The sequence below is a fragment of the Sciurus vulgaris genome (assembly GCF_902686455.1).
Source record: "Sciurus vulgaris genome assembly, chromosome: 7".
NCBI lineage: Eukaryota > Metazoa > Chordata > Mammalia > Rodentia > Sciuridae > Sciurus > Sciurus vulgaris.
Genome location: NC_136467.1, coordinates 28458747 through 28580642, shown reverse-complemented (window position 1 = coordinate 28580642; position 121896 = coordinate 28458747). Strand labels below are relative to the sequence as shown.

At 37.5% G+C, this 121896-nt stretch overlaps 2 protein-coding genes across 3 annotated transcripts; both read left to right on the top strand.

Moving 5' to 3' along the window:
* Nucleotides 1-2606: 2606 nt before the first annotated feature.
* On the top strand, nt 2607-92709 carry PEX7 (peroxisomal biogenesis factor 7). Of its 2 annotated transcripts, XM_079148467.1 has the most exons (10): nt 2607-2814; nt 4676-4733; nt 5931-6081; nt 46646-46723; nt 47101-47209; nt 56486-56592; nt 59025-59138; nt 61083-61138; nt 80370-80469; nt 92214-92709. In XM_079148467.1, exons 1-10 carry the CDS (start codon nt 2700-2702, stop codon nt 92280-92282), a joined length of 957 nt encoding a protein of 318 aa, XP_079004593.1. In that variant the 5' UTR covers nt 2607-2699; the 3' UTR covers nt 92283-92709. The 2 variants fall into 2 exon arrangements, with proteins under 2 accessions (XP_079004593.1, XP_079004594.1); XM_079148468.1 differs by lacking the exons at nt 46646-46723; nt 47101-47209 and adding an exon at nt 22170-22278 and having other exon boundaries at nt 2613-2814.
* Nucleotides 92710-100014: 7305 nt separating this feature from the next.
* SLC35D3 (solute carrier family 35 member D3) lies at nt 100015-103567 on the top strand. Its single transcript, XM_079147588.1, has 2 exons — nt 100015-100624; nt 101693-103567. Exons 1-2 carry the CDS (start codon nt 100186-100188, stop codon nt 102511-102513), a joined length of 1260 nt encoding a protein of 419 aa, XP_079003714.1. The 5' UTR covers nt 100015-100185; the 3' UTR covers nt 102514-103567.
* The last annotated feature ends 18329 nt before the right edge of the window (nt 103568-121896 follow it).

The following is a 121896-nucleotide window of genomic DNA, read 5'->3' as shown; positions in this document are numbered from 1 at the left end:
ATGACTGGGTTATGAGAGCCTTAACCCAATCAGTAAATTAATCCCCCTGATGGGACTAACTGGTTGGTGACTGAAGGTGGGTAGGATGTGACTAGAGAAGGTAGGTCATGGGGATGTGCCTTTGGAGTTATATATTTTATACCTGGCAAGTGGAATTTTGCTTTCTGTTTTCTGATCATCATGTGAGCTGCTTCTCTCTGCCATGTGCCGTGATGTTCTGCCTCACCTTGAGCCTTGAGGAATGGAGCCAACTATCTACGGAAGGAGACCTGTGTCTGTCTGTGAGCCCCTAAATAAACTTTTCCTCCTCTACAATTGTTTTGGTTGGGTCTTTTAGTCACAGCAATGAAAAAGCTTACTAAAACACCTGTGTAGCAAAATTCACTCTTTTAGGGTCACCAACTTTGTGCCCTGCCCCACTGTTTGACCTGAGCACACCTGCCAATTCCACCATTGTTAACGCTGCAATGCTATATACTGCTTCTAAAAAGTGACACCTTTCAGATACTTGGTGGCTTTCCAGATATGCATACCTTGATGGCCCAGGCAGTTTCATGGATGTTCTAAAAGTGAGCACAAAGATTTGAGCCTCTTGATTTGCATGATTTTGTGGGGTTTTCTGGGTCAAGACAATCACCTCAGGCTGCTCACAGGAAGTTTATTTCTTACAAACTTGAATTTGTGCTAACAATTGTTTCCTGTTATCATAGTAATGGCTGCTATTTCTTTTCTATGTCTACTATGGACCATGCAGTATCATAAGCATACTAGGCATCTTAACAGATGTTTTACATATTCTTAATAACTTTGTTGAGTCATTTGCCTCTTAAAGAAACACCCACTAATCTAAGCATTTATCAATAGGTAGTGTGCAGATCCTCCCCACTTTGAGCTGTATTCTTAAACTGATTAATAAATGCATTGTTAGGATTCATCCTGTGGATCTCTCCCCACTTTCCTGCCAAGTCTTGCATACTGGTGTTTCTCCTACAGTTCTTTGTCCTTCTTCCTTTTTGCTACCACTCTCTTCCTGAGTAAGAGTAATCATTGCTTACATGTTATCTATGTGCAAGTAAGAACTGCTGCTTGAGCCCTGGACTGGTATAGCTAAGAACCTATAAGAAATCATCACTCGATATGTTGAACTGGAGCTCATTTTCTTCCCAAAGTTTCTCCCAGGCGCTTCTCTTTTTTAAAATGCCATATACATTTCTCATAGCACCTACAGTATTTTGATTACAGTTAATTGCTTACAGTTTTCTCATTACAAGACTCTAATCTCTTGAGGTCATGGACCATATCTTATCACTTTTTTGGGAGGGGTGCATGCTGGGGATTGAATCTAGAGGTGCTTTGTCGCTAAGCTACATCCCCATCCCTTTTCAATGTTTTATTTTGAGACACTATCTCCTTAAATTGCTGAGACTGACCTGAAACTTGCCATCTTGCCTCAGTCTCCCAAGTGGCCAGGACTATAGGCCTGTGCCACCGTGCCCCACTCATTTCTTACACTTTCAGTTAAAGTGATAATCTGTTACGACCGGTAATGAAAATTACTCAGGGCTGAGTTCCTTTTCCCCAGATATGAAGATTGAACACTTGAGGCAAGTTGAGAAAACACGTTTTATTTAAGGATAGAACAGAGAAAGTCGTCTCCGCAGAGAAGGGGTCCCAAGGTTGGGCATCTGAGGAAGTGGGGGATGTCCTGCTCCTTTTATACATCTTAAAATTTCCTTGTTCTCATTGCCTTTTCTCCCTGCATCCTACGTGTGTGACCCATGACTAGTGACCAAAAGGAGGGCCAAGGGCGGGAATGAAGCGGCCCAGGCAGCAACTGAGCGGCCCCGGGAGGCATTCATTAACAGTCCCTTGTTGGGAGAAACAATCCCCCGAGACAGGTGAGTTTTTGGCCACCCATTCGACTCAGCTTCCATTTTCTGGACCCCACTAATCAGCTCTCTACATTAAGTGCCTTATCTTTGTTCCTACTTCAGTGAGTTGGTTTGTACCTGATGGCTTAGCTTAATTATTAACTACACTCTCTGTCACTCTCGAAAGTGTTTGATTTGACAGATAATTATGGTCATTCTATACATACTACATGCTCTGCAAATGTTTGAAAGAATGAATTAACAAACCTGTTTTCCGTAATTAGCCCCAGGATCTCTATATAGAGATATCCATATATCTCTGTATGAAAATACATAGTTACTCATGATAACATCTTTTCCTCTTTGCTTTACCTGCTGCTTGACTTAATATTGATTCAATTTACCTGGAGAAACAGCACGTGGTCGCCTTTTAAACTCGCTAAATGGTTTCAGAGTTTGCTGTAGCTTGGCTCATGCAGTAATCATCAGAAAAATTTCCTGATGCCAGTCTAGAGTTAAGACTTAATAAAAACCAGACAGCTTTTCAGTGGAGGCTGAGATGCAACAACTGTCTAACTCTAGATCACTCCCCAGGTACGTGTAGATTGTCTCTGCTGGAGCAAATCAGTTTTGTTTTACCCAAAACAAAAATGGTCTTGGTCGGAGTCAACGCCCTTTCTGTTGCGGACCAATCGGAGTCTAGGATCCAGGGCTCCGGCGTTGTCACTTCCGCCCGCTCTTCCTGAACTCTTAGCTTCTCCTGGGGAGTCGGCACCGTGCACAACCGACTCGGACGGCTTCCGCGGCCGGGTCGGCGAGGCGGGAGGGATGAGCACGGCGCGGACGCTGCGGGTGCCGGGCCGTCACGGCTACGCCGCGGAGTTCTCCCCGTACCTGCCGGGCCGCCTGGCCTGCGCCGCTGCGCAGCACTACGGCATCGCGGGTGAGGCCCGGGTGAGGGCGGGCGCCGGTAGAGCGCTGGCTTCTCGGGCTCCTCGGAAAGTGCCTCCGGGGTAGAAGCTGCCGTCAGCCAACGCCAGGGGGCAGCAGAGCACCCTGCCGGCGCTGCTCTCCCCGCCTGCAACGTGTCTGGAGGCGGTCATCTTTGCCAGTTGCAGTGTGGAAGTGGCCTAGTAGCCCAAGCGCAGGTTCCCACGTCCGCACTGTCCGCAGTGCCGCCTGACACACACACACGCACGCACGCACACCCAGGTAGACGCCAGGTGAGGATCGCGGGCTGGACCTGCGTGACCCCTCTGACCCGCCCTACCCGCGCAGCAGCACTTGGGGGACGTCTGTGCCCGCTGACTGGTCCACATTTCCCACGGTCAGCATGCGGCACTGGACGGAAAGAGGCGGGCTGTGCTTTGTGAGAAGGATGCGTCCGAGCTGACGCTTGGCATTTCCTCGCGAATGCCGGCATGAAACGTATCAAGTTTTGTGCTCACCTGTTTTTGTTTCACGGGGAAAGCATACATTGCAAGCAGTTGTTAGAGGCTCAAACCAACGGTGACTGGCTGTGAACCAGATGGGCAGGCATGGTTCCCTTCTCGATTTTGCTTTAATTCATCACCTAGCTATTTACACACCGGAGCAATATAGAGCAAGTCATTGCATAATGTCAGCGACCCATAGTATTTCACATAGTATTTTTTACTTAGGCCTACCGTTGAAAAAATGTGAATTCTAAAACTCAGGGAGATTTGCCTTCATATATATGTGTGTGTGTGTGTGTGTGTGTGTGTGTGTGTGTTTGCGATTTTTTTTTTTTTCCTTGCGGTGCTGGGGATTGAACCCAGGGCCTTGTGCATGCTAGGCCCAGTGTTCTACCACGGAGCCACAGCCCCTTCTTACATTTTTATAACTAGCTCCTAGTGCTAGCACATCATATTTACAATGCTTGTCCACCACTTAGGTTCAAGATTAAGAAGTCTGAAATATTGCTTTAAATCTTTTCCAAAAACTTCTTAAAACGGAGTTGGTATTTTTCTTTTAAATCAACCATGTTTCAATAGAAGAACTTTTTTTCTGCCTTCTGTAAGGCAGAAAAACTTTTTTTTCTGATTTCTGTAAAGATAAATATAACTTTTAAAATATGTTTTTGCTTTGCACAGTGGCATATGCCTGGAATCCCAGTTACTGGAGAGGTTGAGACAGAAGGATTGTAAGTTTGAGACCAACTTGGGCAATTAAGTAGATCCTGTCTCAAAATTTTTTAAAATAATAATGAGGAAGAGCTGGGGATGTAGCTTAGTAATAGAACACCCCTGGGTTCAATCACTAGTACCCAAAGGAAAGAAAATACATTAGTTCTTTAGTAAAATAATTAATTGCTGGTAAATAACTGATGTTATTAATATTGTGACTTTATCACCAAATATTTGATATTTTCACATTCATATTTTGTTTTAGAATCCCATGTTGGGTGTATCTTATATTGGCATGGCAGGGTGATTTAGTACAAGGATCATAGTCATGGGGTTTTTCATCTTTCAGTAACCCCAACTTGGAAGGTTTGTGGACCTGGTGTCTTGACTGGTCAGAGTAGGCATTCAAATCTCTCTTCCCCTTTGTTAGTGCTGTCTGGATTTTAATCAAGGTGAAATGGTAATTTGAATATTTAATGATTGAAGCACAATATGAAAAACATAAATAGCACAATTCTAATCTTTTTTTATATATGGCCCTAATAACTTCAGGAAGAAAACTGGTAGTAAAATCAGGTACTCAGTGTTTGATACTTCCTTGATCTAGATGTTTACCTGGCAGGTTCAACAGCATGACTTTGACTTTCTTGTCTTTAGGCTGTGGAACCCTACTGATATTGGATCACAATGAATCTGGTCTTAGGATTTTTAGAAGGTAAGGTGGCTTTAATTATTAAACTTGTATTCTCAGTCGTATTAAAGCCTGAATAGAATTAGGATTTGAATCTTTTGAACCAACCTTTTTGACCAAGGAGACGTTTTAATTTGCATTGTGAAAGGAACTTTAGCATTTACATAGTATAGAAATTGTTTTTGCCATTAAGTTACTATTATGCCACATTACTTCTAAAACTTACTCTTTTTTATCCATTTATAAATTCTAAAATTTAAACTTAAAAAAATGAGCTAATCAGTATAATCTGTGGCTTTGCCTGTCTTTGCTATCTTAATGCAGTGTAGCTTTACTAATGGCAGGAGGTAATTACCCATCTTGTGGATTATCCTGTGCCTGTCTTCTTTCCATGCTTGTCTTGCCTCTTAGACTGTTGAACTCACTCATACTTACATTAGGGTTAGTCAAAGGTAGAAGGAAAAAAAAGGGAAGTATCTCAGAAAATAATTACCTGTTTCCAGCTCCAGTGAAAAAAAAAAAATTTGGGGGTGTACTGGGGATTGAAACCAGGGGTGCATTACCACTGAGCTACGACCCCAGCCATTGATTGATTTATTGATGATTGATTGACAGGTTCTCACTAAGTTGCTTTTTCTTGCTCAGTTGCTGAGGCTGGCCTTGAATTTGCAGTCCTACCGCCTCAGCCTCATTGGAATTATAGGTGTGCACCATACACCTGACTTAGGTGAAAGATTTATGGGAAAAGTTAAAATTATTACTCTAGATTCATATTTTGATATGCTTGCTGGTTCATCCTATGAGTCACAAAAATTAGAACCCATGTATGGCTGCATACTCTCATATAAATAGTTCCATATTAGCAGTTGTGAGACCTAATTTTAATCCAGCTTTGCAGTTTCTGCCTATGTGACCTGGGCTATTCTAACCTTTCTGAACTTGTTTCCTCTGACAAGTACCTGCTTAACTTATCTCCCATAGTTGTGAAGATCATAAGAGATAAAGTATGTTAAAATATGTGATAAACTGGTGCTGGTGATGTAGCTTAGTGGAAGAGTGATTTCCTAAATATGCACCAGGCCCAGCACTACCACCACCAGAAAAAAAAAAAAAAAAAGTTAAATTAAGGAAAAAAAACCTATAATTTTAAAATAATATTTGTTACTATTTTTATTCAGCTGCCTGTGTAAATTTTTGTTTTCTTTAATTATCCTGGTGTAGCTTTGACTGGAACGATGGCTTATTTGATGTGACCTGGAGTGAGAACAATGAACATGTCCTCGTCACCTGTAGTGGTGATGGCTCGCTGCAGCTCTGGGACACTGCCAAAGCTGCAGGGCCACTACAAGTCTATAAAGAACACACACAAGAGGTAAGAAGGGAATCTCTTTATGCTGATTGTCTTTCTTTCTTAGACTTGGAAATCTGGGGAAATGCTTTCAGGGGACAAGTTTAATGTTTCTTATACATGTTAGATGTTACTTATTATCTGATTATTTAAATGTAAAATTGGCCTAAGGATCTGCAAAAGAAAAGAAAAGGTCAGGTTTCTCATTAGGCAGTAAAAATGCCTCCAGTAGTATACTGTGGGTGACATCATGCCCCCCAGAGAGCCCCATACTTTATGCCAATAAGGATATGTTTTCCATGTAGTGCCTTAAGATAGCAGTAGGCAGGCTTTTCACAAAATCATCACAAGATTATCTTTAGGCTTCATTAAGATTCCTGAGGCTTTTCAGAATATATTTGAGCAACAACACCAAATACTGACTATGAGGCAGAGTGTACTAAAGAAAATTTAAATGTAAATCCTATCTGATTTGTGTGTCTAGATTTTCTGTGTATGCATGTGTGGCATAGGCAATAGTTGGGGCTTTAGTCATACTAAAATACATATATATTCTTAAGAAATAAGATGGTAAAGACATACTTTTTTAAATGTTTTAAAATTTTCCTTTGATAGCAATAGATCCTTTAGGTGACAACTTGCAAATTTACTTTTAAGTTTGTATCAACCATAGTGTCTGTCCCATAGTAGGTTATCAATAAATGCTTATTAGATGTAAGACTATTAGTCTTTTGTGAGAAGAGATTGGTTATGGGAAGGTTCCAAATATCAGTTTTATTACTGTTTTATGAGAAACGATTGGTTATGTGAGGCTTCCAAATATCATTTTATAGTTGTGGCTATTGAAAATTAACATTTAAAAATTTTTTTCATTTTGTCCATGGAAATAACTAAAACATTTATTAGATATGGTTTTTCAATAACAGTAATGTGAAAATTGGAATTATCAATTCTAAGAGCACTGAAGTCTAAATTTTAAAAAGTAGGCTAGGTATTAGGGGACAAAAAGTGAAGGAAGACAGGTGCTATTCAGTATCTCTCTTTGTAAAATGTTGCTTACATTTAACTACTCTATTTTTATTTTATTGCTTTTGTGTAATAGTGAAATCCCCTTAAGCACCTTAGGGCACAGCTTGGGGTGGGGAGTAGAAAAATAATTTATGAAAAGCTTTTACTCACAGAATTTAGATAATGTTTTCTTTTTCTTTTCTTTTTTTTTTTTTTGCCAGTATTTTCCTAGTAAATTCATGAAAGTAGGAAATACTTTCACTCCTTCTGCATTAAAATAGAAAAGCAAACAGTACCAGCAGTAGTGCCTTAATTATTGGTATATAATAAAAACACATCACCAATGGGTTTTCTTTATCATATATTTTAAATACCAATAGGCATTTCAATTTATATTTATAAATTGTCTAATCTGTTTTAGATAACTGAATGTAAGTTTTGAGTCCATTGAAATAATTGCTTTCAATTTGAAATATTTGTAGAAAATTAATATTTCTAAGATTAGCACTGAAAATAGTGAAAATTTTTAGTAACTATTATATTATGAAGGTTGTTTGAATATATAGTTGTAAATTACCATGTTTATAGAGAATCACAAAATATGAAGACATCTGTGTTAAAGGAAGAATTTGTTTGAGGATGTTCAATGAAAGAATTCCCACAGTGCATCATGTACAAAATTCAGACATTTTTTGGTACCTTCATGAGTTTTACCATCTTCTTATACCATTTATATTATAAATAATGTTTTTGTTTTCTTCCTTTTTATAATATTTTTTTCTCTCAGAAGTTCTTTTTACTTAATTTTTGGTTGCTTTTTTATTGCCTCTCTGTATAAACAAGATAGATCATAAAATAATACACCTAGTTACATAAAATAGGACATGTTGATTTGATATTTTTCTTTAAATCAACTTTAAATTGTTACTTCATTTATTCTTTTAACAGTAATATTCGTGAAGCCATAGGATTGCTAGCTAGTTTACATGTGCATTTATATACAGTAAATAGAAAACATTATAGTATATTTTTAATGTATGTTAAAATAAATGTATAGTGAATAAAATGTATGCACTAGTTAAAAATCATTTCTTGTATAACCAGTGGTGTAACACTGTATATTTCCTGGGAAACACTGTTCTAGAATATCCCTGATGGGTGATCATTCAGTCTTTACTCATCTCGGTAGAAATGAATTTCACTATATTCAGGAGTAACTTATTATTTGAGTTTTAGGTTACTTTAAAGGTTAGAAAATTGCTTTTCTTATGCCCGAATATACCACTGCTAGCCCCCAGCATTGTTTCACATGCCTTTATCTGAAGTGGTGAGACCAAGTTCACTTCTTCTTTTCTAGGAGAAGCCTTAAAAATAGCCATTATGCTCTCTTTAGTCTTCTCTCTTCCAAACTGCATTTGTCCAATTTCTTTAACCTGTCCTCCAATTACATGTCTCTACATCTTCCACACTCCTGGAAACCCTCCTTTGGTACTCTTCTGTTTTTCACTGTCTCTTTTAATGTAGTCTACTTAATTTATTCCAGAAATGTGATGATCAGTGCTGTGCTGTATAAGACTTTTCCACCATATTCTTGAGCTTCTGGTTCTAATAATATTCCCTGAAATGGTTGTATATCTTTCTCAGCTGTGTCATAGTGGTGGGTTGCTTTGAATTCACTAGTAAAGCACCTTGATCTTTGTTGTTTGAACTACTTTTAAACAGAATCACATCATTCTATAATTAACTTGCTTTTTGAACTGGAAATGTAGTTTGTTTTATGTCTTTTTTTTTTTTTTTAACAACTTATTCTAGATTGTCCCTATTCATTTTCTTTTCAAATGTAATTTTGGTAAGCATTTGTATCATTTAGGGTGACTTGTAATAAGTAAAGTCCAACTAAAAGTAGCTTCTACAATTAGATGTTGTTGTTATTATTATTATTATTATCATTATTTTATTGTATTAATTTGCTTGGTTATGTGAAATAATTAACTAAGATAACCTTTTTAGGTGTCTGTTAGAGCACCAACCCCACTTCTTGTTACTGATTTCTGCCTTAGTTCAGGATGCTATAGCAAGGTATCATAGACTGAGTGGGTTATCAACAGAAATTTGTCATAGTTCTGGAGACTGGGAGTCCAAGATTAAGATGCCATCATGGTCAGTTTCTGGTGAGAACCCACTTCCAGATTCCAGACCATTTTCTCACATTGAATATTCACATGGTGGAAGGAAGGTGTACAAGCTCTTGGGAGTCCCTTTTATAAAGTCAATAATCCATTCTTGGGAACTTCATCCTTGTGACCTAATTACCTCCCAAAGGCCCTACTTCCTGCTGTCATCACATTGGTAGTTAGAATTTCAACAAATGAATTTTGGGAGAACAGATTCAGTCCATTGAATATACCGGGTGCTAAGAAACACTTAAAAGAATTTTGGGTCAAATGAATGCTTTGAGGAGCTCATAAATATTGTTGATAAATTAGTAAATGAATGAGTGTAGACAATTTCAATATTTTTCACTGGTATGTTCAGGGTAGCTATGTTATAAAATAGAGTAGCAAAAGTGGGCCATCTTCTCCTATGGAAGGATGAACAGCATGGTTGCTGTCAACCTTGGGTGTGAGTCCTAGCTCTGTAATTTATCAGCTCAGTGACCTTGGGTGAGTTACTTTTTCTCAGCCCGTTTCTTCATTTGTAAATTAAGCGTCATAGTAGTTTGTATCAGGGTCATTGTGAGTGCTTGGTCTAGAGCTAGCAGTGAATAAATATGAGCTATTACCATTTGCTGTTATAACTGCATTAGAAAATGTAAAATGTGTTATAAATTCTCGGTTTACCTATTTGGCTACTTGATTGCTTGTGAGAAATGCCGTACCATCAATTTTCGTATCTTTAGAGGAATCACAAAGGAGAAATCTAACAGATATATTTTAGACCTTGAAGAATGAAACTCTTGGTGATTTGAAAAGAAAGAAAAATATTATCTATGTGTACAACTTCTAAAGTTAGCATTGAAGCAGAAATCGGATTCTTCTCCCTATTGTTTAACTGGTGTTTGTTGAGGCCATTATTACTTTTGAGCCCCCAAAATGCCTGTGCTTAGATTACTTCTGAATATATACCAGAAGTGGAAGAATAAAAAAAAATTTAAAGTTCAGTAAGAAGGAGAAAAAATGAATGTAAACTCCCCTCCCTTTCCTTTCCCTTCCCTTCCTTCTCTGATTCAATATTGCTAATCGTGAGTTATGGTGACTTTAAAGATGATTTAGAATCAAACCAGGCATGATGGCACAGGCCCAGCTCCTTGTGAGGCTGTGGCAGGAGGATTTAAAGGTTGAGGCCAGCCTGGGTGACTTAAGAACGTCTCAAAATAAAAAATAAAATGCACATGGGGTATAGCTCAGTGTAGTATGCCCTGGGCTCAATCCCCAGTACACACCCCCCAAAAATGGGTGCAGAATCAATTTAATATTTATTTCATCTTTTAATTTCCAATATACTTATTGTAATTTAAAAAAATAGTTAAAATTTGTTCTTATTGTTAAATATCAAGGCTTATTAATTTGCTGAATTTTTATAAGATATGTGATTCATTACAGATTTTGAGTATAACTTGTGAAAATTTACTTAGAACTAAACATGAAACTCTTAGTATCCTAGTGTGGAGAAAATATATTTAATTATACATTTTATAGTAATGGTGCACCATGTGGTTAAAATCTTGTTTCCTTTAAAAAATGAATCAGTTATTCACATTAGTAATGATAGGTGCTGAGAAGTCTATAATGATGGGTACCAGTAAAATTATTAATATAGAATGACAACTATTTATACATTTAACACCACTGTGATCCATTTAGATATATATTTACATTTAAAACTGCACAACAGATTTGTTGTCTAAAAGGAATTTTTTTCTTCCCCTCCCCTCCCCTTTCCTTTCCTTTTTTTCCTTTTCCTCCTCTCCCCTCCCCTCTCCTCCCCTCTTCTTCCTTTGTTTTCTTTTTTAAAAAAACAATTGAAACAGTTGGAGGAAAGAATTAGACTCAGTATACTTCTGTAAGGCCCCCAAAAAAGGAAACCCCAACTCTGTCCCATGGATGGACGGCAACCCCAATCAACCGCAGGAGGCGTCACTTGATGCAAACCGCAAGAGGTGTTTATTCCAGCGCGCTGGGACCCAACTCCAGGAGTCCCCTAGCAGAAAATCTTGTAGGTTTATAAAGGCAGAAACCACACATCGGGAGGGGTCACATGAAAGGGAAAAGGGGAACAAAGCTGCCGGGAAATTTCAAGGGGGGTCTGGGTTTGCTGACAACATACAACATGTTTCACAATGTTTTACAACAGGGCGTAGATTCTGGTCAATAGTTTCTGGTAATCATTCTGTTTGATCACTATCTGGCTATCTGGCTCAATTTACCCTTTTATTCTCTGTTTGGGGCTGTTTCTTGGAACAGCTTTAAGGGCTTTGTTCCCATTCTTGGGAGGGTGACCTTAGGGAGTTGAGATGACTGGGAGGGTGACCTCAGACAGCTTAAAAAAATGTCCATTCTTTCACTTCCTTTTTCATATTTAGTCACATTCAGCCATTTATTTTACAGTAGGTTACTGCAGTAATATGTCATTATGGTTTGAAATAGTAGTTTAAAACTTTTGCATATGTGGAAGAAAATAGTTTCTAGTTAGGTGTCAGTTGAATCAATTCTCTTAATTTGGATTTTACTGCCAATAGGATGTAATATTTATATTAGTCAGCTTTTTGTTGCTATGACCAAAATACCTGACGAGAACAGTTTAGAGGAGGAACTGTTTATTTTGGCTCATGGTTTCAGAGGTTCAGTCTGTTATTGGCTGACTCCATTGCTCTTGGCTGAAGGTGAGGCAGAGCACTATGGCAGAAGGGCATGGTGGGAGAGTGCAGCTCTGCTTCTGTCTTCCAAGAAGCAGAGAGAGTGGGGGAGGGTTTGCAGGGAAGATGAACCATTCCAGGGCACATCCCCAGTGACCTACCTCTTCCAGCTATGCCCTACCTGTGTACTACCCATTTGGCTCATTCATAATAGGATGGATCGATCAGCTTATAACTCTCATAACAGCTCTCATAACTCTCAGGTTACAATTCTCTGAACATTCCTGCTTTAACAGATGCTTTGGGGGGATACCTTGATCCAATCTATAACAATATCAGTTGTCACTTTTCAATTCTATTATATTTTAAAAGCATGGCCCAAAGGGAAAATGACATCTGATGAAGATGAGCATCTGTGTAAGTTAAGGTCTGTGAAAGCACCTGACACATTCAGGCAACCTCAAGTCCTTTGGTCTAACTGGAGCTTAGAGTGTGTAGTGGCATGATGGGAGAGGAAGGAAGGAAGGGAGGGAGGGAGGGAGGTAGGGAAGGTCATTTCCTGATGGACCTCTCGTGCCTGGCTAGCAGGGTTGCAGTTTATGCCATGAAAATTCAAGAGAATGATGATTGTATAGATTTTGGGCCACACATGGATGAATAAGGAAAACCTTTAATAAGGGGAGTGATTTGCTTTACCTTGCAAAATCATTATTCATAGTCATCTATCTCACCTCAAAGCTTTCTAAAATTTTTTGAAAAAGAGAAAATGATAGTTTTAAATAGATGGAAACTGTAATTTAATGTATTCAAGTAGAGAAAAACTTTCATGCATGATTACTGCTACAGTGTCTGTCATCGCTCTCATTTACTCAGTGTAGGTGTCAACAATACACCTGTCTCCCAAGCAAGTTAGTGAGTGAACCATAGATGGGAATTGGAACCCCATATCTCCTATTTTAGAATCTATTAAGAAACATATGTAGGAGAATTATGCAATCTTATTTCATAATTTGAAATCATGAAACTAGGAATTATTTTTAGTTTTGCTGCAAGCTCATATGAAATGGATTTGCAGAACTTTTTAAAAATGTAGAATTTTTTGTAAGACAGCAATATAAGAATATATATTTTTATTGTTTACATTATTATAAACATGTATTATGTTTTATATGTGTACACTTCAAAAAGAAATAATGGCAAGATAATGAAAAAACTGAAAAAAACTAATAAGACTTTTAAAGGGAGTGGGAAAGAAAGCAGGGGAGTGAGGACTGTAAGCACAAATGACCAAAGCAGGAAGCAGACCTTGGATCAGCAAGCTCTTTATTCAGCTGCAGAGTCAATTGGTCAAATACCTGATGTGGCTCATTTTGTGAAGGGATGGGTACAAATGGCAGTGAGCTGAAGCAAGGGTCTGGGTTTGTAGGCTTGATTTAAGGTGGGACAGGAGTGTGGATGGGGAATTTCCTGGGGTTTATTGTATTGGGGTCAGCTGACACATTAGGGTGGGGGTCAGGAGGCCGTCAGGTACAAGTTCCTTTTGTGTTCCTTCCCTCTTGCCAAGGCCTGGGCTTTTAAATGACAAAAGCTTCAATTTTACCCCAGACAAGGTGGGTGAGGGAACGCTGCAGATAGGAGAAATGTCCTTGGACTTATTCTGCATATTCTTCAAGGACAAAGATGAATATAAGGTTTCTCCATAGTTTTGAGCTAGGATCATGTTATCGATTTCTATAATTAAGAATTACAATCTGAATCAGAAAGAAAAAATCAGTGCTAAAAATTGAAAAGAAACAAATTAATATTGTCCTCTGTCAAATGGCACCATGATCAGGTACTGAAATAATGATTTTAAGTGACTTTAGAAACATTGTGTTAGGACTGAGATTGTGGCTCAGTGGTAGTGTATTTACTTAGCATGCATGAGCCCCTGGGTTTGATCCTCAGCACCACATAAAATAAAGGTATTGTGTCCACCTACAACTAAAAAATATGTGTGTGTGTGTGCGTGTGTGTGTGTGTGTTTGTGTCTGTGTGTATATGTATACACAGACATACACACACATAGTATTGTTCATCCCTAATGGAATATGTTTGATAAACAGTAAGAATTGGAAAGAACTTTTAAGCTACATTTAGAAAAATCAGTACTGTTATTTGAAACTCTCATGTATATCACAGGATAAAGCTTAACAGTGATTAAGTCATCAGAAACCAAAATTTTTAATGTAATAGAGAAGAGACATGGGTATATAGGGTAAGTAGAAACGCTTAATCTTAAAATTGGATAGAAAAATATGCATTCATGTTTTATTTTTCTCAAAAAATACATATGTTCTAGTTCTTTGCACTGTAAGCACTTAGCAGTAATGCCAGGTCAGTAGCAGTGAATATCCTTAGTGCCTAGATTTTGGCTTCTAAATCCTATTTCCTACTAAAAGGAAATCTTTGGAGAAATCATTTATTCTCAGACTAGGTGGGAAATACACAAGATGAACCTAAGGCATGTTCTTGTGAAAGCAAGAATATTATGAGAGGCAATTAGCTACATGTTCAGGGTTCAGAAGAAACGAAGTGGTTTCATTAACCAAAGATGGGACATTGGATTACAGCAATGAATTGAAGCATTGGAAATGCACACACTCTCTTATATATGTATTTTCACTCATACATGAAATTATGATTATTAAAAAAAGAATTGATCATTAAAAATTAATATGATAAACAAGTCTTTATTCTGAAAACTGATGAAGGTAAAGGAACAAGGCACTTATCTTGCCTTTTCTGTGTGCATTTTATTGTGGAATAATAAAAAATTGATTAAAAAATTTTATAACAGAATATTAGCTAATATATATGCAGAAGGAATAACAGAATTAGAAAATCACCATTTAGTAGCCCCTAATGAAATAATGACTGTAGGCGAGGGTCATCCATGGATGTTAAAATCATTAATTTAAGTTTGAAACAGTCTCTGAACAATCTAGGATCACTAGAAGTGGGTCAATCAGAAATTATATGCCTCCTAATATAATAGGAAGCTAAAAAACATTGAACAGAATCTGATTAAGTCTCCAGATCTAACTTCCAAATTAAGGAAATAGGAAGGTTAGAGGAAGAAGTTAAATACCACCATGAGGAAACAATTAGCCAAATCCAGAATGTAGGACAGGACCAGTAACTTGTTTTTTTCAGCAAGTAAATACCATAGGAATTTTACTCATAAGCAAAGTGGAGGAAGGAGGGTTGCCCTAGATTAAAAGAAACTTAGGAGACATAATAACTAAGTGTAAATAATGTGCCTTATTTGGGTACTGATTCAAATAAACCAGCTGTTAAAGAAAAGCAATTTTTTGACAACCAGGGAGATAAGAATATATATATGTTGAGTGTTAGCTGATATTGGGGGCTGTTGTTATTCTTGATAGGGGTGAAAATACATAAAATTAATAACTATGTAAAAATAAATCCTTATCTGCTGAAGTACTTATGAGTAAAAAGGTTTGATGCTAAAATACTCAAGCAGCCAGTCAATCTGTCAGTAATGGGACAGATGAAATAAGATGGGCAAAAAAAATGTTTATAATCACAGAAAATGTGTAATAGGTACCTGGGGGTTTATTATACTATTCTCTATAGTTTTATTCGTGCTTTAAAATTTTCATAATGAAAAATTATCTTTAAATTAAAAGTTTTACATTTAAAGAAATATGTAGCCCTTTCTAATTGCTTAGCAATTAAAAGTCAGTATCGCTTTCCCTTGCATTGATACAGATAAGTAAAATTTATGGGCATAGTTTTTATTTGATGGTTTTTAATTAAATAGACCAACTTAAAAAGGGCATTATTTTACAGTAGATTAAAAATGAGCTCTTTGGGAATTAGTTTCAGTAATAAAATTTGTCCTCTCAAACTAGTTATGCTGAAGTTCAGATTTCATAGAGGAGCACAAAATATTGTTCAGTGTTTTTAAATTTTTTTCTTTTTCCATTTTCTCAAACGTTTTCACTACAGCTAAGAGTAATTTCACAAGATAGGCATTTAGAGGACCCTGCTTTTAAAACATAAAGTCCAGGACTACATATTTCTCTTCCTTTTTATATTTAATTTGACCATTTGCAATGTCCACTCTGAGGGAATAAAGGAGGAAATAATTTTCAGGTGGAGAGGCCAGAGGAGTAGGATGAGAGGCAAAGGAAGAGGATGGACGGGCTGTGGGCCTGCAGCAGTCAGTGGCCGTTGTGCTAAGATCAGGGGGAAGATGTTGTAGATTAAAAAAAAAAAAAGTTGTGAAATATTTCATACATTTAAATATATGTAAAATGTAAAAAATGGTATATTGAAAACTTGCATATTCACAATCTAGCTTAAGAAATAAAACATTACCTGCCCCATGGAAGTCCCCCGACTTCTGATCCCTCTTCTCCCTCCTTTTTTCCTTCCTTCTTCCCAGGAGTAACCACTAACCTCAATTTTCTATTTATGTTTTCTTTTTAGCTTTACTACCTATGTATGCATTCCTAAGTCATGCATAGTTTTGCATGATTTTGACCTTGGGTAATGTGAATCAACATGAATGAATCTCATATAATGTTCAGTGAAGATAAGTTCAGAAGACCCATAGTATGAAACCCTTGAAAAGCTTTGTACAGGGGAATGATGTTTATACATTGTTTTTTTCTTCTGTTCTTTTTTTTTTTCCAGGGCTAGACAAGCACCCTACCACTGATCCCAGCCCTTTTTTATTTTATTTTGAGACAGGATGTTGCTCAATTGCCCAGGCTGGGTTTGAATTTGTGATTCTCCTGGGATAACAAGTAGCTGGGATTACAGGCATGTGCCATCATACTTGTCTTAATATTGTTATTATTATTATTTTTATAGTTTTTTTAATGCAGTGTGGGTAATGGATTGTAAGTGAACAAGAATAGATGGGAAAAGCAGTTAAAGGATGGGTTGTAACCTCTTTCAAGAGATTATGTACAGGGCTGGGGAGATAGCTCAGTAGGTAGAGTGCTTGCCTTGCAAGCATGAAGGCCTTGGGTTCAATCCCCAGCACTGGGAAAAAAAAAAAGAAAAAAAAGATTACATACAGACTCTTTTTTTTTTTGGTACTCGGAATTAAACCCAGAATTGCTTTACCACTGAGCTGTAGCCCCAGCTTTTTTTATTTTCAATTTTGAGACAGTGTCTCACCAAGTTGCTGAGGCTGTCCTTGAACTTGCCATTCTTCTGCCTCATTCTCCAAAGTCACCAGGATTACAGTTGTGCTACACCTCACCCAGCAACATGTGCACAGTTAACCCTGATCTTTTAAGAGGTTATCGCTCCTAACTCTTTGTCCTTGCTGTTCCTCTGATATGGCAGATTTGTCCCCTACTTAGTCTTTCCTAGTTCTCTCTACCTGAAGCCCTTCCTCCAGATTTGTAGAGTTGAGTCTTTTATTACACAGAAGTCTCTGCTTAGAGAGGTCATTCCTGATTATTTTATTGAGAAGTGACCCCTGCCCCTGTTACTGTTTTCTAGTTTCCTTATTTTATTTTTCTTAGTAGCTTTTTAAAATTACAACCTGAAATTACACATTTCTTTATTTATAGGTATCTTCTGCTTAAATATAATATCAGTGAGATCAGTCTTACCTAACATTGTAACTACCCCCTTCCTTGTGCTTTATACATAGTAAATGCTTAATAAATGTTGAATAGATGAGTGAATTGACTCAGTTGGGATAACAAAATTCAGTCATCTTTTTATCTGTCTCCTCAAATATCTTTCTGGCTGTGAACTTATTCAAAATCTGAAGTTAATGTCCAAACTATGTTTATACTAGACATTTCCCCTTGGCTATTTTGCCGTCACTTCAAACTCAGTATATATAAAATTATACATTTGTGTCCATCTTCTGGTGTTCCACTTTTGTTAATGCCACCATCACTTATAGTTGATAAAACCTTGGTGTTATCATACTTTCACTAACTCTAATCCCTAGGGCGCCGTTTATGTCTGGGGGCATCTGTGGTCACTTTTCACTTCTGCTTTCTGCTTCTGACATTTTAGCCAGCCCTGAAAGCCCTACTTGAATCTTTTCTTCTGGGCATCAAACTGAATTTTCCATCTCACGCCCCTCTTGTACTTATGTCTGTAGTTCTTTAATTTTTAAGCATGATCTCCCAGCCTGTTGGTTCCTTTACTATGTCCTAATACTTTAAACATAGTACAATAAATGAGGTATTTATTGATTTGAGTTGCCTATGTGTCGCCGCCCGCGGTACCAATTCCGCGGATGTTTGTTACCGCCTGCAGCAACAATCTCGCGGGTATTATCGGAGGTGGACTGGAAACGAACTACTTCTACTATCTTTATCTGGTGGGCTGCTTTTTTGCTTATTTTGCTTGTTCCCTAGCTTATAGAGGAGTTTCAGAGGAAGAGAGAGAGGAAGAAAAGGCTTTGCTTATCGGAGAGGCTACACTTTCAGAGATGCTACTTCTTCTTAAAGTTCTGCTGCCTCTTCTTAAAGGTGCATCCTACATCCTGTGTCCCAAAGATGCGTGCTGGAAGTGCATGCTAAAGGCATGTCTATGGTGCATTCTGCGTACTGCGATCTGTGATCTGTGATCTGCCATCTGCCTTCTGTGATCTATCAGAGGTGCTGCTTATCCTTGGTGCTTCCTATAGGTGTGGGCCTTATATACCTAAGGCAGCCAGTCAGCTTAGGATTAGCACAATTGAGGCACGCCCCTCGGTACCAATCAAGAAAGAATGAGGAATATCTGTTGACTACTAGCACAAAAGAGACATTAACTAATCAGGCAAAAGTAGATCATGCCGTGTTAACACTAACTATGCGCCACCTCTTGGCTCAACGCCAGCCGCCATCTTAGGGTTACCCAAACATGTCTTCTGCACCTATGTTTCCTTATTATACCATTTTAACCTCACCACTATGTAAGTCCTGTCCTTAGTTTTGTTCTAGAGACCTAACCGTTGCCACTTTGTGACAGATGGGCAGCAACACTGCCATCAGCATAGTTTTCTTCTTTTCTGTTCTGCTAAGGCTGGGTTCTCTCTGAGCTGATGGAGGTGCCTGCAGTGTTAGAGAGGAGAAGCCCTAAGGTGTTGACTCCGGCATCACACTGGAGGTGTGTGGAGGCAGTGGGGTCTGAGCTGACGATGTTAGTCTTTAGCTCAGAGTTCACCCTACTGTACTTTGCAACAATGTAGGCAGTGAAGGTAAATTTGTTTTAACCAACAATTGCTGAGTGCCTTTTAATGTGTTGAATATAATGTACTCAAAAGTCAGTGGTTTTGCTCATGAGGTGTCTCCAAAATCTAGAAGGTATGGCAGTTATCTAACACTTTTAGTAAATATGACAAATGCTGGATTAAAAGTAGGTACAAACTGCTGGTAGAGTGCACAAAAAGGAGCATCTGATTCACTTAGGGGCTTGTCAGGGGGGATTTTAGTTCATAAAGGAGGTAATGGGGCCACATCTTGACAGATAAGTGGAAATTCAAAAGTGGACAGGGGCTTTAAGTTCTTAGCTCTGTGAAGAATTCACAAACAAAATGGAATCAATCTGGGCCTAAGGAAAGCTCCAGTGAGGGTGATACCAGTAAGGGCATGCTCCTGTCCACTCAGCAGAGTAACTGAGAAGTTCTGACTCAATGGTCCCCTAAAGCAGCTTGTTCTACATAGCCTAGCATAGCAATTAAGAGTAGACTTTGCAGTTTGGCTGACCAGATTCAGATTTCATCTCTGTACCAAGCTTTAGGAACTTGGACGAGTAGCTTAGCTTGTCTGGACCTTAGCAAATAGTATCTACTTCATAGAAGTGAAGACTAAATGGGATATAAAACCAGGTGTTGTGAGCATATGACACACAGAGCTTAATAAAGATTTTGTTGTTATTAAAGTTCATTGTTCACCATTTGTGTACAATGAATCAAAATGCAGTCTGTAAAAATAAAATAAAAAAGAAGTTCATTGTTGTTACTTTTGACTTTTCACTTCAACTTAGCACAGGAGTTGACTAACTGGTAGGCTAGAGCCAAACCCTTCCCTATGCTTGATTTGTAAATAAAGTTTTATTGAAACAGCCACATACAATCATTGATAATGACTACTGTTGTGTGCTGCTTGGGCTGGGTTTGGTACTTGTGACAGTGTGACTGGGTAGCTAGAAAATCTAAAATATTTACCATATGGCCCCTTAATAGAGGAAATTTAGAGGATAAAGTCAAATTCTGAAGCTTTCAAGATCTTCAGCAATTGTTTCCAAATCCTTTTTTCTATCTGCAACTAACAGATGTCCAACAGCTCTTGACTTTTGCTGTCCCTTGTGTGTACTTCACAAGTGCTTCCTTTAGTGTTCAAAGTGCCCTTCTCTCTTGCATGAATATGGGCAGCAGGTAGGCCAGGACTAGGGTAGGGGAAATAAGACACTCACTTGGCTACCCCCAAATTTGGTTATCAAGAGAAATGATCTGTTAATGCAGTGTTTTTAAAATAAAAAATTATGCAAAAAATTCATGATAAACAAAATGTAAAATTTTCTTTTCCTTTTTTTCTGGAGCCTTAATAATTTATTTTAAAAAATTTAAAACTTTATCAGGTATAATTGACAAAAATTATATATATTTAAAGCATACAGTGTAGTATTTTGATGTAAGTATATCTTATATAATCATTCTCACCAACAAAACAATTAACTTATCACCTGACATAGTTACTATTTTGTGGGTATGTGTGGTGAGAGCATTAAGGATTATTCCAATGACAGATTTCAAGCATACATTATATTATTAATTGTAGTTACCATGCTGTATGTTGGGTATCTAAAACTTACTCATCTTATAACTGAAAGTTTGTATCCTTTGACATCTCCTCATCTCTCCATGTCCATACACCTCCCCACCACCCACTGCTCCCAGGTCCTGGCAACCACCATCCTATTATGTTTCCCTTACTTTTAAGATTTCATGTCTAAGTGACAAAACATTCAGATTGTAAAGGCAGGATTGGCATTACTGATTTTTTTTTTCCCCCTTCAGGCTCTAACAGGGCTCAGTGTAGCACTGAGGAGCAGACAGCAAGTAACCCTTTCTTAAATCACAGTAAACCCCATACACTTGTATTTCCTATGTATATGTGGAAATTGAGTTTTAAAATTTAAAATAACCTCTAACTGGTCATATTTAATGACATATACTTAGGTACACGTGAGGAATACTTTCATAAAATATAATTATGCACATATGTAGGTTTCGAATAGTTTCACTGAGAGAAGTGAAAGATAATAGTGGCAGGGATAATAAAGCTGTTCAACCAAGAGACCTGAAAGGATCACTTGGTTTCTATAAGCTTTTCTTTTTTTTAAAGAAAGGCCAGATAGGGATAATAATCGAATTTTAATGCTTTCTGATAAACATTGTCCAGGCAAGCTTTTTTAGATGAGTAACTTTCTAATCGGCTTTGACATTTCTTCATGGTGCTGCAAACAGTGATTTGTTGGTAGGTTTAAAAATATATGTAATTTGTTTTAGTGAAAAAGGTTTGGAAGTATCCTGTAGAATTATATTAAGGGCAGTTGGAGCCTATCTACAAGGAATATGCATGGAGGTATGGACAGAATTACCTTTCCATTTCTCAAACGTCATGTTGAGATGGCTAGGACTTTATTTGATGTTTTAATAAAGTAAATTAGTTGTTCTTGCTAGTTATCATTGTTGTAGAGATAAAATGTAATATTCAACTTAATATTGTTATGCTTTCTAAACCCATTAAAATGTTTTTAGGTGTATAGTGTTGATTGGAGCCAACCAGAGGTGAACAGCTTGTGGTGTCTGGCTCATGGGATCAGACTGTCAAAGTGGTATGTCAGCATTGCTATATTTAAAAACAAATACTCTGTTCTCCAGAGCTTCAGCTGAATTTTTTTCTTTTCCAAAATATTCTTCTGTAACTTAAGAATTGAACAATTTTCTTTTCAGAAGATATATTAGAACATTAGAACTTAAAATTTTCTAGTCTTTTGGCTGTAAACTAATAATTTACTTAGCATTGATTATTTTGGCCCCTTAAGACCATCTTGCTTGATATAAATTAGATCTTAAATCCTTGAGATACATATATATGTGTATTGTATGTGCATATGTAAATATATATGGTATGTCGTACATGTAGTATATATAAAAGCATACATTTGAATTTATCTCTGTTAAATAATTAATCTATTCATTTATTTGTAGTGGGATCCAACTGTTGGAAAGTCTCTGTGCACCTTTAGGGGCCATGAAAGTGTCATTTATAGCACAATCTGGTCTCCTCACATTCCCGGTTGTTTTGCTTCAGCTTCAGGTAAATAAATCTGAATTTACCAAGAGCTTTACTTGCAGTGAGGGTGGCCTTGTTTTTCCCCATTAGGTGGCACTGTGTACCCTAGATTCAGAGAAAACTGGGAGTGTTACTGTTCTTTTGTGCTCTTAAGACCTTTCATTCTTTATCAACCTCTTGACAAGAATTAGCTGAGACCCAAATTACTTTCCAATGAATCTAATTCTTAAAGGATATCTCCTAGAGGACAGATTTGTGGATGGTAATGTCATAACTGAGATAAATATATTTGAAAGAGAAGATCTTTTTTTGTTTTAGAGCACTGTTGAACCTGTGAGATGCAGGGGATGGGATGGGGGGCTGTCAAGGAGGGGTTGAGTTTGAAGCCAAAAAGTCTGGTCTTAAGAACAGAAAATTGTGTCCTTGACTTGATAACCAAAGGGCATTATAGTAAATCAAAGCATCTGGGGAAGACTAAATAGAAGAAATCTTGAAATAGAGCACAGGTGGGCAAACTGCTACCCTCATGTCAAAATGACTCTCTGACAGTTTTTTGTAAATAAAGTTTTGTGGGAGCACAACCACGTCCATTCATGTGGACGTTGCCTCTGCCTGCTTTCCACACTGTAGTAGCAGAATTGACTAGTTACAGAAACCTAATGGCTCTCAAAGCCAAAAATGTTTACTGTGTAGCCCTTTACAGAAAGTGTTTGCTGCTTCCCTGCTATAAAGTCTGAGGGGAGGTAAAGAATTGGAAGCTTTTATGCACAGATAATTAGAGGAGGAGAGAAGACAATAGCTAGAGAAGGAAATAGTGTACTTTTAGCATTATCTCCTTATTTAATTATCCAGCATCCAAAGATAGGCAATAACTAGGTAGGATAAGTGTTCCTTTCTTGATAATAAACTATGTCAGTGCCCTGAGTTGTTGAATTATGTTGAGTGGTTTTAGTCAGCTTTTAGGTGCTATGACCATACTACCTAACAACAACGACAAAAACTTAGAGAAGGAAAAGTTTATTTTGACTCATTGTTCCAGAGGTTTAATCCATGGTCAATTGTTCTGTGCCCAAGGTGAAGCAGAACATCATAGTGGAAAGGCATGGGGGAGGGAAGGTGCTTACCTCCAGGTGGGCAGGAGACAGAGAGGAGCAGAAGGGAAGAAGGGGCTGCAGGGAAAATGAACACTTTCTAGGGCATACCCCCATGACCTGCCTCCTCCAGCAAACCTCACCTGCCTACAGTTTACTCCCCAGGTCCATTCAAACTAGGATGGACTGAGTAGGTTACAGTTCTCACCTCCAGACATTCCTGCATTAACACAGGAGCTTTGGGGGACACCTCATATCCAGACCCATAACGAGTGGTTTCCATAGGAAATATAATGACGCAGAAATCCTTTTCATAAATTAATTTTATTTTTTGAATTTTAAAATTAAAAATAACCAAATTTCTGTGAATTCTGTAAGTATTAAGTTGAAGACACTCAGATGGAAACTTGGAGGTAAATTCTATGCAAACAAATATATCCATTTGGATTATGCAATTTTTTGAGATCCTAATAGTGAATAATGGTGATATCTATGTATGGAGCCATAGTTAATTTAAGAAACATTTTGTTCTTTGATGAAATGGACATTATTTTCTAAAAGGAAGAGCAGTTTACCTGTCAACTTATGAAATTAACACCACTTTTAAGAATTTCTAAGTTGTCCGAGTCATAGCCTTTTTGTCCATAAGCTGAATTAAATCTTTTCCAAAATATCAAGTCTTTTGGGATGAGACCAGTAGTATATTGTTCCTACTTACATTTCCTTTTCTAGGGTTGAGTTCTTCTTTGATCTTTTATTTTTCTGTGGCACAGCTAATCATAGGCTGGGTGTATATCAAGTAAACATCAATATTAATGTATTTAATTTTAATTCATTAACTGCTTACCCTGTGTCTATAACTTGAGTTAATTAGCCTTTATGCTTTTAATTTAATGTAAATGATGTTTCATGCATGTAATCAGAGCTATGAGATGACCATAGTTTAGTTCAATAGTTCTAATTTTACATTTTATGTATTTTTTTTTACCATCACTGAGAAGCTCTGACAGAGTGTTAAGTTGAATTAATATTCTTCCAAGGATGTTAATTTGATTAATGTTCACATAATTTTTTAGGGGAGGAATGTCCTTTGGCCTTTTACATATTGTTTCAAAGGGGTCATTTCAAACTCTAGATGAAATTGGTGACATAGAAAATTTCCACCTTCATAAATGAACTGAATAATGTTTCCCTTCCAGTGAAAGCGAAGGCGTGTCTGCTGGGAGCTCTAATTGGCAGCATTCACAGTGAATTAAATTTAATAATAAGTATAATTTTATATATTTGGAAAAGTATCAGTAAGTAAAACTTAAACTACTGATAGAGTTTAAAAATTATTCTATCTTGCTGTAATTGGCATATGCAATTTTGTTTATGTTAACATTTAAGGTTCTAAAATTGCCTTCATATGTTTTTGGATGCTGGAGATTGAACATGCTAATTAAGCCCACGTTCTACCACAAGGCTTCACCTGAACTCCACCTTTATTTGTTTTTAACCATTGTTCTTTTTATGCCTTGATCAAATGTAAAATCTGGTGACAAAATCATGAATGAATACAGATGCATTTATTTAAACATCTGCAGAATGGTGTGTATTAAACCTTTATTTGGACTGAGTCATACATATCTCCCTTCCCTTTTACACTGGCTTTTGTGAAACATGACTCTGGAGATTGCTCATAGAATATTCAGTGTATGAGACTGATAGCAGAAAAAGATTAATTGTAGAATGAGCAGTATAATCTCAGTACTTAACTTTTTAAATTATTTATACAGGGAAAATGGGTAATATGTAAAAATGGTCTCTCATAGAAACATCTGTTTAATTATATTAGCTTCTTGTGTTATGTTAGAAATATAAATAGTGGTCATGTTATCCAGGACTTCTTTAGTTCAAAGTGAAAAATATTCTGACCCAAACTACATTAGGAAGAAGATGATTTTTTTTTTTTTTTTTTTCCTGACATAGGTGAAAATTGTAGAATTAACTCTGGCTTTAAAGGCTGGGTAGATGTGAGTATCTACCTCTGTTGATTGGTTTTGGTATCAGGTACCATGTGTTGGCAAGATAGCAGAAGCTCAACCCCTACATCCTTTCTAGCTTCTGTCCAGTAGGAAGATTCCCTCGTAGACATTCAAAGTTTTATTTTCTCTCATTGGTTCTCACGGGTTTATGTGGATGTCTCTGAACCAGTCACTGTGCCCAAGAAAGGGGATGAAATGTTTTGACTGACTTAGGTCTGGTTTAGCCCCTGCAGGTGGGAACACAAAATGGGAGAAGGCAATACCTAAACTACCTGTGCTGAGGATGGAGAGAGTGAATCTGATTCGGTAAAAGTAGGTAGGTAGATTCTAGAAGGCCAGTATTCATTAAATTGGCTGTAAATGTTAGGCTTAAATGTCCATGTTAGAGGGCATTTAATGAACTAAAGCACTGAACCTGTTAGCTCTCAAATATGTTCCTTAGCAACAATAAAACCTTAATTTCTTTCCCTATGAAATTGGATACAGTGAAGCTGTTTAGAATTTTGAAAACTCATTGGAAGTTTGATTAATTGAACATTTGCCATTTTCTTGACATAGTCCTTCATGATGGTTTTCCAAATAGTAGCCTGTTTCATAAATTTGAAAAGATCTAAGATTCTTTTCTACTCTGCAGAACTTTTGTAAGGAGTTGCAGTGTAATAAAAAGTAGACTCTTACCATGTCATAGTCGTTCCAAGAGAGGCAAGAAAATTGCTCACCAAGCCATGTACGATGTATCAGCAGGCGAATAAACTACTTAGCAGATTTTTTTTTGCTTGTCTTGTGTTCATACATTTCCTATAGCATTTGTATATTCTTTTATGTAACTGGATACCTTTCACAGCCAAAGACTAAAATATTTTTGATGGTTATTACATAAGATATGGGAGAAACCTATCCTATTAGAGTTTTAAAAACAGATCCAAGGTTCATTTTGATTGTTGAGAGGGACTTTGTCAGGTAGTCAGATATTTATTGAACTGTCACTGTTTACTAGGCATAGGAGATTAAAGTGAGGGAAAAAATAGAGCTCCTGTCCTCCTAGAGCATATTGTCCAGTGAGAAAGAGAGATCTAAGAAAAAACTAGAAGCACGTGATGGTAAGGGTTGTGGAATTCTTTGCAGGAGAGGCACAGTGATTAAGTACATGAACTTTGGAGCTGGACTGTCTTGGATCAAGTTCTGTGTTCTCCACTATTTGTGTGACTTTGGTCAGGCTGCTTGACCTCTGTCTCTCCATTATTTCTAAAATAAGGTTGATAGTAATATCTTATCATGACTCTGGAAATGATACCTCATGAGTTCCTGGAATTCTGTGGAAACATTATTAAATACCTGAGTTTATCAAATTGTTTGGTCAGGATGCTTCCCTGAGGAAAGTGTCTAAGCTGCTACCTGTAACCACCTCTTGTTAGGAGATGAGGGGCAGGAGGCAGAGGGATGGGATGTGGAGAGAACAGAGCACATTTGCAGAGCATCAGAATGGCCTTTGGAGTGCATACGTGCTGCAGGAATGAAACAGCCAGTGCTTATCTGAGGATGAGAACTCTGAGAACGGGCTGAAAGTAGCTCACGCTAGAGAGAATCTGGAGTGCACAGTATGTGATAACATGCTAGTCCAGTGAGGAAGAATATTTGAGCTCTTTATGGTAAAGAGGATTAATATGAAGTAAACTTTCTTTTGAAGCCATGAAAACTAAATTACTTAGCTTTTACAGACTCCATATAATTGCATAAGTCAATAGCCATGCCTGAGTGTGTGGGGTCCAGCCAGTAGTTAAAATAAACCTCATTCTTCTTGTAAGAGAAAGTCATATTATATCTGATAGGCATCTGCATTTCAATTAAATTATTGGTGCCCAAAAGTACCTTTTGGTACTTAGTTCACTCTCTTTGTACTCATTATCCTTACCTAATTTCCTCTTACTTACTGCAATTTGGAATTAGACATAGTAAAAGCCAGCACTTCCTATTCTGGTTCTGTTGCCAATGGCAGGTCTGCAAAATGATAAGAGAATCTGGTAATTCAGGGGGGCCTATGGCACATCATGGGACTCTGATAAATGTCTGGCTGACAATGAAAGGCCAGTTGTCTGGAAGACGTGATTTTAAATACAGATGTCCTGAAAGACATCTGAGTCATTTACCATTTGGCTAGAAAATCTTTCTTTACCTGGGAGAGAGAGATGAGGACAGAGTACCAAATATGTAACCACACGAGTGACTGTCAAAGAAGTAGAAATATTAGCTTCTGCTGAGCAGTCTTTATATTTTTGTGTCCCTTACGTTTACTATAGGGTCAGGGAACAACCTAAGGCATGACTTAAAAAAAAAAAAGTTTGAATATGCTGATGCAGAACCATATATTGTGTCAAAAGAAATAGAGTAGCCATCCACCCAGCCTTGTTGTGGTGTTGTTTAACCTTTTGTACACATATAGAATGGCATGTACTCCTAGGTATAAAGCCTGATGAATTTTCACAATGAGCACATCTGTGTAATCAGCACTCTGACCAAGAAACAGAATTGTACCAGAGGACCCTCTTCTGTTCTTCAAGTCACTACTCCTCCCAGACACTCTTCCCTGGGTAAACATGTCTGCCTTCTTTTTTTTTTTTTTTTTTTTTTTTTGCGGTACTGGGATTAAACCCAGGGCTTTGTGCTTGCACTGTGCAAGCACTCTATCTCCCCAGCCCCATGTCTGGCCTTCTGCAGCACAGATTAATGTTGCCTACTTGTACTTTTGTGTCTGCTTTTGTTTTTCTCAATGTTATGTCTTATGAAACTTAGCCATATTAGTGCAAAAATAAGTAACTTTTTCATCTCCTAGTTTATACTCATTGTAATACATTGGTACTTTAAGGTAGTTCACACACTCAGATAATGCAGTTATCAGGTGAATACAAGATCATTGGACTTGCAAGTTTAGTCATTGCTCTATCAGACTTATAATTTCAGATGTAGTATTAAGTGTTAGTTTTGAAAGTGAACAAGCATCACTTAGGCACTTTGTATGTTTTAGTGGAAGCTTCAGAGTGAATCAGATGTTTTTTTCTTGAGCTAGGCTTTTATAGAGATGAACTTGGGAGAAATTCATTCACTATCTCCCATGATGAGTGATCTCCTTTGCCTGTAAGTGATAGCACTGGAAACTGTCGTAGGTCATTGAGACATGTTTTGAAAGCATATCCTACAAAGGGAAGGGATGCTCAAACTCCCCCATGGACACATTCTCTACCTTTCACCTAGAATTGTCCTGCTTGGTAACTTGACTTTGCAATGAGACACATGACCCAGAGGCTTCTGAATGTCATACTTTGTAAATTCTACTATAAGAAAGTGATTGGCGTTATTTTCTTTTCAGTTATATTTCAGAAACACACACACACTCACACATACTCTCACATACTCACACCAAATTGCCCCTCTGACCTGCTGACTGTGTTCAACAGGCAATGAGATACTACAGCTGGCTTTGTTGGACTTGCCTCTGGCTGAGTGAGCCTGTGTTGAACTATAAATCTTTTTAGAAGCCCTTGGTGACAAGAGGTTGTTCAGAGACTGATGCTGGATAGCCACTTGTCATTCTGCTGTAGATACTAAAGGCTGAGGAAAGTTAAGAAATGTCATTTAATCAAAGGTGTTTGGAATTCTGAAACAAATTCTACTGGCTAGTGGCTAAATTGGAGCCAGTGATTATTTTTAAAGTCCATGAAGATATCTGAAACTCTAGTCTGTATCAATTCAGAATCATTTCCATTTGTTATGTTCAGGCTCATTCTCTTTCATCCCTATCATCCTTAAATCCAGAAACGTTAATTACTTCCATCTATCAAAGTATTTTCCAGCCTTTTATAAAGTAGCAGAATGGTGTTTTTAAATTAAAGAAGAAAAAAATTCATACACAAAGCAATTTAGTACATATTTATGGATCCATAAAAACATAGCAAAAGTATGAAAACTGAAGACTAAAGCAATGCATGCCAAAGTCATGATAGTGGTGGGCTTTAGGCAGGGAGAATGAAAAGTGGGATTGGAAGAGCATTGAGCTTTTATTTGTAGTGCTTTATGTTTTATTTCTAAAAAATCTGGACAAATCTATAAAAGTCATCTATGTATATATTAGAGAGTTTGTCTTCCAATTTATAGAAAAAGTAACAGAATCTAGGTGTGGTGACACATGCCTATAGTGCTAGCTTACTCTGGAGTTTGAGGTATAGGGGGTCACTTGAGTCTAGGAGTGTGAGGTCAGCCTATGCAACATATGACAACATGTTTCAAAAAAAGAAAAGAAAAATAAAAAGTAACTGAATAGTAATTCCCCAAGAATCAGCAAGCGTTATTGACTATGACATTTGTTTTCTGGCAAGGTTAGGAGGCAGTGTAGTTAGTTGTAAAGTGCACACACTGGGGAAGCAGACCACGTGGGTTCTGCCTGCTTGTCCTGGTTCCATTGCTTAGTATCGTGGGTAAGTTAATTTCATCTCCATATGCTTCAGTTTCATCATTTGTAAAATGCTGTAACCATTACTTATGTTATAATCCTTGCTTCATATAGTTATTGTGTTGTTTCATAAAAAGTTAGTATATATAAAATATCAGTACCACATCTGGCACATAGGAAGCACCCAATAAATATTAGCTCTTATTATTTGTGGGGACAGGGATGACTTCTAAATGTGGGTGCATTTCTTCATTTTTAAAAATTATTAAATTATTTTAATTTTTAAAATTATTAAAAAAACAATACTGTATGTCTGGCACCATATGAAGGCTTATTTCATTTCAGTCTTGTAAGAGATATTTTATCATAGGTAAGGAAACTGAGGAGTTAAGTAACTTGATTAGATAAATATCAGCCACTACCAAATGATCCAGCTGGAGTAGAACCAAGTTCTGGAACCCTAAAGCCCCTGTTCTTAACTTCTGCATTTTATTAGTGCCAACAAATGTAATTCTTATCTTTCTTTAACAACTTCCAAAAAGCCAGGGAAAAAACTGTCTAAAGTAGCTAAATTTAGCTATATAACATATGGTTTTATAATTAGATTATAGGAAAATACATGTAGGTAAGTAAAGGATAATTTTAAAATTTAGTATTTTTAGATACCATATATTAGAGCGTCTGCTATGTGCCAGACACCATGCCAGGTGCTATACAGAAATCGTATTGTTTTCTATTAAATTCTTGTACTATACCCCTGTGTAGCAGAGATGCTTTTTTTTTTTTTTTTTAAAGAATGTGGAAATCAGTCACAGAGATAGTATATATCCTATGCGGGGTCACACAACTTAAAAATGAGATCAAGACCCCACCTGCTCTCTTGTCAGAGACTGAACATTCTTCATCACACCAAAGTAGCTTTCTTCCACCATCAGCTGTTATTTATTTATTACTTTTGAGGTAAACGTATATATTTTTGGATTTTACTCATCCTGACATTTTCCCTTTCCTCATAGTTACAAAAAATTGAAGACAAACAGCATATAAAATGTTTAGTCAGGGTGGCTTTGTACAATTAACCTCGTCACCTGTAGTGGTGATGGCTCGCTGCAGCTCTGGGACACTGCCAAAGCTGCAGGGCCACTACAAGTCTATAAAGAACACACACAAGAGGTAAGAAGGGAATCTCTTTATGCTGATTGTCTTTCTTTCTTAGACTTGGAAATCTGGGGAAATGCTTTCAGGGGACAAGTTTAATGTTTCTTATACATGTTAGATGTCACTTATTATCTGATTATTTAAATGTAAAATTGGCCTAAGGATCTGCAAAAGAAAAGAAAAGGTCAGGTTTCTCATTAGGCAGTAAAAATGCCTCCAGTAGTATACTGTGGGTGACATCATGCCCCCCAGAGAGCCCCATACTTTATGCCAATAAGGATATGTTTTCCATGTAGTGCCTTAAGATAGCAGTAGGCAGGCTTTTCACAAAATCATCACAAGATTATCTTTAGGCTTCATTAAGATTCCTGAGGCTTTTCAGAATATATTTGAGCAACAACACCAAATACTGACTATGAGGCAGAGTGTACTAAAGAAAATTTAAATGTAAATCCTATCTGATTTGTGTGTCTAGATTTTCTGTGTATGCATGTGTGGCATAGGCAATAGTTGGGGCTTTAGTCATACTAAAATACATATATATTCTTAAGAAATAAGATGGTAAAGACATACTTTTTTAAATGTTTTAAAATTTTCCTTTGATAGCAATAGATCCTTTAGGTGACAACTTGCAAATTTACTTTTAAGTTTGTATCAACCATAGTGTCTGTCCCATAGTAGGTTATCAATAAATGCTTATTAGATGTAAGACTATTAGTCTTTTGTGAGAAGAGATTGGTTATGGGAAGGTTCCAAATATCAGTTTTATTACTGTTTTATGAGAAACGATTGGTTATGTGAGGCTTCCAAATATCATTTTATAGTTGTGGCTATTGAAAATTAACATTTAAAAATTTTTTTCATTTTGTCCATGGAAATAACTAAAACATTTATTAGATATGGTTTTTCAATAACAGTAATGTGAAAATTGGAATTATCAATTCTAAGAGCACTGAAGTCTAAATTTTAAAAAGTAGGCTAGGTATTAGGGGACAAAAAGTGAAGGAAGACAGGTGCTATTCAGTATCTCTCTTTGTAAAATGTTGCTTACATTTAACTACTCTATTTTTATTTTATTGCTTTTGTGTAATAGTGAAATCCCCTTAAGCACCTTAGGGCACAGCTTGGGGTGGGGAGTAGAAAAATAATTTATGAAAAGCTTTTACTCACAGAATTTAGATAATGTTTTCTTTTTCTTTTTCTTTTTTTTTTTTTGCCAGTATTTTCCTAGTAAATTCATGAAAGTAGGAAATACTTTCACTCCTTCTGCATTAAAATAGAAAAGCAAACAGTACCAGCAGTAGTGCCTTAATTATTGGTATATAATAAAAACACATCACCAATGGGTTTTCTTTATCATATATTTTAAATACCAATAGGCATTTCAATTTATATTTATAAATTGTCTAATCTGTTTTAGATAACTGAATGTAAGTTTTGAGTCCATTGAAATAATTGCTTTCAATTTGAAATATTTGTAGAAAATTAATATTTCTAAGATTAGCACTGAAAATAGTGAAAATTTTTAGTAACTATTATATTATGAAGGTTGTTTGAATATATAGTTGTAAATTACCATGTTTATAGAGAATCACAAAATATGAAGACATCTGTGTTAAAGGAAGAATTTTGTTTGAGGATGTTCAATGAAAGAATTCCCACAGTGCATCATGTACAAAATTCAGACATTTTTTTGGTACCTTCATGAGTTTTACCATCTTCTTATACCATTTATATTATAAATAATGTTTTTGTTTTCTTCCTTTTTATAATATTTTTTTCTCTCAGAAGTTCTTTTTACTTAATTTTTGGTTGCTTTTTTATTGCCTCTCTGTATAAACAAGATAGATCATAAATAATACACCTAGTTACATAAAATAGGACATGTTGATTTGATATTTTTCTTTAAATCAACTTTAAATTGTTACTTCATTTATTCTTTTAACAGTAATATTCGTGAAGCCATAGGATTGCTAGCTAGTTTACATGTGCATTTATATACAGTAAATAGAAAACATTATAGTATATTTTTAATGTATGTTAAAATAAATGTATAGTGAATAAAATGTATGCACTAGTTAAAAATCATTTCTTGTATAACCAGTGGTGTAACACTGTATATTTCCTGGGAAACACTGTTCTAGAATATCCCTGATGGGTGATCATTCAGTCTTTACTCATCTCGGTAGAAATGAATTTCACTATATTCAGGAGTAACTTATTATTTGAGTTTTAGGTTACTTTAAAGGTTAGAAAATTGCTTTTCTTATGCCCGAATATACCACTGCTAGCCCCCAGCATTGTTTCACATGCCTTTATCTGAAGTGGTGAGACCAAGTTCACTTCTTCTTTTCTAGGAGAAGCCTTAAAAATAGCCATTATGCTCTCTTTAGTCTTCTCTCTTCCAAACTGCATTTGTCCAATTTCTTTAACCTGTCCTCCAATTACATGTCTCTACATCTTCCACACTCCTGGAAACCCTCCTTTGGTACTCTTCTGTTTTTCACTGTCTCTTTTAATGTAGTCTACTTAATTTATTCCAGAAATGTGATGATCAGTGCTGTGCTGTATAAGACTTTTCCACCATATTCTTGAGCTTCTGGTTCTAATAATATTCCCTGAAATGGTTGTATATCTTTCTCAGCTGTGTCATAGTGGTGGGTTGCTTTGAATTCACTAGTAAAGCACCTTGATCTTTGTTGTTTGAACTACTTTTAAACAGAATCACATCATTCTATAATTAACTTGCTTTTTGAACTGGAAATGTAGTTTGTTTTATGTCTTTTTTTTTTTTTTTTTAACAACTTATTCTAGATTGTCCCTATTCATTTTCTTTTCAAATGTAATTTTGGTAAGCATTTGTATCATTTAGGGTGACTTGTAATAAGTAAAGTCCAAACTAAAATTAGCTTCTACAATTAGATGTTGTTGTTATTATTATTATTATTATCATTATTTTTATTGTATTAATTTGCTTGGTATGTGAAATAATTAACTAAGATAACCTTTTTAGGTGTCTGTTAGAGCACCAACCCCACTTCTTGTTACTGATTTCTGCCTTAGGTTCAGGATGCTATAGCAAGGTATCATAGGACTGAGTGGGGTTATCAACAGAAATTTGTCATAGTTTCTGGAGACTGGGAGTCCAAGATTAAGATGCCATCATGGTCAGTTTCTGGTGAGAACCCACTTCCAGATTCCAGACCATTTTCTCACATTGAATATTCACATGGTGGAAGGAAGGTTGTACAAGCTCTTGGGAGTCCCTTTTATAAAGTCAATAATCCATTCTTGGGAACTTCATCCTTGTGACCTAATTACCTCCCAAAGGCCCCTACTTCCTGCTGTCATCACATTGGTAGTTAGAATTTCAACAAAATGAATTTTGGGAGAACAGATTCAGTCCATTGAATATACCGGGTGCTAAGAAACACTTAAAAGAATTTTGGGTCAAATGAATGCTTTGAGGAGCTCATAAATATTGTTGATAAATTAGTAAATGAATGAGTGTAGACAATTTCAATATTTTTCACTGGTATGTTCAGGGTAGCTATGTTATAAAATAGAGTAGCAAAAGTGGGCCATCTTCTCCTATGGAAGGATGAACAGCATGGTTGCTGTCAACCTGGGTGTGAGTCCTAGCTCTGTAATTTATCAGCTCAGTGACCTTGGGTGAGTTACTTTTTCTCAGCCCGTTTCTTCATTTGTAAATTAAGCGTCATAGTAGTTTGTATCAGGGTCATTGTGGAGTGCTTGGTCTAGAGCTAGCAGTGAATAAATATGAGCTATTACCATTTGCTGTTATAACTGCATTAGAAAATGTAAAATGTGTTATAAATTCTCGGTTTAACCTATTTGGCTACTTGATTGCTTGTGAGAAATGCCGTACCATCAATTTTCGTATCTTTAGAGGAATCACAAAGGAGAAATCTAACAGATATATTTTAGACCTTGAAGAATGAAACTCTGGTGATTTGAAAAGAAAGAAAAATATTATCTATGTGTACAACTTCTAAAGTTAGCATTGAAGCAGAAATCGGATTCTTCTCCCTATTGTTTAACTGGTGTTTGTTGAGGCCATTATTACTTTTTGAGCCCCCAAAATGCCTGTGCTTAGATTACTTCTGAATATATACCAGAAGTGGAAGAATAAAAAAAAAATTTAAAGTTCAGTAAGAAGGAGAAAAAATGAATGTAAACTCCCCTCCCTTTCCTTTCCCTTCCCTTCCTTCTCTGATTCAATATTGCTAATCGTGAGTTATGGTGACTTTAAAGATGATTAGAATCAAACCAGGCATGATGGCACAGGCCCAGCTCCTTGTGAGGCTGTGGCAGGAGGATTTAAAGGTTGAGGCCAGCCTGGGTGACTTAAGAACGTCTCAAAAATAAAAAATAAAATGCACATGGGGTATAGCTCAGTGTAGTATGCCCTGGGCTCAATCCCCAGTACACACCCCCCCAAAAATGGGTGCAGAATCAATTAATATTTATTTCATCTTTTAATTTCCAATATACTTATTGTAATTTAAAAAAATAGTTAAAATTTGTTCTTATTGTTAAATATCAAGGCTTATTAATTTGCTGAATTTTTATAAGATATGTGATTCATTACAGATTTTGAGTATAACTTGTGAAAATTTACTTAGAACTAAACATGAAACTCTTAGTATCCTAGTGTGGAGAAAATATATTTAATTATACATTTTATAGTAATGGTGCACCATGTGGTTAAAATCTTGTTTCCTTTAAAAAATGAAATCAGTTATTCACATTAGTAATGATAGGTGCTGAGAAGTCTATAATGATGGGTACCAGTAAAATTATTAATATAGAATGACAACTATTTATACATTTAACACCACTGTGATCCATTTAGATATATATTTACATTTAAAACTGCACAACAGATTTGTTGGTCTAAAAGGAATTTTTTTCTTCCCCTCCCCTCCCCTTTCCTTTCCTTTTTTTCCTTTTCCTCCTCTCCCCTCCCCTCTCCTCCCCTCTTCTTCCTTTGTTTTCTTTTTTTAAAAAAAAACAATTGAAACAGTTGGAGGAAAGAATTAGACTCAGTATACTTCTGTAAGGCCCCCAAAAAAGGAAACCCCAACTCTGTCCCATGGATGGACGGCAACCCCAATCAACCGCAGAGGCGTCACTTGATGCAAACCGCAAGAGGTGTTTATTCCAGCGCGCTGGGACCCAACTCCAGGAGTCCCCTAGCAGAAAATCTTGTAGGTTATAAAGGCAGAAACCACACATCGGGAGGGGTCCACATGAAAGGGAAAAGGGGAACAAAGCTGCCGGGAAATTTCAAGGGGGGTCTGGGTTTGCTGACAACATACAACATGTTTCACAATGTTTTACAACAGGGCGTAGATTCTGGTCAATAGTTTCTGGTAATCATTCTGTTTGATCACTATCTGGCTATCTGGCTCAATTTACCCTTTTATTCTCTGTTTGGGGCTGTTTCTTGGAACAGCTTTAAGGGCTTTGTTCCCATTCTTGGGAGGGTGACCTTAGGGAGTTGAGATGACTGGGAGGGTGACCTCAGACAGCTTAAAAAAATGTCCATTCTTTCACTTCCTTTTTCATATTTAGTCACATTCAGCCATTTATTTTACAGTAGGTTACTGCAGTAATATGTCATTATGGTTTGAAATAGTAGTTTAAAACTTTTGCATATGTGGAAGAAAATAGTTTCTAGTTAGGTGTCAGTTGAATCAATTCTCTTAATTTGGATTTTACTGCCAATAGGATGTAATATTTATATTAGTCAGCTTTTTGTTGCTATGACCAAAATACCTGACGAGAACAGTTTAGAGGAGGAACTGTTTATTTTGGCTCATGGTTTCAGAGGTTCAGTCTGTTATTGGCTGACTCCATTGCTCTTGGCTGAAGGTGAGGCAGAGCACTATGCAGAAGGGCATGGTGGGAGAGTGCAGCTCTGCTTCTGTCTTCCAAGAAGCAGAGAGAGTGGGGGAGGGTTTGCAGGGAAGATGAACCATTCCAGGGCACATCCCCAGTGACCTACCTCTTCCAGCTATGCCCTACCTGTGTACTACCCATTTGGCTCATTCATAATAGGATGGATCGATCAGCTTATAACTCTCATAACAGCTCTCATAACTCTCAGGTTACAATTCTCTGAACATTCCTGCTTTAACAGATGCTTTGGGGGGGATACCTTGATCCAATCTATAACAATATCAGTTGTCACTTTTCAATTCTATTATATTTTAAAAGCATGGCCCAAAGGGAAAATGACATCTGATGAAGATGAGCATCTGTGTAAGTTAAGGTCTGTGAAAGCACCTGACACATTCAGGCAACCTCAAGTCCTTTGGTCTAACTGGAGCTTAGAGTGTGTAGTGGCATGATGGGAGAGGAAGGAAGGAAGGGAGGGAGGGAGGGAGGTAGGGAAGGTCATTTCCTGATGGACCTCTCGTGCCTGGCTAGCAGGGTTGCAGTTTATGCCATGAAAATTCAAGAGAATGATGATTGTATAGATTTTGGGCCACACATGGATGAATAAGGAAAACCTTTAATAAGGGGAGTGATTTGCTTTACCTTGCAAAATCATTATTCATAGTCATCTATCTCACCTCAAAGCTTTCTAAAATTTTTTGAAAAAGAGAAAATGATAGTTTTAAATAGATGGAAACTGTAATTTAATGTATTCAAGTAGAGAAAAACTTTCATGCATGATTACTGCTACAGTGTCTGTCATCGCTCTCATTTACTCAGTGTAGGTGTCAACAATACACCTGTCTCCCAAGCAAGTTAGTGAGTGAACCATAGATGGGAATTGGAACCCCATATCTCCTATTTTAGAATCTATTAAGAAACATATGTAGGAGAATTATGCAATCTTATTTCATAATTTGAAAATCATGAAACTAGGAATTATTTTTAGTTTTGCTGCAAGCTCATATGAAATGGATTTGCAGAACTTTTTAAAAATGTAGAATTTTTTGTAAGACAGCAATATAAGAATATATATTTTTATTGTTTACATTATTATAAACATGTATTATGTTTTATATGTGTACACTTCAAAAAGAAATAATGGCAAGATAATGAAAAAACTGAAAAAAACTAATAAGACTTTTAAAGGGAGTGGGAAAGAAAGCAGGGGAGTGAGGACTGTAAGCACAAATGACCAAAGCAGGAAGCAGACCTTGGATCAGCAAGCTCTTTATTCAGCTGCAGAGTCAATTGGTCAAATACCTGATGTGGCTCATTTTGTGAAGGGATGGGTACAAATGGCAGTGAGCTGAAGCAAGGGTCTGGGTTTGTAGGCTTGATTTAAGGTGGGACAGGAGTGTGGATGGGGAATTTCCTGGGGTTTATTGTATTGGGGTCAGCTGACACATTAGGGTGGGGGTCAGGAGGCCGTCAGGTACAAGTTCCTTTTGTGTTCCTTCCCTCTTGCCAAGGCCTGGGCTTTTAAATGACAAAAGCTTCAATTTTACCCCAGACAAGGTGGGTGAGGGAACGCTGCAGATAGGAGAAATGTCCTTGGACTTATTCTGCATATTCTTCAAGGACAAAGATGAATATAAGGTTTCTCCATAGTTTGAGCTAGGATCATGTTATCGATTTCTATAATTAAGAATTACAATCTGAATCAGAAAGAAAAAATCAGTGCTAAAAATTGAAAAGAAACAAATTAATATTGTCCTCTGTCAAATGGCACCATGATCAGGTACTGAAATAATGATTTTAAGTGACTTTAGAAACATTGTGTTAGGACTGAGATTGTGGCTCAGTGGTAGTGTATTTACTTAGCATGCATGAGCCCCTGGGTTTGATCCTCAGCACCACATAAAAATAAAGGTATTGTGTCCACCTACAACTAAAAAATATGTGTGTGTGTGTGCGTGTGTGTGTGTGTGTTTGTGTCTGTGTGTATATGTATACACAGACATACACACACATAGTATTGTTCATCCCTAATGGAATATGTTTGATAAACAGTAAGAATTGGAAAGAACTTTTAAGCTACATTTAGAAAAATCAGTACTGTTATTTGAAACTCTCATGTATATCACAGGATAAAGCTTAACAGTGATTAAGTCATCAGAAACCAAAATTTTTAATGTAATAGAGAAGAGACATGGGTATATAGGGTAAGTAGAAACGCTTAATCTTAAAATTGGATAGAAAATATGCATTCATGTTTTATTTTTCTCAAAAAATACATATGTTCTAGTTCTTTGCACTGTAAGCACTTAGCAGTAATGCCAGGTCAGTAGCAGTGAATATCCTTAGTGCCTAGATTTTGGCTTCTAAATCCTATTTCCTACTAAAAGGAAATCTTTGGAGAAATCATTTATTCTCAGACTAGGTGGGAAATACACAAGATGAACCTAAGGCATGTTCTTGTGAAAGCAAGAATATTATGAGAGGCAATTAGCTACATGTTCAGGGTTCAGAAGAAACGAAGTGGTTTCATTAACCAAAGATGGGACATTGGATTACAGCAATGAATTGAAGCATTGGAAATGCACACACTCTCTTATATATGTATTTTCACTCATACATGAAATTATGATTATTAAAAAAAGAATTGATCATTAAAAATTAATATGATAAACAAGTCTTTATTCTGAAAACTGATGAAGTAAAGGAACAAGGCACTTATCTTGCCTTTTCTGTGTGCATTTTATGTGGAATAATAAAAAATTGATTAAAAAATTTTATAACAGAATATTAGCTAATATATATGCAGAAGGAATAACAGAATTAGAAAATCACCATTTAGTAGCCCCTATGAAATAATGACTGTAGGCGAGGGGTCATCCATGGATGTTAAAATCATTAATTTAAGTTTGAAACAGTCTCTGAACAATCTAGGATCACTAGAAGTTGGGTCAATCAGAAATTATATGCCTCCTAATATAATAGGAAGCTAAAAAACATTGAACGAATCTGATTAAGTCTCCAGATCTAACTTCCAAATTAAGGAAATAGGAAGGTTAGAGGAAGAAGTTAAATACCACCATGAGGAAACAATTAGCCAAATCCAGAATGTAGGACAGGACCAGTAACTTGTTTTTTTCAGCAAGTAAATACCATAGGAATTTTACTCATAAGCAAAGTGGAGGAAGGAGGGTTGCCCAGATTAAAGAAACTTAGGAGACATAATAACTAAGTGTAAATAATGTGCCTTATTTGGGTACTGATTCAAATAAACCAGCTGTTAAAGAAAAGCAATTTTTTGACAACCAGGGAGATAAGAATATATATATGTTGAGTGTTAGCTGATATTGGGGGCTGTTGTTATTCTTGATAGGGGTGAAAATACATAAAATTTAATAACTAATGTAAAAATAAATCCTTATCTGCTGAAGTACTTATGAGTAAAAAGGTTTGATGCTAAAATACTCAAGCAGCCAGTCAATCTGTCAGTAATGGGACAGATGAAATAAGATGGGCAAAAAAAATGTTTATAATCACAGAAAATGTTGTAATAGGTACCTGGGGGTTTATTATACTATTCTCTATAGTTTTATTTCGTGCTTTAAAATTTTCATAATGAAAAATTATCTTTAAATTAAAAGTTTTACATTTAAAGAAATATGTAGCCCTTTCTAATTGCTTAGCAATTAAAAGTCAGTATCGCTTTCCCTTGCATTGATACAGATAAGTAAAATTTATGGGCATAGTTTTTATTTGATGGTTTTTAATTAAATAGACCAACTTAAAAAGGGCATTATTTTACAGTAGATTAAAAATGAGCTCTTTGGGAATTAGTTTCAGTAATAAAATTTGTCCTCTCAAACTAGTTATGCTGAAGTTCAGATTTCATAGAGGAGCACAAAATATTGTTCAGTGTTTTTAAATTTTTTTTCTTTTTCCATTTTCTCAAACGTTTTCACTACAGCTAAGAGTAATTTCACAAGATAGGCATTTAGAGGACCCTGCTTTTAAAACATAAAGTCCAGGACTACATATTTCTCTTCCTTTTATATTTAATTTGACCATTTGCAATGTCCACTCTGAGGGAATAAAGGAGGAAATAATTTTCAGGTGGAGAGGCCAGAGGAGTAGGATGAGAGGCAAAGGAAGAGGATGGACGGGCTGTGGGCCTGCAGCAGTCAGTGGCCGTTGTGCTAAGATCAGGGGGAAGATGTTGTAGATTAAAAAAAAAAAAAGTTGTGAAATATTTCATACATTTAAATATATGTAAATGGTAAAAAATGGTATATTGAAAACTTGCATATTCACAATCTAGCTTAAGAAATAAAACATTACCTGCCCCATGGAAGTCCCCCGACTTCTGATCCCTCTTCTCCCTCCTTTTTTCCTTCCTTCTTCCCAGGAGTAACCACTAACCTCAATTTTCTATTTATGTTTTCTTTTTAGCTTTACTACCTATGTATGCATTCCTAAGTCATGCATAGTTTTGCATGATTTTGACCTTTGGGTAATGTGAATCAACATGAATGAATCTCATATAATGTTCAGTGAAGATAAGTTCAGAAGACCCATAGTATGAAACCCTTGAAAAGCTTTGTACAGGGGAATGATGTTTATACATTGTTTTTTTCTTCTGTTCTTTTTTTTTTCCAGGGCTAGACAAGCACCCTACCACTGATCCCAGCCCTTTTTTATTTTATTTTGAGACAGGATGTTGCTCAATTGCCCAGGCTGGGTTTGAATTTGTGATTCTCCTGGGATAACAAGTAGCTGGGATTACAGGCATGTGCCATCATACTTGTCTTAATATTGTTATTATTATTATTTTTATAGTTTTTTTAATGCAGTGTGGGTAATGGATTGTAAGTGAACAAGAATAGATGGGAAAAGCAGTTAAAGGATGGGTTGTAACCTCTTTCAAGAGATTATGTACAGGGCTGGGGAGATAGCTCAGTAGGTAGAGTGCTTGCCTTGCAAGCATGAAGGCCTTGGGTTCAATCCCCAGCACTGGGAAAAAAAAAAAGAAAAAAAGATTACATACAGACTCTTTTTTTTTTGGTACTCGGAATTAAACCCAGAATTGCTTTACCACTGAGCTGTAGCCCCAGCTTTTTTATTTTCAATTTTGAGACAGTGTCTCACCAAGTTGCTGAGGCTGTCCTTGAACTTGCCATTCTTCTGCCTCATTCTCCAAAGTCACCAGGATTACAGTTGTGCTACACCTCACCCAGCAACATGTGCACAGTTAACCCTGATCTTTTAAGAGGTTATCGCTCCTAACTCTTTGTCCTTGCTGTTCCTCTGATATGGCAGATTTGTCCCCTACTTAGTCTTTCCTAGTTCTCTCTACCTGAAGCCCTTCCTCCAGATTTGTAGAGTTGAGTCTTTATTACACAGAAGTCTCTGCTTAGAGAGGTCATTCCTGATTATTTTATTGAGAAGTGACCCCTGCCCCTGTTACTGTTTTCTAGTTTCCTTATTTTATTTTTCTTAGTAGCTTTTTAAAATTACAACCTGAAATTACACATTTCTTTATTTATAGGTATCTTCTGCTTAAATATAATATCAGTGAGATCAGTCTTACCTAACATTGTAACTACCCCCTTCCTTGTGCTTTATACATAGTAAATGCTTAATAAATGTTGAATAGATGAGTGAATTGACTCAGTTGGGATAACAAAATTCAGTCATCTTTTTATCTGTCTCCTCAAATATCTTTCTGGCTGTGAACTTATTCAAAATCTGAAGTTAATGTCCAAACTATGTTTATACTAGACATTTCCCCTTGGCTATTTTGCCGTCACTTCAAACTCAGTATATATAAAATTATACATTTGTGTCCATCTTCTGGTGTTCCACTTTTGTTAATGCCACCATCACTTATAGTTGATAAAACCTTGGTGTTATCATACTTTCACTAACTCTAATCCCTAGGGCGCCGTTTATGTCTGGGGGCATCTGTGGTCACTTTTCACTTCTGCTTTCTGCTTCTGACATTTTAGCCAGCCCTGAAAGCCCTACTTGAATCTTTTCTTCTGGGCATCAAACTGAATTTTCCATCTCACGCCCCTCTTGTACTTATGTCTGTAGTTCTTTAATTTTTAAGCATGATCTCCCAGCCTGTTGGTTCCTTTACTATGTCCTAATACTTTAAACATAGTACAATAAATGAGGTATTTATTGATTTGAGTTGCCTATGTGTCGCCGCCCGCGGTACCAATTCCGCGGATGTTTGTTACCGCCTGCAGCAACAATCTCGCGGGTATTTATCGGAGGTGGACTGGAAACGAACTACTTCTACTATCTTTATCTGGTGGGCTGCTTTTTTGCTTATTTGCTTGTTCCCTAGCTTATAGAGGAAGTTTCAGAGGAAGAGAGAGAGGAAGAAAAGGCTTTGCTTATCGGAGAGGCTACACTTTCAGAGATGCTACTTCTTCTTAAAGTTCTGCTGCCTCTTCTTAAAGGTGCATCCTACATCCTGTGTCCCAAAGATGCGTGCTGGAAGTGCATGCTAAAGGCATGTCTATGGTGCATTCTGCGTACTGCGATCTGTGATCTGTGATCTGCCATCTGCCTTCTGTGATCTATCAGAGGTGCTGCTTATCCTTGGTGCTTCCTATAGGTGTGGGCCTTATATACCTAAGGCAGCCAGTCAGCTTAGGATTAGCACAATTGAGGCACGCCCCTCGGTACCAATCAAGAAAGAATGAGGAATATCTGTTGACTACTAGCACAAAAGAGACATTAACTAATCAGGCAAAAGTAGATCATGCCGTGTTAACACTAACTATGCGCCACCTCTTGGCTCAACGCCAGCCGCCATCTTAGGGTTACCCAAACATGTCTTCTGCACCTATGTTTCCTTATTATACCATTTTTAACCTCACCACTATGTAAGTCCTGTCCTTAGTTTTGTTCTAGAGACCTAACCGTTGCCACTTTGTGACAGATGGGCAGCAACACTGCCATCAGCATAGTTTTCTTCTTTTCTGTTCTGCTAAGGCTGGGTTCTCTCTGAGCTGATGGAGGTGCCTGCAGTGTTAGAGAGGAGAAGCCCTAAGGTGTTGACTCCGGCATCACACTGGAGGTGTGTGGAGGCAGTGGGGTCTGAGCTGACGATGTTAGTCTTTAGCTCAGAGTTCACCCTACTGTACTTTGCAACAATGTAGGCAGTGAAGGTAAATTTGTTTTTAACCAACAATTGCTGAGTGCCTTTTAATGTGTTGAATATAATGTACTCAAAAGTCAGTGGTTTTGCTCATGAGGTGTCTCCAAAATCTAGAAGGTATGGCAGTTATCTAACACTTTTAGTAAAATATGACAAATGCTGGATTAAAAGTAGGTACAAACTGCTGGTAGAGTGCACAAAAAGGAGCATCTGATTCACTTAGGGGCTTGTCAGGGGGATTTTAGTTCATAAAGGAGGTAATGGGGCCACATCTTGACAGATAAGTGGAAATTCAAAAGTGGACAGGGGCTTTAAGTTCTTAGCTCTGTGAAGAATTCACAAACAAAATGGAATCAATCTGGGCCTAAGGAAAGCTCCAGTGAGGGTGATACCAGTAAGGGCATGCTCCTGTCCACTCAGCAGAGTAACTGAGAAGTTCTGACTCAATGGTCCCCTAAAGCAGCTTGTTCTACATAGCCTAGCATAGCAATTAAGAGTAGACTTTGCAGTTTGGCTGACCAGATTCAGATTTCATCTCTGTACCAAGCTTTAGGAACTTGGACGAGTAGCTTAGCTTGTCTGGACCTTAGCAAATAGTATCTACTTCATAGAAGTGAAGACTAAATGGGATATAAAACCAGGTGTTGTGAGCATATGACACACAGAGCTTAATAAAGATTTTGTTGTTATTAAAGTTCATTGTTCACCATTTGTGTACAATGAATCAAAATGCAGTCTGTAAAAATAAAAATAAAAAAGAAGTTCATTGTTGTTACTTTTGACTTTTCACTTCAACTTAGCACAGGAGTTGACTAACTGGTAGGCTAGAGCCAAACCCTTCCCTATGCTTGATTTGTAAATAAAGTTTTATTGAAACAGCCACATACAATCATTGATAATGACTACTGTTGTGTGCTGCTTGGGCTGGGTTTGGTACTTGTGACAGTGTGACTGGGTAGCTAGAAAATCTAAAATATTTACCATATGGCCCCTTAATAGAGGAAATTTAGAGGATAAAGTCAAATTCTGAAGCTTTCAAGATCTTCAGCAATTGTTTCCAAATCCTTTTTTCTATCTGCAACTAACAGATGTCCAACAGCTCTTGACTTTTGCTGTCCCTTGTGTGTACTTCACAAGTGCTTCCTTTAGTGTTCAAAGTGCCCTTCTCTCTTGCATGAATATGGGCAGCAGGTAGGCCAGGACTAGGGTAGGGGAAATAAGACACTCACTTGGCTACCCCCAAATTTGGTTATCAAGAGAAATGATCTGTTAATGCAGTGTTTTTAAAATAAAAAATTATGCAAAAAATTCATGATAAACAAAATGTAAAATTTCTTTTCCTTTTTTTCTGGAGCCTTAATAATTTATTTTAAAAAATTTAAAACTTTATCAGGTATAATTGACAAAAATTATATATATTTAAAGCATACAGTGTAGTATTTTGATGTAAGTATATCTTATATAATCATTCTCACCAACAAAACAATTAACTTATCACCTGACATAGTTACTATTTTGTGGGTATGTGTGGTGAGAGCATTTAAGGATTATTCCAATGACAGATTTCAAGCATACATTATATTATTAATTGTAGTTACCATGCTGTATGTTGGGTATCTAAAACTTACTCATCTTATAACTGAAAGTTTGTATCCTTTGACATCTCCTCATCTCTCCATGTCCATACACCTCCCCACCACCCACTGCTCCCCAGGTCCTGGCAACCACCATCCTATTATGTTTCCCTTACTTTTTAAGATTTCATGTCTAAGTGACAAAACATTCAGATTGTAAAGGCAGGATTGGCATTACTGATTTTTTTTTTTCCCCCTTCAGGCTCTAACAGGGCTCAGTGTAGCACTGAGGAGCAGACAGCAAGTAACCCTTTCTTAAATCACAGTAAACCCCATACACTTGTATTTCCTATGTATATGTGGAAATTGAGTTTTAAAATTTAAAATAACCTCTAACTGGTCATATTTAATGACATATACTTAGGTACACGTGAGGAATACTTTCATAAAATATAATTATGCACATATGTAGGTTTCGAATAGTTCACTGAGAGAAGTGAAAGATAATAGTGGCAGGGATAAATAAAGCTGTTCAACCAAGAGACCTGAAAGGATCACTTGGTTTCTATAAGCTTTTCTTTTTTTTAAAGAAAGGCCAGATAGGGATAATAATCGAATTTTAATGCTTTCTGATAAACATTGTCCAGGCAAGCTTTTTTAGATGAGTAACTTTCTAATCGGCTTTGACATTTCTTCATGGTGCTGCAAACAGTGATTTGTTGGTAGGTTTAAAAATATATGTAATTTGTTTTAGTGAAAAAGGTTTGGAAGTATCCTGTAGAATTATATTAAGGGCAGTTGGAGCCTTATCTACAAGGAATATGCATGGAGGTATGGACAGAATTACCTTTCCATTTCTCAAACGTCATGTTGAGATGGCTAGGACTTTATTTGATGTTTTAATAAAGTAAATTAGTTGTTCTTGCTAGTTATCATTGTTGTAGAGATAAAATGTAATATTCAACTTAATATTGTTATGCTTTCTAAACCCATTAAAATGTTTTTAGGTGTATAGTGTTGATTGGAGCCAAACCAGAGGTGAACAGCTTGTGGTGTCTGGCTCATGGGATCAGACTGTCAAAGTGGTATGTCAGCATTGCTATATTTAAAAACAAATACTCTGTTCTCCAGAGCTTCAGCTGAATTTTTTTCTTTTCCAAAATATTCTTCTGTAACTTAAGAATTGAACAATTTTCTTTTCAGAAGATATATTAGAACATTAGAACTTAAAATTTTCTAGTCTTTTGGCTGTAAACTAATAATTTACTTAGCATTGATTATTTTGGCCCCTTAAAGACCATCTTGCTTGATATAAATTAGATCTTAAATCCTTGAGATACATATATATGTGTATTGTATGTGCATATGTAAATATATATGGTATGTCGTACATGTAGTATATATAAAAGCATACATTTGAATTTATCTCTGTTAAATAATTAATCTATTCATTTATTTGTAGTGGGATCCAACTGTTGGAAAGTCTCTGTGCACCTTTAGGGGCCATGAAAGTGTCATTTATAGCACAATCTGGTCTCCTCACATTCCCGGTTGTTTTGCTTCAGCTTCAGGTAAATAAATCTGAATTTACCAAGAGCTTTACTTGCAGTGAGGGTGGCCTTGTTTTTCCCCATTAGGTGGCACTGTGTACCCTAGATTCAGAGAAAACTGGAGTGTTACTGTTCTTTTGTGCTCTTAAGACCTTTCATTCTTTATCAACCTCTTGACAAGAATTAGCTGAGACCCAAATTACTTTCCAATGAATCTAATTCTTAAAGGATATCTCCTAGAGGACAGATTTGTGGATGGTAATGTCATAACTGAGATAAATATATTTGAAAGAGAAGATCTTTTTTTGTTTTAGAGCACTGTTGAACCTGTGAGATGCAGGGGATGGGATGGGGGGCTGTCAAGGAGGGGTTGAGTTTGAAGCCAAAAAGTCTGGTCTTAAGAACAGAAAATTGTGTCCTTGACTTGATAACCAAAGGCATTATAGTAAATCAAAGCATCTGGGGAAGACTAAATAGAAGAAATCTTGAAATAGAGCACAGGTGGGCAAACTGCTACCCTCATGTCAAAATGACTCTCTGACAGTTTTTGTAAATAAAGTTTTGTGGGAGCACAACCACGTCCATTCATGTGGACGTTGCCTCTGCCTGCTTTCACACTGTAGTAGCAGAATTGACTAGTTACAGAAACCTAATGGCTCTCAAAGCCAAAAATGTTTACTGTGTAGCCCTTTACAGAAAGTGTTTGCTGCTCCCTGCTATAAAGTCTGAGGGGAGGTAAAGAATTGGAAGCTTTTATGCACAGATAATTAGAGGAGGAGAGAAGACAATAGCTAGAGAAGGAAATAGTGTACTTTTAGCATTATCTCCTTATTTAATTATCCAGCATCCAAAGATAGGCAATAACTAGGTAGGATAAGTGTTCCTTTCTTGATAATAAACTATGTCAGTGCCCTGAGTTGTTGAATTATGTTGAGTGGTTTTTAGTCAGCTTTTAGGTGCTATGACCATACTACCTAACAACAACGACAAAAACTTAGAGAAGGAAAAGTTTATTTTGACTCATTGTTCCAGAGGTTTAATCCATGGTCAAATTGTTCTGTGCCCAAGGTGAAGCAGAACATCATAGTGGAAAGGCATGGGGGAGGGAAGGTGCTTACCTCCAGGTGGGCAGGAGACAGAGAGGAGCAGAAGGGAAGAAGGGGCTGCAGGGAAAATGAACCTTTCTAGGGCATACCCCCAGTGACCTGCCTCCTCCAGCAAACCTCACCTGCCTACAGTTACTCCCCAGTCCATTCAAACTAGGATGGACTGAGTAGGTTACAGTTCTCACCTCCAGACATTCCTGCATTAACACAGGAGCTTTTGGGGGACACCTCATATCCAGACCCATAACGAGTGGTTTCCATAGGAAATATAATGACGCAGAAATCCTTTTCATAAATTAATTTTATTTTTTGAATTTTAAAATTAAAAATAACCAAATTTCTGTGAATTCTGTAAGTATTAAGTTGAAGACACTCAGATGGAAACTTGGAGGTAAATTCTATGCAAACAAATATATCCATTTGGATTATGCAATTTTTTTGAGATCCTAATAGTGAATAATGGTGATATCTATGTATGGAGCCATAGTTAATTTAAGAAACATTTTGTTCTTTGATGAAATGGACATTATTTTCTAAAAGGAAGAGCAGTTTACCTGTCAACTTATGAAATTAACACACTTTTAAGAATTTCTAAGTTGTCCGAGTCATAGCCTTTTTGTCCATAAGCTGAATTAAATCTTTTCCAAAATATCAAGTCTTTTGGGATGAGACCAGTAGTATATTGTTCCTACTTACATTTCCTTTTCTAGGGTTGAGTTCTTCTTTGATCTTTTATTTTTCTGTGGCACAGCTAATCATAGGCTGGGTGTATATCAAGTAAACATCAATATTAATGTATTTAATTTTAATTCATTAACTGCTTACCCTGTGTCTATAACTTGAGTTAATTAGCCTTTATGCTTTTAATTTAATGTAAATGATGTTTCATGCATGTAATCAGAGCTATGAGATGACCATAGTTTAGTTCAATAGTTCTAATTTTACATTTTATGTATTTTTTTTTTACCATCACTGAGAAGCTCTGACAGAGTGTTAAGTTGAATTAATATTCTTCCAAGGATGTTAATTTGATTAATGTTCACATAATTTTTTTAGGGGAGGAATGTCCTTTGGCCTTTTACATATTGTTTCAAAGGGGTCATTTCAAACTCTAGATGAAATTGGTGACATAGAAAATTTCCACCTTCATAAATGAACTGAATAATGTTTCCCTTCCAGTGAAAGCGAAGGCGTGTCTGCTGGGAGCTCTAATTGGCAGCATTCACAGTGAATTAAATTTAATAATAAGTATAATTTTATATATTTGGAAAAGTATCAGTAAGTAAAACTTAAACTACTGATAGAGTTTAAAAAATTATTCTATCTTGCTGTAATTGCATATGCAATTTTGTTTATGTTAACATTTAAGGTTCTAAAATTGCCTTCATATGTTTTTGGATGCTGGAGATTGAACATGCTAATTAAGCCCACGTTCTACCACAAGGCTTCACCTGAACTCCACCTTTATTTGTTTTTAACCATTGTTCTTTTTATGCCTTGATCAAATGTAAAATCTGGTGACAAAATCATGAATGAATACAGATGCATTTATTTAAACATCTGCAGAATGGTGTGTATTAAACCTTTATTTGGACTGAGTCATACATATCTCCCTTCCTTTTACACTGGCTTTTGTGAAACATGACTCTGGAGATTGCTCATAGAATATTCAGTGTATGAGACTGAATAGCAGAAAAAGATTAATTGTAGAATGAGCAGTATAATCTCAGTACTTAACTTTTTAAATTATTTATACAGGGAAAATGGGTAATATGTAAAAATGGTCTCTCATAGAAACATCTGTTTAATTATATTAGCTTCTTGTGTTATGTTAGAAATATAAATAGTGGTCATGTTATCCAGGACTTCTTTAGTTCAAAGTGAAAAATATTCTGACCCAAACTACATTAGGAAGAAGATGATTTTTTTTTTTTTTTTTTTTCCTGACATAGGTGAAAATTGTAGAATTAACTCTGGCTTTAAAGGCTGGGTAGATGTGAGTATCTACCTTCTGTTGATTGGTTTTGGTATCAGGTACCATGTGTTGGCAAGATAGCAGAAGCTCCAACCCCTACATCCTTTCTAGCTTCTGTCCAGTAGGAAGATTCCCTCGTAGACATTCAAAGTTTTATTTTCTCTCATTGGTTCTCACGGGTTTATGTGGATGTCTCTGAACCAGTCACTGTGCCCAAGAAAGGGGATGAAATGTTTTGACTGACTTAGGTCTGGTTTAGCCCCTGCAGGTGGGAACACAAAATGGGAGAAGGCAATACCTAAACTACCTGTGCTGAGGATGGAGAGAGTGAATCTGATTCGGTAAAAGTAGGTAGGTAGATTCTAGAAGGCCAGTATTCATTAAATTGGCTGTAAATGTTAGGCTTAAATGTCCATGTTAGAGGGCATTTAATGAACTAAAGCACTGAACCTGTTAGCTCTCAAATATGTTCCTTAGCAACAATAAAACCTTTAATTTCTTTCCCTATGAAATTGGATACAGTGAAGCTGTTTAGAATTTTTGAAAACTCATTGGAAGTTTGATTAATTGAACATTTGCCATTTTCTTGACATAGTCCTTCATGATGGTTTTCAAATAGTAGCCTGTTTCATAAATTTGAAAAGATCTAAGATTCTTTTCTACTCTGCAGAACTTTTGTAAGGAGTTGCAGTGTAATAAAAAGTAGACTCTTACCATGTCATAGTCGTTCCAAGAGAGGCAAGAAAATTGCTCACCAAGCCATGTACGATGTATCAGCAGGCGAATAAACTACTTAGCAGATTTTTTTTTTGCTTGTCTTGTGTTCATACATTTCCTATAGCATTTGTATATTCTTTTATGTAACTGGATACCTTTCACAGCCAAAGACTAAAATATTTTTGATGGTTATTACATAAGATATGGGAGAAACTATCCTATTAGAGTTTTAAAAACAGATCCAAGGTTCATTTTGATTGTTGAGAGGGACTTTGTCAGGTAGTCAGATATTTATTGAACTGTCACTGTTTACTAGGCATAGGAGATTAAAGTGAGGGAAAAAATAGAGCTCCTGTCCTCCTAGAGCATATTGTCCAGTGAGAAAGAGAGATCTAAGAAAAAACTAGAAGCACGTGATGGTAAGGGTTGTGGAATTCTTTGCAGGAGAGGCACAGTGATTAAGTACATGAACTTTGGAGCTGGACTGTCTTGGATCAAGTTCTGTGTTCTCCACTATTGTGTGACTTTGGTCAGGCTGCTTGACCTCTGTCTCTCCATTATTTCTAAAATAAGGTTGATAGTAATATCTTATCATGACTCTGGAAATGATACCTCATGAGTTCCTGGAATTCTGTGGAAACATTATTAAATACCTGAGTTTATCAAAATTGTTTGGTCAGGGATGCTTCCCTGAGGAAAGTGTCTAAGCTGCTACCTGTAAACCACCTCTTGTTAGGAGATGAGGGGCAGGAGGCAGAGGGATGGGATGTGGAGAGAACAGAGCACATTTGCAGAGCATCAGAATGGCCTTTGGAGTGCATACGTGCTGCAGGAATGAACAGCCAGTGCTTATCTGAGGATGAGAACTCTGAGAACGGGCTGAAAGTAGCTCACGCTAGAGAGAATCTGGAGTGCACAGTATGTGATAACATGCTAGTCCAGTGAGGAAGAATATTTGAGCTCTTTATGTAAAGAGGATTAATATGAAGTAAACTTTCTTTTGAGCCATGAAAACTAAATTACTGCTTTTACAGACTCCATATAATTGCATAAGTCATAGCCATGCCTGAGTGTGTGGGGTCCAGCCAGTAGTTAAAATAAACCTCATTCTTCTGTAAGAGAAAGTCATATTATATCTGATAGGCATCTGGCATTTCAATTAAATTATTGGTGCCCAAAAGTACCCTTTTGGTACTTAGTTCACTCTCTTTGTACTCATTATCCTTACCTAATTTCCTCTTACTTACTGCAATTTGGAATTAGACATAGTAAAAGCCAGCACTTCCTATTCTGGTTCTGTTGCCAATGGCAGGTCTGCAAATGATAAGAGAATCTGGTAATTCAGGTGGGCCTATGGCACATCATGGGACTCTGATAAATGTCTGGCTGACAATGAAAGGCCAGTTGTCTGGAAGACGTGATTTTAAATACAGATGTCCTGAAAGACATCTGAGTCATTTACCATTTGGCTAGAAAATCTTTCTTTACCTGGGAGAGAGAGATGAGGACAGAGTACCAAATATGTAACCACACGAGTGACTGTCAAAGAAGTAGAAATATTAGCTTCTGCTGAGCAGTCTTTATATTTTTGTGTCCCTTACGTTTACTATAGGGTCAGGGAACAACCTAAGGCATGACTTAAAAAAAAAAAAGTTTGAATATGCTGATGCAGAACCATAATATTGTGTCAAAAGAAATAGAGTAGCCATCCACCCAGCCTTTGTTGTGGTGTTGTTTAACCTTTTGTACACATATAGAATGGCATGTACTCCTAGGTATAAAGCCTGATGAATTTTCACAATGAGCACATCTGTGTAATCAGCACTCTGACCAAGAAACAGAATTGTACCAGAGGACCCTCTTCTGTTCTTCAAGTCACTACTCCTCCCAGACACTCTTCCCTGGGTAAACATGTCTGCCTTCTTTTTTTTTTTTTTTTTTTTTGCGGTACTGGGGATTAAACCCAGGGCTTTGTGCTTGCACTGTGCAAGCACTCTATCTCCCCAGCCCCATGTCTGGCCTTCTGCAGCACAGATTAATGTTGCCTACTTGTACTTTTGTGTCTGCTTTGTTTTTCTCAATGTTATGTCTTATGAAACTTAGCCATATTAGTGCAAAAATAAGTAACTTTTTCATCTCCTAGTTTATACTCATTGTAATACATTGGTACTTTAAGGTAGTTCACACACTCAGATAATGCAGTTATCAGGTGAATACAAGATCATTGGACTTGCAAAGTTTAGTCATTGCTCTATCAGACTTTATAATTTCAGATGTAGTATTAAGTGTTAGTTTTTGAAAGTGAACAAGCATCACTTAGGCACTTTGTATGTTTTAGTGGAAGCTTCAGAGTGAATCAGATGTTTTTTTCTTGAGCTAGGCTTTTATAGAGATGAAACTTGGGAGAAATTCATTCACTATCTCCATGATGAGTGATCTCCTTTGCCTGTAAGTGATAGCACTGGAACTGTCGTAGGTCATTGAGACATGTTTTGAAAGCATATCCTACAAAGGGAAGGGATGCTCAAACTCCCCCATGACACATTCTCTACCTTTCACCTAGAATTGTCCTGCTTGGTAACTTGACTTTGCAATGAGACACATGACCCAGAGGCTTCTGAATGTCATACTTTGTAAATTCTACTATAAGAAAGTGATTGGCGTTATTTTCTTTTCAGTTATATTTCAGAAACACACACACACTCACACATACTCTCACATACTCACACCAAATTGCCCCTCTGACCTGCTGACTGTGGTCAACAGGCAATGAGATACTACAGCTGGCTTTGTTGGACTTGCCTCTGGCTGATGTGAGCCTGTGTTGAACTATAAATCTTTTTAGAAGCCCTTGGTGACAAGAGGTTGTTCAGAGACTGATGCTGGATAGCCACTTGTCATTCTGCTGTAGATACTAAAGGCTGAGGAAAGTTAAGAAATGTCATTTAATCAAAGGTGTTTGGAATTCTGAAACAAATTCTACTGGCTAGTGGCTAAATTGGAGCCAGTGATTATTTTTAAAGTCCATGAAGATATCTGAAACTCTAGTCTGTATCAATTCAGAATCATTTCCATTTGTTATGTTCAGGCTCATTCTCTTTCATCCCTATCATCCTTAAATCCAGAAACGTTAATTACTTCCATCTATCAAAGTATTTTCCAGCCTTTTATAAAGTAGCAGAATGGTGTTTTTAAATTAAAGAAGAAAAAAATTCATACACAAAGCAATTTAGTACATATTTATGGATCCATAAAAACATAGCAAAAGTATGAAAACTGAAGACTAAAGCAATGCATGCCAAAGTCATGATAGTGGTGGGCTTTAGGCAGGGAGAATGAAAAGTGGGATTGGAAGAGCATTGAGCTTTTATTTGTAGTGCTTTATGTTTTATTTCTAAAATAATCTGGACAAATCTATAAAAGTCATCTATGTATATATTAGAGAGTTTGTCTTCCAATTTATAGAAAAAGTAACAGAATCTAGGTGTGGTGACACATGCCTATAGTGCTAGCTTACTCTGGAGTTTGAGGTATAGGGGGTCACTTGAGTCTAGGAGTGTGAGGTCAGCCTATGCAACATATGACAACATGTTTCAAAAAAAGAAAAGAAAAATAAAAAGTAACTGAATAGTAATTCCCCAAGAATCAGCAAGCGTTATTGACTATGACATTTGTTTTCTGGCAAGGTTAGGAGGCAGTGTAGTTAGTTGTAAAGTGCACACACTGGGGAAGCAGACCACGTGGGTTCTGCCTGCTTGTCCTGGTTCCATTGCTTAGTATCGTGGGTAAGTTAATTTCATCTCCATATGCTTCAGTTTCATCATTTGTAAAATGCTGTAACCATTACTTATGTTATAATCCTTGCTTCATATAGTTATTGTGTTGTTTCATAAAAAGTTAGTATATATAAAATATCAGTACCACATCTGGCACATAGGAAGCACCCAATAAATATTAGCTCTTATTATTTGTGGGGACAGGGATGACTTCTAAATGTGGGTGCATTTCTTCATTTTTAAAAATTATTAAATTATTTTAATTTTTAAAATTATTAAAAAACAATACTGTATGTCTGGCACCATATGAAGGCTTATTTCATTTCAGTCTTGTAAGAGATATTTTATCATAGGTAAGGAAACTGAGGAGTTAAGTAACTTGATTAGATAAATATCAGCCACTACCAAATGATCCAGCTGGAGTAGAACCAAGTTCTGGAACCCTAAAGCCCCTGTTCTTAACTTCTGCATTTTATTAGTGCCAACAAATGTAATTCTTATCTTTCTTTAACAACTTCCAAAAAGCCAGGGAAAAAACTGTCTAAAGTAGCTAAATTTAGCTATATAACATATGGTTTTATAATTAGATTATAGGAAAATACATGTAGGTAAGTAAAGGATAATTTTAAAATTTAGTATTTTTAGATACCATATATTAGAGCGTCTGCTATGTGCCAGACACCATGCCAGGTGCTATACAGAAATCGTATTGTTTTCTATTAAATTCTTGTACTATACCCCTGTGTAGCAGAGATGCTTTTTTTTTTTTTTTTAAAGAATGTGGAAATCAGTCACAGAGATAGTATATATCCTATGCGGGGTCACACAACTTAAAAATGAGATCAAGACCCCACCTGCTCTCTTGTCAGAGACTGAACATTCTTCATCACACCAAAGTAGCTTTCTTCCACCATCAGCTGTTATTTATTTATTACTTTTGAGGTAAACGTATATATTTTTGGATTTTACTCATCCTGACATTTTCCCTTTCCTCATAGTTACAAAAAATTGAAGACAAACAGCATATAAAATGTTTAGTCAGGGTGGCTTTGTACAATTAAGCAATGCAAACCAGTTTTTTTAATACTGAAAAATATGATCTTTAAAGTTCTTGAGTTTGTTTGTTCCAAAGAGTATACCTCTGGCTTACCCATTAAAATGTAACATATGTAAAAGCTGAACGTACTGGGCTGGAAGTTTGGCTCTGTGGTAGAGCACATGCTTACTGTGCTTGAGGTCCTGGGTTCAATTCTCACTGCTAAACAAAGCAAACAAACAAAAACACCTAAAATTAAAAAATTCTTTCTCTTGGCTTGGTAGACTTTGCCCTATACTTAAGAGTAAAACAGTTAACTTATTATTTCTTGAATAATATGCCTGAACACAGCACTAACTTTATTTACTGGGCATGAGGATTTTCAGGGTTTTTCCCTGCTCTGAAGAATTGTGACTGGGTATGTTAATCATTAGTGTACCTATCTGAGTGTGAGATTCAAATTTTTCTATTTGAATAGATTTTAAACATTATCATTGTACATTACTTTTTGTAATTCTTTACTTTTAGTTGTTCCTATACATTACTATGGTTTCAAAAAACATATAAAGAAGGCAATATTGTAAGAACAAAAGTAATCTTACTTGATTTATCATTATGAGCTCCTTATGTCACTGAGCATCCAAGTGTTGTATGATGGAAAGTGATCAAGTCTTCCTTTTCTGCCAGGTGATCAGACTCTGAGAATCTGGGATCTGAAGGCATCAGGAGTCAGAATTGTGATTCCAGCACATCAGACAGAAATTTTGAGTTGTGACTGGTGTAAATACAATGAGGTATAGTATATGGCTCCATCCTGAGCTTCTGCCCTTTTAGATGTTGAAGTGTTCAAGATTTTATTTATCTTTGTTTATGTGGATTTTGGTGCTGTTCTGGGCCATTAAGTAAAATTCAGTCCCTTTCATTTCTAATTAATGATTGTGAATGACCCGCATTAGCATTAATTGGCTTTAAGTGCTCAAAAATAGGCAAAATAAGAAACAGAAACTCCCAAAAGTTCAGCAGTGCAGCTTTGTTTTGGGAAAGTGCTTTACAATTTATGTAATCTTTTCTGATTGCTCTTAACCCTGCCACTTTGTATCATCTTTTGCTTTCTTTTTCACTTTGCTAGTCAGACTTCTGAACTATTTGTAACTTGATTTTTAAATTGACAGTTGTATCAGCTTTAAAATTTTTCTGTTTTATCTTCCTTTTTTTATTATTTTTTTGTTTGCTCTAATTAGTTGTGCATGACAGTAGAATGTATTTATGCATTTTGATAAATAAATGGAGTAAAATTTCTCATTTTTCTGATTGTACATGTTGCAGGATCACATCGGTTATGCAGTCATACATGTACACAACATTATGTCTGTTTCACCCTGCTATGTTTCCTACCCCCATACCCTTTCCCCTCCCTTTACTCCCCTTTACTTAATCTAAAGTAACTATTCTTCCCTGGTGTCCCCCACCCTTACTGTGAATTAGCATCCACATATCAGAGAAAATATTCAGCCTTTGGTTTTTTGGGATTGTCTTATTTTGCTTAGCATCATATTCTCCAACTCTGTCCCTTTAACAGCAAATGCCATTATTTCATTCTTCTTTAGCTGAGAATATTCCATTGTATATATATTCCTCAATTTCTTTATCCATTCATCTGTTGAAGGACAACTAGGTTGGTTCCATAGTTGGGCTGTTGTGAGTTGAGCTGCTATAAACACTGATGTGGCTGTGTCATTGCAGTATGCTGATTTTAAGTCCTTTGGATAGCTGGGTCAAATGGTGGTTCCACTCCAGGTTTTCTGAGGATTCTCCATACTGCTTTCCAGAGTGGTTGCACAGGTTGCAATCCCACCAGCAATGTATGAGTGTACCTTCTTTCCCACATCCTCACCAAAACTTATTATTGCTTGTATTGTTTATAATTGCCATTCTGACTGGAGTGAGATGAAATCTTAGTTTTGATTTGTATTTCTGTAATTGCTAGAGATACTGAACATTTTTTCATATGTTGATTGATTTTATTTCTTCTGTGGAGTGTTCATTTTCTCTATTAAACCTAATTTTCATGCTTCTGTAAGATAGCACTGTCCATGTGTAACTTCTTACAAAACTTCAGTTAACCACATGAGCATATGAATTAGATAGGAGTGGATTAAATGTGTGTTAATATGCTACTTATGTACCCTGAATGATTTATTAACTGTGAAAAATAGATAAAATATATACCTATTTTCCCCCTATTTTTCGACTAATTACTGAAAGTTAAAAGAAAATTATATTGGCAGAATTCTTTAAATAGAAAGAAAAGAAAATATAGTAAATATTTAGTAATATTTGATTTAAATAAAAATGTTAATGGTAATGATCATAGTTTCAATCTTTCCTATCATAAATGAATTTTCCATATAGGAAAATTAAATATTAGGAATTCTAAAAAAATGTGCTGTTATACACTTGATTGAGGTTAAAAAAGTTTTTTTTTGATCACTGAAACTTTTCTCCAAATGATCTTAATATATCAAAGCCCAACATATTCAGACAGTGAATTGCTGCTGTGGTTGATGTGGGATAAGCTGAGTGTGGACCTAGCATTTGACCTGTTTAGCCAGGACTCTGAGTTCATCTAGGGCTCTAGATAGCCCAATTTGTAAAACCTGATTAGATAGGTGACTCTCTCCATAGATTCTGAGGTTTGAGCAGATATTGTATTAAGACTGGCCCAATAGATTTGGGAACAGTGATAGATTTAGATTCAGAAAAACATAAAAATTTAATTTGTATTCTTTGTTTTCAAATAGTCCTAAATTAACTGGTCCCTTGCCTTTTAATGCCTCATGACCTCAGAACATGTTGAAAACCTTTTTGAAGAGAAAAGTGGGCTTATTTGTCAAATAAGTTTTAATCTCTTATGTATTTATTCCTACTATTAAAGGTAAATTGGAAAAATCTATAGTGCTAATTGAGGCTCTGCTCTTTTCTCTGTGCATAGTATTCCATCATATACATAAAGCATTTTTAATTTCTTTCCTCTCAAGTTAGGGTAAGTTTTTTTGCCGTGCAATGTCTATTTTGATTCCTTTCTATACTTGTTATACGACTTTTCAAGAATGGCTCCTGATGAAATAAATAATTACCAGAAAGCAGATATTGTTTCTAATGGGAAGCCTTAGTATGACTTAATTGCAAAGATGTCACAATTTACTTTTCTCTGAATTGTTTTTAGAATTTGCTGGTGACAGGAGCAGTAGATTGTAGTTTGAGAGGCTGGGACCTAAGGAATGTACGACAACCGGTGTTTGAACTTCTTGGTCACACCTATGCTATTAGGAGGGTGAAAGTAAGTTTTCATCTTGTTGTTTTTATACGTAGAACAAAAATTTAAATATAAATAGAATCAGTGAAGCATATATAAAAGAAGATTTTGGTGTTGGGGGGGTTATCAATTCTTTTTTATGTGTTTTGTTACCAGTTAATGAATATTGAAAGCTAAAATTAGGTCAGATATTTGAATGATTATTGAATGAGTTAGAACAATGTGGACATTCAGTACTTAAGATTACATATAAATGTTTTTCTTAGTCTCTCATCCCTAATACTATTCTTTTTAGCATTTTTTACTATAGTAGTTTACTTTTAGTATTATATTCTTTATATTTTTTCCATCCAGTGGGAGAGTCTCTACTTTGTTGAAAATGCTATAGAGATGGTTATTTTTTTCCTTTTTCTATTATGATGACATATGTGAATGTTCAAAAATGTTTGGGGTATAAAAAATTTTCTCTTCTGCAAACAGCAAAGGATAAGGTAACTTCTTTCTGCTGCTCGCAAGAAGTCCACCTGTGTTATAAGTTAGTTTCCTAGCTTTTATTTAGGCAAGTTCTCAGTTACTGTGGAAAACATCTTAAGTGACATCTCCCAATTATAATTCTTTTTTTGTTTTTACATTCAGGGCAAAAAAAATTGCCTTATTGATCTTTTCAATAAGAAAACTATACATTTCTATTTTTTAAATTCCAAATTTTCATTAAATTGGTATTTTAAATTTTATTGACTTTTGTCAACATATTAGGCACAGTTCCCTATTTTGCTTTATTTTTTCTAATTTTCTTTTCTTTCTTTTTGGAATACTGGGGATTAAACCCAGGATTTCATGCATGCTAGTCAAGCACTGTACCACTGAACTACATCCTCTATTTTGACACTCTATTTGGGGTCCTGCTAAGTTGCCTAGACTGGCCTTGAACTTGACAATCCTCCTGCCTTAGCCTTCTGAGTAGCTCGGATTGCAGCAGATAGGCATGCTGTATCATACCTGACTTGCTTTACTTTTTAATGGTGGTCTTGTGTGCATCGGTTTTAGAATTTTTGGTGCTAGGAATCAATCTAGGGCCTTGAGTTTGTAATCAAGTATTCTACCACTGAACTAAATACTCCCAACCCTAGGTTTTCATAGTTGAAAAATATTTTTTAATGTATATTCCAGAGTAGTTCTGAGAATGAAATAGGGTAATATAGTAAAAGTGCTTTGTAAATTGTAAAGTACTATTCAAATGTAGTTGTATGTGTATATAACTATTGAAGTGCTTACAAGGTTGGGTTGTAATTCTGTGGTAGAGTACTTGCCTAGTGTGCTAGAGGTCCTGGGTTCAATCCCCAGCACCACAAAAATAAGTAAGTAAATAAAGTGCTAGTAAGACAAACATTGAACAAATATAATTGCAAAGGGCAGTCTATATGTTTATTCCTTATATTGAAGGTGTTAATTGCCTTTAAATTTGCGGTTTATATCCTTGATAGCATTTTTCATTAGCTGTTATGATGTAAATAACAAAAATTATTTTAGAGGTGTTTTTATTCAACATTTAAATATTTATTTTGATACTTATTGGTTATAGCAATAATATGTATTCATAAAGTTGGTAAATTCATAATTATTGCATGTATATGTACTATCACATTCTCTCATATTTGTAGAATCATGTTTGGATAGCCAATACGAATTTATATTTAACTTTTCCAGAATAGCAGCATTTGGGGAACACTTATTCTAAATAAGTCCTAAAGCTTAAGGGATGACTTTCTATGGAAAACGTAAATGTTTTTTCTATAAATGAAAACTTAAGAGACCTAAATATTTTTGCCTCAACTTTAAGTATGTAAGGTTCAGGAAAGCACAATTTTAAGTGAGAGGCCTGAGTAAACTTAAATTTATGACAATGGAATGACCATAGGATCTCGCACAGTATAATTACAGCTGACCTTTGGGTTTGTTCTGTTCTAGTTTTCACCATTTCATGCTTCAGTGCTGGCCTCTTGCTCCTATGATTTCACTGTAAGGTACAGTGGCTTTTTTTTTTTTTTCGAAACATTTCATTGTTAAATACCAAGTAACATTAGCATCTTTGCCATTTTTCTGAAACGTTAGGTATTTATTTTACAATAATGTGTACCCTTCTTGCCTTTTAATCTTCTTTTTCCTTTAGCTATTAACTTTTTAATCCCACCTCTTTCTGTTCTCTCTACTTTTGAATCTCCAGTCACATTATCCTTTTTCAGTGTTTTCATTCATGTGATAGCCTTTTCTTTCTGGTAGTGACTTTAGATCAGTTTTAGCCCTGATTCTGGCTCCTCTGTGCTTTTTCTGATTCTTCTTTCCTCGACTGCCTTTGCTGTCTACAAAGGCTTAGAGCTGGAATGTGGGAGACAGCTCAGTGGGATTGTTTTTATATTTCTTATTATAGGTAATTTGAAGTTTAGATGTGTTGAGGACCTGTGTTCTATGTAGTTTTATTTGTTCTTCTTGTTTTTCTATATTGGTTTTTGTGAGGACACATGAAGAGTTTTAAATTTACATTGCCCTTATTGCTTCAGCTACCCAGCTATCCTCTCTTTACTTCTGAGTCAGTATTTGATGAGGTAGAATCTGTGTAACTTTGGGTAAAATGTACTTCTAATAGAACAGATTATAACAATGCCTTGAGAGAAATTACATGTCCTAACTTGGTTTTCTCGGCTGATTCAATGCAAGAAGACAGACAAACTAGGAAATATAATCACACTGATGCTCCCACCTCTCAATTGAAATCATGCTGTAACCAGGTTTTGTTTTGTTTTTAAATACTCTGTATAGAATAGTGAGGAGTGATTATAAAGTTCTCAGCTTGGGAACCAAAGAATGGTAACATGACAGGAATAAAATTTGTCGTTTGTTCTCTGTCCACCACAAACATTTCCAAACTGGAACTGTGGAGCTTTGTCCTTGACTTGGGGTGTTGAAGGCTGACCATTCATTCCATGAAAATGAATATAATAAGGGGAAAAAAGTACAAAGAAAGCAGAACAAAAAGATTGCATTCTTAGGAGGGAATTAGTGTTGAAGGGAAGAAGGGAACAATATGCAGTATGTCAAAGAACCTGTAGAAATTGCTGGGCATGGTGGTGCTCTCCTGGAATCCCAGCAGTGGCTTGGGAGGCTGAGGCAGGAGGATCCTGGGTTCAGAGCCAACCTCAGCAACTTATGGAGGCAGGAGGCGACTCAGCGAGTCCCTGTCACTAATAAAATACAAAAAGGGGCTGAGATGTGACTCAGTGGTTAAAGTGCCCCTGGGTTCAATTCCTTGTACCAAAAAAAGAGAAACTGTAGAAAAAGAGAATGACTGGGAATGTATAGGCTAAACAGAGTCTAGAGGAAACTCTCTCTCATACAATGTCACAGTAAATCAAAAGGGATTTCCAGATAGAGAATCTAGTCCTTGCCTTTCAAGGTGTCTGAAGCTGATCATAGAACCCTTAACCAACTTGAGACAGGATATTGATCTTTTGATGATCTCATATTTAGTATCCTTAGCAGTTTTGTGTTTTGTTTTGTTTTGTTTTTTTGGGGTTTTTTTTGGTTTGTTTGTTTGTTTGGTACCCGGGATTGAACTCAGGGGCACTCAACCACTGAGCCACATCTCCAGCCCTATTTTGAATTTGATTTAGAGACAGGGTCTCACTGAGTTGCTTAGCAAATCGCCATTGCTGTGGAGGCTTTGAACTCTCGATCCTCCTGCCTCAGCCTCCCACCACTGGAATTACAGGTGTGCACCACTGCATCCAGCTCCTTAACAGTCTTAATTGGGTCTTTCTGATCAATCAAGGGACATCTCAAATCCATTTTATGTTTTGTTTCTGAATAAAAGGGAGATTTAGTGAATGACCACCCATACTTTCTTTTTTGTAATTTTCACTATGATCTTAATCCTGCTGGCCACTGTTTATTTAGATATTTAAGTATTCCTAAATACTTGGTTAGAAAATACCTTACTTTTGCAGATACAAGTTTACTCAGGAATATTTGGTACAACTAGACATGGACTACACTGCTCTAAAATCTTATAGGTACCTACCAACTATGTGTATAAATCATCACAATTTTTGCCTCACAGTTTTGCTTTGTTCTCTGCTTTTAAGATATACCCTGTGTCTTTCCTGAACTCTAAACAAGACAATAGATTGTTTAGTACTCTTGGGAGAAGTACGACTTAGTCGTGGTTCTAAGTCAAAGGTGCCAGAGCTATATTTGTAAGCGTGTGAAAAAATTGAGACTATAGTTAAATAATAAGAGGACTTTAATATTTAATTGAAAAGACATTTCAGTAAGTTAATATGTGTATAACTTAGTCTGAGTTTTTTCATATATTACATGGAAATTAGTAATATCTATCCCCATGAGCTCACAAAGTGATTACAAGAATTATATAAGAGGTCATGCTTTAAAATACTGTGATAATTCTTAATTACTATTCCCAACCTTTGCCTTGAAGCTACCTTCCCAAGCTTGTGCCCTGAACTTTTAGCAAAAGACTTTATCTCTTACTTCTTTTTTAAAAAAAATTGTAGGGCTGGAGTTGTGACTCAGTGGTAGAGTTCTTGCCTGGCACGTGTGAGGCCCTGGGCTCAATCTTTAGCACCACAAATAAATAAATAGATAGATAGATAGATAGATAGATAGATAGATAGATAGATAGATAGATAGATAGATAAAATGTAACAATTCTCTGACAACTAAAAAATATTTTTTAAAAATTGTAGGACTCCAGCACAAATCTCAGTTTCCAATGAAATCTACATATTTATCTATATCTGTACCTCTCTATTCTTCCTCTCTTGTTTGGAACCCCTGGACACAGGTGCTCTTAATCCTTTACACTCCTGTTGCTTTCAGAACCGTATTTCCACAGAGTTACCTCTTTTCCCTCCTTTATCTGAGCACTGCGACTCTCTTGACTTCTTTAGTCTGCAGCTTCTCCATTGGTCCTGTGTCTTCCTTCTGTCTTACGCTTCTCTTCCCTTCTTAGCTAGCTTTTAATGTCCTGTTAAGCTTCCATTCAGCAGGGCTGTTTCAGGGCCTTTATCATCCCAGGGTTGTCTGCTCTGTAGGTCTTACTTTATATCATTTGACCCCATAAAATGGATCTGCCTCACTGATTACACAGGGTTAGTTATATTGAAAAGGTTTTTAAGCTTTTGCTTTTGAAGTGCTTTGGCAGACTATCTCACTAATGATTGATGATGACTTCCTGGCAATCATCATGCACACTCAGGAATTCTTATGAAGTAAAAGAATCCAATGTAGAAATTGTTTTCAAAAAGAATGAAATATTTCTGAATATCAAAGTTATCAATTAATGATATTAAATTATTAATATTAAGTTTAGTTTAAGAAATTATTTTTGATTTTCACCTCTGAGGTCTTAGACCCTTGAAAGCTTATAGGTTTAGACACTTAAGGCTATGTATGTATTTATGCCCAACCCCACACTGGCTTGAGCCCTAACTTTTTTACTGAAATTGTTCTGGCCAAAGCCACGAGTGACTTTTGTAATACTAAATCCAGTCCATTTGTCCGCACTTCAGGACCTTGCTGCTGTATTTTACATTGTTGATTAATCTTCCTCTTGGAAACTTCCTGTTCCAGGAATTTCATGGTTCTTATTCTCCTCTGATCTTTCCTATGCTTTTTCATGGAATTTCCTTCCCCTGGAACTTGGTGATCTACTCTTTAGCTTAGGTCTCTTTCACGTATCCATCCTAAGTAATGGTTCCCAACAGTCCTTTTCCAGCTGTGACTTCTTCTAAGAACTTTTGGCCCATATGTTAGTGGCCAATGGATCATTCCAATATAGGATCATCAAAGGCTTTCTTATAAAAAGGAAAATAAAAATAAAACAAAATTATTTGAAAAGCTTTTATTTTGAATGTTGTGTGTGTGTGTGTGTGTGTGTGTATTTGTAACTCCCAATGCATGTAGACAGTAAGATTAATCGTACTAATGACTTGTGTTAATCTAGTCTCTCCTTATTTGTGTGTGGTGACCGCTGATTGGAAAGGTCAGAAAAGGTACATTTGGTAGATTTTTGCCCCATGTGATATGAGTTAAATTTATCCTCTGAAGAATTTTAAATCTGATTGGATTGATGATATTTTAGTGCCAGAAAAATCATTTTAACAGAAAGAAAAAAGATTTAAGATATAAGACCAGCAGTAAGTGGCTTAATTTTTAGCACTGATAATTATACAGATATTACATCTAGATTTTGAATGGTTAATCTTTGTAATACAAGCTTTTCAAATGTAGTTTCCATGGTTGTATTTTGTTTAGTTTTTAAAACTTGCCCACGATTGTATTTTATTTAGCTTTTAAACTTTAAAATTTCATTTAAAATAGTTCACATGGTAGGTGTTCTATCAAAAGTGACGATAGATGAGCATATATATCGTATCCTTTACTTATATAGTAGCTCATGTTGCACTGAATATGTAAAGAAGATCTACTTCATTACGTATATATATATATGTAATGAAACTAATATATAATTTCATGTTTTAAATTATTTAGTTTGGTTTAGGTGACATAAAAACACAACCTCCATGAAAAATAGCAGAACTGTCTTCAGCTAATGAGTAATATATTTTATGACAATACAGATAGTCCCTGAATTATGCTGGTACTACTTAAGATTTTTTGACTTTACTGTGATAGGAAAGTGATACTCATTTGGTGGAATCATGCTTTGAGTTTTGGAGTTTGATCTTTCCCCAGGCTAGCAAAGTGCAGTATAATGCTTTCTTTCCATGCTGAGCAGCTGCAGGGGTACAGCTCCCAGTCACCCCACCATGGTGAGGAGAAGTGATGAATACTGTACAGTGTGCTGTTGCTAAGCTAGGCTGTTGGGTAAGGTTGGTGTAGTAAATGTGTTTTTAACTTATATTTGCCCTTCGTGATGGGTTGTTAAAATGTAACCTCATCATAAGTTGAGGAGCATCTGTATATCTGGTTCTTTCTAAACTTCACCCAAGGTAACACTAAATCTAAAGGGTTTCTTAGTAAATTCTCTCCATATTCCTATGAATTGTATCATCATAGATTTTAGCATAGTCTCTTTGTCATGATACACTGTTGGTTAGGTTACTTCTTATTCCTGCCAGGCCATGTTTACTGTGCATAAGCATTATAAGGAACCCTGCATAAGCATTATTTGAATTTTGAGTGCATGTTTTTGGTTTCATACCAAGTAGATTTTAAAACCAAAGTCAGCAAACCAGGTTTGTGTTACAGCCAAACAACAATTGCTTTTTCATTAGGAAGAAGATTTTCTCTGTTCCACATTGTAGCAAATACTTCTTTAATAACCTTCATACATTAATAAAGCTAAAATGATCAGCTTAGCCTCAGAGTTAACACTTCTCAGGTTCATGATACTTTTATAAATATTCTAACCTTTAATATATTTTTTATCCATGGTCTTTGGTAGTAATAGTTTAAACCAAGCACTTGATTTTTTTAGACTTAATAGATTTTTCTGGCCAAAAAAAATATGAAAAAGTTTTGATTTTAGTAACAATCAAATTGTACTCATCCACAGTTTGCAAGATGTGACTCTCTCTATACTCTCAATATTAATGTTTCAACTGTTAAACTACTTTTTAGTTACAAAATTGTATAGCTATGCTGTGCCATAAAATTAATGCATATTTATAGAATATTATCTGGTAGCCATTGTAATAGAAAAATTGGAATATCTTGCTGAGGAAATGATAAAAATGAAAGCTTGGGGAGAAGTAGAAGTATGCTTAAACAAAAGCTAGGCCTGTCAGTTTTGGTGTAGTTGGAGATATAGAGTCACAGATCTAGTTATGGAGTAATGGGAGACATATTCAATGGATTAATTATAGGTTGGTGTACTTCTAGGTATCACAGACTGTGGAGCCAGACTGCCTTCTACTAGCCATATAAAGTTGGACAAGTTACTTTAAAACTGTGTGGCTCAGTTTCCTTATCTGTAAAATGGAGATAATGGTATATACAGCACAGGATTCTTATGGTGATTCAGTGAGTTACCGTACAGAAATGCTGGCACTTAGAAAGTGCTGTATATAAGGGTTCGTTCTGTTGTCAGTGTTAGTGGCAGAATGACTGGTGACAAGAAGATCATCTCTTAGGACTTGAGGCCCATGTCAGCTCTAGTCTTCAATGCAGAAGTAATCATTTATATTTTATAGCAGCAAAAGCAATCAGCTTCCACCTGGCCCTCTACCCTTAGGGGTAGAAGAGAAATACAAAGTGGGAGTAGGATGTTATCTAGGATCAGCCCTGTCACTCCACATCCCTTGCTTCCCAGCCCAAGAGTGAAAGGAATTGGATTTATTCAAGTGTGAAGAACAGAAACGGACCTCTTGCAAGGGCAAGAGGGGACCCTAATAAGGGTTGCCCCATCCCTTGCTCTTGGGGGGAAATTTGGGAATGTTTTCTGGGTTAGACATCTAGTGTGATGAGTATATGGGCCTTTGAGTTAATAAGACTTGTGAAAGGCTGCCTCCTCAGTATATTAGCCATGAAATACAGGAAATGATACCTGCATTGTGGGATGTTCAGAGGATAAAATGAAATAGTATCTGTAAATGTTCTTGGCACATAGTTAGTGCTCAAAAATAGCAGATATTTTAAATGAGAATACTAGTAGTAATAATAACTTTCCTATTTTAAAAGGTAAGTACCTCAGGGAGAGTTGAGGTATTAATTATTTATGCCTTATCTAACATTACATTAATAAGACAATTATATTGCTTAAAGCCACTGAGGAGCTTTGTGAATAGGACTTTTTATTGTACTGTGGAAGATGAGATAGGGAAGCAAACCTTGTGAATATGGTGTAGCAGGAACCAGAACAATGGTTATACTGTACAGAGTTGAGAGAGAAAATTGATAATTTTCAAAATTATCAATGGGGCATTTTATGCAAATCCATAATCAGGTGACTACTTCTACTTCATTTCAATCAATTTAAGTCTTTCCTCTAAATTACTGTATGTTCTGTGCATGTTTATTAATTCTTAGGCAGCATGTAAAATAGAAAAATTTAAGATCCTAGATTTTCTATTACCAGCTATATTTTACACTTATAGATAATATTTAGTTATTTAATATATAACTTTATTTAATTTAGTTATATTTAATCTCTTATAAGGCCAATAAACCTTCTTGAGTCTTTGTTTCCTCTATCATAAGATATATTATTAGGAGATTTAAATATCAATACGTGAAAGTTGTTTTCATAGTGCCTGGCCCAAATTAGGCACTCAATAAATTTTAGTTTCCTTATCCTTTTCATTCAAAATTTGTATTTAATACCAAAAAATCACTATTAATATGTTCTTATGTTTCTGATCAAAATTGCTAAAAAAAATAGCAAAATCACAGTGATAACTCAGGATACAATGTCTGTAATTTATTTTTAAATGGTTTAGCAGAAATATTATTTTATATGTTTATTTGTAGAGAGAGAGATAAAACAAGTGTGACAAAAATTTTAACAATTTGTGAATTTAGATGAAGGGCCTCTGGTATTCATTATATTAGGTTCAGATTGATAATTTTCAAAATGAAAACATTTGAGAAAAAAGTAAGCTTTACTCCTGCAAAATAAGACATTGAATATGTTTCTTACTAAAGCCTTCTAATAGTGTGATATTTAATATTTAATTTAGAATAAAATAATGTTCTTATAATCGGGAAAATGATCCTTAATTGGATTATAACTAAGGTGGAATCTTAACAAAGCAGCCATACAAATACCTTTTATCTTTGTCACTCTCATGGGATCTGCCTTTATATAGTCAGTGTTTTAGCTTTGGTGTGGCTGATGGGCTTTTTTGATCCTTATGTTTATTAGCACAGAGATTTCCATGGGCAGCTACTTCTCTTTCTTCCCCTTCCCCATAAAAAAAAAGGTCAGCCAAAGTAAACAGATAGTATAGCTGAATATGTACTCTGTCTCACAAACCTTTCATTTCAACTTTACCTAGTTCCCCTTACCCACAAAAAAAGGTCAGTCAAAGTAAATAGATAAGAAATGTGGTTGAATGTGAGCTTCTATGCATCTTCAAATGATTCATCTTTTACGACAGTTGTTTTTAATTCTGGTACATTTTTTCATCAAACCACAAGATATCTTGAGGATTATTATATCTTGAAGTTAATGATAGATGCTAATTGTTAACATTTGCAGGAAATACAATTCAGTTCTTAAAATGATCAAAAAGATTCATTTAATGTTCTATCCTTTCAGATATCTTAGATATAAATGTCTCTGTAACCCTAGTACATTTTTTACTTTGCAGCAGAGGTTTGCCAGACTTCACCACTGACAGTAGGAAAGCATTGCAATGTGGTTGTCTTTTTTTTTTTAAGAAGAATATTTGCATTTTCATATTTCATAATTCTTAAAAAGATATATTTAGTACTAAATATACAAACATACAAGCAATTATATTTTAATAGGGTTTTCACTTTAGTTATGTTTTGAGTAGTCATTAATAAAGCTGAATTTAATATGAAAAGTCTTGTTTGGGTGAAAAATATTTTCCAAGGAAGCTGGGTGCAGTGGCACATGCCTGTAATTCCAGTGACTCAGGAGGCTGAGGCAGCAGAATTGCAAGTTCAAGACCAGCCTAAGCAATTTAGTGAGACCCTGTCTCACTAAAAATTTAAAAAGGGCTGGGGTTGGGGACTGGGGATATAGCTCAGTTGATAGAGTGCTTGCCTTACATGCATGAAGCCCTGGGTTCAATCCCCAGCAACACACACACACACACACACACACACACACACACACACACACACACACACACACACACACACACACACACACACCCCCAATGGCTGGGATTGTGACTCAGTGGTAGTAAGCCCCTCTGGGTTTAGTTCCAGTACCAAAAAAAGGAAAATATTTTCCAAGGAGAATTCATGCTGTTCTATTGTGTTTTAGTCAGTATCATTATATCAATATCCTGATTGTTAAACTAAAGTTACAGAGGCATTTTTTTACAGTCATTTGAAATATTCGATATACTGAATAATTTCTTTGAGCTTCTTATATCCATGGGTTAAGATGTTTATGTATGAAGCAACAATTCCTGTAAGTTTGTTAGTATTTTTTATGTGTCCCAAAATAAATTCTTTTGTCAATTATTGTCATACTCAAAAGAAGTGTACTTTTATGAGTTAAATCCAAGCAGAAAATCAGAATTTCTTATAAAATAAAAGAATATACATTATAGAAAGGAAATATGTAAGGCTTTTGATTTTAAATAGCTTGATTTATAACTGCAGAACATTTTCCAAGTTTTTTAGTGTTAACATTTTTGTTTAAGAATCAAACCAAATCCATGTCTAATTCATAATCTAATGCAAGCACATGAATAAATAGATAGCTGTAAGAGGAGTGAGGAATGTTAAGCCTTAGCTTAATGCAGTATAAGTCACTGCTTTGAACTTTGAATTGTGCTGATTAGTTCCAACAGAAAATTTATGGATTTTGTCACTTAATTTGCATTATAATTTTTTAAAAATTCTGTAGTATAGTTTCCGTATGCAATTGAGTGGATTTTGTTGTATATATTTGTATTTTCTTAAGTAAATGTTGTTTGTCTCATTCCTCATAGTAGGAAGTCAAAAGATAATATCTGAAAATGAAAAAACTCAATAAATGATTGAGCTTATTATGTAGAAATGTAGAGTAAAATATCAGAAGAAGCAACTAAAAGAAGTTAAAGTGATTGCCTCTCAAGTGAAGAATTGAGAGGGTATTACAGGAAGCTGCTGTCTTGTTGGAAGCCTAATATGTGCAATTACAGTTTTGTGGGAAAGGTGACAGAGTAGAAAACTGTGGTCTTCCTCCTAGTTATTTGCACACATGGTAAGCTTATTTATTTAAATCAAGTGGGTACTACCAGTCATCTAGCTGTGGTTTACTCTGTTCCCTGAGAACTCGGGGGTAAACAGTCTCCCTTGAGGTCTGTCCTGAAACTCCACTCTGGAATAAGGATTCAACTTAATGGAATGAATCATTCAGAGAATAAAAAGTAATAATTATTAACTTATCTTCATCATAAATAAAAGTCAGCACAGACACTTATCTTTCTCCACTTTGTCATTTAGGGTGTGGGGGCGGGGCATGAGCTCACATGCTAGCTTAAATATCTAGTTTTGATAGAAAAGGAAAAATGTTTCTCAGGCTGTGGGTCCCTCAGAGGCAAGGGCAGGAGTGCAGCAGGGCCTAAGCCAGGTGCTAAAACTGCCTTTCTCTGTGCTGGCTTCATCCTCCTCTTTCTGCAGACTCCTTTTCTCAAGCTTTCATGTCCAGGCACCAGAAAAGAAACAATTATTTGGTGTCTTCTTTTTTCTATCTTTGTTGACGTCTGTCTCTTCCTGGCCTCGTCCCTATGGACTACAGAGGAGATGTTTGTGAAATAAAGGAGATGACTTTAAGCTGTGCAGCATTCCACAACTTGACAACCTTGGTGGGTTTGGACATAAACACTTAGCTGCAAAGATGAGAACTTTAATTATTTCATGTGGTCTAATAACTGACCAGAGCACAGGCAAGCAGCAGCTATGAAGTTTAATGTTTTTCAATATTTAGGTGTGACATTCTAATTCAGTCTCTTTACCACCATTATTCATCCGTACCTTTGTGAATTGTGCTTTTGCCATGTTTTGGTGCTAGTTACAGTTCAAACGTACAGAGATTATTCTTATCCCTTAGATATCGATACTATTTCATGAGGACAGGTCTTCCGCTTTTATTTCTTTTTTAGTCAAAAGTTTACTTGAAACTGAATTGCAAAAATTACTTCATGATTCTTCAGTTTGTAAAAGTAAACAGTGAATGAACCCTATTGGACTTTTTCACCCCCCCCCCCCCTTATCTCCTCTTGTTGAGATGTAGCATTCTTCAGAAAGTCATCCTGCATCTCTGTGGATTACAGCCATAAGTACTTCCAGAGCAAGCCTTCCATCAGCCTAATGGTTTCCTTTAATTTGTCAAAGTACTCTAGGCTTTATGCTGTGTGGTTCCTGGGCTTAATGTTTATTGTGATGAAGTAGAGTCTGCTCCTCTAAAATATTGATCTGATTAAAATTTTAATTGAAATATTATAATTAATTCATTTTGATAGAGAAGCTAAGTCTAGAATTTTATCATATTTAACCTGGAAAATTTGCAAATATGGTATGGTTTCTAGATATTTGTGATTGACTATTCTGAGAGTCATTTGTTTCAGTAATGTTTCAAAAGAAGTCATATATTACTCATTTAGCAGGCAGTTAGCATTTTTCTGTTTTAAATTTTCTTTTTGTTATTACAAATTCCAAAAACAAAAACCCAAACAGCTTTCCAATCCAAAGTGCAAATAAATGAAAGTGTTAGCATTCAGCAAATTTTTGAGTGAACAAATGAAAATGTTTAATTCTTCACAGAATCGTTTTACTAGTGGTACAATTTATATTTTTAAAATTCCCTCCAAAAGTGATGCAAACAATAAACTAGTAAGTCTGTGATTTCATATGTGTTAGCCCCTAATTTTATGTGTTAAAGATTGGGAATGTGTCATTACAGAATGAGCTGATCAGTGGAGTGGTACCCAAGTTACAAAAGAGGCAGTAAAATAGATGAGAAGAAATATATATAAAAATGTTAGAAGAGGAAAGAAATTCCTAAATTGCTTGCCATGAGAATTCACATTTATTCTGACTCATAATTTCCTTAGGGTATTTGTTTGAGTGTAAGTTGTCTGACTAATGGAGTCCTGGCATGGGCTTTGGCCTATGGTGTTTTCTATATAGTTGGAGGAGTTAATGTGAAACTGGCTTGGTCTAGGACCATTTAGACTTTCAGGGTATTAATCAAAACTGCCTGAAGAGTCCCAGGGGTCCTGCCCACCTACATGGTAAATCCCCTAGTGTGACCCAGGGCTAGAGAAAAAGTGAATGTCAGGATGTTTTAGTAGAGAAAATCCTGGGCATAATACCAGTAGAGTGTTTGCTTTGGGGTTGCTATTTATTAGCTTTAAAACTACAGATTGCATGATTTCTTTGAGCCTGTTCTCATTCTGCAATGAAATTATACCGATTGTATATACCTTGAGAGTTTTTGTGGGGATCAAAAACAGTTTTATAAGATGTGAAGGCAGCAAACTTTGAAGTACTAAATGTGCAGTTCTTTCTGAGGATAGTTTGAGTCAAGTGGAAAACTCAATCTTTATTATGGAGAAGCAGGAGCAAACACTTATTAAAGTCCATTTGCTGGCTTAAATTACATGAAATATCAGTGTTACTCTTCCTGTGAAATTCTTTGCCTATTCTTCATCGCTAATATATTTGTCCTTCCACAGTTTTGTCTTCTCCCTAGTGCTAAAGACACAGTGTTTTAATAAGTTCTTTTCAGTAACAACAGCTCTCTAGAACAGTGGTTCATAGGATGTGATCCTAAGACCAGGTATATCACATCAGCTAGGAAAATGTTTCTTACACAGATTCTTTAGCAATGCTCTATACCTGAATTTGTTTTTAACAAGTTTCTAGGTGAATCTGATGTAAATGTAAGTGTTAAAACCACTGGTTTAGATTAGTGATTCAACTAATGGTTATACTTCCACCCAGAGAACATTTGCACTTCTCAGTGCCCACACAGAACCCAGGCCAGTTAGATAGAATTTCTTGTGGTGGGACTCATATATCAGAATTTTTTTTTTTTAATTATTTTATTTTTTAGTTTCTCAGCTGATTTCAAAGTAGTCAGAGTTGGGAACCATTGCCCTGTTGGCTTTTTCTTTTGTTCACCTTCTGTCTGAAACCACTGTTGTTTCTAAAATGGGAATTTAGCTGGTTGGGAACATTCCCTGTGAAGAGCTTTCTAAATCCCATATAGATCTACACAATTGGGATTTTCAGGCACAGAATTGAGGAACATTCTGTTCTTTTTTTCTTCCTTTCCTTTCCCATTCCTTCCTTCCTTCCTTCCTACTGGAGATGGAATCCCAGGGGGATTTTACCACTGAGCTCCATTTCCTGCCCTTTTATGTTTTTGAGCCAGAGTTCTGCTGAGTTACTTAAGACCTCATTAAGTTGCTAACGCTGACTTTGAACTTGTGATTCTCCTGCTGCAGCCTCTTAGTTTGCTGGGATTACAGGCATGTGCCACTAGGTCTGGCTCATTCTATTTTCTTAACATCTAATGTAATGAATCCTTGGTCTGTCATTTGGAAGCCATGTCTCTTTGGTAATTTGTTGGCTTGTGCTTAATGTGCTCATTTATTCATTCATTTGTTCATTCATGAACATTAGAGATTCAGAGCAGACAAGGGCACTGTCCCTGATTTCAAAGAGCTTAGTGCCTATCAGAGGAACATCTATAAATAAATAAATGCATGGAAATATTATAAATACTATGATAGAAATCAGAAATGTAGGAATCATTATGGATTTCTTCTGTTATGTTAATCACTAGGTCCTATTAATTCTTCTGCCTATATATATCAAAATCCATCAACCTCTCTTCGTCTTCACTGTCACCACCTTAATTATATGCTGCTATCTTCTGTGTTTAGATGATCTGATTTCCCCACATCCACTCTTAGCCCTAAGTTTATTCTTCTCACAGGTGACAGAAATACCTTTGTAACAAAGCTGACCATACTAAGTAAAGATGTTAGTAATAGGGGAAACTGGGTGAATATATGGGAGCCCTCTCCGCTGTCTTCACAATGATTGTATAAATTTAAAACTTTTCTAAAATAAAAGTTTATTAAGCTGGGTGTGGTGGTGCATACTTGTAATCCCAGCTACTAGGGATATGAGGAAGGAGGAGGGTGATGGGGGTTGTGAGAGGCAGCCTAAGCAACAGAGTGAAAACCAGTCTTACAAAACAAAAAGTAAAATAAATAAAAATAAAATTTAAAAGAGCTTATTAAACTTTTTAAAAAATTTTAAAATTTGTTCTAATTGGTTATACATGACAGTAGAATGCATTTTGATCCATTGTACACAAATAGAGTATAACTTCTCATTCCCCTGGCTGTATATGGTAGTGCAATCATACATGTATAGTAATACATGTAGTGCAATCATACATGTATAGTAATAATGTCTGTCTCATATCCTTCCCATCCTTACCACCCCACCTCTCCCCTCATTCCCCTCTTCATAATCCAAAGTTCCTTCATTCTTTTTTATGCAGCTCCCACTATGGATTAGCATTTGCTCATCAGAGAAAACATTAGACCTTTGGTGTTTTGGGATTGCCTTATTTCACTACATTGATATTCTTTAGTTCCATTTATTTGCAAATGATATAATTTCATTCTTCTTTAAGACTAATATTCCATTGTTTATATGTACCACATTTTCTTTATCCATTCATCTTAAACACTTTTTATACAAGGCAAAAGTGACCATATAAATCTGCTGCATAAAATTCATCAGTGGGATTTTTGTTTTTGTTTTTTAAATTTAAGAGAAAGTCCTAATGTTCAAAAGAGCCTGCAAGACCCCTGTGATCTGGTCCTATTTACCTCCTGTGAAATTTCTCCTCTTTCCTTACTCTAGCCTCCTCACCCACTTCTAAGATCCTCCTTGACCAGGGGCTGAGCTGTTCTGTTTTCCAACTGGCTAACTCCTCAGCTTTCAGATGTCAGCTGGTGTCACTTCCTTGGGATCTCATTCTTGCATCGTACTGCATTGTCATTTGGAGCTCTTGTCAGCTGATTGTTTTTGTCTTGGTGATATTTAAAATTTTTTTTTTTCTTTTTTTTTTTTTTTTTTTTCACTGCTGGGGATTGAATCCAGGGTCTCACACACACTGAGTACACATTCTACCACTAAACTGTCCCTGACGCTGTTTTGGCTAATTTTTTCTTAAATGTCAGTCTATTCTACTGAACTGTAAGATGCAAGAGGGCTGAAACCAGGTCTCTCTTGCCTGTAGTGTGTAGTGTAGTGCCTGACACATAGGACCCAAATCGTTGATGAGTGAGAGTAATTAAATGAAGAGAAAAGAAGTGTTGTGACATTTTTTGCTCATTGTCCTAATGCTACTAAGTCCAAGCAGTGCAAATAGAGGAGATTATTATAGTGCAGTTTGCTTAAAATTATAAAAACACAACTAAGATTAATACACATAGAAGGTATTGAAAAATATCCAAAACATTTCCCCATCTTTTTTTCTTGTAGTTAGCAAAGAATCACAAAGAATGAATGACTGACTTGACAGTTGAGACAAGGAAAGGAAAAGGAAGAACTTCTTAAAATATTTTAAACTTGCTGCTAAATTCATCTGTTGGCATAATTTCAAAAGTGTTAGTATAGAGATTCCAAATTACATTTTAGTAAAGTAGAAAGTAATTTCAGTTTAATTTTTGAAATGGTTTTGATATTTTATTTAATACATCACTGCATACTTTGTTAAGGAATTGTGGCGTCAGAAGGCAAAAAGCAACTCAATCGAGACATTGTATTATGATCTACAATTTAAATGAAAAATGTTCCTACAGTTCTGTCATATTTCTAATCATTGGGGACCTATCTAGTATTATTTTGTTCCCATGAGAGACCTTAAATAGTCAGTGATTTCATCAGCACAGAGACAAAAAGGCACCAAGTAGCAAGTGTGCTGAACCAAAACAAACATTTCACTTAAAAATAATATGCTTTATTTGCCCACTTAATGATAGAAGTATCCTGACTTCTCCCAGTAAAAGGGAGCCCATTTTACTTTTGTAATTGGGTTCATGAAGGCCCTCAGATACTAGCACTTAGGGGACTCTTGAATCCAGAAGGCTGCAAGAAGAGACCTCCACTCTCCCACTTCTTCATTGCAAACCTGTGAAAACCTGGAGAAATTCCTGTGTTCCTGCTTACATCTCATCTTTTCCTGGTGAAATTTGAATAGAGATAATGTGAAGACATTCTGCAAATGTACATATCAAAGTGTTAGTAACAACTGCTATTAAAGAATGGGAGGGAGGAAAAAAATATACATGGGTTGTGGGTATAACTCAGTAGTAAAGAACTTGCTAGTGTCAGGCCCTGCAAAAAGAAATATTTGTAGTCCCAGCACTACAAAATGAAAAAAAAAAAAAAAAAAAAAAAAAAAATATTTAGCTTTTATAATTTACTGTAATTAACAATTTTTAAAATACTTATAGTATACTGAAAATTGTTTTTAAATTATACATATTAATACAGACTTTTCTGACTTTTCTGACTGCTGGATCCCCTTGAGGGAAAATGGAAGCTTCTGGTCTCCACAATTAGTGGATCCTATCAAGGCAAAGCTGGCTTTATTGTCCTGTTTAGTGCTCAGGGTTCCAGTTTTCAATTAGTTTTTACCTGAGTGTTCATCATGGGTGCTTTTGTGACACTATTGTGGTGGTTGGTTTTTATGTCTCATCTAGAATTTAGTTGTTTTAAGAAGGTGATATGTAGTGGTCATTCTGTTGGTAGTGAACCTCTCATTATGTTTGCACTTTAATACATGCTTTGTACATTATATATGTTCTCAGAACTGTCAAGTGATAAAATGGCCAGTAGTGCTTTTATGCCATTCATGAGACAATCCTCCTGTCCGCCAAAGAGTCTCCTCGAAGTTTTAGACTGCATTTTGATGTTTTTTTTTTTTCAAAATGCAGACAAATGCTTGGTAGTTTTTTTCCAGGTTAAAATTATGATGGTTATGACTCTGAGGTGCAGAACCCTGTGCGGCCTGGATGGCCCACTTAGCTGTGTTTAGAGAAACCACAAGTGACCTTTGTGAAAAGTGTCCTAAGTCTCCTAGATCGATGGCTTCCTGCTGGGTGGCATCACACTTCTGTCCTTGGTAGGCATGTTAATTTTTGTGAGTCTGCTCTCCTATGCTCCCTGCAGCTTATCCTTACTGACTCAAACCTGCAGTCACAGAAATTGCATTCCAGGAACTTGTCACTGTTTATTATCCTTAGAAAAGCACAACTGAAAGAAACCAACTTGTAGAGTTCACCTAAAGAGTAGAATCCATTCTACTCAAATGAATCTAAATCTCAAATGAAGCCTGAGAGCTAAATACATGGGTTACACCTAAGTGACCCTCCCATAGAATGATTCTACTGAACTGCCTTTTGGGGTGATGCCATTGACTGACAAGTGGCAGTTGGTGACACAACTCTGTTTACCTAAGAGGTATTAAGTATTTTATTTATTACATAAGCTTGGGGTTTCTTGTTTATAAAATCTTTTTTAAACAATATTTTTTAGATGTTGATAGAACTTTATTTTATTCATTTATTTATATGTGGTGCTGAGAATCAAACCCAGTGCCTCACACATGCTAGGCAAGCCCTCTACCACTGAGCTACACCCCAGCCCCTTTGTTTATAAACTCTTAAGGGAGAATTTCCTTCTGAGTGTTCCAGGAGCGATGTGGTTGTAGATACTGGTTCAAGGCCTGATAGTGTTTCCTTTTTTTCCTTTGACTGCTAGAAAACTTAGACTCAAGTTAAGGTCCTCCCCCATCAGGCATAGATGACTTCATGGGATATATTTTCATTTAGTAATCTCACTGAAGGTTTCAACTTAACTTTCTTACCCTTAATTTTCCTTTACTCATTTTATTGCCATATTAAATGCACATTTTTAAAACCATTATGAATTTTGGGGAGCATAGTGGATATATACAAAATCATTTGATTATTGTTTCAAGTAACGTAAGTCAGTGCATAACCAGGTTTTGGAAATGAAGTTACACAATTACATGTTTACTTTTGCTTATATAAACATTATCAAGAGCCAGAAATTTGATTTTCTACAATTCTGTCTAGACCCAAAGGAACGAATATGCAAAAACTATGAAGACCACCATTAGAATTTCTGAAAAGCCCTATGGCTTGTTCCCTTATTTACTTGAAAAAGCAAATTTTCAAAAATAAAATCACTCTCCCTAAATATTCTGTAGATCTCAGTAATCTGATAGATGAACTATTTATTCAGTGTCTCTCTGGTACCCACACAGTGGATTATCCATAGCAACAACCCTTTTCAAAACTTAATAGGGCCAACTCTGTATTTATTAGGGAAATATATCACCAGGTTAAACAAACTGCAACTGTTGGTTCTGTGTGTTTACTCTCTTTCAAAGGGATCTGCCCAGCCTTTACTGTGTTCCATGTTGTAGATCATTAGAGGAGCTGAATTAGGGTATGACTCTGTGATTCTGAAAGTGCCATTTTTATAATATGTTTAGAGTCAAATAAGAAAAGATGATGAGCAAATAAAGCTTTACAAAGTTAAAGTACTATTTTGTGTATTGAAAATAGGCCAAATTTTTTCTGAACAGTAGAAATCAGAGCTATATTATGGCAAGTATTATCACTCCCAGTCTACAGAGGAGAAGTGGAATACATAATATTGGCCCAGGAAAATATGTTTCTGTTTTTCTTGAGTCTGGAAATTACAGTGATGTGGAACCTATAAGAAAGGCTGTGCCTCCAAGCTTCGGTGGGGGCGGGGGAGATAGTTTCAAAATGAGAGATTTTCATAAGAGAACAGATTTATTTTAAAGAATTTGAATTGCTGTTGAAATGTAAATTAAACCTGAGATCTTTTCATGTCACTTGTTGAAAAATGAAGTAGAATTTAAAATCAAAATAGAGTTAATCTCATCCACTAGTCTTACTTTATAGCCACAAATGCTTTTGGAAACTGCTCCAAAGATATTAGTGTCTCTCATCTCAAATGTCCTATACAGTATAAAAAACAAAATTTTTTCTTCTAAAAAATTTAATGTTAGGGCTGGGGTTGTGACTCAGTGGTAGAGCACTTGCCAAGCACATGTGAGACACTGGGTTTGATTCTCAGTGCCACATAAATAAATAAATAGATAAATAAATAAATAAAGGTATTGTGTCCAGCTACAACTAAAAATATATATATTTTTGAAATTTAATGTTAAGCACTCATCTTACAAGGTGTCCTAATGGGAATACAATGATCTTTTACAAGGGTGGGCTGTTGATAATTCTGTTTTAATCTAGTAGGATGGAATACATGTTTTTTTCTTATTACACATTTTTAATGTAGATCATTAGTAGGCTCTGCCTTTATGGATTGTTTGATCCTGATTTGATAATCTTTTCTATGTCGAATATCTACCTTTTATTAATATAATTTTTGCACAGTTTTAGCACTTAAATTATTTCTTTTTGTTTATCTTCACAGATTCTGGAACTTTTCAAAGCCTGATCCTCTTCTTGAAACAGTGGAGCATCATACAGAGTTTACCTGTGGTTTAGATTTAAGTCTTCAGAGCCCCACTCAGGTAATGGGTATAATCTCATGTTTTTTCCTACCCATACAGTTCACAACTAGGTCTTCATGTGGGATATATTGCCCTTACTAGACAGACTTGAGCATTTGGAACATTGAAATAGTACTAGGGAACAAGAGTTATCCAGAAACTTGCTATGCTGCTCTCTGCCCTTAAAAGATTGACTTCTCTGAGAGGAAGAAGAACCTTCTAAAGAGGTGTTATGCCTAACAGGTTGAAAGCTTTGCATTGACCTTGCCAAGGAGATAAGATTTATGGAAGGAGAACATCTGTCCCTAGAGCTTGGCCCAAGTCAGCAGTGCATTGCTGCTGGACCCAGCACTAAGCAGTGACCGTGGGCATGTCATTTCCTTCTCTGGATTCACACCCTTGTCTCCATACCCCATATCCAGTGAGACTTCAGATGGAGAGCAATCCATCTGAACAGAAGAATTTCTGTTTAAATAAATAAATTTATATTTTTATTTTCCCTCTTTTATTCTTCTGAGGACTTAAGAATAAATAATTTGTACTCTAAATGTTCTTCAGGGTTTTTAAAAAAGCTTTTCCATTTCAGAAATAATACAGTTAGGTCAGAAACACTATAAATAGATTATATAACAAGGTACTTTTGTAAAACAAACTGTGTGGAAAAGCCAGTATATCACTGAAGCTCAAAATAATACATGGAAATTCTAGCATTGGATTAAGGAATTATGCTTATATGATAAATTTTAAAAGTTGAAAAGTCATTTCACATTAATATATTATTTAAAAAAAATTTTTAACTGTAGATGGACACAGTACCTTTATTTTATTTATTTTTATGTGGTGCTGAGGATTGAACCCTTATGCATTCTAGGCAAGCACTCTACCACTGAGCTACAACCCTAGCCCCACTATATTCTTAAACTTAAATACATATACAGATTTCATTTCAGGATTTTAACATGTAGTTCTGTTTAAAATATTCTCAGTAAATATTAGGATATTCTCATTATCATTAAAATATTTGTTTAAAAATGACATAATATCATGTAATAAGAGGCTGAAATAATGATGAGTAAGATGGAATTATCCTAAATAAATGAACTAATTCCTTTTCTGAGAAATACATTTATTATTGATAATTTTGAATAAGATAATTATACCTGTTACTATTCTAGTAAAGAAAAAAACCTGTGTCCATTGAAAAACATGGCAGTAAAAATCAAAGGCTATCCTATGTAGACATACATCAAAGTCTTCACTCAATATTTTTATTACCTGTGATCTGTGAGACTTAGACTGGGACCTGTGGCAGCACCTGCAGCTCCTCTGTTTCCTAGTTGTGGTCGTCTGAAGAATGCCAAGTGTTTTCTAAATCCTCCATAGACCTACCTTATTAAAAGGAACCTTGTAATCAGAGGATTTATTAGTCATTGACATACATCCTTAACTAACAAGAGATTTTATTGCAACATCACATATTTTATTTGTAGTCTGGCAATTGCCATCTGTCTCTTCCTGTTGGATAACCAAATTCCATTTGTACTAAGGAACTAGTTGCTATTGAGAGCAAGTAGGAGTTTAGAAGCAGGGATCTTTGAGCTTTAAATAAGCAGCAGGCTCAATGGCATAATGCACAGTTCAGATGTGCCAGAAATCTCCTTTCAGTTCATTCACAATGAACACAATTTTGGGATTGGGGGACCCGGAGATGAGAGTACTTTTTTTCATTCATTTATTCTTCCAGCAAATATTCTCATATGTTGTGTTAGGTACTGGGGATTCAGGGTGGAATAAAAATGAATATGTCTCCTGCCTTCATAAAGCATTCATTTCAGTGTTATATCAGAATGTCTCACAAACGATGTAAATAGATGGGTGTGACAAGTTCTAAGAAGAGGTGCATTGTGCCTCAAGGGTTCATAATAAGGATATGTTTTTGACCTATAGAAGACATCTATAGGGGCTGAAGAGTAAGAGGGGCAGTGACAGGAAATAGATGGGGGCCAAATTGTGTAGGGTCTTTAAATCTAACCAAATTTATCAAGTTATATTTAATGTCATCTACAAACTCTAATTAAATACAGATAAAAAACAGTAGATATGTGAGAACTATGAGAGACTCTTTAGGTTAAGACTTTGTGACCTAGTAGATTTTGAATTTACTAGAAGGGATTTTCTAACTCCAAATTCCAAAATCCAGTTACTTTTTCAAATATGAAATTTTAATTATACATCTATAATTTTTTTCTCTCTATAAATTTATCTTAGTTTATATTTTTGTGTGCATTTTAGTATATATTTTGTGTTTATATTTTTATTTACATTCTTTTGTGGACTTTAAGCTTTCCTTTCAAACTAAGATGATGATGATCTCAGCTGATATTTGTGTTTTTTCACATAGCTGACATCAACACGTTTATTCGTTCATTCATTCATGGTGGTACTGGGGATTGAATCTGGGCCCATGCTCATGCTAGGCAAGTATTGTATCACTGAACTACATCCCTAACCACCATTTTAACACAAATATTTAAAGAATTTACATTACCATTTGTTTTTACCAAGTAAAATCTCCTTTCTAGTGGAGATAAGAATCAAGTTTTTCATGTAACTCTTTATTTTTCTGTCTCTTATTTTATCTGTGTTCTATTATTACATAACAGTCTATTCCATGACTTGGAGAGTTAAGACAACAAGTTTTATTTGCTCACAATTCGGTGAGTCAGCAGTTTGGGCCTAATGCTTTCTCTGTTGGTCTCATCTGGGGCCCTCACATGGTTCAGTCTTTTGGGGGGGTTTAATGGGGATAGATGGTCTGAGAGGGCCACATTCACAGGGCTGATGGGCAGTGCTGGTTGCCTGCTGGGCCTTCGTGTCTGGGTGAGCTTAGGCTTTACTAACAATTGTGTGCTTTCAAGAGGGCGTGAACAAAAGCTGCAAGGTGTCTTGAGAACTAGGCCCAGAAGTCACACACCATGCCTTCTGTTGCAAAACAAGTTACAAGAACAGAGTGGGATGTGGAGACCCCCTCTAGACGGTGGGAGCCGTGAAGATTCATAGTCATTTAAAATCTACTACACCTACCTTTGTTGTTGGTATATTTGGTATTTTAACTTAATTTTGACCTATTCTACCCTTTATCTTTTATTCTCATGTGTGGTTAAGTTTACTGATTACAAGTTAAGTTCACTCTTTGTTCATATTTTATTATTTTAGAACATCTTTTTCTTACCTCTTAGTATCTCTCCATCTGCTTTCAAAAACCTGTAAAAAACTTTGTAATCTTAGCAGCTACAGGACCTTGCTGACGTTACTTTAGGCCTCTCTGCCTTAATGTATTCGGTCTTAAAAGAGATTCCTCTGAGTCCTTAGACTTTCAGACCTTTTTCTTTGTAGCTTCTCCCTTCTTAGAGATCTGAACAAATAGGTCCAAAGGCATTCTTATCTTATACTGTCTTTCTTCTTGACACAATGTAAGATCTTGTCTTTAAAAGTTTATAACTTGACAAATAAGTGTCTGAAGGTCATTCTTAAAGGATAATTACTGAGAAATACTCCACGCCCCCTCTTGTTAGCCAGGTTGAAGTTATCTTTTATTTGAGAAATTTTTTCTTTGATTTTTTTCCCCTCTCTAGTCACGATTCATACAGTTCTAGTATTTTCTCTTTTCTCCCTTATCCTATTATTTCTAAATTGGATAGCCCTGTTTTTAGGTTTGTGAGTCAGAGAACATGGTATACCTATTTTATAAATGGAGTTTCTATGTTAATTTGTCTTTAGAACTCCTGGCTTTGTGTTCTGCAGTGTCAACCCTGCTCTTTTGAATGTTCATTGATATTTAGTGTAGTATTATTATAAGCTGGGTACAGGTTCACATCTTTTCATATTTCTTTTGAAACATTGTTCTCTTTTTAATGTCTTTTAAAGCAGACATTATTGGTGCATTCCAAGATCAACTTTATATATTTAATAAAATTTAACTTTTTTCTCATTTCAAATTTTTGGAAATTCCATTTAGAGGAGAGAAAAAAGATTATCTGTGGTCCCACTATTCTAGAAAGAAGTCTTTTGTAAACTTGGCATGTTGGCACACACCTGTAATCCCAGTGACTTGGGAGGCTGAGCCAGAGGATTACAGGTTTAAGGCCAGCCTTGGCAACTTAGTAAGACCCTGTCTCAAAATAAAAAAAATTAAAAAGAGCTGGGTTCAATCCCTAGTACCCCCTCCAAAAAAAGTCATTTGTAGCATATTAATGTTTCTTTTTCAGTCCTTTAAAGTTTTTTTTTTTAATTGAAACATAACAACCATATTGGAAAATGCACCTATTTAAGTGGAACAGCTCAATATACACCCGTGTAACCACCATTCAGGTTAAGTCAGAACATGCCCAGCATTCCAGAAGCATCCTCTCAAATCTTTCCCCTTTCCTTCTTTTCAATAATGACTACTTTCACAGTCTTTTTCTATACTTTTTTTTTAAAGTTAAAATTATACTGCATATATGCATTTGCCTCCTGGGACTCCCAGATGCTTGGTGAGCATAATCTTTATGAATAACTAACTATCTTGGTCTCTCCATGCTAAGAACATGCAGCTAGTTACTGTAAAGACTTTTCTACTTTTCCTGAAAGTAGGATAGACAGAATTTTATGTTTTCATTTTGTTTCAGTGGAAGATGCTTAGATTTGTTTCTGATGTAAAATACTAATTTAGGTGTCACCTAAAGCATGTCTTGACTTTGGTTTTTTTGTTAAAAAAATATTACGTGTTGTGTAAAAATTCAGCTCGTGTTTGGGTGAAGTCTATTCCTAAAATTTTTGATATCAGGTTTCAAGGTTGACAGTGGATAAAAATATTTTAAAATTCTCAGTATGAGTCTGGAAAAACTGAACTTTAGAAGGGGTCTAGCATTACTGGTAATCAGGTTTCTGTGTCCTGTTCACCTTTTATCTCAGGTGACAGTGTCTGCATCTGTCACAGACTAGCTCTCGAGTTGAAAAGAACACTGTGCCAGAAGCATTTCATGTCCTCAGGCATTAGTCTCTGCTGTTTCCTCTTTGATGCTTTCGTAATTGTATAATTTTTCAACTCAAAGTTATATAACAATGCTTGTTTTCCCCCAGACGTGAAATATCCGCAGGCACAGCTCTAGGATCTCAGTGGGCTCCAAAATGGACAGGACTGGCCTGTGTCTGGTCTGCACTTCATAGGCATCCCTTACCAGGATGCCTCCCAGAATTGGTGACACCCTAGTCTCTGCCACCTCTGGGTTCCTCCTGCTCCCAAATCATCCACCTTCTTTTTCCTTTTCCTTTTTCTAGGATATAGAGCATTGCTTCTAAAACACAAGCAAACACACTGACTTGGCACACTGCTAATTATTTTTTAGAAAACTTTCTTGAACACTTGGTCCTACTCAGCTAATCTTTGAAGACTTCTGAAAAATTTTTAAGCATATTTTTCGTAGTATCTTTTCCAGTCTTTTTCAGAGTCAGTATCTGGACATTGACCTTATGTAAAAATAGAGTTCTCGGGAATGAGTGTCTTCTTCCATCTCTATCACCTCAAAACATTTATGCTTTCTCCCTATTTTTTCCTTTCCTTCCAGTCAGTTTCCCACTTACTTACTTTCTATCTATGTCTTTGCTTCCTCAGCTATCCACTGTTTATATGTGTAATCAGTTCTTTTCTTTATTTTCAGAGTTCTGTGCGGTTTATCATCATTTGATCCCAGCATTCTGTGTCACTACCATTGAGTTATTTTTCTCTTCTGTTATTAAATATCTAGAATTAATAGATTTAACGTTTGTTTTTAGTTTCTCAGAATCTACTCTTTTTACCCTGTGTATTTCTTCCTTTCATCATTCATTTGAAGTTAAGCCCCAAAATGTCACCAGTGAACTCCAGAAAACCAAATTAGCCTTTTCTTAGAGATTTCTTTCTTATTTAGATATAATTTTGATATTAAAATTTTTCTCTCCTATTTTAATGCTACTATGCTAATTTTTTTTCTAGAAATAAAAATGTACAGGACTCTAGGTGAAAATGTTTACAAAGGAACCTATAAAAAAGACTGAATTAGGCTGGGCTTACAACTCAGTGGTTAGAGCATTTGGTTGGCATGCACACGTTCATTCCCCAGCACTGCAAAAAGGAATGATTGGAATAAATGATGAGACATATCATGTTCCTATAATAGAATACATTTTTCTTCTTATTGCTGCCATTTTTTAAGGCCTTCGTCATCTAATATAGATGCTACTATATTTGCTTCCTAACAGGTCTTCTTCACTTTCAAATTCATGGTCAACCACTCCTATGATGCTTTTAAATCACTGTGACCATTCACCTCCTGCCATGTTATGTGTCAAGAGGTGCCATATCATAGTATATGTGTTACATGCCAGATTTAATTTGCAAATCAACACAAATTGTCATTTTCAATTTGCCTAGAAACCTTCTTCAGATGGAGTCTGAACTTTTTTAAATTTTGCTTTCTAGACTTAGTGTGCTTGCCTAGGATGCATAAGGCCCTGGGTTCCATCCCCAGCAAAAAAGTATGACAAAAATAGCATCCAAAACAAGTTATCTTCCTTCTGTACTCTTCTCTCTTCCTTTTTTGCTTCAATAAATATTTTGAGTATTAACTAAGTATTTTGAGTGCTAGGTGTTAAGGAATAGATTAATATAAAGTACCTGACACATATGTGCTAAATATAAAATGAACAATGAATAAATGTAAAGATTTTTTTTAGCTCCTTGGTCTATTCTCTACTTTTACATAAACTCCATAATGACTAATGTAATAAATCATATGCTCCTCTGTAGTCACTTACTGTTGTAAGTTGGTTGAGTAAGGAAAATGTTTCTTTGTTTAGCCCAAAATGTAATATACTGCAACAAGCAAATTCAAAATTTAGAGTTGACTGTTAAGTGGTTTTTTTTTCAAACATTATTATCTCTATAGCTTTCTGCCTATTTCTCTTGTTCATTCTTGCTAAGGAGGCCATATGTCATATGATAATTATAGTACATTGAACAAATTTCCCAAGGGCAAAAGCAATTGTCCACAAAATTGAGAGAAAAGAATATAATGCTAAATGAGAAATGGAAAACTTGTCAATGAAGTAAATCTCTTAATGGGTCAGTTGGAATTTTTTGTTATGTTAACAAAAATTTTTGTTATATTATCAAATCATTTTGAGATTAATTACCTTATCAGTGGCATGTATAAACATTTTAATAAAGTGGAGGGAATTGATAAAATTAAAGAATATAAATTCATGTTCTAAATTTCACATGTATATTAAATCTGGTATTTTCATTGTTTTCTATAAATGTTGCATTTATAGGACAATTGGTATTGAGGGTGTTCTATAATGTATCTTACTCATTCACCAATGATAAATTTTTATCATAAATAAGGATTGAATGCATGTTTCATTTATATTTTGGGGTCTGTTGTAGCATCAGCATAGTACTGTGCACATAGGAAATGTTAAAAATATTAATAAAGTTGCTCTCAAGCATTCCATCTTTGAGGATGTCATGATGTGTGTGCTATAGAAATTATTACATTGATCAATAATAAGTTTCTATTTGGTTTTCAAGAATGCTTCATTGTATGTTTTAAAGAAATTGACATTTTGGTGTAATAGCAAGTAACTTTTAATTTCTAATTAGTGTTGCTCATTTTTAAAACTTAGAAATATCTATTTTGATGTATAAAAGTAAAGATCTTTAAAAATAGAATTTATGTTGAGGCCTACCTTACATATTTTTCACTACCTTGAAAAATAGCATCTTTTAAGAATGAATAATGAGGACTCGATCTCTCTTCAGGTTTTACATCAATTGGAAAATATTATATTTTGACAAACCATTTTTTTCTAGAATGTTGGTAATTTTAATTCTGAGTTTTGATGAGAAGGTTTGCCTTTCAGTCTCAGAGTAAAGGAAATTCAGAACAACAAAAGGATCAATGTGTCACAATGGTGGTTAGTGGGGTAAGGAATAAATTTTCCACTTGAATATCCCTGGGCAGAAGCAGTAGCGCCTGGAGGTGTCTATCCTTGGGTATCCCATGCACACTCACGCTGCAAGGGAAGAGGGTCAAACAAGATACGCCTCAGTAGCCAGCCTTCAAGGAACCCTAGAGCACACTCAGAAAAGAATTCTTCTACCAGAAGATTCAGAGTTTCTTCAGAGGAGTTATGGAGCACTTTAGTTTTCCAAGAGCTGAAATTTTTAGTTTTTCATGCACTCTCGTGTATTCTGCTGAACATTTCCCTTTCTACATTGTACCCTTGTCCCACAAAAAATAAGAAGTGCTGTCTGGCTAAGGCACTCTGCCTTTAATTCCCAGCTTAGGTAATACTCCTGAACGCATCTGCTTTCTTCAAATTTGGTCACAGTGGCTCCTTTCCTACTTTTAGTGGGCCCCACAATTATTGTCCATATTACTCTGCATTATAGCTGTCTCTCTATTTCAGTCCTTTCTTCACTAGACTCAGGAGTTATGGGACAGAGACCAGAACCATAGTGTTTATTGTCACAGTCTTGGTGTACTTCTGACACACAGTGGAGGCTTTCAATAAAATTTATTCAATAAACGGATAAATATATGTACATATGAATTAGGATTTTTATATTTTTGTAATGCAAAACAATATTTTACTAACAGCTCCTGGGACAGAAAGCCCCTTGTGAAACTTTTCTCAATAATATTCATGACCCTTAAAAATTCCATATATCTCCCAAATCCCATAAAAATTATTGCTTTTACCCAAATCTCTGACCTCACATCTTGCAAGAGGCCCTTTCTATATAACAAAATTTGGGGAGAATAACAAACCACAAATCATACATGGATTCATTCATTCATTCAGTAAGCATCTATTAAAGGTTTATTGTATACAAAACACAAAGAATACAGATTTACATATCTGGTCATATACAGTCCCTCCTTAAAAATCCCATTTGCCTTTAGTTGCATGGAAATATTTATATCCATATGCCAGTAGTTATTAGACAAAAGAAACTGTTACCCAGCATGCTTCCATTTTCTCTTAGCTGTCATAGCCATATTGCTTAAGTTACTGTGCAGGTATTGATATGCTCTGTCTGAAAGCTTTTCTCTGTACCCTTAGAACAGATTTTAGATTCTTCAGCTTTTTTTTTTTGTTTGTTTGTTTGTTTACTTCATTTGGCCATGTGGTTTAATCTGTATACCACCTAAGCCCACTTAGAGCTTGATGATAAAAATCTCAAGCATGATAAATTTTAAGAATTATAATTAATCAAAGTTTAAATAAGTAATACAAGTTTTCATGCTTTTAAGTAGAAATTCTGGATCCTGGCTTATGTAGAATAGACCAGGAAGGAACATAAACTCTTGGTTTCAGAGTGCTTCAGTGAGGGTTCAGGATTTTATGTAAAGGTAGTGCCCTTGTGTTTCCTCTTTGTCCTCCCACTTGTCTCTCTTCCTACCACGTATCAACCTACTGGATTTGAAACTTGATTTTAAATAAAAATGTGAAAATACATCACAAGGTATTTTTCACATTAATGGCTTATTAATTTCTTCTTTCTCCTCAAGAAAAGAATTCTTCTTCATGAATATTTTAATCTTGCCAAAATTTTATTTGTGTTCATGACAAAAATTCCTGCACATAAAGTGCTCCCTAAAGAACTCCATCTTAGAACTTTCTAATAGCGCAGGTGGAATTGAGGATAGGCACATGCCTGTAATCCCAGCCATGTGGACGGCCAAAGCAGGAGGGACCACAGGTTCAAGGCCAGTCTGGGCAGCTTAGTGAAAGCTCATCTCAAAATAAAAAACTGAAAGGGCTGAGATGTGCTCAGTTGGTAAGGCACTCTGGCTTCAGTCCCCAGTATTGGTGGGGGAGGGGACAGCAGTAAGGCAGTACAAGGCACCGATCCTGATAGCATCAGGTAACCCAGAAGGGCCTTAAGACAATACCAGCATTCCATTAAAGGAGAGTAATCTTTTTGCTGGTTTCAGTCTTTCACAATTTTTCTGATAGGGTAATGATAGGTGAGTCCTCATAGAGGGGACTGAAATTGAAAAGGAGGATCAATCATAGTTACATGGGAAAGGAGATATCCTGTGTCATTGTCCTTTCTCTACCCTGAGTCTGGCCTTGAAGGAGTCTTGTGGCCAGGAATGCATTCTTGGAAATGGGAGGGAGTGAGGCTTTTATAAAGAAGGGAATGGGAGATAGGAAAGATTCCTCTTTAACAGACAAGTCTGAGTGGATCTCATCTTGTAAAGCAGATTATTTATTTTCGTGCCACTTGTTTTGTCTTTTTGTTAGCATTTTTTATTTTACTAGAGTCCTTTATTTTTTTAAATGTTTATCTTTTTGTTGGCCCTTATTTTTAGTACATTCTTTTCAAATGTCAGGCTGGCCATAGATGTCTATGGGACATTGAAAGTCTTGTATTAACTCTCAGTCCTAGAATTCAAGGGGAAACAGTGCCATTAGAGGCTATTGGAGTGGTGATGGTAATTAATGAGAGGCTTCCCACAAGGGACCACGTGGTACAGTCCTTTTTCTTTACCAGGAAGTCTCTATGGTGCCAACTTTACAGAGTCTAGACCTTCTTTGTTAGCGAAGTGATTTTTTAAAAACCTTATTATATTTTATTGTAAATGTCTTTAAATTTGTAGAACAAAATGGAAATTATTTGCATTAAATTAAGCTGAATTATAAATTAATTCTGAATCATTGCAGTTTTAGATCTTGTATTACTAATTATATACTTATGAACATTTCTTGATTTAGTGGCCTTGACATTTATTAATTATTATAAGTCCTCAGTAAATAAAAACTTGGATTGAGGAGTGTTAAATAGGAATTCAGAAATGCAACTTATAGATGTCTTGCATTAGAAACCAAAGTCTTAATTCTCTGATTCTCTTTTCCATAGTAGTTGATATTTAACATACTGAAAGTCCCAGAATTTGAAAAAATACACAAAGATGAGTCAGGGGTAAATTCATGCAATGATCTTTGTGTTCCATGGTACAAAAACTTGTAACTACAAGATTAGGCAAACAGTGATTGACAGTTTGCTTTTTATGAGGGACTGTTTCTAATGGAGACACTCAACAGTTTTAAGTGCTGGTTCCAGCTCTGCTGCTCTAGGGCAAATGCCAGGGCATGGTCAAGTTTTCTGACTTTACACCTCTGCAAATGGCATGGTTCCCCCCTCTGAGAGTCTCTAGAGCATATTCTACACTTGGTCTGGTTTGAGTTGTTCCTTGATGGTGAGAGCTGTACTTCATCTTCCTCCCCATCCTCACGTACCTAGATCACACATTTTCATATGTATTCAACATTTTTTTTTTTACATATGGTACATGATACTGTATTTCTTTCTCTTCTTCCCACTTCTCTACTATCAAAAAATTTTTAAACTATCCATTGAGCAAAAAAGTCTTATTAGTTCAATCTAGGAACTCATCTTTTCAGCATTTATCTCAGGCAGGAGGGAAATATGGAGCTCTTTGATGGGGTAGGGGGAAATTCTTGTAGGCAACTGCAGTCAGTTGGCAACAATCCCTAAAATGTATCAAGGGAAAATAGGACTTATTGACAACCACATATCCCTGTGTTTTTCCTGTCACATATTTACTAGTGGATGATCTCCTACACTCAATATGATTGGGACTTTTACTACCAGTTTGATTTTTTATACACTTAAATGTGTGTCTTCTTTCTTTGTTTTTGTTTTGCAGGTGGCTGACTGTTCTTGGGATGAAACAATAAAGATATATGATCCTGCTTGTCTTACTATTCCTGCTTGAGATACACGGCTATGGTCAGAAAAAATGTCATTGACCGAAGAACTGCTTTACTGCAACTGAATTAATTATTGAAAACATAGATGTTATGCTTTTATATGCTATTCTGATTTCAAATTTTCTCAGATTTACTCTGGAGTCAGTTTTGAGGCAGCTGTTAAGGACTTAGGCTCTTTCTGTAAGCCTGGTACATCAGTTATGTTTCATATAATCCTAAGGAATAATTGATGTTATAGAATATCTTATAATATCAATTAGAATATCATCTCTATATTATAAAATGGATTAAAATATGGGAGATCAGATTATATGAATAGCGATATATTTTTAATTTGCCATTTTTGATGTAAAATATAAATCACTGTTGTTGATAAAAATCAAAATAAATTGCATCTCTTGATCATTTACCATTTTATAATATCCCCAACAAGATTGCTTTTTTTAATACATTGTGTGTATGAATACTGTATGTTATGTATATAAAATTGTGGTTCATATATGGGCTGTAATACAGATTTAATTTATCCAGTAGTTATTTATTGAGCATGTATTATGTGCCTGGAACAGACTGAATGAAATTCTCTTAAGGGCTGGTGCCCTGCTCTAAGAACATGGAGTGCTGTGAGTTACAAGTTTTTTGGGTTTTTAAAAAATATTTATTTGAATCCTTTTAGATATTGTACCTCTGACTGTATATCTCTCTTTCCACTTCTTTATCAACAAATTTAAAAACTCTTCCTTGCTTATGAAGAGTCTTAGGGCAAGTCATGGTGGCACATGCCTATATAATCCCATCGACTCAGGAGGCTGAGGCAGGAGGATCATGAGTTCAAAACCAGCCTCAGCAATGGTGAGGCACTAAGGAACTCAATGAGACCCTGACTCTAAATAAAATACAAAATAGGGCTGAGGATGTGGCTCAGTGATTGAGGGCCCCTGAGTTCAATTCCTAGTACCAGGAAAAAAAAAGTCTTGGTCCTACTGAGGCTTCTAGGATTTGCACTTGAAACTAGCCCTAAATAATGCTAAACCGCCCCCCCCCCTTTACTACCTTCCCAAATCTTCTTGAAAAAATCATACATACTGATTATTTAACTGAAAAAACGTAAGTTAAAAAGGAAAAATTAGTAAAACTATTTTGCATGTTTTACATAATATTAAAAAAATGGCAAAAACTACATTCTTAAGTTTTTGAGTATTTTTAAAGAACAAAATGTAATTATCAGAGCAAAAATAAAATATTTGTATATCATCTTATTTACACATTTCTTTAATTATTCTAGAAAACATTATTACAGCTTAAGATATAAAAACAAGGCAGCATAAATTAGGAGGTAGAACAAAAGATAAAGTGGAACCAGGAGTGGGACTTGAAATGCATACATCAGAAGTTCCATGGAGGGCTGGGGTTGTGGCTCAGTGGTAGAACACTTGCCTAGCACATGTGAGGTACTGGGTTCGAACCTCAGCACCATATTACAATAAATAAAGTTATGTCCATCTACAATTAAAAAAATATTAAAAAAAAAAAAAGTTCCAAGAAGTTGCTACTGACTAGGTCAAAGATTTGCTACTAAGATGTCTAGCCTTGTACGTGGGTAACCTGGTCAGTTACAAAATCCAGTGCCTGTGCAATAGGCCTCACATAGAAGATGCTCACTTAACATTTTTAAAATAAATGATCTCAGGAAAAGTACAGCTCTTTTTGATTCTTAGATCAGCAGTACTAATTGTTTTTGAACAAATGCCATAAAAAGGACAATCTAAGTGAATTATAATGATGAGGTACTCGCCTGACCCTTAGAGCAGTCACAAAGGATGAGCTTCATAGAGCTCTTCCTTGTTGCTTCCCTCTGTGTGAATTAATGGCATCATACCAAGGTGTGGTTCAATAAAAGCATGTTCACAGTGCATATCAGCAAAATTGATAATAGACCTTTCAGTATAGCCAACCCAGATCAGATTTACAATGAAATGAAATTATTTACCCCTTTAGAATTCAAGAGACTGTATTAATAATCTACTATATCTTTTGAAACAAAAACTTGTGGTTTAAAAATCAACATCTCAGGCTGGGGATATAGCTCAGTTGGTAGAGTGCTTGCCTCTTGAGCACAAAGCCCTGGGTTCAATCCCCAGCACTGCAAAAAAAAAAAATCAACATCTCCTTTGACTTATTTTTTCACTCTATTTCAGGGATGTTAGAGATGTTTAGAGCACTCACTTCATAATAAATAACTTAGTTCTTGGAGTCTGTCAGTGTGAAAGAGAGTGGCTGAATGCTTATCCAGTTGGTACCTTGGATTTAGTATTGGAAAATCAGAAGGAGCAGAGCTGGATTCTCTCCTGAAAAGAATGTGCAAGATTTTTAAATTCTTGGTAGCTCATGAGCTAAGTCACTTCTGGACAACCAGTCATTCCTTCCAGGTTGGAAAAGTCAGCATTGCTTTCCTGGCTGCTTCCCAAGCTGGCCCTGCACCTGCAGTGGTGGAAGAGTGGATGAAGGGAAAGGGCACTCCCAGTCAGCGATCCGTGGTCGGGGCATTATAGGAGATGTTTTATATGTTATTCCTTTAAATCTCTATAACCTCCCTGAAAGGTAGCCCTCCCCATTTTCCAGGCAAGAATGCCAAGGCTCTCAGCCAGAATAGCCAGGAAATAATGAGACTGGCCTGAAGTCTGGAATGAACTAGAATGACTGAATTCTAAACTATGGTCCTGCCACATGGACTTCTTAGGAGTAACAGAAATCTGCCTAGAGTCAGGATGTAGAACTTACTGATAACTGGAACCTAATTATTCCTGGGGGGGAAAAAAAAAAAAAAGAAAGAAAAAGAAAACAACTGACAAGACTGAGTTTCCAAGTCTAAAGAGCTAAGAAACTGAGGCTGTGTCTGAGTGATCCTAGCAAGGTCCCATCACCCCCTGGGAGAGCCAGGCTGAGAGCCAGCTGTCCTTTCTGGTTTTGGCTCTTCTTAATGGCTTATCTTAGCAACAACTTGGCCCTTCCAAAAATGAGCTCTTAGTAATTCTTACTTAACAGGCTTTTCCTCAGATGTGTTAAGCGCTTATATTTGTGTGGGGGTGCAGGGGTGTGTATAATTCCTGCCTCCCCCACTTCCCCACCTGGGTGTCCCAAATGCCTTTGCATTCATTTGATTCCATCCAAACTCATTTTACATGCTAAACCAGCTCCTCCTTCTGCACACGCGTTTACATTTGTTGCTAATGAAGAATCAAGCTAGAAGATGAGGTGGGCAAAACTAAAGGCCTAAGCAGCACCTCGTGGCTTCCCTCATTCCCACCTCTCTCTTCCTCACTGCAGTCACCACTGCCACCATTCAAGTCATCATTAGGTTTCCTGAGGTAGATTGTGTCAGCTTCCTGAAGGGTGACTGCTTCTGGTTCTGAATCCTTAGAACCATTCTCTTCAACACAGCTGCCAGAGACTGATCAAAAATGCAATCTGATTATCCCAGTCTCTGAGTAAACCCTCTCTCTGCTTGTAGGACTGCCTAGAGGAAAATGTTCAAGCTCACTAACCAAGCAGCCAGGGTCTTTGGGCTACTCCCTGCCTCTCCCTGCAGCACTGGTCCTCTTTACAACAACATTATTGTGTTCACTAATTCCCTGTGGAAGTCATGCAGGTCTTCCATGTCTGTGTTTGCTCAGGCTAGTCTGCGTGCTTCAAGTGTCTTGCCCTTGGCTCAGCAAATTCTTTTCCAGCACTTACATCATGTGAAATAAGGTCTGGTGTGGTGGCTCAGGCCTGATCTCAAGTTTGAGGTCGCCCTCTGCAACTTAACAAGAGAAGTCTTAAAATTTAAAAAGAACTGGGGATATAGCTCAGTGACAGAGTGGTGGTGGGTTCAATCCCCAGTACTGCAAAATGAAAACAAATCCCCAGGAACTTGCTAAAAATTGACAACCTAGAAATATTAAAATGGTAAAACACACCATCAACAAAGCTAATGAAAAGAGGACATAACTAAAGGAAGGATATATTTGCCATATATATATATATATATATATATATATATAAAACATGTAAAACAAATGGTTAATATCTAAAATTTATAAAGTCTTAAAAGTCAGTAAGCCCATCAAACACTAAAGTAGACAAAGTATATCAATAAACAGTTCATAGAAGTAGAAAGGTAAATATACCCTCAGACTGTCTCACTGATAACAAATACAAATAGAGATCGACCAATTTTTTTTCATGTTAGTTGGCAAACATTTAATATATTGGCAATATTCAATATTAGTTAAAATGAGAGATGTACACTTTTTTGGTAGGCAGTTGGGCAATAAGTCAAGATCTTAAATTATTCTTTGACCTAGCAGTTCCACTACCATGAGTCTTGACATAATTGAAGTGTGTGTAAGAATAAGCACCCAAAGGGATATGTTACATCAATTGGTAAAACCTAAATACTATAGGACAAACATTTAAAAGAATAAAGTATCCTGACATAGAAATACATATTACTATTGATAGATATATTAATTATCCATTTTTATGTAACAAATCACCTCAACACTCAGCTGTTACTCTGGGATTCCTGGCCTACTGAAACGGTTTAAAACAGCACACATTTATTATCTCACAGTTTCAGTAGACCAGGAATCCCAGAGTAACTTAGCTGAGTTGTTCTGGTTCAGGTTTTCTTGGGACATTGTGATAAGTTGTCATCTGAGGCTATAGGATCAACTTCCCAAGTCTTCACAGGGCTGTTAGCAGGCTTCAGTTACCATGCAGGACTCCCCAGTGACTCTAAAGGCTGAGGCAGGAGGATTGCAAGTTTGAGATCAGCTTCAGCAATTTAGTGAGTCCCTAAACAACTTAGTGAGACCCTGTCTCAAAAAATAAATAAGGCTGGAAACATAGCTTCAGTACTAGAGCACCCCTAATTTCAATCCCCAATAAAAACAAACAAACAAAAAATGTTCACTTGTTATTTATTGTTTATTTTCCTTTTATATTCTGCAATGATCAGGTGTTAATCTTACAAATAAAAATAATAAGTAAACATTTCAAAAAGACCACATTTCTTTCTCCAGGAAGCTTCTCTGCTCCCCATCAAGCTGATTTGATTGCCCTCTGGAAGCTCCCCTTTCCTGCTGCAAGGCTTCACTGCTTCCTTAGCTTCATTGTGTTCACCCCCAACCACTGTGAATCCCTTAGGACTAGCTGAGTGCTTATCCTCAATCCTCTGTGTCTAACAGATTACCTATCACAAAACACTTGCTCTATATGTTTGTTGAATGAATGAACTAAGAGTTTGATTTAATACTGCCAATATTTATTGAGTAACTCTAAAGATAGAGCCTTTAGGTCTAGACCCTTGGTACCATGATACTAATGGATCAAATAGATCCCCATTCTTGTTTGATTAACCTTGCTAAACAGTATTCTTCTTTTCCCCCAGTTTTCTTTAGGCATTTATCTAGTAACTGGCTTGTGGGAGATGGGGTTAAAAATAAAATTCCTACTAAATAACTATACACAATATGGTGGAAAAAATGTACTGACTTTCATGCTTCTGTAGATTTAAAATATTAAACTCAATAGTCTTGCCTGAGAAGGGTAAGGTAGCTGAATCAGTCACTAATCTTCTACCTAATGTTAGTATCACAAATGGAAGCAATTATAATTGCTGGCAGAAATGAATCATTCCAAAACTAGGACTGTGCAGTCACTTCTATATAATATTCATTTTGGATGGCTTGCTGCAGTCATCCTTTAATTGAAATGGTCCCTAGAAGCAGAAATCTGTTGTTTGCTGATGTCTTAGAAAAGTTACATTTGCAGTTTTTATCTCCGTATATTTTGAATATACATTTACATTACACACATACACAATTTAAACTGCTGTGGTTCAGACTTCATAATTTCCCAAAGAAATAATATCAACTAAAGCAAACAAACCAAACAACACAACAACAAAACTCCAGCCCCTTAAATAGCCTGAAATAGTGCCTAACCACAAATTTTAACACTAAAAACCAAGAACTCTCTGGGGAACAGGAAGCACATGTTTTCAGTGTAATGCTGTCCAGTGTTATTCCTGGAAAGTTAGCATGGTTGACCATTCACAAACATTTTCTTGAGTGTCCACCTGTCGCGGGTAGGGATGTGATCCTACTGGGCTGTAGTCACATGAGCTAATGGACTGGTAGAGACGGAGCCCTCTCCGACCACAGTGAGCATCCATAACAAAAGGCTGGCCTAGATGAAGAACTGTAGTGAGCCTGCGATCACAACTGTTATTTTTTTCCTCCTGCGTTAGTCCAAACTTCAACACCTGTGCTGGAGTGTCATGTGCAGCACAGAGATGGAAAAAAGGCAGAAAGAAAAGTCGCGGAAGAGATGGATCTTGTGTATCAAAGGTAAGATTGTGTGGCATTTTAAAGTTAGGAGGTTGCGATCCTGGTGTCTAAAAGAAGTGAACCGTGACCAGGGATGGAAAGAAGTGGGGTGTAGTGAGCGACAACCCACTCGCCCTCGCACCCAAAACTAGCCACGAACTTCAACTAGTGTGAAAACTAAACAGGCGCTTGGTAATGACCGCCGCTGAACCCGCCTGTCTGCTGCTGCAGAGTTCACTATGACCCGTGTTACTTCCCAGGGAACGGAATTCAGATCAAAGAGGCACTGGTCTGGCGACCGCAAAAAAGAAACACCTTTTTCTCTTGCTGTACGGGAAGTACACAGTTCTCCAGTCTTGTGGGGGCGAAGGTGTACCCTGACCTGGAGAGGCGGCCCACTACTGTCCCGCAGACCGCAACCCGCCCCCAGGTATCTAAGAACGCCACATGGATCCTCCTGGCAGGGCGGAGGGCCGGGGTTCCTGCCTGCCCCCTCCGCGTCAGCCTTGCTCTGCGTGGTGCTCGCTCCCAGTCCCCAGCGCATCCAGCCTCTCCTCTCCCATCGCTCGGACAGCGTCACCTCCATGCTCCTCCACAGACCTGGTAGTGGCTACTTGCACCAGAGACTTAGTTTCTGCTCTTTAGCTTATTTTACATCTTTGCCTCAGTTAAACGTGTGCCTCCGCCCCCAGGACCCGCAGTCCTGCGAGGCCACCCGCTCCCGCAGAGCCGCGCGCACAATCCCTCCCTTGAAGGCGCGCAGCCCTGGGTGCTCAGCCAGGCACCGGGAAAGGCCTGCCTCGGGGCCCCATAGCACGCCCTGGTTGCAGGTTATTTCAACGTCTGGGCGATGGCACCCGGATCTTAAGTTATCAGGGGCTCCGCCGTCTCCAGCACCGACGGGTTTTCGCTTCCCCCGCTGAGGAAAGACCGTGGGAGGAAAATCCTCTGCAGCACGGGGGCTGGGGGCGCCATCACTTGTTGCGACCAATAAAAGGTGCTCAATCCCGGAGAACTGCTGTATCTAAAATCATCTTAAGCTGTCTGGGATTCCCCGCATCCGCGTCCCTCCGCTGGGCCGCTTTTAGGACAGGAGCGGGAGCCGCGCATCAGAGAGGGACAGGTGGGCGCTGGATGCCGGAGGGGCGCGGGCCGGTCCCGCCCTGTGGCAGCCGCCCGGCTTCCCTCGCAGAGCCTTTCTCCTGACTGGGAACCCGCGCGGGATACAGCCCATTGCGGCTCGTCACCTACTTACACATCTCTGTCGCTAGGATTCCCGCCACTCCTCTCAGACCGGCCCCCCTCCCTGCCACTTTTCGGAGTCCCCCGCCCCCGCTACTGCCTCCCCGGAGCTGCGGGGCAGTCGGACGTGGAGCCGCCGAGCCGCGAGGACGCCCGGCTGGAGCTGCCCTCTGCAGCCACGCCGGAGCTCCCTGCCCTTCGCCGCGGCCCTGGGCGGGCGCCCCCGCCGCCCTCGCTCCCCTCCCGCAGGTCCGGGAGCTCAGCCGCCGCCCGGTGCTGCGGGGCCGGCGCGATGCGGCAGCTGTGCCGAGGCCGCGTGCTGGGCATCTCGGTGGCCATCGCGCACGGTGTATTCTCGGGCTCCCTCAATATCCTGCTCAAGTTCCTCATCAGCCGCTACCAGTTCTCCTTCCTGACCCTGGTGCAGTGCCTGACCAGCTCCACAGCGGCGCTGAGCCTGGAGCTGCTGCGGCGCCTTGGGCTCATCGCTGTGCCCCCCTTCGGCCTGAGCCTGGCGCGCTCCTTCGCGGGGGTCGCTGTGCTCTCCACACTGCAGTCGAGCCTCACGCTCTGGTCCCTGCGCGGTCTCAGCCTGCCCATGTACGTGGTCTTCAAGCGCTGCCTGCCCCTGGTCACCATGCTCATCGGCGTCCTGGTGCTCAAGAACGGCGCACCCTCGCCCGGGGTGCTCACCGCCGTGCTCATCACCACCTGCGGCGCCGCCCTGGCAGGTGAGCGGGACCCGCGCCAACCCCCAGCCCACCCCAGCCCACCCGGCAGAGACAGCGGGGACCACTTGGTGCAACGCCCTCACTTCCAGATGGGGAGACTGAGGCAGAGAGAGGCAGAGAGAGGCGGAGAGAGGCGGAGAGAGGCGGAGAGCTTTGAGAATAGTAGTTCGACTCGCGAAAGGGACTTTCTTCCGAGACCCAGCGGAGCCTTCCCCAGAGCTCTGTCCTCCTCCCTCGGGATCTCCCACCCAGTGTCTGGGTCTCCGACCCCTGCCCGGGTTTCATCGCCTAGCGCCCTTCCAGCCGCCCCCACCCGGATCTTCCCCTGGATCCTTTCCTCCGGGAGGGATGGGAGAGCCGCCTGAATCCAGAGCCGGAGTCCAACCCTGGACTGAGCCGGAAGGAGGGGGTCGTGAACTTCCTTGGGTCACGCGGGCTGGAATGGGGGAGGGATGGGAGCTAAACTTGGGATTCTGGGGCTAGTTTGGGGTGTCGGGAGCCGCTCTGGGGGTTGCTGGCGCGAGGCCGAGGGGGCTCGCCTGGAGCGGGCGGTTTGGCAGAGTAACATTCGAACCGCCGGGAGCAGGAAACACTCATTCCGAGGCGGGTCAGGAGCGAGGCGATTTTCGCCCAGCACGCTCGGGTTAGAGGTCACTAGCAGGCGCACCCTCTCCATTCTGGTCGCGCAGGGGGTTGGGGGAAGAGGTACAATGCACCTGGATGACCTCGGCGCCATCTCAGAGAAGCCACAAGCACCTACCCCGAGAACATCTGCTCTCTCGGTGGCCTTTGTCAGAGGGGTGACCCGGAGACCTATCAGGGAAGATGCCTTTCCTTATGCATCGCACAGCGTATTGCCTGAGCTTGGCTGTCGCATTTTACACTGGTAGCCGAGGCATAGCGGGCCTCTATTAGGCACTCGGGAAATCGGTGGGCAGAACTAGGGCATCAACTCCGTCTACTTTCCGACCCGACGCGTTGCTCCGTGGATACCCACCCGCGCCAACCCGGTGTCTTCTCTCTTTTTCCTTCCTGCGCTGGCTTTGCCATCCTCTTCGTGCGCTGCAGGAGCCGGCGACCTGACGGGAGACCCCATCGGGTACGTAACCGGTGTGCTAGCGGTGCTAGTGCACGCCGCCTACCTGGTGCTCATCCAGAAGGCGAGCGCAGACACTGATCATGGGCCGCTCACGGCGCAGTATGTCATCGCCGTTTCTGCCACGCCGCTGCTGGTGGTATGCTCCTTCGCCAGCACTGACTCCATCCACGCCTGGACCTTTCCTGGCTGGAAGGACCCAGCCATGGTCTGCATCTTCGTGGCCTGCATACTGATCGGCTGCGCCATGAACTTCACCACGCTACACTGTACCTACATCAACTCAGCCGTGACCACTAGCTTCGTGGGCGTGGTGAAGAGCATCGCCACCATCACGGTGGGCATGGTGGCTTTCAGCGATGTGGAGCCCACCTCTCTGTTCATTGCCGGCGTTGTGGTAAACACGCTGGGCTCCATCATTTACTGTGTGGCCAAATTCATGGAGACCCGAAGGCAAAGCAACTATGAGGACCTGGAGTCACAGCCCGGGGGAGAGGAAGCGCAGCCAAGTGGAGACCAGCTGCCTTTCGTGATGGAAGAGCTGCCCAGGGAGGGTGGAAATGGGGGGACAGAGGATAGGGAGGGAGCAGGTGGCTCCACTGAGCAGAGTGGGCTAGAGTTGAGGGGCAGCCCCCGAGGGGTTCCGTTGGTGGGTAGGAGCTCAAAGGTCTCAGAAGAAGGGAGTAAGAGGTCCTTAAAGGATGCTTACCTGGAAGTGTGGAGGTTAGTTAGGGGAACCAAGTATATGAAGAAGGATTATTTGATAGAAAATGAGGAGTTACCCAGTCCTTGAAAAGGACTTGCAGGTATGTACACATGTACATACAGTTATTTTATATGTTAGAAATAATATATTTTAATGAGGGGCCTCCCAGTTTTATTCTTTAAGGACTGGATGAGGAAAGCAAAGGAAGAAGCTGAAAGGACCGACAGCAACAACGTTCGCGCCTGTGTGAATTATTTAGCATGACTGAGGCATCACAGAGAAAAAACATGTGAAGGCGCCTAACAAAACGAAACAGCACTTTCAGCTTCGGACTCTTGGCACATTTATTTTATTTTTTTGTCTTTATAACCGTAACCAAAAATCTGCATGTATCAAGAGTCCCTCAATACCCCCTCCAAAGATGGAGTGTAGAAATGATGACAGTACTTACAAAGATTACATTCAGGGGCACATTTTTCATGATAAGACTAGTTTCTGTTACCAACTGGGCAGAGTATAGTGTTGAATGAAAGGACAATGTAAATACACTAGATTGATGTTTACTCTTCAGAGTCCTCTGAATTATCATGTTTACTCTAATTTTTCTTCACTGGTTTTAAAAAATTAGTATTCTATTAAATATTGGTAGAAAAAGTTGCAACTATTTTGAAACCATGAGTTCTTAGCTTTAATTATGAAGTCTAGTAATTATAAAAAATATTTAAAATGTTTTGATTCCTGGCTTCATAGTATTTATTCTTGAACGCTACAACTTTTTTAAAAGCCAGTTTTACTGTGTAGTATTTTTTCAAGCAAATGCAATGACTAAGATAAAATTCATTGTTGCCTGCAGCCCAGTCAGAAGAGGCCATCGGGTTAAGGCCATCCCAAGTCGCACTGCATATCCCAAACCATGTTACAAAAAGAACAACCGCTATATTCACATTCTGGTATTTTTCTATCTTAAATTTGTCAAAATAAAGTATGAGTCTGTATGTTAAAAGATAATATTGTTAGAAATTTGTTTTAGGCACATTGATGCTCTCTTGTTGCTGTGTAGTTTGTGTTTGCCTGTGATGTGTGGATATCGTATCTGGTGGGTGGGTGACAGCCCATTGGGAACTTTCTAAATTAACATGGCAGTTTGTCTTAATACAAAAACAGAAACATTTTCCAGTGAAGGAAACTATGATAAAGTAAACACATGTCTCATGCTGAGATGTGAAAGCCATTCATACCAGCCCTCAGTTCACAGGGAGTTTGAGAGAATAAATAGTAGCATCCACCTGTGCAGAGGCCTTCTGTCAACTCCCGCAGGCAAAGTACTTGACAGTGAGGGCACTCTTATTCACAAGGCTATTTCTGAGACTCTCAAGACTATAACGCTTTATATTTTTCTTTCTTGTCTAAACATAAAAACAAAATGAAAAGTAGAAGCAAAATTGAAGTTTTGGGTCCCTCCATTTGGCTCCACAAGTGAGCTACTGAGCCAGTGTGATTGTGATGCTTTGAATGGGTCCTGAATTACTGTTTTTCACAGGGGATTTGTTGCTTCCATAAGTTTCTCTAGAAACCACTGAAGATGTAGGAGCCCTCATGTGGCTGCAGTTAGAAGTGGTTGGTCAGAATTATGACTTTTTAAAAATAAGCATAAATTTTGACATCAACAAGCCAGAGGGCAATGTCCTGTTGCAACAGAGTGAAACAGAACTAATGAAAAGTGGCAAAGTTGAACAACATCTATTTTTTTTTTTTTGTTAATATCATTGTCAAATAAATGAATAGAATGATTGTTTTTCAGTGAACAAAATTCCCCTTTGGTTAAAAATGTGAGTTTGCGTTTATTGCAGAAAGACTAACTCTTTCCTGCCAACAAACTTGTAGAAGCTCTGTATTAGAGATTTTAAGGCATTAATGATTGTGGGGGTTATCAAGTCTGCAATCAACAAGGTGGGGAAATTCAGGGAGGGTCCCCATGCTGCAGTCTTGAGGACAGAATTCCTCAAGAAACCCAGTCTTTCCTTAAAGACCCTCAAAGGACTGAATGAGGCCCATTTGCATTATAGAGGGTATATGCTTCACTCATTATATTAGAACCTGCCAATACTAAAATGTTAATGGTATCTTTACAATGTCTTCCAGCAACATCTAGACTGCTATTAAACCAAATAGCTGGGCACTGTAGCCTTGCCAAGTTAGCATGTGAAAGTAACCGTCATAGACACCCATGGTGGGAGGGAATAGGATGCAGCGTGGTACGAAAAACTCAGGGAGATCCACTGCAAGAATTCTGTCACATCCTTTAGTCTGGACAAAAAACTTGGAAGTCTCTTCATCGAGAGAGAAAGAAAGTAAGTTACATGGCAGGCAGTGAGTTGGTGCCTGGGGTTCAACCACAGAACACATGAGTACGTGGCAGGCCTTACCTGGATTCTAAGTCCTTCCTCCAGTCTCAGAGCACATGAGCTCATCCAAAGACTTAGGTGCAGCCTGAGCTCTGTGCTCTGGCAAGGCTAGGAGGAGGGCATCACTCTGGTGGGACCCCACAGGTAGTCACTCACCATTGTCGCTTGACTGGCCCAGTCTTTGTGCCCCATTTCCGGCTACTTGGATTCTCCCTTCTTTCTGACATGACATTCTCACCTCATACCAATTAGGTGCCTGCCTTGATGTCTGTTTCTACATTAGTGCTTCAGGATGGGGTGGCTCTGTCTTATGTTCACTGAAGCTTCTATCCTGGAATGGGTCTCTGAAACAGCATATGCTGTTGGACCAGCCTTCTCAATGCTGGTTCTGCTGTTGCTCCCCTCCCTCTGAAGCTTGTCTAGCTCTCTATTATTAATTGAGGCATAGATCAACCAGAAACATTGGGACAATGATTTCCCGGAATGGCACAGATGAGAGGGTGTGTGCATGTTATTGGAGGTTGCTGAGCAGAGCTGAGCAATGACTTCAACTCCTACAAGACCAGTAGTCACTCATTGTCATGGGGCCTAATTTTCTAAGTGATTAATAGCAATACTCATGAAGACAAAACTGGGTGAAACTCACAAAACTCACAAGTCCTTAACTGACTAAAGACTTTTTGTTTTAGAGTTTGGGATCCTTTTTTTTTTTTTTTTTTTGGTACTGGGTATTGAACCCAGGGGTGCTTAACCATGGAACCACATCCCTAGCCTGTTTTTATTTATTTATTTATTTATTTATTTATTTAACTTTTTTTCTTTCGAGACAGGGTCTCACTAAGTTACTGAGGCTGACTTTGAACATGGGATCCTTGTGCCTCAGTTCCTGAGTCACTGGGATTATAGGCATACACCACCAGCTCAGTTTGGGAATTTTTATGGCCCTATCTTCAATTCACTGATTCCTTTCTTGGCCAGGTCCAGTGTGCTGATGGGTCCATTATAGGGACTTCTCATTTCTATCACACTAGTTTTTTTTTTTTTTTAAACTTCTAGCATCTCCTTTTGATTCTTAAAATTTCCATCTCTCTGCTTACATTATCCACCTGCTTTTTGCATGAGAGCCCTCAAAATATTAGTCATACTTATTTAAAATTCTCTGTCAGATAATTTCAAAACCCCAATCAAACCCAAGTCTGACTTTAATGTTTGCTTTGTCTCTTTAGATATGTTTTTTCTTGCCATTTGGCATGCTAATAATTTTGTTGTTGTCAAAAGTCAGATGATAGGCTGGATAATAGGAACTGAGGCAAAGAGTGTGAGGTCTCCTGTTAGTGTGGCTAGTAATTGGTCTCTGGTTAAGGCTGGAGGTGACTGTCGATGCTGAAGACTTCACATTCCTCTAACATCCATGTTTTATCTTTCCAGTTTTCACCTCTTTCAGCTTCAATCCAGTCATCATACAGGAGCCCTGCTGGTGTGGTGCTGAGGTTGGGAAAGTGTTCTATGATCTTTAAAAATATTTTTTTAAATTGACATATATGGTGTGCATATTATGAGTTAGAGTGTGATAATTTGATGCATGTAGAAAATGTGTAATGGTCACATCAGGACAATTAGAATTTCTATCTCCTCCTCCTTAAACACATCATTTCTTTGTGTCAATAAACCTCAAACTCTTCTCTTCTGTTTTTTTTTTTTTTTTTTTTTTTTCAGTACTAGAAATCAAACCCAAGGGCTTGTGACTTGTGCATACTAGGGCAAGTGCTCTACCACGGAGCTACACCCCAACCTTCTTTTAATTCTTTATAAAGTGTGTAATAAATGGCTGTGAACTATAGTTACCCTGCTGTGTATTCCTATCTACCTTCCTTCTAATGTCCCTGCCCCTTCTTCCTAATCTCTAGTGACTGCTATTCTACTCTCTAATCCTATGAAACTAAATTTTTAAGCTTCTACATATAAGCGAGAACATGTGGTATTTGTCTTTATGTGCCTGGTTTATTTCAGTTAACCTAATGTCCTTCAGTTCTATCCAGATTGCAGCAAATGTCAGGATTCTGTTCTTTTTTATGGCTGAAATATACTCCATTGAGTATATGTATCACATGTTATTTATCTGTTCATTCGTCAATAGACACCTTGGTTGATTCCATGTCATGGCTATAAATCTTACTATTAAGTCTCAATCTTTTAGTGGTCTGTGCTCTCATCCCATATGCTGAATGTTGGCCATTCCCACATTCAGTTATAGTCAAGTGTGCATGTGGGCATGCATAATGTTCAAATCTAAGTCCATCATAAGCAAAAGTCAACACACGTCAAGACTAATGTGCTATGGTAGTTGTAATTAGTGTTAATTCTTCACCATCTTGGGGTTCTTCATTTCTGTATGTCTCTCCCATTTCTGGGTTTTCTTTATCATGTTTGAATGACCTACTTTGATACCTGTAATTTTCATGTTCACTTCCCAGTGATAGCTGCTGGCCTTACTCTTCTGTTACCTTCGTCTCTAGATACCACGTTAGGGCTGCCAGGCTGCACGTCATCACAGCATCTGCTGAAACTGTACCTCTCCCTGCCCCACCCCATACATAGAAAGTACTTCTAATTCTGGATCTGTTTCTCTCCCCATATCTGCTTTGTCCTGCCTCTAAGATAAAATGGCAGGGTTCAGAAGAGAATCTGTGAGCCGAACAGAATATAACAGGACAGCAGGACACACAACCAGTAAACTAGAAACCCCAGATTCCTCCTGGGAATTATCCCCTTCCCTCTCTGAGCTCATGTGGTTCAGATGATTTTGACTTCATGCTCCACCCTCAGGAGGTGACTCCAGACAATCCAATCAAAGCATTTCTTCCACTTGGCTAACAAGATTAGTTCAGGGATGATCATGGGACCTGGAGAGAGTCGAAGTGGCGCAAGGAAGTTTTAGCAAGAATTAAGTTGTACGTATTTTCTTTTCTTACTGGACTTGAATCTTGGAGGATGGAGTAGAGTGGAGTGGAAAGTACTGTTGTCCTCTTCCCAATTGGAAAAGATATAACAGAAAGACAACAGTACAGAGAGCAGGACGGGCCATGGGGGCCAGGGAGGAGGAAGAAGGAAACGATGGGGGAGGGGAGACTGATACTAAGTTGTGATTATCTTATTTGGCCCTGGTATTAAGTTGACTTTCACCTTAAGATCACATTGTCCCTTAGGCTGTCAGTTACATTAAAAAAAAAAAAAAAAAAAAAAAAAAAAAAGTAAAAAAAGACAAAGTTTTTTTGTTTTTCTTTTTGGTTTGTTTGTTGGTTGCTATTTGCTTAAGGCGTTATGAATTTCTGGCCCTTGCACCCAAAGAATTCTAAGTATCACAAACATAAATTAATGACTCCCATCTCACAGGGAAGGGAGGACCAAAAGACAGTTTTTATTTGTTTGTTTGGGTTTTTACTTTTCGCCACACAACCTGGCTCTAATTCCTTGTGCCCAACTTGGGATTACAAGGCATGCCTCTCTGGTCTCTTGAAAATTACCATCTAGCATGTATCACTCATGCTCTTAAACAGTCCATGGTTTTACTTACTGTCTTCCCTTCCATTTGATGATTCCATTGATTCCTACAGACAGTCATGCTTCATGAATTTGTTGGAGCATAGGGAATGCTGTGTCTTGCACACTACTGTGAATAATAGTGACTAACACTTATTATTATTGTGTTTGATACTTTCTACATGCAGGTCAAAGTGTTTGACATGAACTGATTCATTTAACCCTCGCAGCATTACTGTAAGTTAGCATTAGTATTATCTGAATCATACAAGGGGTAAACTGAGGCATGGGGAGGCTAAATCTCTTGTCCCAGGTCTCAGAGTTAGGAACATGCACTCTGGAATTTGATTTGAACCCAGGTGACTGGCTGCAGAGTTCCACCACTCTGCTACTGTGCCTCTTAGTGAGGAGTGTTCAATGTCACATTATAAAGCTGGACGAGGTGGAAGTAGCGGCAGGCTGTCCCAGGGCTGGTTAGCTGTGCAACTTGAAGGTCCTGGCTCTTTCCTTTATTCCTTTGGGCTGTCCTAGGAAGTAGAGGATCAGTGTGTGTGTGTGTGTGTGTGTGTGTGTGTGCACTTCTCTGAGAACTAACAGACCAAGAGTACACTTGAGATACACGAAAAGAGAATAGAGGAGGAGGCTGAAGTGCCTTTGTAACCCAGTGTCCCTATACTAGCCAACCTCTCCTTCAATCTTCTCTTCCTTTAGGTCAATCTCTCCTTCCATATTCAAATGAAATAACTTCCTCCTTCGTCTTTTTGCCTTGTATAACCTTGGAAAACACAAATCTTCCCTAGTATTCCTAAGGATTTTTTGAGCATCTTCTCTCTCCCAACCCCCTTGCTCAATACTATTGGTTATTTCCTGCTCTAGGTTCTGTGCTGATCTCGTTTTAAAAAACAACTTTATAAAATAATGTTTTTGAGATAAAAGTCAGATACCACAAAATTTGCTCATTCTAAGTGTGTAATTACTAGTCTTTAGCATATTTACAGAATTGAACCACCATCACCATTGGCTAATTTTAGAACATTTTCATCAACCTAAAATGAAATCCTGAGACTCTGTAGATGGTCTGCATTGTTGCCCAGAGCCAGAGCAAGTGGCAGCCTTGCCTGGGTCCTGCCTGATGTCTGCCTCTGGCTGCGTGGACGTGTCCCTTTTCTTGGTTTCCTCCTCTACTCCTCAGTTGCCTCCTCTGCCACACTGTCAGTGTCTTCCTCTGGTTGGCCCTGGTGATATTCAGGAATAGACCATAGAACTTTCTGAGGAGGAGTCAAAGAGCTTGGACCCTGCTCAGAGGACTTTGTACAAGAAAATGACATTGGAGAACTACAGGAACCTTGTTTCCCTAGGAATATGTCCTCTTGACTTTAGTATTGTCTCCATGTTGGAGCAAGGAAGGGAGCCCTGAACTGTGTGTGGATGGCCATGTGGAAATATCAAGAAAACCAAATGGGTGGGAATGTATCAAATATGTGAACACAGTTATAGACACCTCATCACAACGTGCTCGAATGGAGAGTCCCCCTTGCAGATGTGTGTGATGTGTCCTCATCCAACCCTCCCTTCTTTTCCTAGTCCTGGATTTCAGAACTTCCTGACCATTGTGCTTACAGATACCATGCCTGAATTCTCTTGGAGTGTCTAGTAGTGAAGCCCATGGAAGTATTTGCATGGCCATAGGAAATCACCACCTTTTTCTGCAGTTTTGATAGCTGTGTGTACCTGGTCCTTTCCTCTCCCAGCACTAGATAAACTAAGACTCAAACCACAGAAACCTGTAGAGTTAGGTTATATATGGTCCAATCTTCCTCTACTCAGGTGATATTGGCTGTCAGGGATTGTGTCCCAATTAATACGGCACATTGCCCAAAGCTGAACAAATCAACAAGTATACCTCAGCTTTTTCTATTCATGTGAATGTAGGTATTTTCTCAGTTGTCCACTATATCTAAGTCTCTCAACTCATTTATGACTTTGTCTAAGAGGGACTCAGCACATGAGTAGATATTTATTCAGTGTATGCATAGATGGAGGGAGAGTCAGGGGACTCCCATCCTGCTTTATTTCCAACATCATCCCCCTGTAATATCTGTCTTTTGTTGTGGTGTTGGGGTGTGAACCCAGAGCCGTGCAGATTCTATACACACACTCCAGTGAACAGTGTCCCCACTCCAACATCTACCTTTAGGTTGGGATTCATTGTCCATTAACCTCTAATATTATTCTAGATGTGGTTGGATTTATTTAGGCCTTTCTATTGCTCTTAATATAAAACATTTACATACATATGGATTTAGATTTTGTATTGTGATTCCTTGGCCTTTATTATTATAATACTTATAAGCTCGGGGGCATGGTTAGCAGCCAAATAAAATCATAAAATCAGACAGAAAGCAGCCCAAGCAAGCTTTATTGGAAATTGGCTCTCGGGCAAAATTCCCAGCTCCCCGGGGTACAGGTCAGGTAGGGAGCCAGAGAAAGTTTCGCGCAGCCCTGGCTGCCGCCAATAGAGGCTGGAATGGATTGGGGTCCTGCTGAATGACAGGTAGAGTTAAGGATCAGCAGGTGGAGTTAAGGGTCAGCAGGTGAAGTTAAGGGTCAGTGGAATTAAGTGTCAACAGGTGGAGTTAAGGGTAAGTGGAATTATGGGTCAACAGGTGGAGTTAAGGGTCAGTGGAGTTTTCCTGTCCACTTGATTGATCACCGTTTGGCACGCTGCCTTTTATCTTAGTTGCTCTGCTCTCCCTCCTACAGTCGCCCAAATTCCGACCTAACAATACTATAGTTTTGCAATGCACATTAGTGTAAAGAAATGAGAACTATTTCTTTTGCTCTTACAAATCAGAGTTTATTTTATTATTTCTTTCAGTAAATTGTATATACCTCCCAATCTCCCAGTTGAATTTTAGAACTTTTTGCTTTGGTATCTTCTTCCAGTAAAAGTAAAACATGCTGAAATTTTGTTAAAATAATATTACAGAATAATTTTGGGGATAATGGTTATCTTTGCAATGATGAGTTTTATTATCTACACTCAGTTTCTGTGGGTATAATTGAATCTTTAATGATCTTCAATAAGTTTTTATTTTCTGATATATTTTATGTATTTTCTTTTAAAATTATTTATACATGTGAAGTATCACATAAATGTTGCATCTGTATAATAAAAAAAGAAAAAAATCCTGCATACATTGCAAGTCACCACCCACTTCTCCCTGATGCCTCCAGTCCCTGGCAATTGCTCTTCTCTTTTCCATCTCCGTGGATTAGTCCATTGGGACTGATCAGTTCTTGCTATCCTGAAACTGCTTTTTCAGATCACTCTTCTCAATCTTCTCCTGGACTCCATGTTTTACCCAAGCTATTGCTGATGCAAAACTGGCACTGGAAAAACTTACAGAACATTCAAAGTCACCTCTTGTAAGGGCATTTCCACTGGTTTGTTCACTTATTTTGTTATTTATTTTGCAGTATTGGGGATTGAACTCAGACCCTTAGACATGCTAGGCAAGTGCTTTACTACTAATCTATGACCCTGGCACTTGTAAGACCATTTTCAATGTAAAAAGGGGAAACTTGAAGGTCAACATAAAAAAATTCCTGCTCTTGGAGTTGTTGAATGTTCCTCTCGCCTTGGTCCTCTCTCAGAGCTGTTCCTTTCCCTGTGAAAAGCCCCCAGTTCCTCAGTTTCTCAATAATTTTTCTTAAGTAGTAACTAGACGGGCTATGACAGTATTCTTCAAACTCAAAGCAGAACTTCTCCAATACAATCCCTTCATCACTTCCTAGAATGTGGAAAAGACAGTCACTAAAACATCATCCCTCTTCTATCCCACCACACCAGACTCATAAAGTTATCTTGGAAAGTTTTACATCCAATGCAACCTATGGCTTGTCTGAGCACTTGTCATCTACTCCCCTCCCCATTGCCCTTTGCACATAGAACTCAATTTGTCAGTGAAAAACTGCAGCTGTGCTCAGGAAGGTGGGCCAGGCCCTGGTGGATGACCCATTTTCTAGATCAATCATAGTGGACCCACATCTCTTGACCAATAATTGGTTTAGGGTGGGCCTGTGAACCAGCGCTGCAGGAGATGAATGGTAAGGATGCTAGAGATGGGGCTTTGGGGAAGTTCTTCTCTGCAGCAAAGAGACCCTTAAGAAGGAATTCTGGTGATCTTATATGGGTGTAGTTGGTGACGATGTGATGTCTGAATCTTTGCCGCCACGAAAAGACAATCCCAAGGATGCTCAGTATGCTGAGCACAGCCAGAAGGAATGAGGCAGAGTCTGGTTCCCTGCTGCCTTCATGACCTGGCCGAATAAACCATATTGGAACTTCCAGATCTCTAGTTGGGAGAATACATTTATTTTTACTTTAAACTAAATTTTAGTTGAGCATACTTTCTTTCATTTTTTTTTTTTTTTTTTTGGTGCTGGGGATCGAACCCAGGGCCTTGTGCTTGCAAGGCAAGCACTCTACCGACTGAGCTATCTCCCCAGACATACTTTCTCTTTCAATCAATGTTTCTCACCTGATATCATTTAAATTTGAAGATGAATTTTGCTTCAAAAAGAAAATGTAATTGAAAAGCAAAACTTTTTCCCATTGCCTACCCATTTTCACCTATCCATCATTTATTCATTGATTGGCATACATTAAGTATGTATTATATACCAATTTCCAGTTTGCTTCCTCTTTTTAATATGTATATGCGTGTGTGTGTGTGTGTATTATATGATTTTTTTTTTTTTTTTTTGGTGCTGGGGATGCTAAGCACATATTCTGCTACTGAGCTACACCCCCAGCCCACTTATTAATATTTCTTTATAGAAATATAACTAGTAGAGGTTTCAAGATGGCAGCCTAGAGGGTGGCTGCATTTCATGTTGCTCCAGGACTCAGGATTCAAAAGAGGAGCTATTGAGAGACTTGGGACCAACTCAAAGCAGCCAGGTGAGTCTCTCCCGTTGGGGAGGTGTCCTGGATGGGGCGGTAGTCCCGGAACGCAGGGAACTTTGTGAAGTAGAGCTGCCAGCGAGACACCCCTCCCCCTCACTGGAGCAGTGAACTCGGATAACTGGGAGCGTTGTAGAGGAGGCCGCTCAGCACAGCACTGGGACTCGGAGCAACCACTGGGGCTCCGGCGGCCGCCCAGAGGAGGAGCTGCGTGGCGAGCTGTGTGGACTCAGAGCGGCCGCTTCTGAACACCGGGGCCTGCCCGGAGGAGTAGGAGGAGGAGGAGGAGCACGGCGGGTCGTTTGGACTCGCAGTGACTGCATTAGAGCTCCAGGCAGCTGCTCAGAGGAGGAGGCGATTGGTGAGTTGTTTGGACTCAAAGCGACCGCTCCTGAACACCGAGGGGCTGACTGGAGGAGAAGTGCGGTGGGTTGCTTGGTCTCAAGTGGCCGCACAAGAGCTCGAGGCGGCTGCCCATAGGAGGTGTGCAGCGGGTCCCGTGGATTCAGAGCGACTCAGAGCGACTCAGAGTGACCGCTCCTGAACACCCGGGGGGCTACCTGGAGGAGGAGGACGAATGGGGCGGGTCACTTGGACATGGAGTGACTGCCCAGGGCTACGGGTGGTTGGTGGGAGGAGGAGGCACGCAGTGAGTTGCTTGGACTCCTGGTGACCGTACCGGAACACCGGGCAGCTGTCTGGAGGAAGAGGCATGCAGCGGGTCTCTGGGACTCAGAGCGATTGTATGGGGCTCCAGGTGGCTGCTCACAGGAGGGGCCGCATAGCCAGGCGATTAAGTGCAGAGCAGGGTCCCAGGACCTAGGAAGCTTCTTGGTGGAAGAGCCGCACAGAGACACGCTTAGGGGCGGAGCGAAAGTTCCAGGACTGTGGGCAGATTCTCTGAGGAGGGGCAGCCTAAGGAGACTCACTGTGAAGGGTGAGGCTCCCAGGCCCAGGAGGTAGGGCTGGGCCCCTGGGAACTTTGCAGAGGAAGGCAGCCCAGCCCAGGCGGTGGCTGTAAACTGAGGGGAACCTCTAGGAGGGGAACTGACCAGCGAGACCTCCCCACCGCGTGAGTCTTCCCTGCCAGGTGAGGTTTCCCCACAAGGACGGTAAAACCAGAGACACAGGCCCAAACAGGCCTTGCCTCAGCCCACAGCCTAGTTCCCCTTTGGATGACCATTGGTCAACAAGTGGAGGCACCTCTGCCACTAGCAGGGAATATACCCCACCTGAAGGCCACCACTCCTAGAGAGGCAGCTTCCTTGTGGAGCACCGCATTATCAACTTCCTCCAAGACTTCAGCCTACTGAGGGCTAAGAGGGGATATATAGAAATCTTCAGGGACATTGTAAGTCGGTGGAGGAAATCTGCAATATCTCAGTGGTCCACTGATACCTGAACAGTATGAGAAAATAAGGAAAGAAAATGCTGCAAACAAATCTAGATGTTACATCAATAAAACCCAATGACAGCATGGCAGAAGAAATGACAGAAAAGGAATTCAGAATGTACATAATTAAAATGATCAGGGAAGCAAACGATGAGATGAAAGAGCAAATGCACGCACTGAATGATGAGATGAAAGAGCAAATGCAGGCATTGAATGATTGCACCAATCGACAGTTAAAAGAGCAAATACAGGAAGCAAAAGATCATTTCAATAAAGAGTTAGAGATATTGAAAAAAAAACCAAACAGAAATCCTTGACATGAAGGAAACAATAAACCAAATTAAAAGCTCCATAGAAAGCATATCCAGTAGGATAGAACACCTGGAAGACAGAACCTCAGACATTGAAGACAAAATATTTAACCTTGAAAACAAAGTTGAACAAACAGAGAAGATGGTAAGAAATCATGAACAGAATCTACAAGAACTATGGGATATCATGAAAAGGCCAAATTTAAGAATTATTGGGATTGAGGAAGGCCTAGAGAAACAAGCCAAAGGAATGAACAATTTATTCAATGAAATAATATCAGAAAATTTCCCAAATCTGAAGAATGAAATGGAAAATCAAGTTCAAGAGGCTTATAGGACTCCAAATACACAAAATTACAACAGACCCACACCAAGGCACATTATAATGAAAATACCTACCATACAAAATAAAGACAGAATTTTAAAGGCTGTGAGAGAAAAGAACCAAATTACATTCAGGGGGAAACCAATACGGATATCAGCAGATTTTTCAATCCAGACCCTGAAAGCTAGAAGGGCCTGGAACAACATTTTTCAAGCCCTGAAAGAAAATGGATGCCAACCAAGAATCTTATACCCAGCAAAACTTACCTTCAAATTTGACGATGAAATAAAATCCTTCCATGATAAACAAAAGCTAAAGGAATTTACAAAAAGAAAGCCAGCACTACAGAACATTCTCAGCAAAATATTCCATGAGGAAGAGATGAAAAACAAAGAAGCAAATCAGCAAAGGGAGGAATTATCCTAAAGGAATTGTCAAATAAAGGAGGAACCAAGTTGTGTCAAATAAATAAATAAATAAATAAATAAATAAATAAATAAAATTTTAAAAATGAACCAAATGACCGGGAAACCAAATCATATTTCAATAATAACCCTGAATGTTAATGGCCTGAATTCATCAATCAAAAAGCATAGACTGGCAGATTGGATTAAAAAGAAAGATCCAACAATATGTTGCCTACAAGATACTCACCTCATAGAAAAAGATACCCATAGACTAAAGGTGAAAGGATGGGGAAAAACATACCATGCACATGGACTCAGCAAAAAAGCTGGAGTACCCATCCTCATTTCAGATAATGTGGACTTCAAGCCAAAGTTAGTCAGAAGGGATAAAGAAGGTCATTTCATACTGCTTAAGGGAAGCATAAATCAGCAAGATATAACAATCATAAACATCTATGCCCCAAACAGTGGCTCATCCATGTATGTCAAACAAATCCTTCTCAATTTCAGAAACCAAATAGACCATAACACAATAATACTAGGTGATTTTAACACGCCTCTCTCACCACTGGACAGATCTTCCAGACAAAAATTGAACAAAGAAAACATAGATCTCAATAACACAATCAATAATTTAGACTTAACGGACATTTATAGAATATACCATCCAACCAAGAGCGAATACACTTTCTTCTCAGCAGCACATGGATCCTTCTCTAAAATAGACCCTATATTATGCCACAAAGCTAATGTTAGCAAATACAAGAAGATAGAGACACTAGCATGTATTCTATCAGATCATAATGGATTGAAGTTAGAAATAAATGAAAGAGTAAAACACAGAAACTATTCCAACATCTGGAGATTAAACAATATGCTATTATATGATGAATGGATAACAGAAGATATTAGGAAGGAAATTAAAAAATTCTTGGAGGTAAATGAGAACAAAGAAACATCATATCAAAATCTCTGGGACACTATGAAAGCAGTACTTAGAGGGAAATTTATTTCATGGAGCGCATTTAATAAAAGAAGTAAAACTCAACAAATAAACAACCTAACACTACAGCTCAAAGACCTAGAAAAAGAAGAACAGAACAGCACCAAAAGTAGTAGAAGACAGGAAATAGTTAAACTCAGAGCTGAAATCAATGAAATTGAAACAAAAGAAACAATACAAAAAATTGACAAAATAAATAGTTGGTTCTTCGAAAAAATAAACAAAATTGATAAACCTTTAGCCACACTAACAAAGAGAAGACGAGAGAAAACCCGAATCACTAAAATTCGGAATGAACAAGGAAATATCACAACAGACACGATTGAAATACAAAACATAATTAGAAGCTATTTTGAAAATCTATACTCCAACAAAATAGAAAATTTCGAAGACATCAACAGGTTTCTAGAGACATATGAATTGCCTAAACTGAACGAGGAGGACATACACAATTTAAATAGACCAATTTCAAGTACTGAAATAGAAGAAGTCATCAAAAGCCTACCAACAAAGAAAAGTCCGGGACCAGATGGGTTCTCAGCCGAGTTCTACAAAACCTTTAAAGAGGAGCTCATTCCAATACTTCTCAAACTATTCCATGAAATAGTAGAGGAGGGAACCCTCCCAAAGTCATTCTATGAAGCCAATGTCACCCTGATACCTAAACCAGACAGAGACTCATCAAGGAAAGAAAATTTCAGACCAATATCCTTAATGAACATCCACGCAAAAATTCTCAACAAAATTTTAGCAAATTGCATACAAAAACATATTAAAAAGATAGTGCACCATGATCAAGTGGGTTTCATCCAGGGATGCAAGTTTGGTTCAACATCAGGAAATCAATAAATGTAATTCACCATATCAATAGACTTAAAGTCAAGAATCACATGATTATTTCAATAGATGCAGAAAAAGCATTTGATAAAATACAGCAACCCTTCATGCTCAAAACACTAGAAAAAATAGGGATAGTGGGAACATTCCTTAACATTGTAAAGGCCATCTATGCTAAGCCCATGGCTAATATCATTCTAAATGGTGAAAAACTGAAAGCATTCCCCCTAAAAACTGGAACAAGGCAAGGATGCCCTCTTTCACCACGTCTATTCAACATCGTTCTTGAGACTCTGGCCAGAGCAATTAGACAAACCAAAGAAATTAAAGGGATACGAATGGAAAAGAAGAACTCAAGCTATCCCTGTTCGCTGATGACATGATTATATATTTAGAGGAACCTGGAAATTCCACGAGAAAATTCTTAGAACTCATAAGTGAATTCAGTAAAGTAGCAGGTTACAAGATCAATGCTCATAAATCCAACGCATTTTTATACATAAGTGATGAATCTTCAGAAAGAGAAATTAGGAAAACTACCCTATTCACAATAGCCTCGAAAAAAATAAAATACTTGGGAATCAATCTCACAAAAGAGGTGAAAGACCTCTACAATGAGAACTGCAGAACACTAAAGAAAGAAATGAAAGAAAACCTTAGAAGATGGAAAGATCTCCCATGTTCTTGGATAGGCAGAATTAATATTGTCAAAATGGCCATACTACCAAAAGTGCTATACAAATTCAATGCAATTCCAATTAAAATCCCAATGATGTACCTTACAGAAATAGAGCAAGCAATTATGAAATTCATCTGGAAGAGAAAGAAACCCAGAATAGCTAAAGCAATCCTTAGCAGAAAGAGTGAAGCAGGGGGTATTGCAATACCAGATCTTCAACTCTACTACAAAGCAATAGTAACAAAAATGGCATGGTATTGGTACCAAAATAGAAAGGTAGATCAATGGTACAGAATAGAGGACATGGACACAAACCCAAATAAATACAACTTTCTAATACTAGACAAAGGTGCCAAAAATATGCAATGGAGAAAAGATAGCCTCTTCAACAAATGGTGCTGGGAGAATTGGAAATCCATATGCAACAGAATGAAACTAAACCCATATCTCTCACCATGCACGAAACTAAACTCAAAATGGATTAAGGACCTCGGAATCAGACCAGAGACCCTGCAGATTATAGAAGAAAAAGTAGGTCCAGATCGTCGACATGTCGGCTTAGGACCAGACTTCATTAACAGGACTCCCATAGCACAGGAAATAAAAGCAAGAATCAATAACTGGGATAGATTCAAACTAAGTTTCCTTTTCTCTCAGCAAAGGAAACTATCAGCAATGCGAAGAAAGAGCCTACAGAGTGGGAGAAAATCTTTGCCACACATACTTCAGATAGAGCACTAATCTCCAGAATCTATCAAGAACTCAAAAAACTCTACACCAAGAATACAAACAATCCAATCGACAAATGGGCTAAGGAAATGAATAGACACTTCACAGAAGATCTACAAGCAATCAACAAACATATGGAAAAATGTTCAACATCTCTAGTAATAAGAGAAATGCAAATCAAAACCACCCTAGGATTCCATCTCACCCCAATTAGAATGGCGATTATCAAGAATACAAGCAACAACAGGTGTTGGTGAGGATGTGGGGAAAAAGGTACACTCATACATTGCTGGTGGGGCTGCAAATTAGTGCAGCCACTCTGGAAAGCAGTGTGGAGATTTCTTAGAAAACTTGGAATGGAACCACCATTTGACCCAGCTATCCCACTCCTTGGCCTATACCCAAAGGACTTAAAATCAGCATACTACAGAGATACAGCCACATCATTGTTCATAGCTGCTCAATTCATAATAGCCAGATTGTGGAACCAACATAGATGTCCTCCAATTGATGAATGGATAAAGAAACTGTGGTATATATATACAATGGAATATTACTCGGCTATAAAGAATGATAAAATTATGGCATTTGCAGGTAAATGGATGAAATTGGAGAATATCATGCTAAGTGAGATAAGCCAATCTCAAAAAGCCAAAGGACAAATGATACCGCTAATAAGTGGATGATGACACATAATGGGGGGAGGGAAGGGTTAGTGTTAGGGTTAGAGTTAGGGTTAAGGAGGGGGGCAAGAATGGAGGAAGGAAGGACTGTATAGAGGGAAAAGAGGGGTGGGAGGGGTGGGGGGGAAGGGAAAAAATAACAGAATGAATCAAACAACATTACCCTATGTAAATTTATGATTACACAAATGGTATGCCTTTATGCCATGTACAGAGAAACAACATGTATCCCATTTGTTTACAATAAAAAAATAAAAAAAATGTAACTAGTAATTTTATACACATAAAACGTAAAAGACATAAAGGATTACTTCCTTAAGAGCTAGTTTGATGATAAATACTTGTCAAACATTCTTTGAAAGGGCAATACAAACTCTAAGGCTTATCTTCTAAAATTTATCTGAAAGACCAAGTTGGACAATCCCCATATTCACCAAAAGCTAAACCTTGTAGAAGTGAGCAAAGACATGAACAGAAATTTTTCAGCAAAGGAAATCAAATAGCTCTCATATATAGGTAAAGATTCCTAACATCATTTAAATTGTAGGAAAGAACAGTAAGATATATTGAAAACAGCTGTGGAGGGAGGGAGACTTTGGGAATATAACATTTTTGGTTTTTAAAAAAAATTTTAGTTGTAGATGGACAAAATACCTTTATATTTATTTATCTTTTTTTTTTTAATGTGGGGCTGAGGATTGAAACCAGGGCCTCTGCAAGTTAAGGAAGCACTCTCCAACTGGGAATGTGATGTTTGCAGGCTATGGTATGGTTTGCAGGTATGGCCCCTGCAGGAAAAAAAAATGATAATAAACAATGCACTTACTAGTTTGTCCTGTGATTTACTCTAGGAGTTTAGCTGAGAAATATAATTGCACATGGGCAGAACAATATATGCACAATGACTAAATCATTGTCAACCAAAAATTTTTTAAAAATCCTAAATTTCCACCTAAGGATTACTGGTTAAATAATTTGTTATATAGTCAAGGAATAAAATACCTGCAGCCTTTTAAAACGAAGGACAACATTCTGTTTGGGAATGATTTTCAAAATATACTGAGGAAACGTGGTACTACAGAAAAGTACATATCATATATTACCATGCATTTGTAAAAGTAGTTGTTATATATTTTGTTTTCTTTCTTTCTCTTTCTTGTAGTGCTGGAGATTGAACTCAGGGCCTTATGAATGCCAGGCAACTTCTCTACCACTGAGCACATCCCAGTCCCAGATGATATGCTATCGTATGCATAGAATAACACCTCTGCAGACTACAAGTAGATTGCCAGTAACAGTTGTCACTGCAAAAAGGAGCCTAGTTTACTTTTATATCAAGAGAAGATATTTCTGATGTGGTAAACAAACTTGGAATTACATTAGCAACATGACTATCTTAGCTATTGCTGTCAGTCACCTTCAGACAAGTATCAAAAAGCTTCATGACACATTTTCTATTTCTTTTCATTTTATATGTTTTTGTGTTTTAAAAATTGAAAGCATTTCAGATATTTTAGTATTCATTTCATAAAAGTATAATTCTTTCTAAATGGATTTTGTAGATTTAAAAAAAGGAGTTTAGTGTCTGTGAGACACAATATATGGGATTGGAATAAGACAATGTATTCCCCATGGTGCCTTTTTAATTTTGTGTCCTGTGAATTATCTACTTAAAATCAAAATGATAATTTGAAAAATTATCATATTCTATCTATGTTCTATTATAAGAAGAACAAAGTCTATTTGTCTTCCAGATGGCCCTTCCCGGGGTTATAGTTTGGACACAGCTGAGTGTGACCTACAGAGTTTCATGTTCTGGAAGGTTGGCCTCAGTGTTAAGAGGTGGTGGACCCTTTAAGATGTGGGACCTCAGGGAAGGTAATTTGGTCATGGGGACATCACCCTTGGCAGGGATTAATGCTGATCTCAAGGAGTGGACTGGTTTCTGTGGGTGAGTTGTTATAAAAAAGCCAGTCTGTCTCATTCCTTTTCTCTTGCTTCCTGCTTCTCCATGTAATCTCTTCTGTACTTGCGCCCACTGTTGTAATGTCATGGCCACAAGTGGACCCTCGCCAGAGCCAAGAAGAGATGCCAGTGTCATGCTCTTGAATCTCCAGATCCATGGGCTACATAAACTTCTTTTCTTTATAAAGTGTCCAGCTTCAGGTGTTTTGTTATAACAAACCAAA

Excerpts from the sequence above, each read along its gene's own strand:
- SLC35D3 (XM_079147588.1), top strand. The coding sequence starts at position 100,186 with ATGCGGCAGCTGTGCCGAGGCCGCGTGCTGGGCATCTCGGTGGCCATC. Across the intron at positions 100,625-101,692 it reads CTGCGGCGCCGCCCTGGCAG|GAGCCGGCGACCTGACGGGA; the intron begins GTGAGCGGGACC and ends CGTGCGCTGCAG.
- PEX7 (XM_079148467.1), top strand. The coding sequence starts at position 2,700 with ATGAGCACGGCGCGGACGCTGCGGGTGCCGGGCCGTCACGGCTACGCC. Across the intron at positions 4,734-5,930 it reads GGTCTTAGGATTTTTAGAAG|CTTTGACTGGAACGATGGCT; the intron begins GTAAGGTGGCTT and ends ATCCTGGTGTAG. Across the intron at positions 61,139-80,369 it reads TCCTATGATTTCACTGTAAG|ATTCTGGAACTTTTCAAAGC; the intron begins GTACAGTGGCTT and ends TTATCTTCACAG.